The sequence below is a fragment of the Theropithecus gelada genome, chromosome 17, assembly GCF_003255815.1.
Source record: "Theropithecus gelada isolate Dixy chromosome 17, Tgel_1.0, whole genome shotgun sequence".
Taxonomy (NCBI): Eukaryota; Metazoa; Chordata; class Mammalia; order Primates; family Cercopithecidae; genus Theropithecus; species Theropithecus gelada.
The window spans coordinates 61,205,361-61,347,518 of record NC_037685.1 but is presented as its reverse complement, the minus strand read 5'-3'; the positions used below and the strand labels follow the sequence as shown (position 1 = coordinate 61,347,518).

General features: G+C 49.1%; 3 protein-coding genes across 3 annotated transcripts in view; 2 read left to right on the top strand and 1 right to left on the bottom strand.

The window, feature by feature from the left end:
- The first annotated feature begins 43,645 nt into the window (after window positions 1-43,645).
- On the top strand, window positions 43,646-128,549 carry SLC7A1 (solute carrier family 7 member 1). The gene is made up of 13 exons (XM_025364217.1): window positions 43,646-43,963; window positions 83,505-83,604; window positions 101,795-102,178; window positions 105,033-105,191; window positions 107,269-107,443; window positions 113,669-113,790; window positions 114,425-114,647; window positions 115,445-115,584; window positions 118,387-118,489; window positions 120,146-120,363; window positions 120,629-120,795; window positions 121,697-121,805; window positions 123,375-128,549. The coding sequence occupies exons 3-13, from the start codon at window positions 101,809-101,811 to the stop codon at window positions 123,476-123,478; spliced, it is 1,890 nt and encodes a 629-aa protein (XP_025220002.1). The 5' UTR covers window positions 43,646-43,963; window positions 83,505-83,604; window positions 101,795-101,808; the 3' UTR covers window positions 123,479-128,549.
- LOC112610747 lies at window positions 125,498-128,552 on the top strand. The gene has a single exon (XM_025364218.1). The coding sequence runs from the start codon at window positions 126,270-126,272 to the stop codon at window positions 126,948-126,950; it is 681 nt and encodes a 226-aa protein (XP_025220003.1). The 5' UTR covers window positions 125,498-126,269; the 3' UTR covers window positions 126,951-128,552.
- A 5,984-nt stretch (window positions 128,553-134,536) lies between these two features.
- Window positions 134,537-142,158, bottom strand: part of MTUS2 (microtubule associated scaffold protein 2) — a 624,304-nt gene continuing 616,682 nt past the window's right edge. Inside the window, exons 13-16 of the mRNA XM_025364093.1 lie at window positions 140,700-140,798; window positions 139,456-139,575; window positions 136,877-136,974; window positions 134,537-135,087 (exon numbers count right to left, since the gene is read on the bottom strand). Of these exons, the coding sequence (XP_025219878.1) occupies window positions 134,874-135,087; window positions 136,877-136,974; window positions 139,456-139,575; window positions 140,700-140,798 (531 nt within the window). The 3' untranslated portion in view covers window positions 134,537-134,873. The remainder of the gene's footprint in view (window positions 135,088-136,876; window positions 136,975-139,455; window positions 139,576-140,699; window positions 140,799-142,158) is intronic.

Sequence of the window (142,158 nt, the reverse complement as noted above, 5' to 3'; positions counted from 1 at the left end):
ATGTGCAGAACATGCAGGTTTGTATATTTCTTTTTATTGGTTTCAAACAACTTGTCCCCGTCCCCTCTTGCTGCCAGGCAGCTTTGCAGTTTCCAGGCTATGCGGGAGTTGAGGCCGGTGGTCAGTAAGAGACGGAGGGGAGTTGGGTGGTGCAGGTTGACGTGGGGTGGAAGGAGGCGTGGAGAGCCTGGGAAAGGCTGGACAGCAGCTCCGGTACCTGCACACGGGGGCAGGGTGCAGCGGCACGGGACAGTGAGTAGCTCCTGGAAACAGCCCTTGGGGTTTTTATAGACGAGTCTGTCTTCAGCTCTGCACCCCTTTCCTGCTGAGTCCGGGTGGAGGGTGGAGGCGTCGAGCGCTTGTTTCTCCAGGTGAGGGCCCATCGGACACAGCCAGTGTTTCCTGGAGTCCCCTCACCTGGGAACGTGCCCCTGCTCTTTTCAGAACAAAACAAATCTTAAACTTCACACATCACCTTTCCAGAAGGTGTTTAATTCTGTATGCCTGTTATGTCACCTAACTTTAAAGAGTAATGATACAGTATGCTTCTTTTTAGGGGAGAAAACCTAGCTGATTTAAAAGATAAAATCAGAGGTTGGGGTCGCAGCATTTTGGAGGAGACTTGGTTTATGTCCTAGTGGGCAGCAGTGTTTCCTCAACTATTGTGTTTGCGCTATTATTACATTACAGAGGTGACACTTTAAACATAGGGAAATGGAAGGCAAAACAGCCCCCCCATTCAGAGATAAACGTTATCAACATATTCATGCACTGTTTTTGCTCTTCACTTTTGATTTTAAGACCACGTTCGTAGGATGGATATATAATTGTTTATGGTGACTTTAAAAGCACCTTTCTTGCTAAAAAGAGTATTTTTTCAGTCTGGAAAATTTAGACAACATGTTTTGTTTAAAAATTAGTTATAATATCACCGTGAAGTCATCGATGTTTTTATACCTTTTCTTGGTCTCTTTATGGACTTAGTATATACAATTTAACAAACTGGAAATAAAGTAATTTTATACATAAAATGTTTCTTGACATTAGAGATGGAGCAGAGAGGAGGCACAGGGCTTCCCGCTGGCTGAGATCCTCCCAGGGTAGCTGGGACTACAGGTGCCTGCACCACGCCCTGCTAAATTTTTTGTATTTTTAGTAGAGACGGGGTTTCACAGTGTTAACCAGGATGGTCTCGATCTCCTGACATTGTGATCCACCCGCCTTGGCCTCCTGAAGTGCTGGGATTGCAGGCGTGAGCCACCGTGCCTGGCCTGTTTTTGTTTTTTTGAGATGGAGTCTTGCTCTGTCGTCCAGATTGGAGTGCAGTGCCATGATCTTGGCTCACTGCAACCTCCACTCACTGCAACTTCTGCCTTTCAGTTCGAGCAATTCTCTTGCCTCAGCCCCCCTAGTAGCTGGGATTACAGGCATGTGCCACCATGCCTGGCTGATTTTTGTATTTTTAGTAGAGACAGGATTTTACCATGTTGGTCGGCTGGTCTTAAACTGTTGGCCCCATGTGATCCGCCCGCCTTGGCCTCACAAAGTGCTGAGATTACAGGCATGGGCCACTGCACCCGGCCCTGTGTTTGACTCTTAAATCTTCTTTTTCTTTTTAATATTTCTCTTTCTGGACGGCCACTCAGTGGGTATGGAGGAAGAGTTCACAGATGTCCGTATTACATTTCTTTCTTAAATTAGCCTCCCTTGAACACTGCTATAAGGTACAGACGCATGAAGGGCTGAAAGGGTGGTTGCGTCCCAGAAAGTGTGAGCGTGGGGCTGGTCTGTGAGACCCCGGTGCCGGTGAAGGCACCCGTGTGAGATGGCCTGGGATGGGGGTGTGCAGAGCCCTGACCGTGGCACACACCCTTCAGCTTTGATGTTTCAGGCCATTGCTCTGGTCGTCAGTGAGCAGAAGGTCTAACAGCAGTGATATTTATCACTAGCTGTGTTGGCCAATGTGTTAGGAGGGTGAATCTGTTTGACTTAAGCTGTTTGACGGGTTTGCATTTAAATAGACAACTGGTGACCTGGTGCCTGGACGTTTGCTCTGTGACCTGCCCCACGTGGCTTCTCCCTCTGGTATGCGTTACATGAGATGGGCGTGTTTAGGGTGGTGTGGCCCTAGACTGGAATGCATTAGAAGCGCAAACCCTGCCTCACCCCAGATCTGCCCCACCCCAGTGTGACTTTTGGAGGTGGAGGCCCAGCATCCTTCACCTGCCCTCCAGGTGGGACTGAGGATGCTGAGGTTTCAGAGCACTGCTTTGCTGGCACTCCAGCAAGTCCTGCTTAAAGAGGCCAGGATCTGAAATGGCAGGTTACCAAATTGTATAGCAGAAAAATAGAAACGTTTCCTTAGAATGGGTGTAGGAAGAAAAATGATTTCCTTCACCATACCTGGAAAAGATTTCAAATTAGCAGGCACTATTTGGAATTATTAGTGGTCTCCTGTATTTCTTATCTTTTTTTTTTTTTCTTTGATACAAGGTCCCACCCTGATGCCCAGGCTGGAGTGCAGTGGTGCAATCTTGGCTCCCTGCAACCTCCGCCTCCTGGACTCAGGTGATCCTCTCACTTCAGCCCCCTGAGTATCTGGGACTACAGGCACGATACCACACCTGGCTAATTTTTGTATTTTTTTTTTTTTTTTTTTGTAGAGACGGGGTCTTGCTATGTTGCCCAGGCTGGTCTCAAATTCAAGCATTTCTCCTACCTCAGTCTCCCAAAATGCTTCTGTACCCCTGACCCAACAAGGAAGGACAAGAGGTGTGAGCCATACTCCCGGTCTCCTGTCTTTCCTTGTTGGAACAGGGATGTAGAAGCACTTGCCGCAGCTGACTTGAGTATATCTCGTTTTGCTTTGTTTTCCTCACGGGTAACCTGGCAGTGCTGTGCACCAGTTCTGCTGGCCAGCTGTTTTTTCGATGGACTGGTAGAAAATCAAACTGAGACCCGGGTTCCTTTCTCCCCGGGTACTGACCAGGTGGGAGAGGAAGGACGTTATCTGAGTATCATCTTCATGAGGGCTGGTGGGGAAACGTCAACTTTAAGGTGCCTGGGATCTAAGGCATGGAACCCAGAGTGCAGCAGAACATAGGAGATGTAGCCTTGGGAGCAGAGACGTGCGGGCCGGTGCCCTCGTTCCTGGTGGGTTCTGAGTGCAGGAAAAGGTTAGTGAACCAGCCGAGGTCACGGAGCAACCTGCCAAGACCTGCCTGGATGTATGGCTGGCATCTGTGATGGCCCCAAAACTGCCCATTTGGGGATTCCTTGCAGTTTCAGACCCATCTAGGGGTCCGGAGAGGGTCCCAACCATGACCTCAAAGAATGAGGTGTTGCCTTGAGATCCTCCAAGGTGAGGGTAGAATTTTTTTTTTTTTTTTTGCAATTAGCAATAATTTGTTGTGAAAGATCTTAGATCTATTTTCCACTTCTTTGTATACGAAGAGAGACAGAATAAAAAGTCTCAATGTGCCAGATGCCATGTAATGAAGTCATGGGGTTAACATTGTTGATTATTACATAACATCACGTTAATTGGAACATATTCACACGTGTCCACAGCGTGTGCGTGTGCCCAGTCCGATGAGCTCGTTGGGTTGGGGTCGCTGCTGGTTCATGCAGCCCCTCTGGGTGGTGCTTTCTCTGTGACTTGCCCAACACCGTTGCTGCTGCCCCTGTTGGAGTTCAGCCTTGACCGGCCTTGCTGCCACCAGGTTCTCGGGGCCTGTGCACCCTCTTCCCCGCGCGCACCCTCTACCCCGCGTGCACCTTCTTCCCGGGGCACACCCTCGTCTCCGCGAGCACCCTCGTCCTCCGTCCTGTCCACCCACGGTCTGCTGTGTGTTTCTACTCAGCCCATGCCCACCTCTTGCTGTGAGCTCAGTTTATTGAGGTGCGGTGAGAAACCAACAGAGGGGAGCAGTGTCCCAACTTGTCAGGGCGGGAGGGAACCTTGGGCATCTCTTCCCCAGCTCTGGTGACCCACCCTTCGCAATGTAGTGCTGGCGAGAGAGGTGAGTTCTAAAGGTAAGACCGCCGTGATTTCCTGAGTCTTAATTACCTAACACTGGGTCATCTGCCGTGTCGCCTCATCGAAGGGCACCTCTAGAGACAAAGCAAAGCCTCTGGTGGCCATAGGCGGGGTGGCCATGCCTGTCTGTGGGTTCTGTAGAACCTACCCGAAGCCCCTCCAGCCGTGGGGATGTTCAGGCACTTGCCGCCTGTGAGAGGTGTGCGTTAGCCGCGTGGTAGGTGCGGACGCCTGGAGGGACAGGCACAGGCCCACAGGCGTGGTGAGTGTGGGAGATTTAGCCACGTGGGGATGTGTGGAGGGATAGGCACAGGACCACAGGCGTGGCGGGTGTGGGAGAAAGCGCACAGAGTGACCAGCAGATGGCGTGTGGTCAGCGGAAGCCGTGAACACAGGCCGGGCTCGGGAGACACATTTGGAAATACACTTTAAGCAACATCAATGGATAATGCTGCGATTTGGTTTCCTCCCGTGGTCCAAAACACGTTCTAGAGATGCCGCTGCTTTGTGTGTACCTGAGACAAGGGTCTAAATGTATTAGGGCCTTGATGTAATCTGTAAGACAGGCACAAAATGCCTATTTCAAAGAGGCACTGAACAAGAAAGCGTGCTCTATTCAGTGCAATGAGAATGCTTCATTGTCATAAGCAAAGTAAAATGCCTCCAAGGCGAGCTTGCCATGTGTTTAATGACCTTGGACACGAGCCTCCTAAACCTGCCAGAAAGTGCTTCCAGCGTGGCTTCATGCAGTGGTTTCATGCAGTGGCTTCAGTGGAGAATGTACATATGTGGCTGATACTGAGAGCTGCGCAGCACCCTCCTGACCTGACGCATGCCCATGTGTGGACCGTGAGCCGGGCATCCTGACCTGACAGGTCCGCATGTGTAGACCATGAGCCGGGCAGCACCCTCTTGACCTGACGGGTCTCCTTGTGCCCATTGTGGGACCTCCGTCAGTCAAACAAGTGACACACGTCAAACTGAATGCAGGGAGGAGGGTCCAGGATTGCACGCAGGCTCCGTGTCTCATCCTTCTGAGGCCTTCTGGGAAGCCAGGAGGGCAGTGGGGTCTTTTGCGTGTTTCCTCCTGGTGGCAGTGAATTTGTAGCAATGGCTTTTTGCAAAAGGGCCCGGAGGCGGAATCAGACCCTGTCTTAGAAAGGATGACGTCTTCATGGGCACCTCTTTCCGCCACTCCAGTGCTCCTGTGATTTTCAATATGTGCACCCTGCAGACTTCAGCCTGTTGGTGTCTTGGGGGAATAGATACCAGGATTGCTTCAATGTCTGCAAGCCTGAAACAGGAATTTCTCTGCATTAAGTTGGTCACCAAAATGGGAGGTAAGGGGAGAGGGGAAGGAACTTCTTGGCCTCATCAGCCCTTTTCTTGAAACTCACAGTCAAACTTTTTCAAATTCTAGATGATGGTGCTTTAGGCGATGCATTTATGTATGTTATGTCTTGTTTTCTGAGTATGGTGCTTCGAGAATTTAAATATTAAGGTGAAATTGCCATGCACAGTTGAATTGGCACCATAATTTGACTCTCTGTAAAGCCTTTTGGTTTTCTGTTAGAGTGACTTACCATTTTTTGAGTTAACTGAAACAAACCCTGCTGTCAGAATGAAGGAACCACTGTATAGTTAGGACATTCAATTAAATAGAATTCTCCTAAATAGAGCATGCTCTTTTCATAAATTTTAAAAATTCATTTATTCATCAAACACATATTGAGTACTTATCACCCTGGTTGCTAGTCACTGTTCATATATATTTTTAAGGAATTACTTCCACCTAGCTCTGAAATAACATTGCATTTAGAATTTAGCCCAGAGGTGATTAAGCATGAACTTTTCTCAGCAGTCTTGTTTTCATTTTTACTTGAGAACATGTTCTCAGACTCGGTGCCCAGCTGTCATTACCGTGCGTTGCCCCAGGCACACACCTGGCCGGCGCTGTGTCTCTGGGGCTTTAGAGCAGGAAGGAAGGGCTGCCAGGTGTCTGGCCCTTCCATGTTTCCCTGGGGGAAGGATTAGGCCTTGGGCAGGAGTCTTGGCTTGTCTTACTGGATTAGCTGGTGTCATTTAGTCAGCTCTGCCTTGGTGTTAAGCTCTGGACTGACTCTGACCTCTGAGTGGCAGAGGAGAGGATGGCGATTTAGAATCAGTCATGCAGACCGGGACACCCAGCGGGTCTAGGATAAAAAGTGGTGGCAATTGATCACTTCCCTTTTTGGGAGAACTGTGTGGATTGACTCAGACCTCTTTCTTTTGATTTTATCTTGAGACTTTGCAGAAGCAAAAATGCCTTTAAAAAAAAATTAAATGATGGGCTTTTGTAATGTTTGTGTCTCCCCAAGATTCACAAGTTGGAATCCTCACCTGCGAGGAGATAGTGCTAGGAGGGGGAGCTTTGGGTGGTGAGGAGGTCGTGAGGGTCTCATAAATGGGATTCGTGCCCTCAAAAAAGGGACTACAGAGAGCTCCCTCGCTCCTTCCACGGTGTGCGGACCCAGTGAGAAGGCGCCGTCTATGAACCAGGAAGCCCTCACCAGGCAAACCTGTCAGGCCTTGACTATGGACTTCCCAGCCTGAGACTGAGACTGAGAGCTGTGAGAAATGAACTTGTGTCGTTCGCCAGCCCCTGCTCAGCCTGTGGTGTGTTGTTAGAGCAGCCTGGGTGAACGAAGGCAGGTCATGAATTTTCTGTCGTACTTTCTGGCTTCAGATACTTGCTAGGGAGATGTCACCATCTTACCCAGGTGGGAGTGTCTGGAATCAGACATTCCGTTATGATTTGACCTTGTTCTTGCCCCACGCCTGTGCCGTTCACACCTCCAGGTGTCTCGGCTGCCCGCGGCCCCTCCAGACGTTTCTGATTCGGGGTGTGGTGCTGGTCGCGGCCGCACCGTCAGTGACCAGGAGTAGGAGCTCGCGCCCCTCGTGAACCAGCAGCCTCACCCAGAAGCTGCCGAGAAGCGTTTGACAGAAGGTGATCACGCCTTGAGACTGAAACTTCCTGTTTACAGGGAATGGAGGTGCATAGTAGGGAATTTAATGATGGCCCTAGAAACAGATGCCTCTGGGGTAGGGGATATTCTGCAGGACAATGGCCCCGGACTCTCGTAAAGTGAAGATCACAGATAAAAGGGGTGCGAGGCTGTCCCTGACGAAGACGAGGAAGAAGAGTCACTCGGCGCAGTGTGTGGCCCGGATAGAAAAGACGTTTTCGGGACGATTGTGCTACCTGAACATAACCTGGACAGCGATGCTCTGAAATCGTTCTTGTCTGCCGATGATGGTACTGCGGCTGCAGAGGGGCCCTTATTCCTAGGGAATGTGTGCCTGAGGACTCGGTGAGGCAGCAGGAGCCTCTCACCTTCAAGTGGCTCCAGAGGAGAAACAAATCTGTCTCTCTGTCTGATCTACAGAGAGAGTGAGAAAGAAAATCTAACGAAATGTTAGCAGTTATTGGAGCTCCGCGTGGAGAAAACTTGACCACTCGTTGTACTGTTCTTCCACTTTTTAAATATGTTAGAACATTTTCATAATGAAATTGTGGGAAAGTAAAAATAAATCTGGAAATTAGAACGGAAGTGAGCCCAGCCAAGCGCTCTTGGGTTCAGCCAGGAAGAGCCAACGGTCCGTTGGTGTTCTCTCGACTCGTCGTGGGGATTTCCCCCTCCTGGGTTCACCACCTAGTTTTCCTTGTGATAGTTATTTTATACATAGCTATGAGCATAGGTGATACTGAAAACACACGTTTAGTGTGGTTTGTCATTAAGAATTTGGAGAACTGGCTAAAGAAACCACTTGCACAGAGTTGAGATGAGCACTGCCTGCCTCAGTGTCTGTGGTAACAGCTTCATTTGGGTGCAGAGCTTGGCAGAGGTTTGAGTGACCCTGTCTCGATGGTCCTCTGTCAGAGGACAAGGTTAAGAGTCACCACCGAGGGCCCTGTTGAGCCTCTGGGCTGGAAGTAACCTCCCCCGGGCTGGTGAGGCAGCCTCTGGGGGCCTTTCCTGACAAAGCCCTTCACTGAGCTGCAGTCTGGCCACCTCTGCCCTCGCCTCCCCGACTGCAGGGCCTCGAGGTCTCACCACCTCCAGCCTGAGCGCCCAGTGCCCAGGGGCAATTTCCCGCCTTCCCTGGGGGCTCAGGATGCCGGCTCCCGGGGCAGTGCCCGCAGCTGGGCCCCTCCTCCCGGGCTGGGGGTAAGGCTGGCCACGGCCTCGTGCTATGTCCCACTGGCCACTTCACCGCAGCTGCAGCCCACACTGCGTGGCCGCTCCTGCTTCTGTTGGATGAGGAGATGCAGGCCTTCACCGAGGCTTTCTGGCCTCGCCCCTGCTGGCCCCAAGGCTGTGCCGCTTCCCCCTGCCCAGCCCCTGGTCTCTGTACAGTGTCTGTCCAGGATGTCTGTCCATCCGTCCTTGACATTCTGTCCAGAAGCAGCCACTGTCATCCTAGTTTGTGAGGGACGAGCAGAGCCCAGGTGCGGTCGATGTGGAGATGCTGATGCACTTCAGTGTGCAGGGAAGTGAGTTCCTTCATATCTACAGCCTCTGCGCAGACAGCTGGGAGCTCACCCCATTCACAGGTGGATGTGCCTTGTTTTTTGGCCCAATCACCTGCATTAACTCAGAAGAATCACAGTTCCCTGCTTTTCTGTCTTTCGTGACCGTCCGCCTCCCTCCTCTGCCTGGGGCTGAATGGTGGGGTCTGTCGTGGGTTCGTGGGACCCTCTGTTCTTGTGCGGCCACCAGGAACTGTTATCCGGGCTGATTCCACAGGAGGAGTTTGGGGTGAGCTCCTGAGCGAGAGTTGGGAAGACTGACGTCTGTGTAAATCTTGTTTGTTCATGGTTATTCCTCTCAGTCTTCTTAAATTGTGAAAAATTGGGGGCCAGTTTGAAATAAGGATTTAGGTATGGATTGGTGAGGAGAGAACGTTGATCTAATTGGGTTTCCGTTGTGTGTGATAATTTTACACTATCCTTGGGAAGAACTGAAGATGTTGGCAGTGTCGTGAGAATCCTTTCTTTCTTTCTTTCTTTCTTTCTTTTCTTTCTTTCTTTCTTCCTTTCTTCCTTTCTTCCTTTCTTTCCTTTCTTTCCTTTCTTTCCTTTCTTTCCTTTCTTTCCTTTCTTTTCTTTCTTTTCTTTCTTTTCTCACTCTTGTTGCCCAGGCTGGAGTGCAATGGTGCAATCTCGGCTCACTGCAAACTCTGCCTCCTGGGTTCAAACAATTCTCCTGCCTCAGTCCCCCAGTAGCTGAGATTATAGGCGCTCACCACCATGTCCAGCTAATTTTTTGTATTTTTGGTAGAGATGGGGTTTTGCTCTTAAGGGCATTGTTCATTAAGTATTAATTGGTGGCCTGCCGTTGAACTAATGTTAGTGTAGTGCTGACATCATCAGCCATGGCAGAAACTTACTTGGCATCCCTGGAAAAGAGGGCAGGGAAGCATAGTGCCCTGAAACCACCTCATTCTCCAGTGCTACTTCCAACTCTGAGCTGATGGTCATTATGAGTGGATCTGCCCCGGACAATTAGTTTAGTGCAGTTGCCTTGGACAGGCAGGTTAAAAGTAACAAACCACCACAAAACTCAGCTAATAAAATGTGAGGAGAGACATGGGGCACCAGGAAGGGGTGAGGCCTGTCTCCCTGTGTGCCATCTGTGTGGAGCCTCAGTACCTAGGGGACAGCGTTTACACAGAGCCCCAGGTTTTTATTAGCATTTCCCTGAATAAAATGTCACTTGTGAGCTGCGGACTGGGAGGCTTTTTCTGATGATTAGGTTTCGTAATGTGGGATCATCAGTAGGCAAGGTGGACCTGAGGGCCGTGGGATCTGGAGACTGTCCAGGGCTGCTTTCTGGGGATGACAGGCTTGTCCCTTCAGCAGTCAAGACACCAAAGAGAGTCTTTCTGAGAATAAAAGAGAGAAGCTTTTAAGGAAAAAAGCAGTTTCTCTCTCTGTTTGGGAGTTGAGTGCATTTTCCTACATTTACTCGGAGATGTTCCTTGGTTCCCACCATGTGCTATCGCCCCGCTATGGGGTAGGGTCACCCCACCCCATACCTAACCCAGGAAAACTCCTCTGCGGTTATTTCAGAGGCTGTGTGCATTTCTCTTGCCTCAATGGGTAGAGTGAGTTTTTCTTCCTACTGTTTTTAGTCAGTTTTCTTCATCTAGCCTGTTACTGGGATAAGTTCCAGAGACGAGCAGTTTTAAAAACAATCTTTGTACCTTGCGTAGAGAGCAGTCCACCTGTAACCAGTTTGTTCCTGGAGGTACCGCAGTGGCCTTGGTTACGCGAGGGCCCCGTGGCTCAGGATGGGCCGAGGAAGGAGTGCGTGAGCAGTGGGCACTGACCGGAGGCAGGGGAGGCGCTGCCACATGTGGCTCGAACTCCCCCCATCCACTCTACCGCACCGCTGGGACGTGAACACTCTCGCCCTGGACGTTTTGTCTGAATGTTCAGTGCCCAGGCTCTTGGGTACACAGGCGGCCCCGGGTTTTATTTGAAAAGGGTGTTGCGAACAGTGAAGTAACCCACGTGCCTAAGCTTTGATTGACATGAAGGTATGTAGCGGCTGCTGAAATCCTGGTCATTTTAGAACAAAGTATTTTATTAACAGTTTTCTAAAAGAAAGAAATCATTAAAAAATTGATCCCTGTTGAGGTAGAAGGATCTCGTCCTCATGCTCCTCAGTTCCTTCTAGAATCAGCTTCCAGTTCAGCTGCAGAACAGGTTCTGGTGGTGGCTGGAGCAGCCCAGGCAGGTGCCGTCGGGTCCGAGTTCACACTGGTGCCCGTGTGGTCTCCAGTTACGGTGTGGGCCGTGGGGTCTGAGTTCACACCATTGCCCATGTGGTCTCCAGTTACGGTGCTGGCCATGGAGTCTGAGTTCACACTGGTGCCTGCATGGTCTTCAGTTACAGTGCTGGCCATTTGTGCCTTTCTGGGAAGTTAGAAGGAGAATCATTTCATCACCTCTCTGTCCTCCCACACCTGATCTATGCTGGGCCACCGTGAATTCTTCCTTTTAACTGTTTCTCTCATCACGGGCAACGCTGGTGTTCTGTGGTCAATGTTTGCCATTTCTGAAAACGGATTCTGTGTTTCTTTATATAATCACGTGGTCTCTTTTACGAATTTCACTTTTCTTTAAGAAAATAATCGTGCTTTTATCTCTTCAATCTCAACTCTGTTCCCTGACACAGGCTCTTACCAGCTCGAAAATTAAAAGTAATCTTTGATTATACTTAGTACTTTCTAAAGTTTTCAAAAGTTTATCAGCATGTGGGTTACTGAACATTGACTGTTTATTTAATGGAAAATTACATTCTAAGTAGAGTATTAGGGTGAAAATGATCTTTTGATTTTATTAAAATATTCAGGTAAAAATATTAAAATGCCTTCGCCAAACTTCATGCCTGTGTATCGTGAAAACATTAAGCTGCTCTCTGCTCCCGGGAATGCATGAGTAGAGTATGTGTTTGAAAGCGTCATTCCAGTCTTAACTTTTAGGTATTCTTAAAGGGGTTGGCTGGAGAAGTGACATTTAGCATTGAGTGAACGTTTGACAAAGATTTGTCTCGATATAAAAATAGTTAAAAACAATCTTTAGTGTTTCCTGTCAGGGTTCACCCATTAAAGAATGGTCTTGTAAAAAACTCATCGAGAGTGTCGGCGCCCAGAGGTGCTACCTTGCCCACAGTTGTGTCATCTGCTGTCACCAGGCGACACGCCCAGCGTTTAGCTGCACGTCAGATGTGGCCACGGGGCCACAGGACATCTCTGCGGATGGATGTTTTTATGCAGATTAATGAGGATGGAGACCGCTGCAGAACTGTAAGCCCCCCAGGGGCTGACGGAAGCCTGGGAATACCCGAGACACCAGAGTCGCTGCTGCCCTGGGTGGAAGGAAACCTGCCCTGGAAGATGGGAAATGCAATAAGGAGAAAGTACCAAGGTACATGATGCTGTGAAAACGGAGATGTTTTAATTAAATTAACAATTAAAATCATTTTAATTATGTGAATTATTTGAATTCATGTTAGTTCTTTTTAGGAAATTAATACTTAAAGCAAGTTTGTTTTCTGAATTGTTTGAATTAATTGAGTCAGCACAAGAGTTAGCATTGATATCTGACCCTCTTCCAGGGTTGGGGCAGAGGAGATGGGGGCAGAGGAGACGGGCCTCCCACCCGCTTTCCCCTGGAGCTCAGCCAGAATTACCCATTGAGGAGCCCTCAGCTCCCTGAGAGCCAGGAGCTCTTGCGGAGAAGCCGCTGTCGGCATGCCACCCGCTTTGATGGCCCTGCTCTGCCATCCCTGCGCTCCAAGGGCCGGACCCTGCCGCTGCCTGTGCCAGACGGGTCTCAGGGAGGTGCCAGCCAGGGGATATGCATGGCGAGGCCTGGGCATCGCTGTCCGGATTCCGTGGCTGCCAGTTTCATTCTCTCGCTGTTTGTCCCCCTAGCAAGACTCATGAGGTTCCTTGAGGACAAGACCCCCTCCTGCCACCTGGTCTGTTTCCTGAACGTTCTCTGCACCAGTACAGCCCCAGGATGCAGCCCTCGGGAATCAGGGTGTTGGCCATAGTAGGGCGGGTCGCTCTGCTGGGCACCATGATGGATGTTAGCCTCTGTGCTTCACTTTGGGGACATGTTTAAGTACAAAAGTAATTTTAAAATTTCACCATTATTTCAAGACAGCTGAGAGCCTATTAGCACAGAATCCCTGGTCTGAATGAAATCAAACGGTTCTTATTAATTATTCATGGTGCCATGAATATGTAGCCTTATTTTTTATAATTGCCAGTCTGTATAATTAACCTTTCATTTGGTTAAAGTACTTAACAGTAAGTAGAGCTGTAATTTCAACTGTTTATAAAGCATATGGAAGAATGTTTAAATGTTTAATTAGAACCACTTTTTTTAGTTTCATAGAGAATTTTTTTCCTTGTCAATGAGGGTCTTTAATTATTTAAACCAAAAGAGAAAAACAGACCAGAAAAGAAAAACAACTAGTAAAGCTCGGAACCGCGAAGGTGGTATCATTCCGTTAGTCTCGGGTTTTGCTTCCTGGGTTTGTGACGTGGTCAGAGTCCTTGTCTTTGATTTCCTAACACAAGTTGTTAAAGTTGGAAGTGAGTGTGAAATTGAGTTAGTCTAGCTTTATTCTTTCACGGATGAGAAGTGAATTATCTTCAGCAAGGTGGGTGTAGGCGTGGTCCCCGGGGGTCACTGTGGTGAACAGGCCGCCCTTGTGGGGAGCCAAGTTCGTCATCACTGGGACAGAGCCCAGGACACTTCCCCGGCTGGCCAGCCTCTTCCTAGAACCCCACACATTGCAAAGGATGGAGTCCAGATCTATAGCATAAAGAAACGAGGGTGGTTACAGAAAGCACCACGATCTCAGCTGAGTGGCTCTGAGCACCCCAACGTTGGGGCACCTCAGCATCCTGTGTGGCTCAGGCTGTGCCCAGCAGGGAGGCTGGCCCGATCAAGCTGCGGTCTCCACCCTGAGAGTGAGGGCTCCTTCCCCCAGCGCGGGTTAAAGCACCGTGTGTCCACCTGTGCAGTGGCTGGTCCCAGTGGCCCTGGAGGGCTGAAACCCTGGGTCCCGCCACTGGTCCGGGGCATCCGTTTCCCCTTCCTGCAGTTCCTGTGTCTGTGTGTCCAGGGGGCTCCGATCCCTGTCTTAGGACCACGGCTGAGGGGTCAAGTTCACCCGCTTTGGAGCTGGCCCGGATCTTGGTTCTGTGGATTCTCGCTGTGTGGCTCTGGAGCAGTTCTGTCCTCAGGAGATGGATCCTCACAGCCGCCTCTTGGGGCCATGAGGAGAATTAATAGGATGACCCCCGGGTAGCTGCTCAAAGCCCTGTGCGGGGCCAGCCCTGTGTCTCCACCAGTTCCTTCACTCTGTGCTCCCCCCCACTGTCACATCGCCAGCCTTTATTTCCTTTTCCTTGGACCCAGGCAGCGAATGCTCCGCTGGTCTTGGCAGCCCCTTCTCTAGTCTGTCCTCAAATCACTTCGTGACGGACAGCCGTGACTAGCCATCGGCGTGACCAAAACCCCACAAAATAGAACCCAACTTTCCTATTAAGCTGTACAGAGCTGTCCCAGCCCCACTTCCCACAGGCTGGCCTCATTCACCATGGGATCCGTGGTTCTCACCTGGGGCTGGGGGTGCCCCTGGCATCTGGTGGGGAGTGTCAGGGATGTCCCTCCAGGCCCAGTACAGTCCCCCAGCCGGTGGCCGGCAGACAGCAGCACCCAACCTGATGTCCCTGTGGCTTCTGGTTTCCCGAGGCTGGCTGTGCTTTGCTGCCTCTACATGCTCTCAGACGGGTGCCCTCTCTCCACCTTCACTGGTTAGCAGTGTTCCATCCATTAGAGCTCAAAGCACTGCCTCCTGGCAATGCAGCCCCTTCTCCTGGCCTGCCGTCTGCCTGTGCCCCGCGGTCTGTATCGTGTCATCACGGACCCATCAGGGCGAGGCTCCCAGGGATCGAGAGGTTCCTGCTTGTGTCTCTGTCCCACCTTCTCTGGACCTGGCACCGTGCCCTTTGCCGACAGAGGTCTTGGGTTGATTGTCAGCGAAGCAGACAATCTCTATGGCTCTAAATGGCTGTGAACATGCTTGATTGGGTTATTTTAAAAATAATTGTATATGTAAACATTTGAGTGTGACACAGGTGGATTTTTTGCTAATGGTCTTGTTCTTCAGGGAGTAACCACAGGCCCATCCACAAGGACCATTTCCAGCTGATTTATGGAACGCTGTTCTACCTGGCTAATTTTCAACGTTATCTCAGCCTGAGAGGTAGGTCAGCATGTGACGAAGATCATTGGTTTGAATCCTAATCTGCTCCTTAGGAGCTGCACCTTCCGTGCCTTCGTTTCTTCCTTGGTTAGGTAGGGAAGGTATGAGCTACCTCAGAGTTGTGAGTGAGGCCTGCATCGAGTGACCGCATTAAAGTGACAAGGACTGCACCCGGAGTGTTGATATTTAAAGACCTTTAAACATCGCGATGCTGCATTTTGGTACCCAGGTAAAACAGCAAAGTTATTTCAGATGCAGACACAGACCCTCGGTGAGGTGGGGGGCTGATGGCAGGAGGTGGACCACCGACCCTGTAACGAGGGCGTGGTCTGTTCGAGGCTGAACGAAGTGCACATCATTGCATGTACCACGGAGGTCCCTCTCGTGAAGTCCTGGAAGGGTCCATGTGGCTGAGCCGTGTGGTCTGTCCATGACGTCTGGCAGGAGCAGAGCTTTCAGGTGCAGCCTTGCTCTTGTGCGCACAGCCCTCAACGGTCTCAAAAGTCTGAGGCTTAAAGCAGGCTTGGGGTTTCCTTACACCTCCTGGACATCTAATTTGCCTGGCAAACGTGTTTTTCTTGGGTGTAAAGGTGAAGGAGTGGGTGATTCTGGTGAAAGTGTACTAATTACTGCACTTCTGGGTCAGTGGCGCTTGGTTGAAGACACTATCTGCCCTGGATGGACATCTCTGGGGTGGTGAGAACCGGTGGCTGGATGTCGCGGGGTTGCCAAGAAGATGCCAATTTTTTCCTTTTTCCTGAGTAACAACACCCTACTTTGTTTAGGGAAGCAGCACACCCAGCTGAAAATCCAATTTTCTTGTACGGCGGAGCGGCTGGTGACACAGGTCCAGATGCTGGGATGCTGATGGGGGGTCCTGGAGTGGGAGGTGTCAGGAGGCTTTCCCGACCCACAGCAGCCCTGGGCCCTTGTCCGGCCTTCTTGCCCGGGGCATGACACCTGGAGGGAAAGCAGCTTCGGGGGCCCGAGGGCCAGAAGGCAGAGTCCTGGCGTGTGAGGCAGACCTGGGCCAGGCTCCTCGGAGGATGTCACAGACCTGCTGCCCATGCAGGGACCACCCACCTCTGAGCCCCACGCAGATTTTCCTCCGTAGCCGAGTGAAATCCTGGTACGGTGAGTGAGGCAGTCAGAGGCACCTTTTGTGGAAGGAGGACAAAGCTGGAGAGAAAGAGGTTTTCCTAAAGGCACAAGGCGCTGATTCTGCGTTAGGGATAATTCCTAGGAGTGTGGTTGCTGGTGGGTGGAAAACTGTAGCCAGAGAATAAGTGGGAGTGGCACTTGCTGGTATTTAACTGATTCGTTCACGAATGGTCCGAACAGTTCCAGTGAAAAGAACATTTCGGACACAGAAGTTTTCATCCTGCCTGACAATCAGCGTGACCGTGGGCTGTTCCATCCTTCCTGGGCGACAGTGAGAGGGTCTCAGGCCCTTCCGGCCCTGTGCTGGCATTTCCCCAGGGTGTGTGCCCCATCCCGAATAGGCTGGAATGCCTCTGGGTGCAGCTGAGCCTCTTGAAAAGGGAAGAGACATGTGATGTGCTCTGGCTGAACAGGAAAATGAGGGAGGACAGGGAGAGGGGCCTGGAGGTGAGGAGGATGGTGAGCAACACTGGGGACAGAGGACGTAGGGTAACACCAGGGACAGGGGGACGGAGGGTAAGGCCGGGGACAGGGGCATGGAGGGTAACGCCGGGGACAGGGGATGGAGGGTAACACCACTTCTCCAGGTGCCTTTGGGGGATGCTGCCGCCTCTCGCACCCCAGAGTGAAGTCAACAGGATTCTGTCCCGAGGAGCCCCAGAGCCTGGCAGCTGGGATTGTCGCAGCATGAACCACTGTTCACTAGCTCTGCACCCTGGGACAGGCTCCCTGGTGTTTCCACCCTGGTTTCCCATCTGGACAGTGGGACCCTGAGTGTCCCCGTCCCAGCTGCGCCCAGAGCCCTGGACTCCAGCGTGTCGTCGGTACTCATTAGCGTTTCTTTTGTTGTGGTCCGTGAACGAAGTGGCTCTCTCTCTGTGTGTTCACAGCCCTCCTGCTCACTTTACCTTCTGGGAACACTTTTTACATAGCTTCGTATGTGGGGAGGACTCGAGTGATTAATCGAATGTTTCATCAGGTGAAGTTCTTCTGTTTCCCAGTTTTGACACAACATTTGGTGAAATTTCCAGGGACTCCTGTGGTCAGCCTCACGGTTTCACTCTGTCACTTTCTAATGCAGTATTCTTTGGGAGTCTTTCAAATTAAGCGCCATCATTTAAAAATAAGTTTTATAATGTGCAGTTTCAGGTTAATTCTTTACCTTTGTGTCTCAGGCAGTAGCTATCTACCTGTGAGTAGTCACAAAGGTTCACGCAGTTTTCCAGGGCGGCCTTTGCATTTAATGGAACTATTAAGAGCTCGTTCCTGCTTCGGCGGCAATTGACACGCAGTACACGTGAGGCCGTGCGTGGCTTAGCATCTTCTGCGGGCTTAGAGGTCACTTTCTGTTCTTCCCCAAGCCTGCTGCGCTGTGCCGAGTGTTCACTGCGGGCAACTGTCACGCTGTCTGGCACAGGCCACCGAGGCCACAGGGCAGGCTCCACGTAGGGGAGCCTGCAGAATGGCAGAGCCTGGCCTCCTCGCCGCCCTTTACTGGGAGCAGAAAGCGCAAGCCTGTGATCAGAGCTGTGCTAGCCCAGAAAGCCTCCGAACAGGCTGAATTTAGGAATCGGCTCCTACCAACTGCCCATGTTTAAGATGTGTTTGAGTTTTTGTGATTTTTTCTGCACTGAAGCTACTGGGCTGGCTCTGAGTCACTGTCATGGGACTTCATGTTGCCCCGACGGGAAACGGCGTGGGTGGGGGGCTGCACAGAGGCTTGCTGCCGTGATAATGAAGGGCTTCTTGCCTCTTGGGACAGCGAGTTCAAGCTCTTTGTGATTGTCAGCATAAAGAGTGACCCGCTGAGGACATGGCTGTAATTCAGGGTGGCATGGTTGATCGTCATCATTGATATCAGGTACCTGCCTCTAAAATGACGGTACCCATAGTGTGGCTCCAGGAGGGCAGCTCCTGCCAAACACACGTGCTCCTGGGCCCCTGCAGACAAGGTCGTGTTGCCAGCCAGGCCTGCAGCTGTGGGTGCAGAGGGGTCTACAGGGCACCGAGTGCCTCCCTCGATTGCTTGTGGGGCCCAGCCCTCCGTCCCTCCTGGTCCCCAGTGCGGCTCCTCCCAGGATTCTCCCAGCCCCGTGCACACCTCCGTCTTCACAGCTTCCGTAGTTTTCTCGTGGGCGCCCCAGGTGGGCACCTGGGCAGGGTTCGTGTGTTAGTCGAGTTCTCTCTAGCCGTCCCTGGCTCGTAGCTCAGCAGGTCCCTTCAGATGAGTCAGCCAGCTGTGTACCTACATGTTCAGGATACTTGTCAGGGGCCTTCCTCAGAGCAAGACCGACACTCACCTCATCCTTGGGACTTTGGAGCCTGCCCTGGAGAGACTCCAGCCACGTCCAAAGGGGCCGTCCGGGTCCCGCAGCCTGGTGGGAGTGACTTCTGAGCCACTCCAGACCACACTTTGTGTTCCTACACCCCACAAAGCCACTTAAAGTGCCATGTTCTGGTGCCGTGTGCCTCACCAGTGTGCCACACAAGCCTGCACGGGGATCTGAGCGGGCGCTGCCTTCCTCAGGCTATGCTTGAGTTTTGGGGCAACTGGAGCACTCGTGGCTGTGATTCTCGCCACTGTCTGGGCTTCCCTAGAGGGTCTCACCCGCAGCCTGAGGACCACATCCGCAGCCACTGAGGAGCCGCCAGGTGCGGCGTTGGTCTCACTCAGTCCTTCTCGACTTTGGTGAGAGAGGAGACAGCAAAACTTCAGCTGGGAGCCCCAGGCCTTCCTGCTTGGGGCCCTGGGACTGACATAGCACAGATCCTGCCATCCACGTGCTGGGGGCCCCGCCGTGCGGCTCCCTCCTTTGGTCAGGGACTGCACCCTTGGGCTGTGCAGCTCCTGGTTCTCACACTCAGGGGCCCAGGGAGGGTGGTGGATGAAGAGAGAAGGAGAAGGGTGGCAGTTTGAGCCCAGTTGTGTTGGCTTCGTCTTCTGCCTCTTGTCCCTAAGTACATTGGCAAAGTTTTCCAGATGAAAACGCAGAAGGGATTTTTAATGACTGGAATCTGTGAATTCCATGGAAGCCAAGTCTGTCCACCTCTTTCACCCACCTCATTTCTCCCCGTTGGGGCTGATTTTGGCAGCGTTCTTAGGGGCAGGGACGGAAGGGGTGGGGGCCAGCCGTCGGCCCTGTGTCCCTCCCCTCCTCCCCTCAGCGCCACAGCATTTCGGTGTCATCCCCTTCCGTGCACGCGTCCTCATGAAAACCAAGTGCGGCTGGAGGGAGATGCCTGCGCCCACTCCCGTGACCTTCCCGGCCAGCCTGGCTGCAGCGGCCCCTCGCAGGCATCTTTCTGGTGTTGCCTCCGTGCCCCTCCCATCACCTGATGCTCATGTTCCTGAATCTTCACACGTGCTCTGTGCAGCCACCTCACGGGCTCCCTGGGAATGGAGACAGTGTCTCACGCCGGTCAGAATGCTCTTCTCTGTCCACTGAATAGTCCAACACAGAATCATTCCTCTGTGATTATTTATGCTTTGTTATGTAGAACTGGAATAAAGAAAAAGTGAATTTAGACATTACAGCCATCAGGTTGAAGCTTAGTAATTGCATTAGGGAATTAAATGGAAGCATTTGAGCTTCTCGAGTTCTAATTCCACATCTTCGTATCCCCATCACCCCATACCCAGTGTCTAACAGAGCTCTTGGTCTAGGAGTTTCTTGATAAATGCTTACTGAATTGAACCGGACTGAGCTTAACATTCCCACCCAGAGCTAGAAGCCAGTCCCTGAACAAATTGCATTTAGAACATGAGTTTGACGTTACTGTGGTAAGGGGTATCCTACACGTCATAATTCCTAGTCAATATCGGGTATTTAGTCAAATAGACTCAAGTATAGAGAAGCATAGGCCCATCTGGCAAAAGGGCAAGGCACGGTGCTTTAGGTCCAGGTCCCCAATATCAACTATGAAAATAAAACGTCAACTCCAATTACAGCCCTGTCCTTAGCTGGTCACTGTTTACGCTAACAATTATAAACAGCTTGAACTTGCTGTCCTGAGAGGCAACACACCCTCCATTCTCTCTGCAGTGTAGCTGCCTTGGTGGATGGAACATGCCCCTCCTCCCTCCCTATCCCTATCGCTCCCTCCCCCCCTCCTCTCTCCCTCCCTCTCTCCTCCTCTCTCCCTCCTTCCCCTCTCCTTCTTCCTATCTTCTCTCACCTTTCTCCCCCCACCTTCTCTCCTGGACAAGGGGCAGAAGAGAGAAGACCTCCGGAATCTTCTGCTTCATCCAAGCAGCTTGGGGGCAGCATCAACAGCTGCAATTTGGCTGCCCCAGCAGGTGCCTCAGGGCAGCCTTTCTAATGGGAATCCTGGAATCATGTCTTTCCTTAATGTGTCCTAAAGGCTGGAGGACATGAAGTGAAACAATGCTCCATGCTCAGTCCTGTGATTTTGTGTAATTATTGGACTTACTTTGAAATTAAACTAAATGATACCCAAGGTAGAGCATGAAAAAAAAGAAAAAACAGGCTATGGTGTTTGAAAAACAAACAAAACCGTTTGGTTTGTTGGTTTGTTCTTAGACCTTCACAGGCTCCTAGGTCACACGTTTCAGTTTCTCAGCAAGTGACATTCTCTGCAGAAGCTGTGTCAGTCTCTTGTTTGATGATGTCAGCCACAGCAGAAAGAAGCACTCCGTAGGCCCCGTGCTCAGCACCTTGGCGTGAGCTCCTGCCATCTTCTGTTCATGCTCATCACAGGTCTGTGCAGTGGGCATCCTCCTGATCCCTGTGGGAGGATGGAGGATGGAGGCGGAAGGGTGAGTGATGGCAGGATCACATGAGGGGTCTCTCCCGAGGTAGGGAGGGGAACCGGCCCAGGACCTCAGTGTCCATCGCATCCTTCTTCCTCCTCCTCTGCCTCTCTGTGACTGTTTGACTCAGGCTGCAGGGACAGACATGAGTATGTGCAGAGCCTGTGTGCACCCCTGGGAATGTGTGCTCATATTGGCAGGGAGGGATGTGAGTGTGTACAGAGCGTGTGTGCACACCTTGGGGATATGTGCTGGCATTGGCAGGGACAGATATGAGTGCGTATAGAATGTGTGCTGGCACTGGCAGGGACAGATGTGTACAGAGCGTGTGTGCACACCTCGGGGTTGTGGGTTGGTGTTGGCACGGACAGACGTGAGCGTGTACAGAGTGTGTGTGCACACCTGGGGGTGTGTGCTTTTGTTGTTTTGTAACTGGCAAATACCCGGCCCGTTGCGTCGGACGGCCCTGCGCCCATGCTGAGTCCGTCAGTGGCCCTCGGGTTGGGGTCTCCATCTGCCCAGACAGCACTCGAGTGGCTTGAGGTTTCAGATTCTACCTCTATGGATACTCGGGCCTCCTCAGGACCAAACATCAGAACCAGCCAACTGCAAACTACAAGAACGTTCAGATGCATCTTCAGTAGGAAAAACAAAAGCAATTGGAAAAATTTTCCAACGTGACCCCATGGTTAAGCCGTTAGATACTCCAGCCAACAGATTGAGTCACTTTAAAATTACACCAATTAAAATGGTTGTGAGAGTTGCAGAGCTTTACCGCTAAACCTTGAAATAATTGAAGCATTCTGCTCCACTTGCTTACAAACTAGGGTTGGGGATACCTTTCAGTCCAAAGTAGCAACCTTCTAAATCCAGCTTAGATGCGAGGCTCCCACTGGCACAGGAAGAGACAGTGGCCCTTGATTATTCTCCTGTGTTCAGATACTGTGTCTTTTTTTTTTTTTTTTTTCCTGATCATCACTTCTGCTTTTCCAATTCAAACTAAAGGGAGTTTAGTTCTGTTTTGGAGAAGCTGTGGTTAGTGGTTTCTTTTCATGGTTTGCTTAATCTCTTAAGTCTGGTGCTTACATTACCCAAATAGACTTTTCTTTAGTACGACAGTGCCATAACCCAGGGCTTCTCCCTCCATATCTGCTCCCCAGGAGGCTCCCTAGGAATGGGCGCTGGAGATCCAGCCCCTCTCCATGTGCCGTTTTCTTTGAGTCCATGGTAGGTTTGGCTCAGAGAAGAAAAGAGGCCTCCGGGTTAGGTGCCTCTGACTGCTTGCTTGTGAAATGTTTAATGATAAGGCGACTTCCAAACTAATTTTACACATTGATAGTTGTAGCTTGAAGTATCACCGCAGTCATAAGAACAAGAAACACTCCCATAAAGTAGATAAGCAGAAAAAAGCCATAGAAGTTTAATAAAGCGCAAATAAAATGGTGTTGTAAGAATGTACAGTGGGAAATGCTCTCAGTCCAGCCAGATCCAGCTGTGGCGTCCTCCTGTAAAAACATTCAGCCACGTGTGGTCCTGATCGCAATCACTACTCTGAATTGTGATCCAGAATGTTCTTGGGGGCCGATGCCGGGACTGCTCCAGCACTTGGGTCTGATTGGGCGTCACGGTGGTGATGTGCTTAGCGCGGCCAGCTGGGCTGAGTGGTGGCCACCCGTGCACTCGCCACGTGTAGCCGTTATTCTGGTGATGGGGTTGCATGCGCCGCGGCTTGTCCACCTGGGCTATTAAAGTACTGGGAACCCAACCGCGGGCGGGTGCCTCCCGACATGGGAGCTGTCTTTTTTATCCAGGGCCCTCTGGCGCTGCAGACCCCTGCCGCCAGTCTGAGCTCACAAGGAGGTACCGGAGGGCTCTACTGGGGCGTGGAGGTCCCTGAGCAGGTGGTCACTTATTGCTTGTGGAGTGGTCCATGGTCTGTGAGTTTATTCTCGGGGTTTGTGTGGGCGAGGTTAAGCAGTTCACAGCTGGGCACTTACCCCTTACACAGGTGACACTAGTTAAAGTGGAATCTATATTAGCTCACACGGGAGTGTGTGAGGAGCTGGGAGGCTGTGGAGGCTTGGCCCTAGCACTAGATTCCCGGGTTGCTGACATTTCTGCGTCTTCCAGTTGAGGGGTTGTCAGAGCCGCTGTGGGTCCTGAAGACAGTGGGTGCCATATGGACCAGGGGATGCGGAAGCCTCTAGAGGCTGCGGGAGGCAAGGAGACGGTCACTTCCCCAGAGCCAGCCCTGCCGACATTTCGACGTTAGATGGTGGGACCTGTTTTGGACTCCAGCTTCCAGAAATGTGAGAAAATAAGTCAGTGTTTAGGGCGCTAAATTTAGGGTGATTTAGTGGAGAAATAGAAAACTAGCCCACAAAGGTGCACGCATTGAAATGTGCTCTGTCCAGGTGTTCACAGTGGTGTGAGGGAGATAGCATCAGGGTTCTGGGAACTGTGCAGTTTTACTGAAGGAAGGGGGCTCGCCACTCCTTTCCTCATATAACTGAAGGTATGTATGCCTGCCACACTGCCCAGGAGACAGGGACTAGAATTCTGACTTCATTTCTTATGGGAACCAAGCCACAGTCAGAACACGGTGAGGGCCGAGACGAGCTTCCTACAGCCTGCACTGGGAAGAGGAATCGCAAGTAGTTTGTGTTTTTCTACACAGACCTGTCCTTTTCAGGTTTTGTCAAGTTTTGGAAAAAGGGAGAAGCCAGGCACACCTCGGAGAGGGACAGTGTTTCTGGAGGTGGTGCGGCTTCAGCCTGAACGTGGCCGTGTAGTTGGGAGGCTCAGAGACTGCCCTCCAAGGGCACTCATCTATTCCTTATTGCAGTAATACCTCGTTTACAGAAATCCACAGAAATGACAGTGCGGGAGGCTTCTGGTCTGGATGGGTTTGTGTGGACCGAGGTCACGGGGTGTTGTCCCAAGTGCTAATCCTGATCTGGCAGAGGCTCTGTTCCCAAATAATTATTCCACAGTTTCAGAGCCTATATCTGAGTGATAGTCTTTTAACTTTGTTGCATAAAAGTAAACAAAGTATGTCCTGAGGGTCTAAAAATCCATGTGGTAATCATGGCTGTAAACTCATATATGGGACTTTGGGATGGAGTGAAAACCACCATCACCTGGCGTGGACGCTGCGTGGTATTTTTAGCGTGGTGGCCTGCTCGTGCCTTGAACTCTATCTGCAGTGTGAGCAACAGCTGTGCATTTGAGAAATGTGGACAGGTCAGCTTGCTCCTCCAGGGGCCTGCAGGCATCCGGGTGAGGGGCCTGGGATGAGGCCACGTCAGTGGGAAGGAGCTTGGTTGTGTCAGCAGATATGTCTGCCTCTACAGGCCCGCAAGCCAGCCAGAACCCACTTTTCCTTTGGTCATCTAATGCCAGAAGAAACCTGTTTCTTAGAGATTCTCATAATTTATATTAATGAACCATTTGACCGTACATAAAATGTTATAAATGCATGAGGCTTTACAACTTGGCAGATGTGTCATTGTATCAAACTGTTGAAGATATTTGTTTCACTTGAAGGTTTTTAGCATTTTATGTGCAAAGCAAATGCCAGTAGCATTTTGAAGGAGTATTTTGGAATTTTAAACACAGTGGGATAGTGCTGGGTCTCTGGGATACTGGTGAGGTGGACGTGACCTCAAGCTCTTGTAGCTTGCAAGCAGGATTGCTAAATTGTCACAACTGCAGTGCTGGAAAGTCAAAGTGGATTTCTGTAAATGAGGTATTAGTGCAATAAGGAACAGATGAGTGCCCTTGGAGGGCAGTTTCTGAGCCTCCCAGACACCCCAGGAGGAAGCGGGGGACGGGGACAGTTACCCACCAGAACCTGGACGGTGGACCTGGGTTTGCTGGTGGCCCTGCTTGGCAGGTCATTACGTGCAATAAGAAACAGGTGAGTGCCCTTGAGAGCGGTTTCTCGGCCCCCTTCAGAACCGCAGGTGGAAGACGCTCCAAGGTGGGGGGTGGGGGTTCGGTTATCCACAGGAGCCTGGATGGTGGAGCTGGGTTTGCTGGTGGTCCTGCGTGGCAGGTCATTACATGCAATAAGGAACAGGTGACTGCCCTTGAGGGCGGTTTCTCGGCCTGCTTCGGAACTGCAAGTGGAAGACGCCCCAAAGTGACGGGGCGCTGGTGGTCCGATATCCAGTGGGGCCGGATTTGCTGGTGGCCGCTGCATGGCAGGTCACTGCGTGGAGCGATGGGAGGTGGAGTGGGAATAGAGGATGCACCCTCCACAGCTACTGCTGGGAGTTGGCTCTGGTAGCAGAAGGGGCATAGATAGAGGGATTCCCATCAGGGGCAACACGACTGGGGTCCCACGTGTGGTGGATGCTGAGGTGTGGCTATATGTAATCTCAGTCTGCACAGCCGTCCTGGTGAGTGGGTTCAGTTACCTTCCCATCTCACATTTGAGAAATCTCGGGGGCTCACATCACAGCTAGGTGGGTTGGAACTTATGTCTCAGGCAGGACGTTGGCCCCAGAGCCCAGATCTTACCCGCCCCCGCTCTTTTCAGTCCACCAAGCTTGTAGAGAGGGTTGTGTGGTGGTGGGTGGTGGCTGAGAAACCAACACAGTAGAAGGGGGGAGGAAATAAACCAGACAGGAGACACAGGCAGTGCTTGGGAGGTCTGCACGGGGTCTGGGTGTGGGAGACACCTCTGGGCCTGTGAACCCCGTTCTGTGCTCCTGGCTTGCCCAACCCTTGGCCCTCAGCCACATGCTGCGTGCTTTAGGTGATATCTCAGTCCCTCGTGTGGTGCGGGCATCTTTTCTCCCTGGCTTTGCCTCTCTTTAAATCACGGAGTCTCAGTGGGGATGGCGGGGTGGTTGGTGGTCCATGGAATTTGCCCTCCACCTCCCCATCCTTGTCCTGTCCTGTCTGGCCTGTTACCTGAATCTGTGTCTCTTCAGAGCCTGCAAATGAGTGGAGGCCACGGCAGCCTCTCGCTGACCGACCTCTCAAACTCTCTTGTTCATCAGAATAGTGTTAAATGCTGATTCCTAGGCACCCCCATTAGACTCTACGCCTGCCTGGGATGGGTACTTTGGGGAAGGTACAGAGGGTTGCTGGGCTGTTCCAGGGGGGAATTTGCATTGTTGAATGTCTATTGTGTTCCTTCCAGCACTCTACTTTCCACGCACACGTGGCATTAAACCTGGAAGACCTCTGGGTGCTGTGCTGGTGAGGAAGCCCCGTCTGGACGAGGGGCTGCTGGGACTCGGCCTTGATTCCTGGGCTGGGGGCTGCGGGCTTATTCTCTTCAGTGGGCCTGCTGATGGGATGCCCTGAGAAGTCCTGCTGTGCACTCAGGGGAAGGTGCAGAGACAGGCTCAGAAAAGACAGACCATGGATTTAAAAATTCCTGCTGGAAAATCTTTTATGAGCAAAGTAATTTGCATCTAACTGAAGACAATCATTGCTTGAATAATTGGTTTGTTGACAAAGTTGGTCTTATGAACAGATTAAAGTTTTCTTTCATGCCTTATCTATTATGTAAATAGGAGCTATTACCTACCGCAACTTAAATTAGCTTTAAATTTCGTATCAGATTGCAGTCCAGATTACAAAGGGCTGCTTGATAATCTAATTGATAAAATGGAGGAATTTAGTGCTTGGAACCCAGAGTGAAGGGAACAGAATTGCTTTGATTTCTCAAAAGTGTGTTGACTGAGTGGTGACCTGGGGTGAAGAGAAGTGGCTAGAGTCATGACACTCGAGGAGATGATCTGCCCCCGTCTTTCTCAGCTGTCTTCTGGACAAAACAAAAGGGTGATAAATGGAAAAAATTCAGCGCTGAGTTCGTCTATGCCCTGAGCTTCTCATACGGTCATTAATGGGCTGTATCTGTGAAGCCTCCATACAGGCACAAAGGAATTAGGCTAGAGTAAGGCGGCCGGCGACCTCTGGCATCTGGACCGTGTGTCATTTCCTAAAGCCCTTTTGGGTGAAATGACAGTCGCAATGTCGTTGTTTGGAGGAGTGTAATCTCACGTATGAGATGCAGATTTTAAATGATGCAGATTTTAAACACCAAAGTCAGGAAGCTTGGTGGGAGTGGCTGTCTTCCAAGTGGTTTTCTGTGCTGCCATGGATGAGGCGTGGATGTGTCATCTGTTGGTGAGATCCACTGGTGAAGGGGCTAAGCAAACCATGGAGGTGGGGGGGATGTGAAGCTGCATCTCTTCTGGCATCCCAAGTAAATACATTTTGTAAAACTTGTGAATTTGACCCTGACCCTAACCCTGAGTGTTGAAGTCTGGTGCAGTGTCTTGAGCCCTCTTCTGCATTGAGAGTGAGTGACTGTAAATGACTGATTCCTCAGTGGTGAAAGTTCAAATTTAGCTTCCCTGAGGAAGCCAGACCTCAGTCACCCGTATCTCCATTGTAAACACTGCGGCCCCTACGCGGGTGGCTGCAAGTATCCAGGCCTTCCTTGGAGAAGCAGCCGTGAGGTGCCTGATGATTTGATAACATCAGCCACATTCTGTCTTCTGTCTAATCACGGTACAAATGATTCTCCTACAAGGAAATGGATCTGGTTTCTTCCCGATCGTTGGAAGAAGCAGCCCGCCTAGGGACTCCACCGTCCTCTGCACTTTCACAGCGAAGCCTGTGTCTGTCTCCAAGGAGTGTCACGTGTGTCATGGGAATCGCCTCCTTAATTCTCCCTGCTTTTGAGGGCTGGGGTAGCTCTGCCTGTTTCACCCGGGACGAGCAGCGGGTGGTCTCTGGCTGCTGTGGGACTAGGGCTTGGGGGTGCATCATCACATCCGGTGGCCTGTCCAGGTGGGCATCATTGTCTTTTGCCTGTTGCCTGAGGCAGCTGTGATGCCATGGGGGTCATGCTTGTCAGGGCCAACCCAGTTCTTCCCGTGTACACCTCTCCTGCTGGAGTGCCTTTCCTTATGATGACTTGTTGAATTAGCGTGGAGAATGCAGAGAGGCTCTGGGCCTCTCTCTCTCCCATTCTTACTCCCTGGAGCTGTGATGCCCGACAAGGGAGCCCATAGCCACAGGCTCCTTTAAGTTTAATTAGAATAAAGATTTGATTACATAGCTAAACACATTTGAAAAGAACTTCACAGATTAAATTCCAGATTCAGCCCTTCAGGCCCAGTGGCAACGTTTCGGGGCTGAGCAGCTGTAGGTGGCTGTTGTCTTTCTGTGTTGGCTGAGCAGATTGGGGCGTTTCCAGTTCAGCAGGCAACTCCCTTGCATGGCTCTGCCTGTGGTGAGGGCACCTAGGCTGGAGAGCCTCATGGGGATCCCTTAGGCCTCTGGCTGCAGCCAGGCTGCACGGTTCCTGTGCCCCGGGTCCTCTGCAGGCCCAGATGGATCCCACCAGAGCCAGCACTGCTAGACTTGGGTACTGTGTGCAGACAGCAGAGGGTCACATCCGGGCCTTGCAGGGGATGGGGTGACTGGCCTCCTTGGCCAGGCTCCTGTTTCCGAGTCTTCAGGGGAAATGCATCCACCATCCACCATCCACACCGTGCACCAGAGGAAAACTGCAGGCTTCTCTGTGGATGGTGAATTGAGATCATGCAGAGTGACTAGGTTTGGGCTCCTGACCAGCGTGGAACCTGATACCTTTAGGTGGAACCTGACATGCCTCCATGTGTACATGGCAAAGAATGCAGCGTTGTCAGCTTGAATCCAGATGTGCTCCCGTTTTGAGGTGGAAGGTTCTGGGAGTATTGGCCATTGGTGATTGTGCTGCCGTGGAGGACTTTGAATGCAGGCACTGGTTTGGGATAACCCTGGTTTCCTGGTCCTGTATGTGGGCATCCCTGAATATCCCGGACTGGAGGAAGGCAGGGCAGATGGGAGGGTGACAAGAGGTGTCAGGTGTTTCCAGCTTTGGGGACTGATGCCATCAGATGGCCGAGATCACGATGGTGGTGGCCAGGGACCAAAGCAGGGGTGCGTGGAAATGCCATGTTCCTCGGAGCATGGGGAGGACCTCTTGAACTCTATTCCTGGGCAACAGTTCTTCCATTCTCAGGAATCTGTGCCATTGTAATTGAGTAGCAAATTCTGTAATTGCTCTAATTACTTACTGTTAAGTCCCCATCCCAATTACCATAAATTAGCAACAGTGATAACAGTTTGCCTGGTCAAACCTTACCAAGAAAAACCAGTGGACCTAGTTTTAGTTGCCTCCAGTTCCCTCCAAATCAGATTCCTTAGCGGCTTGTGTCCCCACACTTCCTGCAGTTCCTCCTGGGCCTGGCAGGCACATTTCAGACATTCATAGCTCAGCTCAGATGCAGGCGTGCACATTATTTATAGAAAATCGCACTGCGCTGTGATCGGCTTGAGCTGACATTCTCTAGGTGGGAGGTGGAGGTTCAAAAGTTCTAATGGGATGAAATTAGAAATATGAATTTTAAAAATTCACGTGTTATGAACTCTGTTCAGTGATTTTCTCTGAAATGAGAGACTATTTGCAGATGAGGCAGTCAGCCTGCAGCTCTCCTTAGATCTGTCCTAGACCTCGATGCCATCCTTCGGCCTCTTCCTGGGTGTGGGGTGCTCTGCTTGAAGCAAAACCAAAGGAAAGAACGTGGTCTGCATCACTACTGCAGTCAGCTCAACGCGCACACCCACTAGGAGGGGCGTTTGATCACTTAACATTTTAAATGCATTTAACATTAAACCAGCAAGTCAGCCAGTGCTTTCTGTAAGCAAGCTGCCTGGCTCATGGGAACCTGACACTTGACTTTTTGGAAGAGAGTACTTGCTTCTGTGGAGTCTCAATATTTGTCTCATTTCTTGAGACTCTGCTCAAAGTGATGAACGTGAGTAAATTAGGACCTTTTTTTTTTTTTTTGTAAATTGGGCCACAGAGCTCTCTAGGCACAGTCAGGGGAGTAAACGGCTGTGAAAGATGCCGCCTGATGTGAGCCATGGCCAGGCACTTTGGAACCTGGGATCCCATCTCCAGCCTTTCAAAGGACACAGACGAATATAAAATGCAGATGGGAGAGTTCATAATTTGGGCATCTCTGTTCTTTTGAAATCAAAGTGCAAAGAAAAAGTTTTGCCTTGAGGTCTTAACCCATACTTGTTTTTCTCCTGAGGTTTTAAGATTTTCTTAACTGCTTTTTTCTCCCCCAATTCTTGAGGAAGTTCTATCTTCATATCTTCTTAAAAGATATGGTTAAATTCAACACTGAAATATAAAAACATGCTTTCATATTTTTCTTTAAACTGATGTATCTGACATTGGTGAACTAACTGGGAGTATTGGTTTATTTTTATTTTTTTGAGACAGTCTTGCTGTGTTGCCCAGGCTGGAATGCAGTGGCACGATCTTGGCTCACTGCAGCCTCACCTCTTGGTTCACGCCGTTCTCCTGCCTCAGCCTCCTGAGTAGCTGGGATTATAAGTGCCTGCCACCATGGCAGGTTCATTTTTGTATTAGTAGAGACGCGGTTTCAACATGTTGGCCAGGCTGGTCTTGAACTCCTGACCTCAGGTGATTCACTCACCTTGGCCTCCCAAAGTGTTGGGATTACAGGCACGAGCCACCACACTCGGCCTGGGATATTCTTGATTATAACTGTAACATATCCCTTTAATAAAAACAAAACAGAACAACAACAACAACAAAACAGCTGTCTGAAAAGTCTCGAAATTAAAGAGCTCACTTGGACAGGGATTTGGACACCAGTTGAATGGCCCAGCACACCATAGTTACATGGGCCACTCGGCCTGTTAGGTCCTTAGGGTATTTGAAGTCATATGGATATTTGCATTTCTGCCTCTGGATATCGTGTTAGTATTCGGCTAGTGTTTGAGGGCCAGGCTCAGATCCGGGAAAACAAGAGCCCCTGCCCTCACGGCACTTCTCTTCCATGTGTGTGTGTTAGGAAAATAGAAAGCATAAGATATTTTTTTCAATGAGCTGGGAACATGGAAAGACAAGCTTAAGATGTTTACTTGTTCAGAAGAAGGGAAGTGCAAGGAACACTCAGCTTTGCTGCTGCTGAAGGAGGCCCCTGGTGGAGGCTGTTTCAGAGGTGGGGTTTCTCTGAGAAAGGTGGTAAGAGGCAAATAGGATGCCCCATCTGGTTTGCCAGAGATGGGGAAAGTTAGTATCCCCAAAACAGCCTCAGCGTTCTGGCAAAGCTTTGGAAAACCAGCTACGGTGTAGGACCTTGTTGGCCGCTGGGTAGAAGGAAAACATTGCTGGTCCTGAGGACTGTACTGTTGTTCCACTGCTATAAAGAACTATCTGAGGCTGGGTCATAAGGGAAAAAATATTTAATCGGCATACAGTTCTGTGGGCTGTACAGGCTTCTACATCTGGGGAAACTTACAGAGTGGAAGGTGAAGGGGAGGCCGGCATGTCTTCACATGGCTGGAAGGGGAGAGAGAGTGAAGGGGAAGGTGCCATGCACCTCCAAACAACCAGATCTCAGGAGAACTATCATGAGGACAGCACTTGGGGGATTGTGCGAAACCATTAGAAACCACTCCCATGAGTCAATCACCTCCCACCAGGGCTCACCTCCAACATAGGGTTAGAGTTCAGCATGAGATTTGGGTGGGGACACACAGCCACACCATGTCAGGCTTCCCATTCTTCTCCTGCACGTGCTTCGCAAATGGTTCTGTCATTGGTTTTTGTTTCTGTTGATACATAATATATGTACATATTTTCAGAGTGCATGTGATACCTTGATTCACCCCTATATTGATGAAATCTGTGTACTTGGGATGTCTTTCACTTTAAATAGTTTCTTTTCCTTGTGCTGGTTATGTTAAGTTATTCTCTCCTAGCTGTTTTGAAATACATGGTAGATGCCATCCCCCTGCTGATTTATCAATAGTAGGTCTTGTGTTCCCATTAGGCTGTGTGTTTGTGCACATTACCAGCCTCTGCCCATCCTGCTTATGAGTGGGCTCTGCTGGGCCCTGTTGACCACCTACTTTTGGCCTCCACGAGATCTGCTCTCAGCTCCTGCTTATGAGTGAGAACATGCGCCGTTACTCGTTTGCTTAACGTAATGTCCTCCAATTCCATCCATGCTGCCGCGGATGACAGGGCTCTCCGCTGTGTGGTGGAGTATTGTTCCTGTGTGTGTTCGGGCCACGTTCCCTTCATCCCCTGTTGATGGGCACTCAGGTGACTACAGACCTTGGCTACTGTGGATGGAAGCTGAGAGCAGTCACTGGCTTTATACTCGGGGGACGTGAGCCACTTTGATGTTCTCAAGCAGCCTATCCCCAAAGCCCTCCGTAGAATGCCGCATTCGTTTATACTCATGGCTTCTTCCACTAGGATGAACAGCTGGGAAGGGGCTTTGAGTGAATGCTTGGGTTTCTGTCTTTAATTGGTACCCAGCTACACTGGCCAAGCAGGGGTCCCAGTGACCCTGGACACTACCTCACATAAGGTCCAAAGATGCAGTTAGGTTCTTTTTTTAACTTAAAAAAAAATGCTTTTGACCTGGGTAAGCTATGGCATTATCAGTTAGAGTTTTTCTTATTGGAAAGGTGTATATTTTATTTTCTAAGAAGGAAAGAAATCCTGTTAAATACTCTAACCACAGATTAAATCATGTCAAGGAAAGAGGTACTATTTTGGGGGAAAATTACCCCTTCATGTCAAAGATCAAGGAGATGACTTACATTGTTTAATTGAGTTAATTATGAAATCTTAAGTGGTTTTAAGAAGATGAGCTGTGGATCCTGCAAGACATGAGACTGATACTGATTTAATGTTAGTCAGCCCTGACAGAATGTGGCTAATATTTAAAGCTTGCTCCAGTATTGCTTGATAGATTGTAAGTTAATGTAAAGATCTGTTTGACGCTTTTATTTTACAAAATATTATTGAGAAAAAGTTTGACAGCCAAGGAACAGCCTTCAACCAATTTCTTCCTAATTTCTATCACCAGAAAATTTTGTCCTGTTAATTCCAGAATTTACTTTTGGAAAGTTCCCGTAAGTAGAGCAGAGGTATTGGTGGTTGAATGGTGACTTGAATTTAGGTGAAGATCGTTAAATATTTCATAGTCATGTTTGTCTTGGTGGTTTTAGCAATTTTATATTAAACTTAGAACTGTGAGTCAAACCAAATGTGTTCTTTTGCTTTTGTGATACTCCTTTGTATGACTATACTGGTAAAGAATAATAAAATGTGTATTGGGTATTTTTTCTGTGTAGATATTAGGATTTTTAGGGGAACAAATTAATCATTCTTCTAATATACACTGTGCTGTGTGTTGGGTCCTTTGTATATTAGTTGAATCACTGTAATGAGGACCACTTGAAAGTCTGTTTCTATAGCAGATCTTTTATGTGTTGACTTGTGTTATGCAAAATCCTTCATCCTCTAAGAAGACTAAGCAATGGGTTGGAGGAGAGATTTAATCACCCATTAGGTCTATTCCGAATTCCCAGAATTGAATGCAAGTACTAATTATGTTTTTGAAGTGGTGTGGGTGTGTGTGGTGGACTCCTTTTTAGGTCATGGGAGGGAGGTAAAGCAAAGATGAGATTTGCTGATGAACATTTGTGCATATGCTAGTGGAGAAGTCATATGACTTGACTGCACCTGCGTACTCTGATTTTGGTTTCGTTAGTGTCCGTAGCCACAAGCCTCAGTCGCCTCTGGGACCCACCCTGAGGGGCTGTGGTGAGGGTTATTACAGAGTCGTGTGTCTTAGTGAATGGCACAAACGGCCTTGTGGGGCCTACTTTGGCTTTGTTTGAACCTCTAGATTGTTAAACTAAGTTTAACATTTTGAGGATTATAAATTGTGATTCTTGTCTAAGAAGAGGTTTCTGTTGTCTCTGAAGACAGGAGCCGCAATACAGATGGTCCCTGGCTCCCAATGGTTACATTTGTGATTTTTTTTTCAGCCTTGTGATGGTGTGAACTAGTCACACTCAGTGCATTGTTTGGCCCAAGATGCGCTGCCTCTGGATGAACCCGTTGTAAGTTGAAACTATGATGTCAAATGCACTTTCTATTTAGGATATTTTCAGCTTACGCTGGGTTTATTGGAACAGTTTCATCCCGTGGTAAGTCAGGGAGCATATGTGCTCATAAAAGTAGAGACGATCTCATAGATACCGTGAGATATAATGTCTCTGATGTTATAGAGATACGATGAAAAAATCAAGTGGGACTTGGAAGCCTTGGAGGGACTCACATGGGCGGCTCCTGGAATGCAATCCTGAGCTCCACTGGCTTCTGGATGTGACATCTGTGCCTTCTGCTTAGCCCAGTCTGTTATCGGCTGCTCTCGAGGGCAGAGAGGTTCAGCGTTCCTGTGTTTAGGTGTTTGAGCTGCCTTAAGAGGCTAGGTCAATACTCACTGGTGTCTTCAGGGCTTTAGGCCTTCTGAACAAGCAGGAAGGGCGAGTTTGTAGAGCTTTGGAAATCTCAACAGACTTCAGGGCCATCCCCCTTGGCAGGAGAGAGCCCCACTGGAGGCGAGCAGGGTGCCTTGCGGGCCTGTGCTGGGCCCAGGCATGTACGGACGTTGTGAGGGCCACAGGACACAGATCGGTCTTGGTTCACAACTGGTGTCGATGGCCACGCAGCATTTCTGCCAGGTACATGAGTGCGGGGACTTGGATTTTGGGGTGTGCGTCCTGGTTGCCTAGTTGCTTGGAAGACCCCTATTCAGACCCCAGCCTGAGTCACCGTGACAGGCCTCCTGCTTCACACGCCACATGGAAGCCGTGTCGTCGGTCACTGGCGTCCACCAGGTGTCAGATGTGCGTGTGTATCTTCCTTGGTCTCGGGATGGGTCTTGTTTTGAGGTTATAGTAAACGTTCTTTACGAGGGGTTTGGATTTTTTATGTTGTTTGCAAGGAGGCAGCAGGGAGTGCTTGAGCAGTGAGATCCCCTTTCCAACCAATGCAATTTCAGATCCCAGAAGGTAATTAAGGCAGCGAAGCTGTGGGATCACCTTTCCAACCAATGAGAATTCAGATCCCAGCAGGTAATTACGGCAGAGGGGCGGGTGGCAGAACCCTGAACTGTGGCTGTTTCTGGTGTCTTGCCCCGCGGACAGAGCGTGCTGGGGCCTCCGTGGTCCTCTGTGGGGTGAGTGGAGCGCATGAGCTGGGTGCTGCTGGGCCCTGGCTGGCTCCACAGCCCGGGGTTTATGCAGGACTCGTTAGACAACTTGGAACCCAGAAAGCAGCACGAGGAGAATGGGATTGTGCCTTCTGGATCGTTGGTGCTTCCCAGTCTCAGACACTGAGCAGGCTCTGAGGGGTCTCGCCGGGAAGACTTGTACAGTCGGCCCCCAGGATGGAGTGGGGCTGCAGCGGGTCTTGCAGGAGCTGGAAGTGGGGGTGAATGTCTCACAAGTGGGACCTTTCAAATGGGCCCAGCAGGATGCATCCGTGGAAATGGTGCCACCTAATGCAGGGCTGTGGCTAGCAGGACCTGAAAGGCTACAGTGGGCTCTGTTTCTGCTCTCTCTGGAGAGTCTCTGCATGGTTTTCCTTGGTTTTTGTCTGTTTGGAGGACGCTTCCCCCTTTCTTGCGCTTACCTAGCCTTCTGAGCTGCCTTGTTGAGTATGACAAAGCCCTGAGAACCATTTTTATCGCATAATTGTGTTATCCTGGTGGCTGGATAAATGACCTGCAAATGTGGGTGACTCAGTAGCTCTGAGGGTGTTCAATATGCAAGACAGAGGTGGGAAGGAAATGTTCAGGCAGGCATCAGAGGATCTGTTCTCTGCTTCACACTGGGGCCCTGGTTTGCTGACAGTCTTCACACTCAATCCAAAATGGGGATAATGAAGTCTCACGGATTCGGCTTCAGCTGAGAGCTGCCTCCAGCACAGTCTTGTGTGAGTAACAGTTTCTATGTTTGGTGCGAAGGGCGGGCGTCAGTTGATCTTATTTGTGGTGGTGCTTATGGTGGGTTTTCCATAAGGAATGTAGACTTTATTAGCTTTGGCAAGGGAATCCTGAGTGATAAATTGGAAGAATGTTTCAGGAAATTCTGGAAGCTGCAGTGAATCTGGAATCTGTATGAAATTGAGATTTGGATTCTCACGATTTCCTAATGCTACCCCGAAACCCAGTAGTTGAGACGGTCGTAGAGCTTCAGTTGTGCTGCTCCGGTTCCACATTTTAAAAGGAACACGTTGCTTTCATCTGGAATGTTCTGAGCTCTGAGTGCTGCCGGCAGAGTGACCAGCTCTCTGCATCAGAGGGGAAGCCAGGGCTGCACTCACGGTGTCGCGGCAGCTGGGAGCTGACCCTGGACCTCAGGCACGTGTGGTGCTGACCATTTTCTGTAAACTCCAAGGGTGTAGTGGTCTCCTTGGCCCTTTACAGTCTTCTGAAGCTTTTGATGTGTCTGCACTTTATAGATTTTTCAGAAGTAGACAGCATTTTCCCACACCCTTGGGCTGAGTTTCATCGAGGCTGGTGTGTGGGAAGCACCACACCCACATTCTGACAGGGAAGACTCTGGTGCCCAACTGAGGTAAGAGTGGAAATTTGTTCTTCCTTCCCTCCAGTCTGGTCCAGCTGCTCCCTGCTTGGCCAGAAGAAAATCATGCTTATCCAAGTCGTAGGCAAACCCCCGAAGTCAAACATTTGTCTTTTTTCTTTAATATGCCCATTTAGTTTATATGGAATGATAGCTAGAGAAATGCCTTTTAGGGGAAAATTAATTTCCTTAATTACAGAGAACTTTTTGGATAAAAATCAGGAGGCTATTTTGTAATAAGATCTAGTTAAATACTACAGTGGAAAGCTCCTTATATTTGATCTTAAACTTGGGCCCTGTGTGCGTGTCCGCATGCTCGTGCTCATGACGCCAGGCGCAGATGTGAACTACAGGCACAGTACATACTTTCTGGTTGCTTTTTTGAACGTCTTATTGCTTGACCTCTCCGACTCAAATGTTGAGTTATGTTGATTCTGTTCAGAATGTTTATCCCTCCGTCTAGGGTCCAGTCGTCTTTCAGGGAGGAACAGTCTTCCTCGTCTCTGTCTCCTACAGTATTGTATATCTAATAGTCAAATATTTATAGGTTACATGGGTGACTGATCTGTTCATTAGGAGGAAAACAATGCCAATTTTCACATCATTATAATGGACTTGTTAAATGATTGTTAGTATAATGAAGTTTCCATGGCAAAAGAGGCTTTGCAGATGTGAGTGTAACGGACAGTGAGATCGGGGAGGACCCTGGGTTGTCCAGGTGGGTCCAGTGTCTTCACATGTGCCTTTTGAGAAGGCAGTACGAGGGTCTGCCTCAGAGGAGGAGACCTGAGGACGAGATAGAGGCCAGAGGGCTGTGGGGTTGAGGGAGAGTGTGGGGCAGGGGCAGGGGCCGGAGGGGTGCAGGGCTGAGGCCGGGGCAGTGGTAGGAGGGGTGTGGGGCTGTGAGTCAAGCTGCATGGTGGCTTCTATGAATTGGGAGACTCCAGGCAGGAATACAAGCTACTGACCCCTTGACTTCAGCCCTGGGACTCCTGACTTCCAGGGCTGAGAGGAGGTTTGCATTTGTGGTAATTTGTTGCAGCAGCAATAGGAAGCTAATGCATTGTATCTGTTCTTCACCTCCAAACCTTTGAAAAGTAACCCTGTTGTATTGGCCTTTTGTGTGCCCTAAATTCTAATGAGATGGTTTGTAGGAAATAATGGACACAAACGATGGCAGAACAAAAAGTTGGACAGAAGCAGTGTCTTCCGTGGTTCTGTAGTTTGGGTCTGTGAAGTTAGATTTCGGTCAGGGAGTGTGTGGTCTTGTTCAGTGTCTACCTGGAGTACTTGTTCAGAGCTCCTGGGGGAGTGGTCTTTAACACCGTTAGGATTAAAACTCCAAGCACATCAGGGCCAGAGTTCCTGAGTCAGTGTTAGGCGACCTTTGAATAAGAGTTGGCATGTAGAGTCTGCCCACTTTACTAGTATGAAGCAGCAAAATCTTTTTTTTTTTATTTTTTGAGATGGAGTCTCGTTCTGTCACCCAGACTGGAGTACAGTGGCGAGGCCTCGGCTCACTGCAACCTCCGCCGCCTGTGCTCAAGTGATTCTCCTGCTTCAGCCTCCAAATTGCATGATTTATTTTCCTGTTTTATATACTTAGTATGTGAAAACTCTGCAAACTTTATTAATACAAATGACATGCCAGAACTTAGGAGAATCTGGTATTTTCCCATGCAAATTAGTAGTGATGTGGAATTCCTGGGCTGGTTTGGTTTTATAAGACATGGGGCGGATTCTTTGCCTAACTTCTGTGGAGCTAACAATTGTTAATCACCCAGCACTCTTACCTCCCCCAACAGCTCAGGTGAGGGGGGTGTTACCCCCACTGTTGTGATGAGAGGCAGGAGACTGAGGCTTAGATGAGCAGGTGACACATTACTGTCCAGCCCCACCCACCCTGTAGTTTCCTGCCATGGCTCAGCTATCTTCCTGCAAGAAAGGACAGACACCCTGGTGCTGGGTAGAATTCCTTGTGAACCCCTTTCCATCCTCCAGGGAGTTCTTGCTTTACAGTGGTGGCTCATGGGGAGTCCTCTGGCCCACTGAGAAAAGTGACTCACGTTGTGACATTACTGCCTCTGTCCGGCTGCTGTCGATTGGGTGATTTGTAAAGAGACATTTATTGCTCACAGCTCTGGAAGCTGGGAAGTCCAAGGTCAAGGCAGTCCAAGGTCAAGGCACCTGCAGATCTGGTGCCCCAGGGCCTGTGGCTCACAGATGGCAGCATCTCGCTGCGTCTTGCGTGGCAGCGGTCGTCTCGTCAGAACTCACGTGCTGGAGGAGCAGGAGGGCTCCTCCAGGCCTCCCAACAAGGACACCAAGCCCAGTCCTGAGAGCAGGACCTCCCAAAGGCCCCACCTCTTAATGTATCCTGTTGGAGATGGTTTCAGCATGAGGTTTTGGGGACATTCAGGCCAGAGCCATTGCTCTGCTGTGGTGTTAGGGCTGCATGGCATCATTACTGCAGCAGAGCCACAGCTTCTTATCTGCATTTGCTGCAGGAGGAAGACGCAGGTGCCTGTGTAAGTTGGGGTTCGGTGCAAGAAGTGGAGACTCTCTGGGAATCTTAGCAGGAGGAACTTAAGGGCTTTGAGAACTGACACCTTAGGACTGTAGTTTTCTTCAGACTGTAAAAACCTTGGTGTGTGACAATACTGAACATTGCCTGAGCCCTGTGATCCTGTAAAACAGTGATGGTTAAGACATTCCCCCTCCCCACAACTGCACCCCCACTTTTACTGCAAGAAGCCCCTTCCCATGTGGCTTAGGCTGACTGGTGGGATGACCATTTACCGAGGACAAGACCAGATACGGGCCTTCAAACCCCCCTTCTCTGCCTTATAAGTGATTAGCTAAACTGCCTGTTCCCACTGATCAATCACTTCCCACCTTGAAATGGTTCTTCGTGGTGCAGTTGCGCCTAGGGGGATGGACTTGTCTTTGACTGTCGCCTTCCACAGAGGACAGTTAGGGTGGGCAGGAAAGAATTCTCTGCTACAGGTCTGCATTCCTGGCTGTTTCCAGAAGTGGGAATTCTGGTGCCCTAGAGTGTGGGAATGGATTTCTAGTGTCCCAGCTTCAGGTGGAGTTGAAATTGAGTGAGGCAACCCACGACACCCATCTGGAGCCAGGAACTAGAGCCATTTTTAAAGTGGCAGTTTCTCCATAAGATTACCCAAAAAATGCGCTCAGCACGTTTTTCTTTCTTTCTCATATGCATTTGGCCATCTAAAATGGGAATGGTGGTTTTTTGAAGCATGGATGTAGTTTTAAATTTTGAGTATTGTAAACCTTAATGTAGCTTCTTAAAATGTTTGCCTGATTATCTGGAGATTTACTAACCCTTTGGAGTGGTAATAATGAGTTGATCTATATGACTTTGCTTTCTAGGATGCAATGAAAGTACTCTAATGAAAACCTCTGCAGTTGGGTCAGCAGGCGATTGGCCAAAACACATTCTGCTTTTTGGGTTTCTTTAACCAAACAAGGGAGTAGAGTGTAGGCTGAAGTGGCAAATTCATTTCAGAGCATGCCAGAGCCCTCAATGATTCAGCAGCCTTCTCAGGTGAACGTGTAACGTGCCGTGAGTCTTGGCAAGCCTGGCTACTGATGTGTGCACGTGACACCACACCTAGGAAGATGTGGTTTCTGTAACAAGCTTTGGAAAACCAAAGTTCAACTAAATTATCCAACTTTGTTACAGAAAAAGCTTAGACCAGATGGCCAAAGACCTGATTGTTTCATGGTTGAGACATGGTTATAAAATTGCCCTTACTTAGTGCCAATCAGTGTTGGTCCACAGTGATACTCCTCCAACCTCACTGAATAGTTTGGAGACTGATATGAGACTGTGAAAATCTCCTTAAGGTGAAAAGGGTTCTGGGGCACCCGGAAATATCCGCACACCCGTGGCCATTCCCCTATAAGGTGGAAATGACGGCTGGGTCACGCGGGAGCATCAGCACACCTGTGGCCATCCTCTTTAAGATGGAAAGGGCTGCTGGGGTGCCCCGCAATATCTGCACACGCGCGGCCATTGTAGCTGTCCCCCTTTCTGCTCAGTCACCTCTGTGTTCCCGCATTCAGGCTTTGGGACACTCATGAACAGCTCGTCCCCTGGGCTGGTGAGGAAGGAGTGGGAGGTTGTTCTGAGGCTCTGTCACTGTCTGCCCTGTCATGAGCTGGGCAAGGCAGTGGCAGTGACCCTGGAGGAGTCTGGTCAGTGAGGGCTCCGGCAGGAAGTGCTGAGGCTTGAGGTGGCTCTGCCAGTCGTAACCCAATGTCTTCCCTCTTATTTCCATGATTCCTTCTAGTTCTGCACCTTGCACTGCAGAGTCTCTGTGTATCTATAAATATACATGAGTTACGATACAGGTGTCTCTTTCCCCTCTGTCTGGGGCTGGGCCCAGGGAGTGAAGTGCCAGACCCCCTTACTGCTGGATGCCCACCAGCACGAGGCACTGCCTGCCCTGCTGACGAATGCCTACAGCGAGTCCTGGAAGCCTCCTTCTGAGCACCTGGCCTGTTGACGGTGTATACGGGAGACAATGGAGCTCCCCTTGCCCCACCCTGAGCAGAGACTGGGGAGGCGGCGGCAGCACTGCCCCCATGGTGCATCCTTGGTGCATGGAGGAAAGTCTGTTCATGCTTAAAACACAGCCCATCCTCTCAAAAGCAGGGTGACAACCACATTTACTTCTGGAATTTTAAAAAAGAGCCCGTCTCTTTGAGAGAAGAACATGGCACGTATGTGTGTACCTCCTTTGTTTTTTTTTTTTTTTTTTTTTGAGACAGTTTCCCTCTGTCACCCAGGCTGGAGTGCGGTGGTGCGATCTCAGGTCACTGCAAGCTCTGCCTCCCGGGTTCATGCAATTCTCCAGCCTCAGCCTCCCAAGTAGCTGGGACTACAGGCACCCACCACCATGCCTGGCTAATTGTTTGTATTTTTAGTAGAGACGGGGTTTCACCGTGTTAGCCAGGATGGTCTCGGTTTCCTGACCTCGTGATCTGCCCACCTCGGCCTCCCATAGTGCTGGGATTATAGGTGTGAGCCACCGTGCCAGGCCGTATGTGTGTACCTCTTTACAAGTCTTGCCCGACCTTTGCATTTAAAAATTATTGAAAAACTTAAGGATGTAACTGACAAGAACTTTATAGGTTTCTTCAAGTAAAAATTTGGAAAAGTTAAGTGAACCCATAATGTGTTTCATTTCTATGAGTCCCACACTTGGATTTTTAAATGTGGGCAAAACCTCAGCAGGCAGAGCAGGCTGCGTGGGATCTGGGAGATCTTCTGTGAGTGGAGGGCATCATTTCACCACTGTGCAATTGAACGAAGATACGTTGTTTATTTATTTTTGAGCCGGAGTCTCGGTCTGTCACCAGGCTGGGGTGCAGTGGTGCAATCTTGGCTAACTGCAACCTCCGCCTCCTGGGTTCAAGCAATTCTCCTGCCTCAGCCTCCCAAGTAGTTGGGACTACAGGCGTGCACCACCACATCCAGATCATTTTTGTATCTTTAGTAGAGATGGGGTTTCACTATGTTGGCCAGGATGGTGTCAATCTGTTGACCTCATGATCTGTCCGCCTTGCCCTCCCAAAGTCCTGGGATTACAGGTGTGAGCCACCGTGACCAGCCAGATTTGCTGTTTTAAAACAAAGCGTATATGGCGGCTTACTATGTCAAGCACGGTTCAAAGCACATTACAAAGCTGGGCAGGATGGTGCTCGCCTATATTTCCAGCTACTGGGGAGGCTAAAGTGGGGGGATTGTTTGAGCCTAGGAGTTCAAGGCTGCAGTGAGCTATGTTGTTGCCACTGCACTCCAACTTGGTGACAGAGTGAGACCCAGTCTCTAAAACAAAAACAAAAACGCATTTTACAACTGCTAAGCCATCTGCATGTGTTCATTACAGTTTTTTCTGGGAACGGGCATGGTGGCTCATCCCTGTAGTCCTAGATGCTAGTGGAGGTTGAGGCAAAATGATCGCAAGACAGCTGGTATTTGAGGCCAGCCTATGCAACATATCAAAAACTCTTGTCTATATATAAAAAAAATATTAACTAGGTGTGATGACACAAGCCTGTAGTTCTATCTACTTGGGAGGCTGAGGCAGGAGGATCACCTGAGCCTGGGAATTTGAAGTTACAGTGAGCTATGATTGTACCACTGCATTCCGGCCTGGGTGACAGAGTGAGACCCCTGTCTCTAAAAAACAAACAAATGACGACAGCAACAACAACAAAACACTTTTTCTGAAGCTAGCACCATGCAATTATGTACTTTATAAATTGCTAGTCTAATTCCAAGGGAATAGTTCAGCAGCTGACATTTGAGAAGCACCTGTAGAAAGGATTCAAAGGCCACGGACACCGTCCACTGTTTTTGTTTTCCTACAAGAAGGATGGCAGTATTAATTTATGCCCTGCTTACCTATCCCAAGTCGTAGATCACTGAATCTTTAAAGATTATGATTCTTGCTTGGTTTTTGGTACCAAAGGAGACAAGGAAGGAGCTTAAGAGGTGAGCACGGTGTGATTCAGGACTGAAGTTTCTGCCACTTCCTGGGAGGTAACTGCAAAAGCGAGCCGTTCTGACTTAGCTGTTTGTGCATTTGCCACCGCCAAGGGGGCACTGGTAGATTCAAGCTTTGGGGCTCTTCTGACAACTGGCAAGGATAAAGTATTAGCAAGGGCAAGGGAATAGCAATAAAATAATCCAATAACAAAGATATGAAGATTTATAGTAATTTTTAGGCCGGTGCAGTGTTTCAGGCCTGTAATCCTAGGGCGCTTTGGGAGGCCCAGGGGGGAGGATCACTTGACCAGGATTTCGAGGTTAAGGTGAACTGCGCTCCAGCCTGGGCAACAGGGCAACACTCTGTCTCTAAAAAGAAAAGACAATTTAAACCCTTTACGTGCATACCAAATCTTATACCAGAAGGAAAACTGGTCTCGAGCTCCGCGTGAGCTCCCTGGGGCCCGCCGGGACGGGGTTGGCACAGCCGGACCTGCGGCACTAGTTCTGGCCGGGCGCTGTGGGATCTGCAGGGGACCATAGGATGCTGTGGCGCGGCGGGCTGAGATTGGCGGAGAAGCGGCCACACGCCTGCCGAGCTACTGAGAAGGCGAGCGGAGGTGCACCGCGCTCGCCCGCCCGAACCGCAGGTTGAGGCGCCAGGCGCGCGAAGACTCAGCTGCCCCGCCCACCAAGGGCGCGTCGGTACTCGGCCGCCGCCTCTGGGCTGGCAGCCGCCACCGCGCCGCGCTCCCATTGGTGCCCGGCGGTGACGCGGCCGAGCGGGCCGGGGCTGCCTGGTCCGTAGGCGGGCGCGAGGGGCCGGGGCCGGGCGCGCGGCTGATGAAACCTGGCGCCGGATTCCGCCAGTCCTCCGCGCCCATTCAGTCAGCGCGGGCAGGTGTGAGCCCCGGGTCAACCGCGAGCAGCGGGTCAACCGCCTGGCAGGCGCGCACGCGGCCACCGGCTCCCGCTAACCGCAGCCTCCACTCCTCTCCCCGCGCGCCGCGCCCCCGCCCCGCCCAGTCTCCCCGGCCGAGCGTCCGTTGGTCCTTGAGCGCGTCCGCCTGTCTGTCCGTCCACTGTCCTGTCGGAGCCCCGCCGCCACCGCCGCCAGCTCGGTGAGTGCCCGGCCCTCGCCAACGCAGGGGGCAGCTCCTTGGGCCCGGGTTATCACGAAGGCGGCCCTGGCTCCGCGTGGGGCCGCGGGAGGGCGGCGCGGGAGTGGCGAGGGCCCCCGCGCCGGGAGCGCTGCCATCCTCCGGGAAGGGCCAGGACCTGGACCGGGCGGGCCCTGGAGTGGGCGCGCGGGGCCGGTGCCCATGCGGCTGTCGCCTCCACGGAGTCCATTTTGGCTCCTTGAAGCCGCGGCGTGGTGTATGATGCAACACCGAGTGAGTAAGCGTGGGCGACCTGGCGATGCCCGCCCCGCGCGCCTGTCAGGGGACCCGCGCGCCGCTACGCACCGGGTGGTCGGGGTGGGTAGGCGGGCGGCGGGCGCGCTGGCCAGCCCGGGAGGCATCCGGAGCCCGCTGGCAGCGAGGAGACCTTCCCTTACATGGCGCGGTGCAGAGCACCCCGCCCCGCCACGAGGTCCGGGGATGTGTCATCAGCCTTGGGTGGGGACCCTGCCCGGCCGCCCGGAGGGTGGTCCTGCGGCAGGTGGCCCGCCCGGGGACTCTGCCGCCATCCCTGCCTGGTGGTCGCCCTGACCTAGAGCACCTAGCCCTCCGCTGGTCCCTAGAACCCGGGACGCGCCACCTGCACCTCTCGTCTGGGTCCCCAAGATTGCTTCGAGGAAGTCTCCCCTAGGTGGGCTTCTTTGTGACCCAGTGTGGCCTGAAAAGGCCGGGTTCCTCAGGCCCTCCACATGGTTTGGAGTGAGAGGAAGTTCTTCCGCCTTTGGAGAGACACCGTATTCTCAGGGTGTTCCCTTCTGCGTAGTAGAAAACTTCCCGGGCATGGGCAGGTCACAGTCATTCTAAAACCTGCGTGTACACAGAGCGGCAGCTGCGCGGTAGTACTACAACGGCCTGTTGGTTCAGCTCCTGACCCTTTCCAGGGGATGGGGGACCCAGATAGCAGTTGTGTTTGACTTGTGTGACTGGAAGAGTCAGACATGTGCCTTCAGGAAAAAAAATAAATAACCTGCATTTCCCAATACTCACGTCATCACCGCCATGCCCTCATGTGTTGGGTTTTAGTCCAGACATAGTTACCAGATGGTTGGGATTTCAATCCCAGGTGTATCTCCCTAAAAAATGTGCCTTTTATTTTCCATTCGACTAGTAGAATTGTGTATGTCGGCCTCTGGCTGAATGCCCTAATTGTATTTAATTCGAATTATAATTTATTTGGGATTTTTAAAAATATTTCTTGCCCTTTATGTTTGTTTCAGATAATAGGAAACCATGAAACATTTATTCCTCTGGTATTTTTAGTTGGTGTCAGTGGAAATTATCATGATTTTTATATGAACACACCTTCCTGTTATTAAAACAAAAAGTCTTATTTAAGTCACACGAACAGAATAGAAACTTAGGGGAAAAGTCAACAATAGGTTAAAATGGTTTTAAAAATAGGTTTAGCATATTACGATCACGTTTAATTATTATAAAGGTAAAATTCAAAGGATGTCAAAGGAGTTTTGAGTACAGAGGATAGGGCTTAATAAGTGGATCAGAAATGTACTCCCTTGTCTGGGTCTGGATCCTAGAGCCACGTGCTTCTGTGCATATGATTACTTGCTTTAGGTGGAAAAAAAAAAAGGCTTGAAAGACAAGGTTGTTGACTTCAGGGAGTTTCAATTTTCTACTTGGTAGAAAAACTCATTCTTTGATGGAATTAAATACATGTTGATTGATTACGCTGGTCTGTAGTTTATTTTAACCCAAGTCCATACAAATAGGTAATTATGTTGGAGGGCTCAGAATTATGTCCAATTAAATTAATCCTTTCTCATTATCAACCATGTATTTGGAGAGATTGCTGTTATTCCGAGGGACAAATTTGAAATGTGAGTAAGTGCATTCTTGTTATGGAGAAAAATATTTTTTTTCCCTCTAAACCTTGGAGATACTTGGGTCTCGGAGTTATCTCTTCCAGAGGCATCTTCAGAGATGCCTGTCACTCCACCTGCCTCTTGGTCCTCACTCCAAGCAAGACCTTCCAATGGGATGTGGTGTTTTTCTGTATAGTTGGGCCCTGCAGACCTGGACAGATTTTAAAGCAGATCCAATAGGATTGGCCGGTGGATTCATGGGAGGGTGAGAAAGGTCAAATATGACTCCAAGCACATCAGAGTTGCTGTATTAATGAGATGGGAAGGCTGAGCAAAGAACCTGTTGGATGGAAGAGGGACTTTTTGAAAGTCACAACTGCCCTTTTTAGAACTCTCATCCCCAGGGTCAGGGCTAGAAGACGTATCTTCTTGGAGCCCCTCTCAGGTGCCTGCCTGTGTGTTGCAGCCAGCCGTCCAGGGTGCTGGCGTCCTTCCCCTTCACCTAGCCTTACTGGCTCCTCTCGCCAAATCTGGGGGGTCTCTTCAACCTCTGGCTCCTTGCTGCCCATGGCCTCCCTTTGCTCCTCTGCCACCTTCTAGTGGGCCGCCTGGCGGTGGGCTTGTCCTGTGGAATGGGGACCCTCAAAACATGGGGTTCAAAGGTCCTGGGATATTCCTGGATCATCAGGACATCTGCCTCCTCTCGGGTTTCCCAGGCCTTGGGTGGGGAGGCATCAGATCCCTGGCCAACCTGCTGTCCAGCCCAGGGTTTGGACCTCTCTTCCAGTGAGGGAACAGAGTAGTAGCTTCATTTGCGGCAGATTACCTGCCTTGTGATAAACTTTAGTGGCCTCCCTTTCTGTTTTGTCATAATCTGCCTCCTCCCCCACCCCCATACCCAACTGCAAAGCAGCCTGGAAAATAACCACCCCTGTGGTTCAGTGTGGGTCATGATGTGTCAAGCTAGGTTTAGTGCATTTGCCAAATGGAATTACCAGAAGGATGGGCATAAAACTGGGAAAGTGATTTGGTGGCTTGCTAGCCGTGTTCATTTCTCTCCCAAGGCATTCGTTCAGATGTGCAGCATTGGCAGACCCGGGGGATGCCGTTTACCTGGCCCGTTGGTCCGGATTTGGTCATCCCAGGAACATGGACCAGATTCTGGCTGGTCTGCGGTTTGCCCCTCCTGCCACACCCAGTGGTTTTCATTGAGCTTTTTTCATCTAATTATTGTCAGAAACAGTGGGGAATGGCAGGTATTGCATTTGGTGAACACACTGGATAATGGAGCCAGAGCCGTGTGACTGAGGGAAGAGGCCTTCACAGCTTCAATGCAGAATGGGATGATTATCTGCCTTGAAACGAAGGATGCTGCTTTGAGGAACTGAGGGGAGTCAGGACCAATACTGGGAACAGCACTGCTCCTGGCTTCTGGAATCCTGGCTTTGCTTCTCTCTGAGGTAATTTAGACTTCCTGAACCTTCTACACTGGCTCCGTCTGTGTATTGGGAGAGCCTGTCCCTCTCAGCCTCACAGTGGTGAAGTTAGGAAGCATGGAGTCCATAGTGTTCTTTGAAAGAATAAAGGCACCAAGTCCATGCATTTAAATTTCTCTCTTGAGATCAGTCCTTTTGTTAGCAGCCTGCAGTTCTGACTGTGGCAACCGAAAGTCAAGAGCAAGGAAACCTGGGGGTTTATTTGGAGGTGGGAGAGGAGGCCCCTTCTTCTAGTAGGACTGTGTGTGGCTACATTGTCTTTCCAGTTTTTTTCTGATTGTCCCCTTGCCCCTCCCTTTCCTGGGGGCACAGAGGGCATGGCAGTTTTGTTTCCTAGCTTTCCATATTCCTACTGCAGTGCTTTCTTCAGAATATTTGTTCAGATCGGGTTCTTGGCTGTGAGGACAACCAGCTGCTTTCCTGTTTCTTTAGAAGTGGATCCCCGTGTCCTGCACAGTGAGTTCTGTGTTGTAGAGACCACCTAGCAGTGGTGACTCCGGGAGTGGCCTCAGCTCGATGTGGGGCCTCTGCAACGTGAGGTTATGGGGCCTCTACGCTGTGGGGTTGAATGAGACGTCATGACCGCTGCTGGCGGAAAGAGCAGAGCCCCAGAGTGGGTTCCACTTCTGCGATAAGTGCTTTTTCTGATAGTCCTTGGAACCACATTTAAATTCTTTTTCATATTGTTTGCATAATAATTGACTTCTAGTGCCTACCTTATAGGACTGAGAGGATTTAAACGAGATAATCCATGCTATGGATTTAACACAGCCTCTGGCACAAGTCTAAATGTTGCATATAAGGGTTAACTATTATACTGGAAAGAAGGCTCAGTTCCTTGATTTTAGGCGTGGGAGAAATATATATATCTATGTGTATATGGATATATATATATTTTTTTGAGAGAGGGTCACGCTCTGTCACTCAGGCTGGAGTGCAGTGGTGCAGTCACAGCTTGTGTAGCCTTTACCTCCTGGGATCAAGTGATCCTCCACCTCAGCCTCTCCGGTACCTGGAACCACAGGTATGTACCACCACACCCGGCTAATTTTTATTTTTTGGTAGAGGAGGGATCTCATTATGTTGCCCAGGCTGGTCTCAAACTCCTGGCCTCAAGTGATCCGCCTGCCTTGCCTCCCTAAAGTGCTAGGTTTACAGTCGTGAGCCACTTAGCCTGGCCCTGAGAAAAATAATTTTTATAACAACTTCATTTCGCTCTCTCATTTTACCAAGGCATTAAAATGTTGTGCTCTTTCCTTGGGTTTGTGTTTGAATTAGAAGGGGCACACATAGTCCCAGGGTGCTGAAGGAGGGATGTGGGCCTCTGAGGCATCTGCTGACAGGTTCACCATCTCATCTGGTCCTAGGTCTGAGGGAAGGAACAATAGTCTCTGGGCTGTTTTGACTCTGACTGCCTGGATGGACTTGAAGCCATCTCTCTTTGGGATCCTGGTGTCCCCCTGGCCATGGGGTGCAGGTTTGCTTAGGTCTCAGACCCACACAGCTTGGGCTTGGTGACTCCTAGGACTCCTGGGAAACAGAGCTCACAGCCCCTTTCTTAGTGTTTGCTGTATGTGTATGTGTATGTGTATGTGTGTGTGTTTGGTGGGAGGCAGGACGGGAGTGACTGCCCTAGCTATAGTCATCCTAAACATTTTGTTCAAATTACTCTGAAGACCTTGGGTTTTAGAAAAAGCAAAGCTGAGAAGCTGAAACTCTGGGCCGTGCGTTTCCCACCTCACTCATCCCGTGCTTGTGTCAGTAGGATAGGATGCCTCCACACAGGGCGGGGTGGTGGGGGACACCCACCGGGGGGCAGCAGTGAGAAGGCAGGGGCTCACCTCCCCACAAAGTGGCTGGAGTTGATCTGTTACGGATGTCTTCAGAGTGTCCTTCTCTGCATCTTGTCTGCCTACCAAGTGCCATTAGCTAAAGTCTCTTAGGCTAAGTAGGAAGGAAGGGAGGGGCCCCGGGGCTAGGTAAGATCAATCCTTGCAAGCACTTATTTCATGCTCAGCATGTACTCTACGCTTTAACTATGTTTCATTTGAGTCCTCCCAGCCACCCAGTGAGGTCGGCCCTTCTGCTTTGACTGATGGGGGGAGGGAGGCAGGTGGCCCATGGACACACAGGTAGGCAGTCAGCGGCCGAGTGAAGATTGGAACCTAGATATCTGCCTTTACCTGGACTCCAGCCTGTCTCGGTATAGGCCTGGTCTGGCCTGCCCTGTGTGAGTAGGAGGCAGACAGATCTGAAGCCCATCTGCCTGTGTCCCTCTGTTTCTGGCTGAGTCCAAGTGGTGCTGGCACTGGTCATGCGCCCCAACGCTGGATGGCACCCTGCCTCCCCTCTCTTTGCCCTGATTTCCCTCTGCTGTCTCTGAACGCAGGTCTTCCTCCTCCCAAGTCCAGGCGTCTGGCACAGCTGGAGCCCTGGGGTCCCTGGGGCAGCTGCGCTGGGATGTGGCCAGTGTCAGGAGCCAGTGTGTATGACAGAGGCTGGGCTGCATTCTTTTTGGGTCAGTAGTTTGGCATTTACATCACCAGCCTTTGACTGGATGCAGTGCCTCCTGCCCAGACCACAAGGTTGCTTTGTCTGATTTATCACCATCCAGCCATGCCCACACTCCACCTCCATCTCCACCTGGGGAGACCCCGTTGCAGGGGGTCTTGTGGGAACCAGAGACTGTTCGTAGGGGAAAGTCAGCTTCCTTTTGTGTATTCCATCCTTCTTAAGGCCAGTGGCCTCTGTCGTCCTGCCCTTGGCTTGGCTTTGATGATTTCTACAATATCTTGCAGAGGTGCCGCCTTTCCATAGAGGATGCTTCTTTAACACTCTCAGAGAGCCTGGAGCAGGAGCTGTCCACACCAGGGCCTGCAGCGAGGGCCCGTCTTCCCTAAAGTGACTTGGGAGTGTCTTCCTGGCCCACAGCTTTTCCACAGTGTCAGGGACACCTCCTGCCCTCCCTTGGGACGAGGCCTGGTCCAGGAGCTGGGGCATTAGGGTGCAGTTTCTGGGACCCCATGGAGGCCCCCTGGGAAAGACTGGCAATTAGAGTTAGGAAAACTCTTCCCTAACCCTTTTTGCCCTTCTCCTTTTCCCCTTTTCTTTTTCAGCAGTTTTTGGATAACATTTCAAAGTTAAAAGTTACAAAGGCCAGGCATGGTGGCTCACACCTGTAATCCCAGCATTTTGGGAGGCTGAGGCAAACAGATCACTTGAGGCCAGGAGTTTGAGACCAGCCCTGGCCAACATGGTGAAACTCATGTCTACTAAAAATACAAGAGTTAGCCAGGTGTTGGTGGCACATGCCTGCAGTCACAGCTACTCGGGAGGCTGAGACACAGGAGTCACTTGAACCTGGGAGGCGGAGGTTTCAGTGAGCTGAGATCACACCACTGCACTCCAGCCTGGGTGACAGAGGAAGATGCTATCTCAAAAAAAAAAAAAAAAAAAAAAGAAAAGAAAAGTTGCAGGAGTGCAAGGAACTCCTGAGTACCCTCTTCTCAGATGTGCAAGTGGTTTATGTTTTACCTCCTTCTATTCTCTCTCCACCCACACACAAACTCACATGCACACAGACATATACATTTTTTTCTGAACCATTTGAGAGTAAGCTGAAGATATCATGCCTTTTTATTTGCTCTCTGTACTTCGGTGTATATTTCCTAAGAACAAGGACCTTCTCTCATATAACCATGGTACGATAGCAAAGTCAGATTGCTAGACAGTCCATATTCGACTTGCAGTCATCCACATAATGTCCTTTATAGCTAGGTATTTTTGGGGAAGGAGTTGTGCAGTGTAGGGGTTCTTTCAAAAAAGCTGTAGTCTAATTTTCTACCTCATGAGCCTTTTTAAGAAAAAAATGTTTCTAAAAGTTAGAATGCTTTGTTGTGGAAATTTTGGAAACTGCAGAAAATTAAAAGAAGGAGAAAATAAAAACCATTCATAATTCCAGTTCAGAGGCTGAGTAATCAACCAGAAAGGTGGTGGGAAGACTTTCTCAGCTCCTTCAGCTCTGGTGACCTGGCCACGCAGTCCCGTGGTCCCTCTACCACCCACACACCAGGCAGGAGCCCCGCAGCGGAGTCCTGGGGCTGTGGGAGGAGCCGGCCCTGTCTGGAGCTGACGGTCTTTCATGCTCCTGCCCACCCCTTGGGCAGATGCCCACCGAGCAGGCGGACTTAACCAGCCTTGGTGGTGCCTTTGTGGTGCATATCCTCCGGGTGGGGAAGGGTGGAGATTGTTAATAAATATCCAGAACTTGTTTGAGACTTGAAAAGAAATGTTGCAGGCCCACTCTTGTCTGGTCTATACCCCTTGCTTCCTGGACTTGGCAGAGGTTAAGGATGGGGCTTGGAGCCCGATTGACGGAAACAGCACTGGCCCCGTGTCAGTGACCTCTTGGGTGCTTCATGCGGTTGCTAGACTTGCCTTTTAATAAGCCTCTTGGCCCCTACCAGTGGGCTACAGAAGAAATAAAATGTGAAATTTTACCATGTGAAGTTTGCTGTTTGCTGATGACTGTGCGTCTCATAAGTTCCTAGGGAAAGGTTTTAAAACTGGTGCAGATAGTGAAGTTTGGATCTCACGTCTCTGCTTTGTCTGCTTAGGCGGTCCCTTCGTCATAACAGCTGTAAGAGTGGCTCTCCCATTTCCTCACCCAGGAGGGGTCTTTGCTAAGCAAGTCTGGTGTCTGGAAGGATTTTGTTCTTAGAAGCTACTACGTCATTGTCCTCAGCTCCCCATCATTTGTACCTCAGTTTCCCTGAGCTGTAGGTCTACATTATGTGTGAAAATGGGCCTCTGAAGGTCATGATCAAAAGCCTTGAGTATTTTTCCATGTGTTTGTTTTTTCTGCTCCGGCCCCAGACCCTCTCCTTGAAGGAGCTGGCCTTGAGAGTGACTTCGGTGGGCAGCCGCCCAGACTCCACACACCCCGCTGAGTCCACGTAACGCCCAACCTGGACAGGCCAGAGCTGAAGGGCTACTCTTCAAAGAAACCCTTTGAAGTGCAAACATTTCCTTTCCTGAAAAGAAGGGAAATTGAAATGAAAACGTATTGTTCTGTGCGGACAATGTTCTCTTCGATCAAAGAGGGAGTGGGGCTTATAAAGGGAGATGCACAAATTAGAGCTTGATGTGGCCAGTGGTGTGGACGTGAATATTCATCCCTGTGGAGGAAAATAGTGGGGTCTCTGACATTCGTAAGACTGTATTTTCCTTTTTTTTCTTCTTTTTCCTTAAGGCTCTGAATCTAGGTCTAACGTTCTATTTCATGATGTCTCTCCTTTGTGTTTTTATCTTGTGGTAAGCATTTGGGAGTGTCTTTCAGTCAATCATGATACCATTTCCATGTTAGAGTATTATGTAGCCAGTAAGAATGGTGTTTTCAAAGAACATTTGATTTTATGGGAGAAACTTTAATGTTAAAAGTGAAACCATCTGGGTGCAATGTTCCATATTCGGTGTTATCTTAATGAGATATTTGTATTTGCACAGAAAGGAAAAATTGGTAAAATTGGACTTTGTTTTTCTCACTCAGTGTTTGTGGCACCTAAAATAGTGCTCAACAAATATTTATTGAATGATTATTTTTATAATTAGTAAAACTGTATTTAAAGGAGGAATGTCTTTGAGCTAATGTTTTGGCAGGTGGGTGGGACAATATATTATTTTAAGTTTCTGTTGTAATTTTGCCCTGGCAGCTCAGTTCCGGTTGATTTTGTTCTTTGGTACACATATGTACCCCATTTTGCACTTTGGTGCAAATTATACTGTGAATGGGTGACTTTGACATTTATATTTTTGGAAGAATCCGGTTCTACTGAAGTCAGAGTATCAGAAAGTTGCCTTTTTCCTAATGTTCCCAGATGGGGTAAAATTACAGCTTCTTCTTACCTACTCTGTAGTTAAGGAACCTTTGGGCTAGTTTGTCCTGTCCTGTGGTTGAGAATTTTTGTCTGATTTGCCCAAGGTTTCTCATCCTTGAGCATCCAAGGCTACCAACATGCACTGTTCATATGTTGATATGGTTTCTAATGGATAGTTGTCTAAAAATGCAGCTTCCCATTCTTACCTGTACTGTAGGTTAGCTCGGAAGATGTCCATCCATGGTCTCAGTGATCTTATTCAGGGAGGGTGACTGTCACAGCTGTCCTTTCCTCTCTGGTGAGATTGTTTCATTCCTCCTTCAGGCACTTGGGATTCAGAGCCCTGTTGCTGCCTCTTCTGTACTGTCAGCTTAGCACAGGATTCTGGAAGCCCGGTGCTGGGAAAGCCTTTCTCTGGGCTGTTTGGGATGGGGCTACTGGTTACACGCACACACTGGTACTCACTGGGTGTTCCTGAGGATGGCAGCTTTTAAACTTCTTTGACTGCAGTCTACAATAAGACCTAAATTTACATTGTGATGAAGTACACACACAGAGGCACACATATTGATACACAGATTAAAATGACAATTTTTATGAAACAGTACTCAGTTTTACTATCTGTGATACACTGAGATAATTTTTATTCTTTTCTATTTCATTACAAGAAAAATTCCTGGTGGCAATTTGGAGTTTGCGAAACACACTACGTTTAGACATGTGAGCCACACCTCACCTGCAACTTCACCGCACTGTCCTGAATTTCATGTTCACTGCTAGCACCAGGGAATGGGAGTCAATTCTCCATCCAGACCAGTTAGGGCAAAGAAAGTTGAGGACTCGAGGTTTCTTTCTGTGGTGATTTGAGAGTTTCTGACTGAAGGAGACATTATTCTCTGTGGTGATGCCCAAGAAGGTGAGTAGGTTTTCAGGGCAGATCTGTGTGAATTCCCCAGTGTGGTTTGCTTATGGAAACTGGGGTATCTGTCCTTAGTTAACCTGACACACTGGTGTCCCAAAGGTGGCCTGGTCAGGCTGTATGTGAGTCTTTAGAAATGGGCCATACGTTTGTTAATTTCGGTGGTCTGATTTTCTTTGAGTTTATTTTATTCGGCGTGATGTGACGAAGAACCTATCTGAAAGAGTTAAGGATTTTTGGGAAGAAGAGTGAGAAAACATACTTGTAGAAATGTTATTTTTTGACTAAATCTGGTGGGTTAAAATCGAATGATGTTGAAACTATATTAACAGTAGCAGCCGTACCACTAAATAGTTCTTCTTGAAAAGGTTGGATGGATTTTTGCTTAAGAAATGCTTGAATGTTTTTTCTGTTTTTTCTTAGAAAATAGATGTCTTTTAGTCTGTGTGTATAATTCACAAAACAATTGTAAATCAAGGGAATTGACTCTGCCTAACAAGGGTATAGTGACATAACAGAACTAGAACAAGATAAATGACCTCATTTATTGAAACAATGTGCAAAAGTCTGTCCTTGTTCTTTGGAAGTTTCTTTTATTTACTATGCTTCTCAATAAAAATAAATTTGTTGTGAGAATTCAGAGTACTTACTTTACAGTATTCTTAAAAGTTCATATAGAAATTACAAATATTGGCTGGGTGCGGTGGCTCACGCCTGTAATCCCAGCACTTTGGGAGACTAAGGCAGGCAGATCACCTGAGGTCAGGAGTTAGAGACCAGCCTGGCCAACATGGTGAAACCCCATCTCTACTAAAAATACAAAAAATTAGCTGGGTGTGGTGGTGCAGTACAGCTCCCGAGTAGCTGTAGTCCCAGCTACTCAGGAGGCTGAGGCAGGAGAATCGCTTGAGCCCAGGAGGTGGAGGTTGCAGTGAGACGAGATTGTGCCATTGCACTCCAGCCTGGGCAACAGAGTGAGACTCTGTCTCAAAAAGAAAAAAAAACCGTTACAAATATTACCACCACCATTGTTGGTATTTGAGAAGAAACCTCGTGAACTTGATCTTATGCTCTTAGATATGTTAATGTTTGAAATAAGTGATGACTCTGTTATTGCAAGTGTACCGCACTTCCCCTGCAAATCTATAACCTCACAGCTTCAGCCCCTGGGTTGGTTGGTTGGTTTGTTTGTTTTAGGCATTTCTTTTTCAGATTGCTTTCTTTCCAGAGGGCAATCTTGGGAGAAATTAAGCAAGAGCATTCATTAGTTCTTTGAGTAATTTTATTGAACTAGGAACAATGTCTGTCTTGCTGGTCTCAGAGTTGGATACAATTAGAGTTTTAGAAAATTATCAGATCTAATTTGTGCTGGGATTCAGGCCTAATTACCGAAAGACTCTGTGGTCTGGTGAGTCAAGGTGAGGGCTTTGCTGTCTCATGTTTCTTGGGTGATTTGGTGTAGGGCAGTGCCCAGGGGAGGAGAAAGCTCTCTGCACAAATCCAAATCACTTTCCTGTGGCTCCTGGTTGCCCATGAGCGGTCCGGTGTGGAGCATCTGCAAGGGAGGTCTTGCTGAGTCACCTTGCGCAGCGTTTGAGTTTCTGGAAGAGTTGCAGTCGACTAAGAGCTGCTGGCCTTGACCCACAGAGGTCCCAGCAAGAGTCTCTCCAGCAAAGGGTCCTGCTGTGTGAAGGAAGAAAGCACCATTCCGCCCTGGGGAGGCACTTGGGAGCAGGGACAGAGGGAAAGCATGGGCTTCTCTACACGGATGCTTTGTGGGAGCAAGCAATACTCCCCATATCCAAATGAGCAGCGACTCAGACATTTGAATTCTCTTACCTTTTCCTGGAATTGCCCTTGTCGCTAGACTTCCTTGAAGGAACGGAACCGTAGGGCACACTTTACTGTGCATGCGGGCACGGGTATGGGCTCCTTACAGTTCTGGGGTGGGGCCTGAAGGCCACATCGCTGCCAGGTCTAGACCTAACGAAGGGCCTGCACCTGAAGATGTAAGCTGTGTAAAATAAAAAGTCAAATCTGGGGACAAGACTAACTGGAGCGTATTGTTTCTGGAAATGCAGCACACACAGCAGGACACGTTTCCATTGTACTTGTGTACGTTGGGTGCATTTTGTAACGTGCCTGTTCATTATGACTGTTACTCCTTCGTTGCTCTCTAAAGAGCATGTGGGTGGATAAGATCATATGGGTTGGGCAGAGGTGGCAGTAGGGGCAGGCAGTAAGGATGGGGAAAAGGAACGCATCTCAGCAAGTGTGCAAGTTAAGTACTTGGCATGATGTAATGGTGCCTTTCATATCCTAAGATCATACTGTGGGTATCTTTGAACTGTCTAGACCGATACATGCATATAGATTCTCCCCTGGGGATCTCCTGAAATGCAAGTTCTGATTTGGTAGCTTAGGGAGTGGGTCTGAGAGATTGCATTTCTAACCAGCTCTCAGGGTCACTTGGAGTAGCAAGCACCTCCAAAGCTGCTGGAACCTGGGACAACTGCAGGGAGACCTGAGCTGCCCATTAGACCACATCTCCCTGAGGGTCTGGGATGCATGTGTCTTTGTGCCTCCTGTACCAAGGGCAGTGCCAGGTATGAAGTAGATGCTCAAACTGATCTCTTCAACTGAACTGAAGAGGCTGCTGTCCCAGAGCCCATTTGCTTTAGTGGCCTTGGGACGGCAGGGGTGTGGTGATCCAGTGACAGCCTGTGCACTCATTTCAGCCCAGCTTGGTTATTGCTTTACAGCCATCTGCAGATAGGTTGTGCGGATTTGGCAGCAGAAGTGGGGCTCCTGGCACCGGCAAGGAGTGATAGCCGAGGGCTTGGCAGTGAGGACAAGGACAGAACACCCACGGAAGAGAGGCAAGAACTCAGTAACCACCACCGTCTGGGATAATTAGCCGAGTGGCAAGCAGCCCTCCTCATTTCAGGAGGTCTGTGTTGTACACCCACATGCAACTCTGTGCCTCAGTTTCCTCATTTGAAAAATGGAGAAACTTACAGTCCCCCTGTTGTAGGTTATATTAAGGATTAAAGCTTTTAGCGCCTTGCCAGGCTTAGCATGAGAGTGCAATAAATGTGAGTTGTAATGAGGACTGATGTGTAAAGGGTTACGCCCCAGCCTTCAGGGAGGTATCTCCCAGAAGAAAAATCCCATTCCTGAGGCTGCACATAAATGTGTTGGTATTTTGCTGCTAAAAGAGTAGGTGTAAATTAACATGCAAAGTGATTCCTCCAGAAGGCTGGGGGTGGCGAAATGGGCGAAGGGGAGGTTGCTACTTGTTCCTCAACCTCAGGAAATTCTTAACAGAAGAGGCGGATGTCAGGAGCTTTCTAATTAACAGGCGGGTGAGAGGGGAGATGAACCTGTCTCTGGGGTGCGCCTCAGGGGCAGGCATGCGCTGCCAGCGCTGGCGCTGGGGCGAAGTTCCAGGGACCCTTGCCCGTAAGACCTTAAACCAGAGTGCCACTTAGAGGGGACAGCGCACGCTTGGATGCGTGCTCTGGTGTTTAACCCTCTTTGCAACTTACTTATGTTTGGTTCTTCAAAAGTCTTAGAAGTGGCTGGCTAAAGGTAACGGGGTGCTGAGGCATGGCTCCCACACATGTCTGTCACCCCAAAGGTGCTGGGCACGAGTACTGAGGGAAACCTTGGCTGTGTCTGACTTGTGTTTACTTCAGAGCTTTACGCCTAGCACATGGGTTTGCACAGGGACATTTAAAGTAAGAAAGAAGAGAGTAGAGTAGATCGGTCTCTCGGGAGGCTTTGAAGGGGGCCCAAGCTTCTGTGTTTTACCGCAAATGCCTGTGAAAACTCCCAGAACATTCCTTGATCGAAATGGTTTTCTTGTACCTTCTCACAGGGGGAGAAGCAGGGGTGGGGGCGGGGGCGGGATGTCATGGGAATGGAGCGTTCTTAAGCTCAGTTGTATGTGATTTTTATTTCTCTCTGTTGCCTGGTTCATGAATTCATAAACTCCTTTAGAAGGCTGAAGAGTTCATTAGAAATATCCTATTTCTGTTAAATAGCAAGTAGAAACATGGCATTTACATTTTTCTTTAAAACTCAGAACTTGAGATCACTTATGTAAAATGTGAGGCAAGGCTGTCCCTTCTCCGGGAGGCTCTGGTGTTGGTGGGAATGGGGGGTTCAGGGGATCGAGGTTTAACCTGTGACCTTTGGTAGCTTTTGAATTTTTGAGCCATGTGTGTGTTGGCCTTTTGAAAATCCCATCATGGCATGCTTCTTTGGGGAAATCTGATTTTGTTTGTATGGTACGTCTTGCAGGAATGTAGAGGGTAGCTTTTAATCACCTTCTTAACGCTGTTCAGTCTCTAGAAACTGGCATATTATTCATTTGCCTCAGCAGGCGTTAAGATTAACAACATATTCCATGGGTGAAACTTTGCAGTTGGGCCCGGGAATGGTCTCTCTGCTTTATAGCACTCATCGCCTTGCTGGAGAGAGAAAATCAATCAGGTAAGAGGACATGTCTTGATTGTTCAGCGCAGCAGCCGTGTGAGGAAATGAAGGCTTGTTTCCAGGTGGGAAAAAGGCCTGTGAAGGAGGAGGCTCTGCCAGCCATTGAAAGTGTGTTCTCCACATGTGTTTATGTATTGTCTGGGCATGAAGAGGGGTAACATGGAACAGATCTCAAAAAGGGGGAGGCAGTTATGAAGGCACTGAGAAATAAATGTAGAAAAGCAGAGAGGAAACACGGTGTAGGAGTCCTGGACTCTTAACAGAGCTTGAAGTACCTAGGAGCCTGAGAACTCAGACATGTCCCCTCTGCTGTCTCCTCCTGCCTGGCCTCGGAAGTCCTCCTGGGGACTTACCACACTCGCTGCATGGCAGTTCCCAGATGCCCTGGCCCCTCCGCAGTCACGGCCTGGAGGTAGAGAGACCTCCACCCCACTGGCTCAGCCATGGACTCATGTGATTCTGGGCCAGAGGCAGGCACTCCAGGCCGCACTTTTTGCCTTGGGGGTCTGAAGAGCTTGCACTAAGATGCTGCCCTCTGTGAGGTTTCCAGCCCTAAACGGGAAGTGAGGGACATTCCATGATTATGGATCCGCCAAAGAGCTCTGAGCGGTTCGGTGGCCGTGCTGTGAAAGTGAACGTTGAGTGGGAACCACGCCATCAGATCTAGTAGGAACAAAGGGTCTGGTAGGAGGATGACGACAGAGACCTCTACTGAGAAGTGTCACTTTGCCTGTGTTAGCCCAGAAACATTGAGCAGGGCACCGGTTCGACCAGAAGGAACAGAATGGCTCTTGTAAAAATAAAAAGCACTTGGTACCAGCATCCATGTGGTCCACCAGGCTTGTGCCCCGTCAGAGGAATACTCTGGAGGAAATGGGCCATTCAGAATAGTGTGTTTCCAGTGCAGCTCTGGAAAGAGTGAGCAGTCGTGGACCAAACATTTCATGGTCTAATGAAAAGCTGGTGGATACTGGCCAGGTGCGATGGCACTTTGGAAGGCCAAGGCAGGTGGATCACCTGAGGTCAGGAGTTTGAGACCAGCCTAGCCAACTTGGTGAAACCCTGTCTCTAATAAAAATGTAAAAAAATTAGCCGGGCATGGTGGTATGTGCCTGCAGTTCCAGCTGCTCGGGAGGCTGAGGCAAGAGAATTGCTTGAACCCAGGAGGCGGAGGTTGCAGTGAACCGAGATTGCGCCACTGTGTTCCAGTCTGGGCAACAGAGCGAGACTCCATCTCAAAAAAAAAAAAAAATGCTAGTGAATGCTTATCCATTCATGACAGGGGCAGCCGTTTCCTGGTGTCAGATCCCTAGCCGCGGTGTCCTGTTGTGCGGGGCGCCTCAGGTGGAGTTTGGAATGTCGGGATAGGCCATGAGAAGTTTTAGTTCCATACTATCTCACCAGGGAGGAAGCCTGAGAGAAGTTATTTTTCAAAAGGATTAGTGAGCCATACACATCAAAATATATACAGGTTTCATCAAAGGAAAGAGACCCAGCTTGAATTGAGGATGAAGCATTTCCACAGCAGAGTCAGGCCGAAGCTCTGCGTCGAGATATCTAGAGAGAGCTGGCTGCTGCCTGAAAGGTTTCTTTCAGAAAACCCTTCACGGTGGTACCACGTGTACTTGTTTCTCTTCTGCCCTCCTGAGAAACATACTTGTTCCCAGCGGAATGAAGAAAAGGCAAATTAAAAGATGTGTGAGAGAGAGAGTTCTTGCCTGCCGCCAGATCCCGCCTGCGGAGAGACGGGCAGGGCTGTGGAAAGAGGCCTCGGGTCTGAGAACAAGAGGACTCATTCAAGTCTGTGGCTTTTGACAGGCTGTGACAGGGAGCCGGCGTATTGAGGGATCGCTTTTCCAGCATTGGTGGATCCTTAGTGGACTTGGAGCTCTCAGGGTACCCAGTGAAGAGGCACCAGGCCAGAGCTCCCCGGGGTGTCTGGTTGACCCAGTAGCTTGCCGTGTCCTCTCCAGGAAGAAATAGTTGAGTGGATTGTGCCAGATTCGCATTCCTCTCCGCAGCCCCTCCAAGGCTTCTCAGCCACGGCTGGACTCTGGGTAGACTCAGCTGGGGACAGACGGTGGACACCTGGCACCTCTCCTGGGCCTCACAACGTTTGTCCAAGGTCCTTTAGGTTTGTCTTAGCAGATGTGATCCTGCCGATGACAGGGTATTCTTATTTACACTTGCAGATGTGTGTGTATTAAAATAACATGCCCTTGGATTGAATAGAGCACATTCAGCTGTGCCACTGAGTTCACGTAAGGTTTGCAGTAGGACAAAGGATGGCAAAGAGTTCGATCTGCAAAAAAAAAAAACAAAAAAAAAAACTTCAGTTGTGCAGCCCAAGTTCAGATGTCTTAAATATCTGCTGTCCGGATAGAAATCTGAGAAGGATTGTGCTATAGGAGAGGGGAAATCTCATTTGCCAGCCCCCAAGAAGCCTTGGCTTTTGTTTGGGGACAGCAAGGACTTCCTAAGAGGGTTGACTGAAAGATCCCGAAGATGAGCGTAAGAGATGCCCTCAGCGTCTCCAATGCCACAGGCCACAGCGAGGAGAACCACAGACTTAGTGACCAGCTCTAGAAGTCAGCATGTGTTCCTTGTCAGAACTGGCAAATGTTTTAGAATAAATGAAAAGCAAATAGGGCTTTCCACAGCTGGTGACAAACTGACCCAAGCAGAGGAGTGGAGGAGGAGAGGGTCTTGGGGTCCAGAAGAACGTGGTTCTCCGTGGTTGCCCAGCACGCCAGGGCTAGCAGTGCTTGGGGTGATCACAAATCTTTTGCAAATGCTATCATGGGACGTGCCGGCCCACAAAGCCTGCTTTGTGAGCTCCTCCAAAGACAGGACACTCGGCCAGTGGCGACTAAGGTTGACCAAGATGTTATTTCTTGTGATCTTGGCTCTCCAAATACAGGCTCTGTGGCATTTCAGCGAGGAGCAGGACAACTTGGTGGCCAAGAGGTCCATCAGAGATGCCTGGCATGCATTCTGCACGTCACTGTAAAGCAAGTTGCAGCCCCAGCACGGACACAAACCTCTTGGAGCCAAAGTTCAGATTTCCCTGTTCTCTCCAGTGTGTGTTTTCCACCTGTCCCCCTTTACTTGGGACTTCCCAGAGCCACACGCCCAGGAGACACTGCTACCCTTCAGTTAGTGTCACTTCTCCTGCACTGGGCACCCAGCTTCCTCCACAGCCTCACCAACCCCCGCACCAACGAGGTACTTGGAGCTGACTTGTGCATTTGGCTCCAACTGTGGGAGCCTGCTGAATCTGGCGCCTGGCTCTGGCTCACCCTGACCCAGTTAGGTGGGAGTTCAGAGTCAATGCTGGATGCCAGCCCGGCCACCAGCATGAGGTGTGGAGAAAAGCCCCAGACACATTCAGCAACAAAGTGGCTGGGAGAGAAGGTGGCTGTCGAGGTGCAGGGAGAGGAAGCCCCTGCCCCATCCAACCATTGAGTTCACTGTACCTTTGCTCATTCAAGCTACAGTGAAAGACCTTATGCCAAATTTCATTTGAATTTTAGAACCGACCTTGTGTTTCACTGCAGATAAAGCAATTTGTAAACTTCTGTATTGGCATTTAAATTGAGGTGATTAAAAAAAGACAACCAGCGAATGGAGGTGACAGGCTCGGGCCAGGGCCCTTCTGACCCAGGGCTACCTGAATGGGAAGTGAGAGGAGCAGAGGTGTTGGCACCAGACACACTTGGGTTCTAGCCTGGTCTCTGGTGCTGACCGGCTGTAGGAACCTGCTCCAGGCCTTCCTCTGCCCACTCGCCAGGTGCCGTGTTCCAGGGTATCTGAGAACTGAGGCAGTGGCTGGCCAGTTCTCAGTACAGAGCTGCACATTTATCAGTTGGGCAGCAGTTACCAGTTTCCTTTTTTTTCCTCCTCATTCTTTCATTTAGTTTTAAATGGCACTAGAGATGGTGCATCTGTTGTCCTGGAAGCCCACAGGGCACTAGGAACAAGGCTCCTCAGCAAATGAACAGACCAAGTGGACCATTGGGATGGCCCAGACATCCTGTCCTGTCCCCCCTCCTTCTCTCACTTTCTGCAGCTCCACCAAGTATAGGTTTGATTTGAACTTGGTACTGTTGGTGTCAGCCTTTGGAACGTAGGGAGGGTGTATGATGCTGAGAAACGGTGATATAATGCAAGTAACAGATTCCCAATTTCAACAGCATGTCAGTCGCATTACCTAGTTCTCTGCTGTTAGAAAACTGTTCAGTCTTATCTGAATATAGTTTGTGTGGTTCTTCCTACCTGCGGGAAGCTTTAAATTTCTTTTGTTTTCTTTCCTTTTTTTTTTTTTTTTTTTTTTAGAGACAGGACCTCATACTGTTTTTTAATGATTAAGTGAATGACAGAGAACATCACACTTTTACCATCTATCTTCATCCCTTTGTAAACTAAGCTCCTACTCTTCTAAAACCGCTCGCAATTTCAATTTCCTGTCTCTTGAATTAGACAATCTCCTGATCTCTTCTCGGTCCTCCTAGAGGTCTCTCACATGCTGTACGTGAAGAAAGCCTCCTTCAACAGACCCAAAAAATGAGAGGATCTGTAGAAAGGAATGGCCAACAGTATTAAATGTTTCACAGACACCGCAGGGGGTGATCGCAGCTCACTGCAGCCTTGACCTCCTGGGCTGAAGCAATCCTCCTGCCTCAGTCTCCTGAATAACTGGGACTACAGGTGCACACCACCACACCTGCTTAATATTTTAGAATAGTTTTTGTAGACACAGAGCCTTGCTATGTTCTCCAAGCTATTCTCAAACTCCTGGCCTCAAGGGATCCTCCCATTTCAGCCTCCTGGAGTGCTGGGATTATAGGCATGAGCTACCACACCTGGCCTAAATTTCTTGATAACTCCACCAGTGCCGTGAGTTCATGTTCTTGTTCATGTGAGCACTAGGCAACATTAAGCATTGATATTTGGTGAAAATTAATAAAAAATGTACTTTCAGCTCTGAATGGGGAGCTCTGTAGGCCTTTCTGGAAGTCGCAGGGCAGGGGCAGATGACCACAGTGGGCACTCATGTACCTCAAGCAGGGACAGAAATCTTTCTGTGGGCCAACTTTGAAAACATTTGTACTGTATTGAAAACATAGACTACATTTGGAATCTAAACTTTTTAGACATTGGTATGAAAAACCTTTGGTTTAGTTTGTGCATAAACTTACTTTTAGGCTCACTCTTAACTGCGTCATAAACTACCTAAAAGTAGATATTTTAGGGGATTCAGGGGCACATTTGTTTTATTACAAGTGGTATTTAATAGCATATCCAAGAGCTAAATACACCTTTAGTTTAGACTCTTATTTAAGTTTGTAAATTCTAAAGTTGGGTCCTTTAGCACAATGGAAAGTTTGCAGAAACAAAACAAGTAAAGGTTTCTTTTTAAAAATTCATTGTGTACTGGGGATTTATCATACGTTGGAAGCAGTATACAGTACTTGGCTTTTAAAACTATATGTCTTCTTCTTTTTTTGTTGTTTGTGTTTACTGTTTTAAGAAGATCTCCCTGGGCATTCTTCCAGCACAGATCGAGAGAAATTGGCACTGGGTAGAATCATACTTTTATGTATAAGTAAGAAAATCATGGTGTTCTTAGATATTTGTTTACTTAAACGCTCCTGTAACTAAAGAACAGTTGCAGTGGTTACACAAAGGGCATAGAAAAAGTGCCTTCTGAACAAGATTAGCTTGAGCTTAGGAGGTGGCAGCTTTTCCTCTCTGCTTGATTTGTGTGAATCTTAGCATGTGCCTCATTAGGTGTTTTTGTTCATTTGTTTGACTTGGGCCCAGGACGGATACTTGTGATTTGTGCTGCAAATAATCCTCCACTGACAGACTGGTTAAAAAGTAAAGAATATTAGCTGCTCCAGTGAGTGCTACGAAATGTTAAGGTTTATCCTAGACCTTGGCTTTCCATTTTTGGATAAGATTTCAAATTTCAAAACAGGCTCTTTGAGAAGACAGTCCCCATCCATGTATTCATTTGTTCCACAGGTATCGGGTGAGCTCCTACAGGTGCTGGCACTGACCTTCCCAGGTTGTTGCCCTTGTGGGCCATAACTCCCTGGCATCATACAGGTAGAGTGATAGCACAGGCAGTTGGCCAAGAACCCTGTTTTTTAATGATTAAGTGAATGACAGAGAACGTCACACTTTTACCATCTGTCTTCATCCCTTTGTAAACTAAGCTCCTACTCTTCTAAAACCGCTCGCAATTTCAATTTCCTGTCTCTTGAATTAGACGATCTCCTGATCTCTTCTCGGTCCTCACCCCCTGCGGTGTCTGTGAAACATTTAATACTGTTGGCCATTCCTTTCTACAGATCCTCTCATTTTTTGGGTCTGTTGAACGAGGCTTTCTTCATGTACAGCATGTGAGAGAGCTTGTCAAAGAACGGAGTCATTGCTTCTTAGCAGCTGGGTATGCAGAAATGCCTGTGGAAGTCAGAGCTCATGGTCTGCAGTTAGAAAGGTGCTGGGCAAAGGCGAGGTGTTCAGGCCTGAGGCCTGAACTGTCAGTACCCAACTAGGGTTACCAGGTTTAGCAATAAAAATACTGGACACCCAGTTAAATTTGAATTATAGATAAACAGTGGATCCCTTTTTTAGTATAACCTTTTTATACTAAAAAATTATTTGTTGGCAATATTTGGGACATCATTGTGATATATTTGGGGCATACTTACATTAACCAATTATTGGTCATTCACATGAAATTTAGATTTAACTGGGAAGTCCTGTATTTGATCTGACAGCTCTTTGCTGAGCTACCATTGAGTCACATCGTCTTTTGTGGCTCCTGGTGCACTTTGAAAGGGGAGGATGTGGGCCTTAAGGCAGACACTCGGAGTCAGACACTCTGGTTTTAGAGAAGTCTGTCTGCCTTTGGACTCTAGAATTGCACCTCCCTGTCATTTGTGTGCTACTTCCTCCTTCGGCTCCCAGAGTGTGGTGGTCCCCGCGATTCTGCTAACAGCTGCCTTCTTTTCTCCCAGGGATTTCACTCCCAGCAACATGTGCCTCTGGGTGTGCTCCGCATCCAAGTTCCTCGTTTCAGATTCTCACATCCCCGACTGCTTGCCAGATAGTCCTCTCTGTTCTGCTGGACACAGGACATGTGGCAAGACTGCTTCTTGATCCGAGGATATTTTGACTGTCATTTACGAGTAAAAATATTTTATCAGATACATGTCATCACCGAAGAATTTTTTGATGACAAGATTGTCCTGATTGAACTTCAGTTTAAATCATTGTGTTTTTAGAGCGCAGATAAACCATTTAAATTTTTCATGTTTCATGACATTATTCTCTCTAGGATAGATTATTCGCTATCTACATTTTCAAGAAAGGTTTCTTGTATGTACCAGCCACTTGTCTGTGGCAGATCTGATGGCTTTGGCTTCTGTCTCTGTTTCTCCTGGACCACTTATCCCTTCCAAGTTGAGTTTTCCTCCCTCGAATTGTACAGCTTTAGATGTTGGTTACCATGCTGAGTTGACCTTTGCGGTTGTGTGTGTTGGCTGCTTTTGCTTGGTGTGCTGAGAGCAGTCCCATGCAGGTTTCCCAGGGTCACCTTCCCTGCCCAGCGCTGGTCAACTATAGTGCTCGTGCCCGTATTTTATGAGCTTCTGATCACTTTGTAGATTCCAAACTGGGGCAGAGAGCGACTGGGGGAGCCAGAGGGGTAGGGCTACAGTGTCTTAGTGAGGGCCACCCTTAGCTCACATTCAGTGCTTCCAAGTTTAGGATTTCAGAGTTACCTTGGGCTCATTCCCTTCATATTGATAACTGATGGCATCCGGCCAGTCCTTCCTTCCCTACCCCTCACACGGTCTTCTTCCTTTTCATTCTAGTCCCATGCCCTCGTGCCGTGAGTCCTGAGTGTTTCTTCCCACCTCCTCACCCTCTGTCTTTCCAGCATCCTCCTGCGTGGCCTCTGTACTTTTTCTCCCCTGTTAGATTACACTGGCACCTACCCCTTTACACGGTGCCTGCCATTCTTGACAGCGTGTGCGTGGAGTAGAAAACCCAATGAGTGACTCTTGCGTGAAGCATCCTGGCTCTGCCCTGAGGGCTGGGGGAGCCCACACTGGTCCACTGGGCTTCTCTGGTGACAAGTGTGACTTGGTGTGGGACCAGGTGGCCCAGACAGCGTGTCTCACTTGGAGGTGTGCTTGGGAACCACAGGCGGCCTCTGCACCCTCATCAGCTGCATTTTGGGGCAGTGTTATGCATGCCACAGGCAGCCTCAGACCTGGGCATTGGTGCCTCCTTGGCCACTGGCCATGAGGCCTGCTTCCCTTGTGACATTTCACTTTGACCTTTCCTTTGAAGGTTTTTAAAGCAACACTGTACACGCAAAGGTCAACAAAGAAGAGTGGATGATAGGTGGACAGAAATGTAAGTTAAAAGGCAGGAAATGAGGCTGCTTAATACAAGCAGGTTGGAGGGGATGAGCAAAACAAAAAATGCCCTTGAAATGATGCTTTAATCATTTGTCTTTAGAGACGTAAAGCGGGACATGGAAAACAAACATTTCCATTCAATGTATACACAGTTTGCAAAACAAATAACTGGGCTTTGTGAGTGTCCAGACCTCCTGGAAGGAGGAAAGTGGCTCTGGACTGGGCAATCCTTTTCCGCCTGAGTTCAGAGTGGAAGACATTGGGAAAACTGCCCCTCTGGTGGAATAAGTAAAGCAAAAGCCTTTCATTTCCTTAATGAAATGTAATGCTTCCAAATTTGGCCCAAAAGCCAAACTGAGATGAAAAGGCCTCTGGGTGGAACGGGACCATCCATGAGTGAGGACCCCCCAGCGGATGTCTGGTGGTCACTTCATTGCGATCTAGAAAGGCCACAGCCGTGGCCAACCCTCCACCACCCCGCATTCAGGCACCGCCAAGCGCTTTGGTGGTTGGTGCTATAGAGAACGGGACCTTTACATATGTAAATGTTCTAAAATTAAAATCGACCATAAAGTGTCGTTATGTTATGCTTTTACAATTTCCCCATTTTGTTTCTGTTTTAAACAGTTTTAAGTCAATTTTAATATTTCTGGGCAGCAGCCCTCAAGTCTTCCCTCCATCTGAATCAGGGCAGATGAAAATAAGTCAAACGATAACCTTATTTTATTTTTTAAACTGTATATTTGTATAGTACGTTTTTGATTACAAAATACATTTTTTGCTATTTTAAGGGCAAAAGCTGCAATTATTTTTGCATCAAGCTAATACCTTCATATGGTATGGCAAAAACAGGTGTCATTTTGGGTACTTAATGTTCACAGCACTTTATAAGTTGGTTACTAATGAGATGTCTTATACATTAAGAAACTAATAATAGTAATATAGTTGACATATAGCACATACTATGCACCAGGTGCTCTGCAGTGCTTTACATACATAAATTCATTGAAACCTCATCTTGCAAAGGAGAAAAGGGAAACTCATGAAATTAAATAACTTGCCCTTTTTTTTTTTTTGAGACAAAGTCTCTCTTTGTTGCTGAGACCCAAGTACAGTGGCATGACCATGGCTCACTGCTGCCTCTACCTCCCTAGGCTCAAGTGATCCTGCCATGTCAGCCTCCTTGGTTGCTGGGACTATAAGCACAAGCCACCATGCCTGGCTAATTTTTTTTTCCTGTATTTTGTAAAGACATGGTTTTGCTATGTTGCCCAGGCTGGTCCCCAACTCTGAGGCTCAAGCCATCTATCCGCCTGCCTTGGCCTCCCAAAGTGCTGAGATTATAGATGTGAGTCACTATGCCCAGTCCCATCATTTTTTGAATCCAGTTTGGCCTGAGAGTTTAGCTTCTATCTTGTTTCACTGTCTCTTGAGCCTCACAGGAGGAACAAGGTGGAGGTAGGGGGGCGGGTGTGGGTGACACTGTCATTATTCCAGTTTCAGATGGTAGAACTGAAACAGCAGCATGGAGTAGCTTGCTCTAGATCACACGGCGAGGGCAGGCCTTCTGATTCCTCATCAGATCAGTGAGCAAATATAAAATGGGACGTGGAAAGAATTTTTCTATTCAATGGCAAGTCAATGACAGTGCTTGATGCAAACCGCTAGGCCTTTGTACCCAGGCACGTGGCAGGCCCTGGCCGCCTCCTCCATGCTGAGCTCGGGGCAGAGGAGGTTCAGCAGAGGGACCACTGCACATAGCATAGCAGCCATTCATTTAACGCCAGAGGAACATGTGAACGAGCTTCCCCAGGATTCCCAGGCGGGTGGGGAGCTGCTAGGTAATTTCACCTGGTGGCCCACCCAGGCAATGTGATTATGTGATTGTGGCATTCAGGGAGCTTCCGCATTATGTTAGAAAACTTTTGTTTCTGGTTCTGTTTTTCTTTTAATTTGTGTAATGTGACCAGGACGTCTGTGGCCCGGCTAGCCGGCAGCCGTGTGCTTTGTTCCCTAGTTGGAGCCTGGCCAGCCGCGGAGGTGGATCCGAGGGGCCTTTGGGGCGACTCCTGCCTCAGCCTCTTCGGGCTCTGATAAGCACCACTGAAACTCTTTGAGGTTCAGTGTTCTCATTTATGAAATGAGGATTGATGGTTGCTTTTCTAGGTGTGTGAAAGACCTAGCACAGTGTCTGCTGCATACCAGCTGCTCAGATGTCATTGCATTACGTTGAAGAATTTTTTAAAAATCTGTCTTGATAGTGCAATGTGTTGTTGTAAGTGATCACTGGACTCACTGTGGGTACTCTTGAGAATGGGGTGGTGGTGATTAGTCTGGTGTCCTTAGGAGCTTGATTTAGAAGGAGGAGGGCTATCATGTGATTATTGCAGCCCCCGCCTCGTGGGGTCAAGCCTTCACACTTGCAGTGGACCTGGTGGCTGCAGACATCCAGAGGTCACTGCCCCTAAGGCTGCTGCCATCAGGGGCCCTGCAGGGAACAGAGTGCTTTCTCAGGTTGGGCAGTTTGAGGTGAGTTTAAATAAAGTGACTTTTTACAAAGGCAGGGCAGGGGGTTCACAGCCTGGAGTAGTGAGGGGGCCCTGACCACTTCTAACACCCTCAACCTGAGGGGAAGGGACGGTTTTGAGGCTGCAGCTGGCTTTGTGAAGGGCCGATCTCCCATGAGACAGCCCGCAGAGAGGGTCCTCCCTCGCCTCACTCCTCCCTGCCAGTGTCCAGAGAGCTCGGGTTGCACAGGTGGGCCTTGTAGTGGGGAAGGCAGGGAGTGGCTCTGAGGGCAAACAGGATGCAATTTCAGGCATGGGGCACAGAGCCAGGTGCCCTTGGCTGAGCTGAGGACAAAAACAAGTCAGATGAGTTGTGCAGCCCACATTTTTGTTTGCTTTAGATAGGAGTCAGTTCCTAAAATGGAATCAAAGTGACTGGACAGAGACCCGTTTTGATGAATTTAAGCTGGTGGCTTCTTGGGTAATCTTCCTTTACTTGCTTAGAAGCCTGGAGACCTGTCAGGTGCGTCTGAGTCATTCGGTGTATTAGGACTTGAGTTGCCCTGTGGCAAAATAAAGGGATGGACTTGATCAGGGCTTATCAAGCGGGTGGCCTACAGGGCCAGGTAGTACATATTTTAGGCTTTGCGGCCACACAAGGTCTCAATTGCATGATCATCATCTCCTTTTTCTTCTTTCTCTTTTTTCTCCCTCCAAAATCATTCATAATTCATGGTCAATACAAAAATGGGTGAAGCGCCATTGTGTGTCAGCTCCTGGACTAGATCGTCAGTCCCCTGTGTGCTTTGTGCACTTCTGTGTGCAAGGTGATTTTAGGGAATGCACGCGCATTTTTATTTTAATGGCATGTGAGTTCTAATGTGTATTAGGAAAAATAGATGACTAGCACCTTAAGAGTTCACTACCCATAGATGTAGCTACGCGGGGCCCTCCAGGAAACAGTTGGCTCTCGCAGGCTGGGTGGTGGATGTGAGTTTTAAGACCTGATTCCAGGTAATTTTGGTGGTGCTCCATTTATGAGAGTAGTACATGGTGGTTTTTAAAAAAATTGCCTACATTATTAAAAGATGGATTCCTTTAAGGAGAAATGATATAAAGGCCAGTGTCCATACCACACAGAGCAGAACCTCACAGAAGAGGTACAGTGTAGACTGTGGGCTGGAGTGGATTAGATCAGCTCACTCCTCCCCAACACCACACTCCTTGATTATCCCATGTTTTAGATGTAGCCTGTTGGACCATTTCACATTGATGAAAATGCTCTCCGCACTTTGAGAAGTTTCGTGTAAGTTTAGAGGAGAAAACAAGAGGGCAGAGCCGTTTTTTCGATGGAGGTGGGCAGCCCGCCCACCCTGCCCCTCTGTGAAGAGCTGTCCCCTGGCTGGGAGCTCTTTAGAGTCAACCCCTCCTCGAAGTTAGAGCCACTTCACCCTCCAGGGCATGCACATTCCAGCAACACAGCTAGTGATTAAGGCCCAGGAGAACAAATTAAGTCCATAAAAAAAGTACAGAAATTCAGAGGCCAAGACTTGCGAGTGCTTGCTTAATTCCCTTTGGTAATTACCGGCTGTCAGTCTCCCTGTCCCTGAGCCTGTGCTCCTCTCACGAGCTCCTGGCCACACCCGAGACTTATTTGTCTCTGTGGGCTTCTTTAGAACTACTGCACTGTCTGGGTTGCATCTGTGGGAGGGATGCCCGCCTGCAGGGAGTTGTACCCAGCAGCTTGTAAACGCCCAGGAGTGTGGCACGAGCTTACCTGTCAGGTGTGCCTTGGCAGAGAAGAAGCTGCGGCCAAGCCCTGTGAGCATTCCGAACATTCAGTGCTGGAAGCATCCCAAAATCTGTGTCCCACTCACTGAGTTGGGCATGTCTTTTCCTATCCTCCCGGATGACTTCTTTGCCCTGGTAGTGAGCCCTGACGGCCTTAGGACATACTGGCCTGGGCTAAGAGACTGTTGCATTTTGACTGCCTGATGAACTTTTACTCTTCTGATTACCTCTTTAAGCCACCCTTTCTTTTTGAGATCCTGGACCATAGGCACCCACAGTGAGAGAGGTTCCCTCCCCCCACACCCTATTTTGACCTAAAAGCTTAAAAACCATGTGTATGGCACTATGTAAACCAAAAAATACTGCAACCTTTCCCGTTTTCATTATTCTGCGTCCTGTCAATGTGAAGTATTTAAGCTGTGTATTAAAACAGGAGCTTGTATTTGCAATGTAACAGAACACCAGAAGATGAGGCGGCAGTTGTAGGGAGAGTTTATCAGATAGGAGCTAATTTCACCCTCATGAAACTCTCAAAGCAGAATGACGGTTGCATGTAATAAATAGCTTGTGCAAGTAGAGTGGAGAGCCTCTTACCGACGGCAACTGGAGCCATGATGATTGATTTCTGGGGGAGTGGGGTGGTAGAGTTTTGACTTGAAGGAGAATCGAAGTATGTGGGAGGAAGTGCTGCCTTAGCAACTGAACTCGAATAGAAGTTCAAGTTCAAATCTGCCTGTTATGGTTAGTGGGAAAACTATACTGGGGTCCCTTTGGATTGGGCTCCTCTCGGCCTTTTTTTTTTTTTTTTTTTTACAAAAAATAGTTTTATAAATCTAATTTACATAGTATAACGCTCACCCATTGAAAGTATAAATTCAGTGGTTTTTAGCAAATTCACAGGGTTATGCAGTCATCGCCCTAATTTTGGAATATTTTTGTCACCCCTAAAAGGAAACTCGTACCCATTAACAGTCATTCCGCACCTGTAGCCAAACCCTGCACAACCACCGAACTCCTTTTTATCTCCATCCTGGACATTTCGTATAAACGGAATGACATGGAATGTGACCCTTTGTGCCTGGCTTCTTTCACTCAGCATCGTGTTTTCAAGGTTCATCCGTGTTGCAGCGTGCGTCAGAATGTCATTGCTTTTTATGGCTGAATAATATTCCTTTGTCTGGATGTGCCACATTTTGTGTATCCATTCAGCAGTCGATGGGCGTTTGGGTTGTGTCTGCTTTTTGGCTATTATGAATAATGCTACTGTGAACATTGGTGTACATTTTCGTGTAGGCACTTGCTTTCCTTTATCTTGAGCATTGACCTTAATGGGATTGCTGTATTGTACCTCCGTGCACTTTCTGAGGAATCTTCCTAGTTGTTTTGTTTTTCCATTTTGAATTGTAAGTATTTTTTAATTGTGGGAGAATACACATAACCAAACTTACCATCTTAGCTGTGTTTAAGTGTGTAGTTCAACCACATTAACTACATTTACGTTGTTACACAACCAGCACTGCTGTCCTCCTTTACTTGGGTTTTGGTGAAACAGTCCACACCATCTCTTAGGCCCCAAAAAGGATAAATAACTTTGGCTTTGACTCAGCAAAGAGGTGGGTTAACAATGATCGAACGCACCGCCTTTTGAGAGGTGTGAGAGTCTAGACAGGGTGATGGTTCCTTGGCCCAGAACCTCAGGATCCCTTCTCTGTACAGATGCTGCTGTGTTAGGAAGCTTTGGATAAGAGGAGCAGGGTGGGGATAACTTGAAGAGGCTGCCCAAGAACTGGGAGCGGGAAAATGGTAAGGTGGGCTACTGTCTGCATCCTAGAGGAGCCCACCAGGCGTGTTTGAGGGACACTGTCTTTCCCAGGCCTTTCTCCGGGCCATAAGTAGGTGCACAGGGGCTTTTTTTTTTGTAGTGGTCTGAGATCCACCTGTGCCCTGGCAGATGGCAGAAAGGGGTCCTGAGTATAAAGGACTGTGGATTGGATTTACTGAGTCATGGGAGAGTGTACAAGTGTGGGCCAAAGTGTGTAAGCGTGTTTAGGGAAGACCTTCATAGACCTAGAAGAGATCCTGGAGAAGGTGGGCCTAGATCATCGACAGCAGGCCCCCTCTGCCCCGCCTCTTGGGAGGCCAATGCCCTGGCGCTCCCTGAACCCTTTGTACTCCTCCAGGCCCTGTTCTGGGAATGCCTGCTGGGTCTGTTGGCTCTGCCCTGAAGTCTCCCCAGGCCTCCTTTCTCTCTCTGCTGGCCACCTTGAGATTACCACGCTGCGTTTGTACTGTACTCATGCATCTCCATGAGCCGCTGTCTTCCCTTCTCAGTAACATAGTCACCTCCTCACTGGCAAGGTCTGTATTTTGTACTCTTTCGGGTTAAGTCACTGGCAGACAGAAACATCAAATATCCTAATTCAGGATGGATGCCACAGTCTACCCAGCAGCTCATTAATGAGATAATTCTTTAAAAATATTGACAAACCATTAATTAAGAGCTGATTATTCACACATCAAACAATTCTTCACTTAAACTAGAGGATTTCTTTAAATAGCAGCTCCCCCTGGCTGCGTTTTTCTCTTTGTGTAGTTTATTAGCTATTTGGCAGAGAAATTTCAGAATGCCAGCTACAAGCCAGTGCAGTTGAAGAACAGAATGTAATGAAGCGAAAGTATTTCTGGAAGCATGTCATTTATTCAAAGAAATTATCTAAGAATGTATTTATTTTGAAAAGCGCTTAATGTATTTATATACATAATCTCTTTATTTTCTTAAATAATTCTTTGAGCTTAGCAGTCATTTCTGCATTGGAGAAGGCAGGATATTGAGATTCAGAATAATTTGTCCAGGCTTATTCAGCTAGTCCGTGGTTGAGCAGGGATTGATATCAATGCCTTACTCAAGACTTGGGCCTCCTCATCCCATTGCCTCTGACTGCATTTGCTAAGTGGGAGGATCGTCCGTGCTTCTAATTAAACTTGTACTGTAATTTCATTATGGCTGTTGCCCTAGGGGAGCTATTGTAAGTCTGGCATAGAGTTTCAGTAGTATTGAAAATAATGGAGCATCGTGGATTTAGTTAGATGCACACCCTGAGGTTTGAGCTGAGATTCCGCTTCACAGAACCTACTTTATGCAGCTGGTTTTTTCACATGTGAAGCAAGTGTAACAGCTGTATCACCTTCAAAGGCTTGGCTTGAGTATTAAATGAGATGACATACTCATTTAAGAAGACGTGCCTGAGGAGAGAGGGCACTGGTGCATCGCAGGCACTTAGCAGCAGTGTTAGCCTTTGTTGTTATTCTTGTCGGTGGGCCTGTAACTGACTTCACAAGTGCATTTATTGTTGACTGAGCCAGAGGTGAGCTGTTGCAGGATAGTTGGTGAGAGCATGTCAAATGGAAGGCGGGAAATGACCGAGTGGAAAATCAGTGTATTCTTCCAGACCACCCCTTCCTCCAGCCCTTGTCCTCCCTTCCTCTTTCTCCCCACTATTTTCCTGTGTTAGTCATGGTTTTCCTTTTACTGTCTTGAGAGGACTCGTGCATTTGGTGACTGTGTGGTCCTTCCAGCTCTTCCAGCTTAGGACCTGGTGTTTTTAAATTCTCATTGGCCAGCAGAGCATCACTTGTAGAGAAGCTGCCCTCCCCATGGTGAAAACTGCCTCTCACCAGCTAAAGATTGCCTTCCCCCAGGAGCACCAAAACCCTGTCTTTTTCGGGACAGGAGGACTTGTTAATAAATTGGCAGTGGTGCCTTAGTTTCAGAGTTGAGCTGCCTTTCCTGAGCATCAGCATCTCATCCATAAAGCGGGGATGGGTATCCCTGCCCGTGCTGGGAGACCCATGACAGCACAGAGTAGTGCTGGCAGTCCCGTCTCTTCAAGCTGCCTATCTTCTCCATGCTGCCTGCAGGGCGAAGGCATCCCCAGCCATTGTACCAGCTGTCAGATTCACTCTTAGAAACCAGAGCCTGGGCCGGGCGCGGTGGCTCAAGCCTGTAATCCCAGCACTTTGGGAGGCCGAGACGGGCGGATCACGAGGTCGAGAGATCGAGACCATCCTGGCTAACACGGTGAAACCCCGTCTCTACTAAAAAAATACAAAAAACTAGCCGGGCGAGGTGGCGGGCGCCTGTAGTCCCAGCTACTCGGGAGGCTGAGGCAGGAGAATGGCGTGAACCCGGGAGGCGGAGCTTGCAGTGAGCCGAGATCCGGCCACTGCACTCCAGCCTGGGCGACAGAGCGAGACTCCGTCTCAAAAAAAAAAAAAAAAAAAAAAAAAAAAAGAAACCAGAGCCTGGATTCATTCCAGTGGGAAACTTGTCTTGGTCTCCTGCATCTTCTCATCCTTTACTGCTGTTCTTCCCCTACTGCTTCTTAGCTATTCACTACCTGGTTCAGGGACATCAAGGGTTCTCCCGGGGTGTGATGACAAAGTTTTGCTTTCCTGTGAATATGTTTGTGCCTATTTTGCAAACAATATTTGTAATTTTTAATATTATAATTTGAATAGTGAAACATTAAAAAACCCACTCAAGTAACTTTGTAGAACACTTTGCCGTCCACCATTGCACACGGTAAGGCGGGCTTTCTCTGCCTTGGCACATTATGGATCATTCTTTGTTGAGGGAATGCCCTGTGCATGGTAGGATTTAGCTGTATCCTTAGCCTCTGCCTGCTAGTCGACCACCATCCTTCCATTGTGACAACGTAAAATGTCTCCAGACATTGTCAGATGTCCTCCAGGGGACAGAGTCACCCCCGGTTGAGAGCCACTGCACTGCAGCCCCCAAATCTGTCTTCCTGGTCTCTCTCATTGCCCCTTTTGGAGCCATCATTAGATTTACACCAGTAGGTTAGAATGGCTTTCTCTAGCCTTTTGCAGTGCACAGCACAGAAGTCGTGTGTAGCCTTTTCTCAAAGTATTTTGCATTTCAAAGGAAGGATGAATCATGCAATTTTGAGCCAAACGATCTTTTCCTGGGTGCAAAATGAGCTGGAGTAGTTTTAATTATTGAAGGGCTGGAGGTAGGATAAATATCTTGCTGTTTCTTCCTTGACCACATTTCCTTTAGAGTTTGTCATCTCCCATCCCCTAGTAAGTATTGTAGAACCACAAATACTATATAGATTGTGTGGTCTTTCCAACAGCTTTTGCATTTAAATTTTGTTGCTTCCTCAGGGAGTGGACAGGAACTGGTATAGGTTCCAAATAAGAGTGGAACCAGGGCAGACATTAGAAATTAGGAGAATGCTACAACAATGATAACTGTGTGAGGTAATGCATATGTTAGTTAGTGAGATTCAGTCGTTTCACAGTGTAAAGGTTGAGGATGCCTTATCGAAAATGCTTGGAACCAGAAGCGTTTCGGATTCGGGATTTTTTTCAGATTGAACTATTTGCATTATACTTACCAGCTGGGTGTTCCTAATCAAAAAAAAAAAAAAAAAAAAATCTGAAACTAGAAATGCTCCAGTGAGCATTTCCTTTGACAATCATGTTGGTGCTCAAAGTTTCAGATTTTGGAGCATTTCAGATTTTGGATTTTTGGATTAGAGACACCCAACCTGTGTATACACTTTAAAATATCATGTTGTACATAGTAAATATATACTATTTTGTCTGTCAGTGTGAAATATAAAATGAAATAATCTTAAAGTAGGGGAAGAACTATTGACATTCTCATGTGGAGACGAATCTATTCTATGAGTTAGCCTGGGGACTGTTGAGTAACAGCTGGAACATTCACTGTCATCAGGTAAAGGACAGGGCGTGATCATGGGGAAACTGGCAGGCTGAGACTATGCTATGCTGGGATGGAACTACGGAAGTCAGGAATGCAGGGGAACGTGATACTTGACAGGTTTGGTTGTAGTACCATTCATTTGTGCCCCTTGCCATTACTCTATTGCTGCAGTTAACAAGAGTCTGGATAAATATAAGATTTGGACTTTCAGGACTGGAAGGCTCAAGGACAGAGGGGATGCCCCCGTTTCTGTGTTTCAGAAAACCCTTTGGGAATTGCAGCTCTCAGTGTGTCTGCAGAACAGCTGCTGGGATGGTCACCTGTTGACGCAGTCCAGTGGTGCCATGTGTGGGGCCCATCACAGAAGGGGTGGAAGGGCCTCAGACCACGAGAGCCTCAGAGGGCAGTTCTGGATTCTTCGGTGATGCCTGTGGCCTGCCCTTGTGGTTCCAGGGATGCTGAAGTCTTCACTGTGCACATTAGGTTTTGATTTCTGTCCTCCATCGCTCTCTTTGATCAGTAAAGTTATTTCAGTCTCAGCGCAATGCTTTTAACAGAAAACTCATGGAAATTTCAAGACAATATTTATGTCAAAGGAAAAATTGAACTAATTGTAGTTTGCCTTTTCAAACTAGAAACCCCCTCTTTTTCCAAGACTCTGACACCCCCGACCTATCCCCTCGGCAGCTGCCTGGGCTGTTCCACAGGAATCTGGCCATCCAAAGGGCTCGGCTCTCACCAGAGTTATTGGTTGACTTCACAGAGGTCTCCCCACTGCCTTGAACTGTGGTCCCTTGTAGCTTCATTCTTGACACCCCCTCAGTGCGTCACCGATAATGGTGACATCGACCTCCTGCTGGGAATGAGCACCTGCACATATGGTTGGCGCGCATTCTGTTTCTCCTTGTTTCATGCAGTTACTTCAGGAGATGGGAAGTGTGCTGCCTTCATTAGGGTTTGCTCCGTTCTTATTTTTTGAAGAGGCATTCCCATTAATAGAACATTAAGTCCACAAATATGGGGATTTTGGTCTAGTTAGTTCACTGCTGCATCCCCAGTTTCTGGAACTGTACCTGGCACTCAGTACATAACTGTTGAGTGAAGAATAGAATAAGAACAGGCGAAGCTGCTATGTAAGTTGCCAAAAAGTTGGGCATTATGTTTAATAAATTTAAAGGTTTTTTTAGTGGTTCTTATCAGTGTACTTAGTGGAAAGACCTGACTCCTTTTGATTTATGAATCGTTCAGTGGGATATGTTTTCTGATATTTTGGGGTTATTTTATGCACAGATTTTCTCTTGGCCTGCCGGGTGTCCACTATAAATATACAGCCATGGGCCCTGTAATGATGTTTTGGTTTATTATAGACCTCATCTATGAGAGTAGTTCCATAAGATTATAATAGATCGGAGAAATTCCTGCTGCTTATTGATGTCTTATCCTTTGTGACATTGTCCTGCTACGCGTTACTCACGTGTTTTGGGTGGTGCTGGGGTTAACAGACGTACTGCATTGCCAGCCATCTAAAAGTATAGCACATGCAATTAGGTACAGTAGATAATACTTGATAATAAATGACTGTGTTACCGGGTTATGTATTTACTATATTATAATCTTTATCATTATTTTAGAGTGTAGTCCTATTTACAAGAAAAGTTAACTGTAAAGTCGCCTCAGGCAGTTATTTCAGGAAGTATTTCAGAAGAAGGCATTGTTATCACAGGAGATCACGGCTCCCTGTGTGTTCCTGCCCCTGAAGACCTTCCAGTGGGACAAGACGCAGAGGTGGAAGACGGTGACATTGATCATCCTGGCTCTGTGTAGGCCCAGGCTAATGTGTATGTCTGCATCTTGGTTTTTAACAAGACAGTTGAAAAAGTAAAAAAAAAAAATTCAAAATAGAAAAAGCTTGTAGAATAAGGACATAAAAATATTTTTGTACTTTTGTGTAATGTTTGTATTTTAAGCTGTGTTATTATGAAAAAGTAAGAGTTACAAAAAAGTTCGTGAAGTAAAAATGTTGCAGTAAGCTAAGCTTAATTTATGACTGAAGGAAAAATATTTTTTACACATTTAGTGTAGCTTCATTGTACAGTGTTCCTGAAGTCTCCAGCAGTGTGCAGTCGTGTCCCAGGCCTTCACATTCACTCCCCTGTCACTCACATTCACTCCCCACTCATTCACGTTCACTCCCCCCACTCGCGTTCACTCCCCTCCACTCGCGTTCACTCCTACTTGCGTTTCACTCCCCCTCACTCACATTCTCGCCCCCCTCACTCACGTTCACTCCGCCCACTCGCGTTCACTCCCCCGCACTCGCATTCACTCACATTCACTCACATTCACTCCCCTCTCATTCACGTTCACTCCCCCTCTCTCACGTTCTCGCCCCCCTCCCTCACGTCCCCCCCCCCCCCCCCCGTTCCCCCCCCCCACTCACGTTCACCCCCCTCACTCGCGTTCACTCCCCCCCACTCATTGACACTCAGGACAACCTCCAGTCCTGCAGCCTTTGTTCGTGGTAAGTGCCCTATAAGGAGGTACCAATTTTTATCTTTTGTATCTTATTCTCGCTGTACCTTTTCTATGTTTCCATTCACAGATACTTACCATTGTGTGACTGTTGCCTACAGTATTCAGTACAGAAACATGCTGTACAGGTTTGTAGCCTAGGAGCCAAGGCTATCCCATGCAGCCTAGGTGTGCAGTAGGCTATCTCACCTAGGTTTCTGTCAGTACACTCTAAGTACACTGCAGGATGTTCACACGAGGATGAAATCACCTAAAGACGCATTTCTCAGAACACATCCCTGTCATTAAGTCATGACACATGACTGTATTACAATATAGCCACATGGTGTCACAATCCCACTTTTACAGTCCGCATGTACTCCTGGAAGCCCATCAAGGGTAATGTTGGAATGCTGCTTGCTATATTTTTGAAACAAATGGAACTGAACTCTTTACGTCTGAGGCGTAGCATTGCATTACTCTGCTTTTAACAAAGGAATTTTCAAATCTCAAAAATTACAATAAATTGGTTGGAACATTTTTGGATTAAAGGGAAGTGATGCTAATGAATTTATTTGCTATGCATTCCAGTCCCATTAATCCTGATGAGTTCATCCTGGCTTAACATATGGCATGCCTTTCTTTAGACTTTTAAGTTTAGCATTAACTGCTTTTATACCACTACAGGAGACTGCGACTGGAGCAAGCGTCACTGCGGCAGGCTGCTGAATTCATGCCTAAGGAGCAGGACAGCAGCATTCCTCCTGTTGAGTGTATATTAAGCTTGGCTGTGTTCATTTCACTGGGCAACCTTTTAAGCACTGGTTCTCAAACTGTAGGGTCTGGAACCCTTCTGACACCCTTAAAGAGTATTGAGGACTCCCAGAAGCTTCGCTTATGTGGGTTGTGTCTATCAACACTTATGAATTGGAAATAAAATGTAGTCTGGGTGCAATGGCGTACCCCTATAATCCCAGCACTTTGGGAGGCTGAGGCAGGTGGATTGCTTGAGCTGAGGAATTTTGAGACCAACCTGGGCAATGTGGCGAAACCCTGTTTCTACGAAAAATACAAAAAATTAGCCAGGCATGGTGGTGCGCACCTGTAGTCCCAGCTACTTGGGAGGCTGACGTGGGAGAATCACTTGAGTCTAGGGAGGTCGAGGCAGCAGTGGGCCAAGATTGTGCCGCTGCATTCTGTCGCCTGGGTGACAGTGAGACCCTGTCTTAAAAACAAAAAACAAACAAAAAAAAAGAAATTAAAATTTAGAACGACTTGAAATAAATGTCTTAATCTACCTAAAATAACAAGGATTAACCCATTTTGTGTTACTATAAGTAACATTTTTATGAAAAGTAACTATTTGCCAGAACAAAAATAATTCAGTGAGAAGAGTGGCATTGTTTTACATGTTTATAAGCCTCTTTAATGTTTAGCTTATGGCAGCTGGATTCATGTATGTGCTTCTGCATTCAGTCAGTTTGGACGTGTTGTTTTAGTTGAAGTATGTAAGGAAAATATGGCTTCACAGGGATGTACCTAGAAAAGGAGGAACACTTTAGTGGCCTTTTCAGGTAATTGTAGATATTCTTTCTTGATACTACATTAAAACTCCACAGGCAATAGTGGGTTCCACTGTGGAATCTGAAGCCATCTCAGTAAGCTCTTTGTTCTAAAATGATGGGTCTATCTTGCACTTCGAATCAGTCTACACATTTATGATTCTGTTTTACTGAATTAATGTTTTACTGAATCATGTAGATCTTCCAAATGCTGGCACATTTCATCATATATTTTTAAAATATCACATTTGTTAACATTACCCCCAGTGTCATGGAAAAATTCAACTTTTAGGGAGCTGTCCACATCTTGATGACGAATACAAGTTTTCTGAAATTCCCATTTTTTTCTTGAAAGCTCTCAAATTTTATCACTCGAAGCAAATGTTGTCAGTTGTTTCCCTTCTACATTCTGCCCCTTTTCTTCTAGAGTTAACTTTTTAAACTACGAATCCCAATCATGGCCCCTTGGCACCCACCCTGCAGTGGGGCACCAGTATGCTGTGTCCCTGGTGGGCTGTGAGCCTGACTTTATCAACCTTCATTGTTCTCGGTGCTCTCATGGTACATGATAGAGCATCAAGAAAGAGCAGTAATTGACAATTAGGGACACTTGATTATGGACTGTGTCTTTTTTCTTTTTTTTTTTTTTTAATTATACTTTAAGTTCTAGGCTACACGTGCACAATGTGCAGGTTTGTTACATATGTATACATGAGCCATGTTGGTGTGCTGCACCCGTTAACTCATCATTTACATTAGGTATATCTCCTAATGCTATCCCTCCCCTCTCCCCCAACCCCACGACAGGCCCCCGTGTGTGATGTTCCCCACCCTGTGTCCAAGTGTTCTCATTGTTCAATTCCCACCTGTGAGACCATACGGTGTTTGATTTTCTGTCCTTGTGATAGTTTGCTCAAAATGATGGTTTCCAGCTTCATCCATGTCCCTACAAAGGACATGAACTCATCCTTTTTTATGGCTGCATAGTATTCCATGGTGTATATGTACCACATTTTCTTAATCCTGTGGACTGTGTTTTAAATACTATTGAATTAATGTTCAGTTCCACTGGTGTGATCATGGCATTACAGTTTGGTAACACAATGTAATTCTTAGCAATTACTTATTGACATATTTAGAGGTAGTTGTCATGATAGATATAGCTTGCTTATCATAATGGTCATAAGGAAAGCATATATTTGTCTAAAGAGGGATAAAGCAAATATGGCAAAATGTTAAATATTGGGAAGTGTAGATAAAGAGTAAGCATTCAACTTCTGTAGGTTTGACATTTTCAACATAGAAAGTGAAAAGGAATGAAATATCAATGTAGGATGAAATATCAATGTATGAAAGATGACGCAGGTGGGAATGGAATAAGATTCCAATTGTGGGCAGTCTGGTTTGCTGCTAAGTTATACAACTCTAGCTGTTGATGAGCATGTTTATGTGCATTTTTTGTGTAATGATAATCTTATCTGGGTTCACATTAGGTGCAAATCATATTTCAGACAGCTTAATTAAACCTCTTCAGCTCCCGGGCGAGTGCAAGATTCTGTGCAGAGTGTAAATGGTAAGCTTTAGAAAACAAAGGACTTTATATGCCATGCATCTACGAGGTTCTTCCTAGCGCGTCCTCAGGCTGCGTTCATACCAGGTACTCCCAGTCACTGGCCAGCACGATTCCATTCCAAGGCAACAAGGTCCTGCTTCCCAGATTTAGGATAACCTTCTGCCCATGCTGAGACTCTTGGTGTTATGGGCAGACGTGTGCTCCGTGCTGCCATGGCAGCTGTTAATAGTACCCATAGAACTCCATCACTAAATGCTCGATTGTACGAATTGGAGTCCAAGTGTTTTCAGAAGACACCAGCTAATGTTTTCTGCCCCTGCTGACCTTGCTGGTCAATACCAGTGTCAGGAGCGGACTCGCTCCCCTTCTTGGCCCCTAACCGGGGCCTCAGAGCTTTTGCATGCTTACGACTGTGCCCTAGATTTGTGGAAATTGCCAGTGTGACGCTTTTATATCTTCCTCTTTGAAATATATGAGAGTCGATTTCAGAGGTAAAGCAGTGGAATCTCTGGTGTGGAGGGCATCTAGTCTGGCTTCCCATCTTCTCCCTGAATTCTCCTGATGACGCCCCCATGGTGGTCCCCTTTGCCGTCAACCCTGTCTTCAGTTGCTGTTAAGGTGGCACGTGTTTCCCACTGCAGGGCTGAGCTGAATCCGTTTTCACTGTACCAGCCACAGACTTGGAGATTCTGGGGTCGAAACTGAACATATCTGATGGCTCTTCCTTGCCTTTCAGGATTCTGAAACCTTCCTTGTATCCGTCCTGACACTTCTTTGCTGCAAGATCGAGGCTGTCCTCTGGTGAGAAGGTGTTGAGGCTTCACGTCGTATTCCAGGTACAGTCTACCTGTCAGCATGACAGCAGCATGCTAGAATATGTTATTCTGTCTTGTGCTAGAATATGTTATTCATTTAGACTGCTGGTTGTCTGTTGACTTTTTAAGTTAACTGTCAACTAAAACCCCCAGTTGTCTTCTTTTTTAGATTCCCAACTGCTGTAATTTTTCAGACTCATGTGGCTAACTGTCCAGACCCATTAACCCAGCAGAAAACAAGCTTGTCTTTTCACTTGAGTGTGTTCCTTAAATTCCTGCATTTCCTTCCAACAGAACTCTTGATATCCTGTGGCTGGCCAGGCCTTCCATCCCTGAGGCCTGGTCACCAGGGCAGGCTCTGGGGAAGGATCAGCCTGGAGCTGTCCCACGTCATTCCTGGTGCGGACATTGGGCACTGTGTCTTGTGCTCTGTGTGCCACCCAGCTCCTGGGCACTGGCGTGCAGCACAGCGGCTGTGTTTCTCTGTGTGACTCCTGGAGCCTTTGCAATTCTCAAGGTCAAGGGCTGCTTCCAGTTCTCTTCCTACCCCAGAACTTTTCATCTTGCTCCCATTCTTCTGACTCTTCTCCTTACTTCTCTCCCTTTTACTTAGGAATTCTGCTGTAACTCGTTCCTGGTTCAGGGGCTGTAGCCGTCTGCTCTAGGGCAGTGGTGTTTCAGGCTGTTCCTTGCAGCTTGAGAGTTAATTCCAAGTGGGCATAAGAGCCAAGTGGGGCAGGGGGGCAGTCAAGGCTGGCCACTGAGGCTCTGTGTCCCCTATCTTTCTTTAAATACAAGTAGCTTCATTTTTGTCTGATTTTTCTATTTGGGTTTGGCGTAGGATGTAGTTTGGGTGCCGAGACCAGCTCGGTCGGAGACCCTAACCCAGCAGCGCTAGAGGAATTAAAGAAACACACACGGAAATATAGAGTGTGGAGTGGGAAATCGGGGCTGACAGCCTTCAGAGCTGAGAGCCCCAAACAGAGATTTATCCACATATTTATTGACAGCAAGCCAGTGATAAGCATTATTTCTATAGATTATAGATTAACTAAAAGCATTCCTTACGGGAAATACAGGGATGGGTCTGGCTAGTTATCTGCAGCAGGAGCGTGTCCTTAAGGCACAGATCACACATGATAATGTTTGTGGTTTAGGAACACCTTCAAGGGGTTTTCCGTCCTCAGTGGGCCAGGTGTTCCTTGCCGTCATTCCAGTAAACCAACGACCTTCAACGTGGGCATCATGGCCATCACGAACATAACACAGTGCTGCAGAGATTTGGTTTATGGCCAGATTTGGGGGCCTATTGCCAACATTTGGGAAAAAAAGTTCCGCTATAAAATACTTTAAACTAATTGCTCTGGCCATTTCTCCATTAAACTAAAAATGTTTACTGAGTATGGAGGCTTCATCATTATCATTGCTATTTTATTACAAAAAATAGAGCTAAAACTCTTCAGTTGAGGGAAAGAGTGTGTGTGTGTGTGTGTGTGTGTGTGTGTGTGTAATGACCCTCACCTGACTTGTCTCCCACTCTCTCTCATTCTTACAGTCATTTGAGGCCATTCATATAGTTAATTCTGAGACTGTGGCTATATTAGGAATGCAGACATACCCAGGCTCAGCAGCCCACACTGAGATCTTAATCAGAAGGACTTCTGGGGGATATAGCCAGTGACCTTTGCCACATGTAAGCAACTTTGAGCAGGCTGCCTTGAAATAAGGAGGAAGGAGGGGCTGCCCACAAGCTTCAAGCTCTGGGGGAGGATTAGGCTATAAGTAAGCACCTTGTTTATGAGGCTGCTACAGCCCTGTCAATGTCAGAAACAAAGGTGCAGAATTACCAGGTACACCTTCCCAAAGACAGTGGGTAAAATTAGCTGCCGGCCAGCAGGGAAGTGGGAGGACATTCTGCCCAGGCCAGAAGCCACTGTGTGTTGGGGTGTGTGAGCCTTGAGCACCCTTTTCTTTCCTTCCCTGTTTAGTTGCATAATTAGTAGAATGACTTGAATTAGAGTGAGTTCATTCTGCATTCTTCCCCCCTCCACCGCCCCAGTCAGATGTGTTTCTGCTGTCTTGACAGACTATTTTAGAACACCTTCCGGTGTTACCTGACACTGGGGCTGGGCGTTGACATCTGAGTGAATAGCCTAAGTCAGAGTCTTCCGCTTCTAGGGCTGGGCAGTGCATTATCAAGGTGTGAGGGGAAGCCCTTGGGTGGTGTTGGGGCACAAGTCCTGAACCCTGTCTGAATCGGGGGAATTTATGGCTTACTGGACACCGCCATGATGTCACCTTTTCCTGTTGAAGAGAATCAGGCCAGGTGGTAACATAGGTGCCACATCTCCTGGAGGCCTTTCAGTCTTGGCCACACTTGTTGTTTGGTTTATCACATTCTGTCTTCTCTCTTCTGTTCTGTTCCCTGCGCTTCCTCAGCCTCTGCAAGGAGAGAGGGCACATAGTAGGGGAATAATAGGTAGTTGTTGCATGGGTGGATCATTGTGAACAGTTGCTTGCTTCTTTCTTTCCATAGTGTGCACTCTGAGGGCAGGGACGATGTATGGTCTCATCTTTATAGCTCCCATAACTCCCTACAACCATGGCCCAAGGAAGATCACCCAATTTTTAAAAAACGAAGTAACAGCTATTTAATATATGGCATTTTTCCAGGAGGAGGAAATTACTTTCAAATCATTCAGCCTCCGTTAAATGAAATAGTTTCAGGCAAAGTCGTGGTTATCCCCACCACTGAAGCAATGTATTAAAGAAAGTTGCTGCTCTTGTTCTTAGACCCACAAGGATTCAGTGAGCAAATGAACGCCAGTTCACTCATTATCACACGAGAGTGTTGGGACCATGGTTAGTCATCTATTTCTCTGGCTTAAAACAACACACATCTTATTTTCTCAATGTTTCTGTGGGCCAGGAATCAGAGCAGGAGTCAGGGCTTAGCTGGGGCCTGTGCTTGGGGTCTCACCGGGCTACAGTCTGGATGCTGGCCTGGGCTTGGTGTTCATCTGGAGGCTTGACTAGGGAGGTGTCCTCTTCCACGTTCCCTCAGGTTGTTGGCTGAATTCATGTTCTCTAGTTGTAGGATGGAGTCGTGGCCTCTTTTTGGCTGACGTGGAGGCTGCTGTCAGCTCTGAGAGGCCACTCGCGGTTCCTAGCAGCTGCCTGCATCTCCCAGAAGCCACCTGCAGTTGATTGTCATGTGAGCTTCCCCAGCATGGCTGCTTGCCTCATCAAGCCAGCCCAGCACAGGTCAGCTTTCCTTACTCCTTGGAAGGGGGAGCTGAAAAGTGGTTGTCATCTGCTGTCTATTTTTATAAGAAATTATTTTCTTCCTTGCTTTTTTTCTACATTTGTCCCTGATTTTAAACCTTCTACAGGGTCCCAGCCCAACAGGACCCGTTTACCCTTGCAGCCAGCACGGATGCCCTGAGCCATCACTGGCCCGGCTGGCTGGTGGGTGGCTCCGGAGTGCCCAGTCCTACTTTAGGAGCGAGGTGGGTTAAAGGGCTTTTTGTGAGCTGCCTTGGAACTTAACTGCAGCTTTGTCATGTTGTTTGTATAGGAAAATGTGGTCCTGGGTCTCAGATGACTGGCATGTCAGTGAACTTTTAGCAGGCAAGAGGTCCTTATACAGTAGGTTTTTCTGTGGCCATGGGGACTGTAGAGAATATTATTTGGGGCATATGTTAAAATGTCTCTTTTCAGCCTTTAAGAACTCTTTAAGAAACAATAGAAGTGGCTGGGCATGGTCGCTCACACCTGTAATCCCAGGACTTTGAGAGGCTGAGGTGGGTGGATCACTTGGGGTCATTCAAGACCAGCTTGACCAACATGGTGAAACCCCATCTCTACTAAAAATACAAAAATTAACTGGATGTGGTGATGCACACCTGTAGTCCCAGCTACTCAGAAGGCTGAGGTGGGAGGATTGCTTGAACCCAGGAGGCGGAGGCTTCAGTGAGCTGAGATGGTGCCCCTGCACACCAGCCTGGGCGACACAGTGAGACTCTGTCTCAAAAAACAAACAATAGATGTAAGCTGTGCTCTCTTTTTCTCCTGATTCTGTGAAATGTAGAGTCTGACTGTCACAAAGCCATAACCAAAAAAGGAAGAATTTTGATTATGCATGGTCTGGAACATTTGAGTTGAATGTTGGCATATTGAGGGGCTGGCTCCAGGGTCAAGTTGGGGTGGCACTCCAGAGTGACAGTGTGTGGTCATGGGGTTGGTCTGGCGCCTTTGATGAAAGCAATGCAGGTGGCACTGCCAGTGACGGATGATAAAATACGGACCACGTGGTGTGCTGAAAGGGCCGCTCCACCCTTCACTCCCTCTGGCACTCTCATGCGGTGGGAAGGAATGGAGCTGGCTTCTTCCTGGTCCGTGGGCACTGTTTTCTCCTGGTCTTTGATCGTTCAGGCGAGCATGCGGACAATTGGCCATTTGTTTCCAGATACCTGAAAGGAATTGCAGGTAGATTGAATCACATTCTCCTCTCTGCTAGAGGCTATTCTCTCAGTGCCCACTAGCACGTCCGCTCCACATAAAGAGAAGGCCTCGTCATTAGAAAAGTACGACCAGTACTTGTTGAAGACTGAAGACAGGCAAGGTGGTCAGCCAGGCCAATAGGCTGTGACATTCTTTTGAGATTAGAAGTCAGATTAAAAGTGTGTTCCTTCTGGAGTGAGTGTCTGAAAATCTGGTCACCAGTGAAAAAGTGTGGTTGTGAATGCGGCAGGAAGACCTGCCATAAATGTGGCATTTCCTGGTAGGAATTACTGGTGCATGACATGAACTGCATAGATAATCCCCATGGTAACTACGGGCGTGTGTTTTATGTGTGTGTCAGGGCTCTTTGAGAAAAAACAGGGACCGGGGAACAAAGAGATCAATAGGAAAGGTCACAGCATGTGCTTACGCAAAGGTGTTATATGAGATGGATTAAAATATTGGGCTGTAAGGCGAGCATATTGATTTGCTACCGAAAAGGAGAAGGCTGGACCTCGAGAAGTTGGAAGTCCTCGTGCTCTGTTTTCCCCCCTCAATGTTTCTTACACAGACCAGATTAGTCTGCCCAAGATCATGTTTTGTGGATGCTCTTCCTTTGCTTTAAAACTCTGCGTCTAAATAAAGGTGTAAATCCCTTAGCTGACCACTGAAGACCCCTAAAAGGGCCACCCTGCCCTGCCCCAAGTCACAGATCACAGACCAGCGTGCCAGCCTCGCCCAGTGACTGACATGCCACCTGTTGTCCGGCGGGCATGGGTTCCATCTCCCCAGTGAGGTTGTTACCTGTCGAAACGTAAGAAGGAGTGAACCGCAGAATTCACTTGTGGTCCTTCCAGTGTATAGCTTCTAAACGCGTGCGCCTCACGTTTTAGACAGCCACCAGCTTTTGCATAACCTGTGAACCATGCCTAAGTCTGTTCCTTGGTGCTCACATCAGCTTTTCTGGTAGAGGCTATAGTATGAGAGAGGGTTGCTTTTCAGTCTGACTTTCTATTGATTCAGACTTAGGCCCAGAGAAGTGTCTCAGGACACCGCCAGGAGAGTTAAGGACAGGTCTGCCTGTTACACATCTTTGACTCTTGGCTGTTTTTCTAGGTCATAATGGTTGAATATTGACAGTTTCATAGGGCTCAACCTAATCCCATATAAAAGACCCTTTAACTAGTTAACATGTGGCTGTCACTTACAGCATTTTGGGGCTGTCCTGGCGCTGGGGTTGGGGAGTGTGGGGTACTTGGTGCAGGTAGTGGAGTTTCCTCAGTGTTTTTTGGGTCAGCCCCAGACGAAGTCCTTTGTTTTTACATTTAATTTTGGAAATTTCCAAACATGCACAAATATAAAGGGAAAAGCATAATGAAGCCCCGTGTACCCGCTTATCAGCGTCTCCTAGACAGACTCGAGGTGGGCTTGGCTTGTCCTGAGACCCTCATGCCTTCCTTTGTTCTCCCTCTTTGTTGATTTCATTAAAAGAGATTTTCTTTCCCTTAATTCAGAAGCAGTGCATACTCATTATTTAAAAATCGTCGAAATATGGAAGGAACCATTCATAATCTTCTGTCTAGAGACAAATGCCTCACTTCCTCCTGCACTACCATTCTTTGTATACACTTATTTTTATGTTTTTGTTTTAAGGACTGCTATATGTTATTTTGACACTTTTTCCCTACTTTTATCACGGACATCATATCTCCAGCGTAATATGTAATCCATCTGCTTTATCTGCCACTTCCTTCCACATACCCCTTCCAGGCCTCTGCTATCTGTATCCTTTCTACAACTTTCCACCGAAGCCCCGGTTGGGTCCTGCAGCCAAAATTACCCACTTTTCCTCAGTCCCAGATAAAGTTCCTGTTACCTCATAGCCAGCAGGTCTTGGCTAGCAGCTGGCTGGATGGGAAGTGGATGGATTACATTGATTCACTCCACTGCATGAATAATAATGGGCTTCATTTTTACAGGGGTGTCACATTCAAGAAGAGGTTGTCACTTAACTCATGACTCTTTTATGTTTGTAGGATTTCAGACAGGGTAACAAATAAAGTAAGAATTGTCAGGCAGCAGGGAGAATGAGCTTGGTCAAAGTTGAGTCAATTTGGCACCTGGCAGGCCATAGGGTTTCAGGAATTAGGTGACCTGGGTTCAAATCCTGGCTTCACTATTACGAGTTACGTGACGGCAGGCAATATAATCCGCCAGCTACCTAGCAATTGTGACTTGATTGCTTCCTTGTGAGGATTTAATGCAGCAGTACATCTATGCATGTGTGTGACGTGGAGCTGGTGTTGTGTGATGTTGGCTGTTTCTAGCCGGCCCCGCTCACTCTGAGGCTGTTCCTGGGCTGTGCCCCATTGTTCATAGCTTTTCTTTGTCTCCTCTTGAACCAGTGAATTTTCTAGGAGTTCCAAGTTTTTTCACAAAAAAAGTTGCTTGTGATGGTGGGGAGACTGGGAGAGAAGTGAACATTTCCGGGAGTTTATGGATTAAGGTGTTCCCAGGCCTGTGTGTGAATTGGTGGACTGCCTGGGTTTATTAAAGGTTTGTTGAGTGAATCAGTGAGTGAGTAGGAAAATACCAGTCTGTGAATGTCCAGTGAAAATTCAGTTAAGTTGGCATGGAATCCTCTGCTTTGCTCTCGTTTGCAATGCTGATTCTCCTTGTGCTTTTTGAAACAGGAAATATTTAGAAGGAGGAAAAGAAAACTAATTTAACTCCCAGGATACCTTAGAGGCTCAGAAAATTGAAGTGCCAGTGTTCTAATCTTGGGGGAGCTTTGTTTAAAACATTTCTTTTTAAATAAATGAACAAATTTGTTTAAAGAACAGATTTCTTCTTGAGATGTGAGAGCCGGTTCCATAGCCATTTCCAAGGCCCAAATGCAGTGCACGCAGACGTAAAGCCTGTTGCATGGGAGCTCCTGCTGTGTCGGGCCAGCTCCCTGGTTGGTTCTGGCTCACTGATGCTGCACTTGGGAGGCAGCAGAGAGTCTCCCCGAGGACCTGCCCACAGGATGTGCAGACTGATGTTCTCTTTCCATGCTGCCCAAGTGTGATGAAAAGGCACGTGTCAGAGGAGCCCTGGCTCCAGTAGGATAGGCTAGGATACCTGTTTTTGTTGTAACGCACTTCTGCATGCAGGGTGTGGGCGTCTCTCCCGATGAAGCACTGCCCTCCTGAGTGATGATGAAAACACGTCGAGAGACACCAACTCTCCACTCATCCTGCTGGCTTCAGGAGGAAACGCTTTTCGGGTGTTCTCTGGATTTTGTGAAGATGTCGTTGATAGCTTTTCCACTGGCTTCTCGTTTTTTTAAGTCAGTCTTTGATTTGGGTAAACAGAATTGGGAGACGTGAGCTGAGTGGAGTGGGTGGTACTCACAGTGCCTGTGGCAAAGATTCCATGAAAGGAAACCCTGGTGACGGGAACCTTGAGCTGATGGGGATTGTCTGCCCTCTGCTTCTGTGAGGCAGAGACAGTGACCAACAGATTGTAATTGGGATTTAAAAGAAAATATTATTATGAGGCAGTAATAGCTACTAATGGGGTGATGCTGATGGTTCTTTGCATTTGAAGAGCAGCGAGCTCTATTTTCTGGGTGTTTCCTAGCACGTTGCCTCATGTGAGCCTCACAGCACCTTGCAGTGGCAGGACCATCCCATCCCCATTTTACACAAGTAGAAACAGAGACCCTGACACTGTGCCTTGTTGAACACAATGCATTTGGGCCTATGGAAACCTGGACAGGAAGCGTGGTGGGGACCTGAGCTGGTCCCCACAGTGGCATGGGGGCGATGTCTGATGGGGGTGAAGGGCGTGGGGAGAGGGCACAGACAGAGGTTACCTGTCAGGAGACGGGCTTAGAGAGGGCTTCCTAGACAAGATTGTTGCTTTAGATTTTAATCTGTAACTAGCATGTTTTTACATTTATATTCATTTAGAGAAACACATGTATTCCTTGGTGAATGAAACCATTCAGTATTCAGCTAATAAGATCTCCTTTGATAGAAAGACCCTCACAAGTTGTTGATGGTCATAGTGATGATTACCTGAGACAAAAGTGAGTGTCCCGTTAGCTTCCTGAATTTCAGGTCATTGGTAATTACTGAGTGCTGCGGTCCTGTTAATCCTATTTGGTGCCTGCTAGGTGCCAGGGGCATGGAGGGATGATCGGGATGCAGCCCTTGGCCTGGGGGAGCATCATGAGGGGGCCGAGTTGAGTCAGTGGGAAGAGCTTGCCCCCCCTCCGATGAGGCATGTGTGGTGTCGCCTGTGCCCCCTCCGCCAGGCCACGGTGCCATCTGTGCCCTCTTCTGTATTTTATACCCTCTCCCCACGGCCCTCGCCGCCATGCCATTTCCCAGAATTTGTTGATCCAATTCAGAGGGCAGTCCAAGGCTTTGGAGGCAGTGAGGCTTGAGCCCCAGCTGCACCTTTCATTAGTCAAATGCCCTTGGGGACGTCCCTTGGGAGAATGCTATAGAAGTTGTTTTATTTGTGGTGGGGCCGGACATCATTACTTAAAAAAAATCTCGCCAGATGATTGCAATGTGCAACCAGCGTTGAGAATTACTGAGTTGTAATCAAGCCTGCAACTTCTTGTCTCTAGAATGCAAGGTATTGCCTACCTGATAAGGGGCGAAAAGATGAAGTAAACTATGTAAAGGACTTTCATTTGGCCAGTGCCCCAGGATGTTAGGTGTTTTTAGTCATTACGGTTGTTTTCTCATTGAAAACGTGACATGTCATTCTAGACTACACAGCAAATGATGGAAAAGAAGAAAATAACAACAAAAACATACCTATAATCTGAGTTAATATTTTAGGATTTTACAGCCACATATGTACTCATTGGGATTATATTATGTTCTTTTGGACTTGATGTTTTCTCATGACATTAAAAGTTGAAAACGGTTTACTGACTGCAAACCATTTCAGCAACAGACTCACGCTGTAAAGATCTCACTGGGCTCCTTCCTGGGACAGCATTGTCCACTTTCGGCCTGTGGGCTGTTAGTTTATTTGTTTGGGCCTCTTCACGGTGTGAGTGGTAGGACCCGGCGCTCCTTAGTTGCTTTTACCTGGCTGAACCTCGATGCTGTGCGTGTGGTCTCTGCCATGCCTGCTTTGGGGCCTCTCTTGGCAGTTGTTCCTTGGCTGGGCAACTTCCCCACTGTGCTTGGAAGCTGTTCTGCAGTTGGTGGCTGCTCAGCCCAGGGAATGGCACCTGCGGTAGATCCTCGTGTCGTCTCCTCCCCGCATGACCCTCACTCACCCACTCCATCCTCCTGTGGAACCTCTGATCCCTCCCTCCTCCCCACCCCTCTCCCTCCTCCCGCGGAACCTCTGATCCCTCCCTCCTCCCCACCCCTCTCCCTCCTCCTGCGGAACCTCTGATTCCTGCCTCCTCCCCACCCCTCTCCCTCCTCCTGCGGAACCTCTGATCCCTCCCTCCTCCCCACCCCTCTCCCTCCTCCTGCGGAACCTCTGATGCCTGCCTCCTCCCCACCCCGTCCCTCCTCCTGCGGAACCTCTGATTCCTGCCTCCTCCCCACCCCTCTCCCTCCTCCTGCGGAACCTCTGATTCCTGCCTCCTCCCCACCCCGTCCCTCCTCCTGCGGAACCTCTGATTCCTGCCTCCTCCCCACCCCTCTCCCTCCTCCTGTGGAACCTCTGATCCCTGCCTCCTCCCACCCCTCTCCCTCCTCCTACCCCTCTCCCTCCTCCTGCGGAACCTCTGATCCCTGCCTCCTCCCACACTCCTCTCCGTGTAATGTTGCCTTTGCTGTAAGACTTAGAGTGGTGGGCTGTAAACCTTGTCTATGGGACCTCAGAGGTCCCTGGGAACTTCTGCCACCAGCCCTGTTGAGTCAGTAGGGAGAAGCTGTGGCGGGGAGGCGGGGCTCTCAGGCTTTCTGATGGTGAAGTCACCAAGGCCTGAAGGACTGAAACCCCCGGTTCAGCCATCACGCTGGCCCTTGGCCCGCCTTGTGCCAGACTCGAGCAGTCACATTGCCTGCAGCTTGTGGATTTTAGAAGAGTGTAAAGTGTCTACAACCAAGGCCTCCAGCTCGATATACAGAAGTGCCCAAATGGCTCTGTGCCTCTGTACTTCTTGAGGGAAGGCCACCTTTTTTTTCCCCCATGAAAGTAGTGGCTTTTTGAGACAGACCTTTTCCTTGTCCCACACTCCCCTTCGGGACCCTAGTGCTCCAGGAGTCGCCGTGTATGTTCACGGCCTCCCTCCCCAACCCACCACTCTGTGCTTTCCAAGAATAAGGATGGGGTTTGCCCATTTCTCTTAAACCCCAGCTGTCACAGTGCTTTGCACATAACAGGCACGGGATCCGTCACTTTGGGTGGAATTTAGTTATATCCTCAGCATGTCACTAGCTGCCTGGGGTCAGCCAGATGTAGACCCTGGGGCCTTTAAAAGAGTCTCCAAGCTCAGAAGTCATGTTTCATTCTAGGCAGAGCCTCTTCCCAGTGAGACTGGGGCCTTGCACTGTGCCATTTCCTTCTCTGCCGCTCACTGCACAAGTGGACTATTGTTTTTTTTTTTCTTTTAAGCTGCATAATTTTGAACCACCCCTCCCATCCTCATACTTTTGATTCTTTGATTTACTTTCTTCAATTCAGTTTTCTTATGGTCGTGGAGCTCATTTAGTCTTTTTTTTTTTTTTTCTGAAACAGGGCCTCCCTCTGTCACCGAGGCTGGAGTGCAGTGTGTGATCACAGTTCACTGCAGTCTTGATTTCCTGGGCTCAAGCCATCCTCCTGGCTCAGCCTCCTAAGTAGCTGGGACCACAGATGCATACTACAGTGCCCGGCTAATTTTAAATGTTTTGTAGAGATGATGTCTTGCCACGTGGCCCAGGCTGGTTTCGAATGAGCCCATGTGGTCTTTTTATTGAGACAGATTTCGCTCTTGTCACCCAGGCTGGAGTGCAATGGCGTGATCTCGGCTCCCTGTAACCTCCGCCTTCCAGGTTCAAGCAATTCTCCTGCCTCTGCCTCCTGGGTAGCTGGGATTATAGGCGCCTGCCCCCAGGCCCAGCTAATTTTTGTATTTTTAGTAGAGATGGTGTTTCACAATGTTGACCAGGCTGGTCTCCAACTCCTGACCTCAACTGATCCACCCGCCTCGGCCTCCCGAAGTGCTGGGATTACAGGCATGAGCTACTGCGCTTGGCCGAGCTCATGTAGTCTTTAGTGACACTTTGCACAGTGAACGGTTTTCTCTGCCTGTACTCCCTGTAGGTGAACATGCCTTCTGCAATGCAGAATGACTTTGGAAAGATTGTATGTATTTTTTAATGACAAAAATAAAATAGAATTTTTAAAGAGAATTTTGAAAAGTATTACGATAGTGAATAATAAAATTACTGCTATTAATATTTTCATATACTTTTTATCTGGCATTTAAAGGATACATATGTATTTTGCTTATCCAAAAATACATACTTTTGTAGTATTTTTCTGTGAACCTGTCGTGAACGTTTCTTCATTGTCCATACATAATCTAGAAAGACATTCTTAATGGCTGCATTATTTTGTCATATGTTATTACAAGTTATTCATAATTTTTCCTACTCTTGGACAGGAAGAGTTTTTCTCATTTTTCCCACTTCTCTTAGTGACATCATGTTAACATCCAGAATGATCTTAAACTATATTCAACATTTGTGAGCATGTCACTCATGATTTTCCCAATTATGCTAGTCTGTATTTGTCAGTCTTCTATACATTGTATGTGAACTGAATTTTTGTGAATAAGGATTTTCCCTTTGATATGTACTAAACTTGTTAAGATCAGTCCTCCTCTCTGCTCCCTGCCCCTCATGCCCAAACTGGCAGTGGCTTCTGATGACAGGAGAAAGACCGTGATATCTACCATTGTAGCAGGCTCAGTTCACCCGGGATTAATGAGTCCATGTTAGGTCAGTTATGACCTGTCCTCTGATGGTCTCAGGCACTGACCACCGTTACTTTCCTTTTCTGTTGTGAGTCTCTTTCTGCCTGTTAAGGGACCTCCATTGCTACTTCTCAAGACTGTGTTTAGTTCTATCACTTTCATACCTCTTTTTTTTATAACACCATGCCTACCTCCTTCCGTCTCCATCCTTAGTGTCTGCCAGTCCCATCTGATCTGACTTGTTTTTTAAAATTTGAGTTCTTGCACCTGGGCCTCCTACCATCTGTGGGGAAGTGGATCCTGGTTTGAGATCACTTCCTTCAACACAGGTTTTGCCCTTGTCATTGAGACTCCACATCCTCTCCCACCATGGCCAGTGTCCCCTTCTCCCACCTGTGGCTGCAGCCCACTCAGCTGTGCGAGCCCTGCCCCTCTGTGCACACTCAGTCTAGAGCACTCTGGGACTGCTGGGCAGCTGCCCACATGCCAGCCATGAGGCTGGCCAGCCACTCTTGTTGAGGAAAGCTGAAAAGACGCCATTGACTATGCCCACCCATTCATGGTATCCTATAATAGTGCTACCACCCTAGCAAAGACAGAGATTCCTTAGCCTGGTACAAACGTGGACCACAGTCTTTCTCCTGCAAGGGTGAAAGATTTTCCTCTGGCTGGCTCCCGCCAGGTGCCTGGAGAAAGGGGTCTCCCGGGACCCGGCCATTCTGAAGGCCACTGAAAGGGCAAACTAAAAGTGTTGGCTTCTTAAAGCTCCCAAGATGAAGATTTTCTTGAAAGAAGGGCATTTCCAAGTATAGTATAACAGCTTGCTTTTGACTCCTCCCGTCCCCCAAGGAGGCCATTAAGCTGGAATGTATCTGTGGTGGAAAGATCCGTTGAAGTCAAGGCTGGAAACATCACACCATCCACCCCTGCTCACTTGTATCAGAAATCTTTAAAATAGAGCGGAAAAGAGTCTTTACCTCAAATTCTGACCCATTGGGCCAGTAAAACTCCTGGTGTTATGTAGTGGTTACCAGAATAGAATGCAGAGTTAGAATTCCTGTTGTGGGAAACTTGCTTTTCTGAGGATACCCCGCAGGTAAATGTTCTTTGATAATAAATGACAGGGAGCAAGATGGATCCGAGACACTTGGGGTTGCAAGATTTCCATCAAACCCTCAAATAAAAGGAGGCGTCGACTGTTGTATAAATTCCTCCTCACCTAATTTCCACGTAATGCTCTCAAAGTATTCTGGCAACTTTCTGTGTAAACCCCAACAGCAGGCAGTCTCTACCAACCTGACTTTGCTTGCTGGGGTTGGAATAGACCAATTCTGTGCAGAGTAGCTTTGTGCAGCCTCACTGTTGGTTGAACCACCCAGCTTTGGAGTCCTGGCATGAATGTAAGAACCGGTATAATGTGTACAAAATGCTGACAGATAAAACCACTTGGAGAACAGGTTTTTGCATTACTTCCAAGGAGACAGGATATTTCCTAAAATAAACCCAAGACAGAGTAAGTGTCTCATTTTCTCCTACCCTGGGAAGTAGGAGTGAACACCTAGCCTGAGACATTTATGTTCTCCAGATTATCAGCTCTGGGCTTCTCAGCAGCAGTTGGCAGCATCTTTGTTCCAGTGTCTTCCAAAGGAATTGAGTTTGCGCTCTCCCTAGATAGCAAGCAATACTTCAGAAGTAACCAAGGTAAAAGTAATCTCCTGTAGGGGTCCCAGCTGTCCCCACCCCACCCCGCTGAGACCCAAACACTTCCCTCCAGCACTTCCCTGGGCTTGGTGAGGGGGAAACAGGCCAAGAACTATACCGAAAGCAAACGGGCCACTGCGTACCTATTCAGGGAAAATGAGCTGCATCTGCGCACAGATAGCTCACCAGAAAGGCCCTTTTCACATGATGTTAGAAAACTGTTATCTGTATCTAAGCTTACAGTGATGTAATCACCTGCCCCTTCATTTTGAAGGGTGTACAGAGGTCCCCCCAGCATAAGTTGCTTGGTTCTTTAAGTGGGTTTTCAACTGGTAGCAGTGATCTGTGCTGGTGGTGACACAGGTGCATGTGTGAGGCTTTGCATCTGCGCACCTCCACAGGCGTCATTTGTCCTCTTATGCGAGCAGCTGGCTCACATTAGCCTTCTGTTCTACGGAGGCCCAGAACTATGTAACTGGAGTGTGTCTGGGCTCCGGTGCGCTCCTTGCCAAGAATCCGTTTGGTTACTCTTGTAGCTTTGGTTCTGCCTAGGACAACAGCACATTTTTGAGAAAGGAGTGCAAACAGGGAACAGCCCTCCTGAAAAGCCCAGAACAGAGAAAGGCAGGGCGACCCCTTCTCACCTTCTGGGCATGTAGGTTATGTTATCCTATGAGGCCTAGGAAAGAAAATGCTATTGAGTAGCATTGTCTTTCCCTTGCACTTGGCCTTTAGTGTTTTTTTTTTTTCTTTTTTTTTTTGAGACAGAGTCTCGCTCTGTCACCCAGGCTGGAGTGCAGTGGCCAGATCTCAGCTCACTGCAAGCTCCGCCTCCCGGGTTTACGCCATTCTCCTGCCTCAGCCTCCTGAGTAGCTGGGACCACAGGCGCCCGCCACCTCGCCTGGCTAGTATTTTTTGTATTTTTTAGTAGAGACGGGGTTTCACCGTGTTAGCCAGTATGGTCTCGATCTCCTGACCTTGTGATCCGCCCATCTCAGCCTCCCAAAGTGCTGGGATTACAGGCTTGAGCTACCGCGCCCGGCCGGCCTTTAGTATTTTATGGAGAGAATCTGCTTATTCTTGAGCAGAAATGACATCTGGGAGAGGTTAGGAGCAGACAGGCACTGTCTGTGCATCCCCCAGCCACATTTCCCCACCAGATCCCAAACAGTGCAAGTCATAAGGAGTTTTCACACCCTGTTTCTCTTCAAGGCTCATCTACTTAAATTACTCCCCTCCCTGCCAAAAAGGATATTGAGAAGTGACTGCAGTAATGTTTGCACATCTCCCAGCACAGGCTTTTCAGCTGAGGGCTATGTTGCATTTTCCCTTTCAATTTACTATGCAAGCAATTGTTTTGCTTTGTTGTGATTTACAATTTGACTTGAATAAATCTGGCTAATTCCCCAAAAGGAAGAAAAGAAAAAGGCATTTCCAGGAGAAATCACCCCCTGAGCCTTCAGATCCTGGGGTCCCAGCACCACTAGGTCCTTGGTTCCTGCTCCTCCTCCTCGCTGGTGCCACTCAGAGGCTCTCACTTAACTGCCTAGGAAGCCGCAGGCATCCCTGCCTTGCTGAGACAGCTCAGAACTGCTCTGGCTCGAGAGCTTGCAGAAGCAGTCCCGTGTGTTGCTGAAAACAACCTGGGAAGCCATCCGTCTCTTTCGGCTTGCTCTTCTCTTGGCCTCAGGCGCCCTTTCCTGCTCTTCTCAAACTCTGAGGTCTGATTTTCCCCGCTCCATCGCTGTTCCACAAGCAGCGCTCCCTCCTCATTTCCTCCCCACTTTGCCCCACCTGCTACACCATGATATCATTTCCTTCCTACCTGTGATGCCGCCGGAACCCCAGAGGACGGCGCCTGCAGAGCCCGTGACCCTGTTTGACACTTGGCTCTCAGCTGTTTTCCCCATCTATGCAACAAAGGCATAGGATCAAGATGATTTTTATTCCCTATTCTAGCTCACATTTTTGAGTCTTGGGATTATTCTCTTCCCTCGGCCTGTCAGATAAAACAGAGCAGGCACCGCTCCCAGTTGCTGCCAGACCTGGAGCTGATCAGTGATGTGACCATTGCCGAGGGGCCCTGAGCTGCAACCTGGGGAGGCCCTGCTGCGCTGTACCTGCCCGGCAGCTGCGGGTGCAAAGGTGTGGGCAGGCAGGGAAGTGTTCAGGTGCTTAGGCACGGACTTTTCTAGACTTACCATCTCAAGTGACTTAATTGCAGCTAAGTTAGGTCAATAAATACCAAGTGATGATCAACATGAATAATTGATGGTTTTTTGTGTGTACCTCAGTAGCCAAAAGTCATGATGATAGCTTCTCTGTGCACATGCTGTTGTTTTGTCTTTGATTTTTTTTTTTTTTTTTTTTTTTTTTTTTTGAGACGGAGTCTCGCTCTGTCGCCCGGGCTGGAGTGCAGTGGCCGGATCTCAGCTCACTGCAAGCTCCGCCTCCCGGGTTCACGCCATTCTCCGGCCTCAGCCTCCCGAGTAGCTGGGACTACAGACGCCCGCCACCTCGCCCGGCTAGTTTTTTGTATTTCTTAATAGAGACGGGGTTTCACCATTTGATTTTTAAAATAAACTCTGTTTTAGGATAGTGTTAGATTTACAGAAGAATCGTGAAGCGTACAGAGCTTGCATGTGCCCCTCACCGTTTCATATTAGGAATGTGTATCTTATTTTGGTGGGTACACTGGTTACAATCAATATTGATGTGCTGTCACTAACTGACATCCATATTTGAGTCAGGTTTCCCTCGTTTTTCCCAGGTGTCCTTTTTCTGTCCCAGGATCCCATACAGGATCCCACATTGCATTTAGTCCTCACGTCTCTTTAGCTCCTCTAGGCTCTGCCATTTCTCAGACTTCCTAGTTTTTGATGACCTTGACACACTCAGTCCGGTATTTTGTAGAATGGAATGTGTCTGGTGGTTTTCCCATGGTTAGCCTGGGGCTGTGGGTTTTGGGGGAAAGACCAGGGAGATGAAGTGCCCCTCTCATCACATCACTCTGCCAACGTGACTGTCACTGTCGTTGGCCTCGGTCACCTGCTGCAGGCAGTGGTCCTCGGGTTTCTCCACTGAAGAGTTTATCTGTCTTCCCACCCCCACCCTTCCATCCTGGACTCTGTGGAAGGAAGTCTCTTCCCTTCAGATGTGGGGGGCAAAGCTCCGCCTTTTTGAGGGTGGCTGCTGGCCTGTCCTTGCCAAGGGCTCACCTGTTGCGTCTGGCCAGGCAAGGTGGGCCCGTAGGTTGGAGGAAAGCAATCTCGGAGCCATCCCACAAGGCACAGGGTGTCCTGGGCCCTAATGGGGTATGTCCCATGTGAGGGTGGGATGGATGGATACATGTCCTCTCGTGATAAGTGCCCAAGAGCATATCAGATATGCATATATATCATGTACCACAGAGCACATTGGGCTGACATTTCAGCCCAGAAGAAAAGTGCTTCCTGGAGTAGTAAGTGATGAAAAGCCCTCACTGGTAATAACTCAACATTTTTCTGCTTCCACTTACCTCTGTGTTACCTTAAAAGTGAAAACAACTGGCTCCTTACCCTCAGGGGATCCTAGAAAGATCTAAAAAAAACCATTGTTATTGCTATTCAGGGCTTCTGAGTTTTAATAATTTAATAATGTAATTTAATCATGAAATTACGATATGGTTTGGTTTGCCTTCTATTACAGCATACTTAAACTAACACCTTGTTTTTCCTGGTATATTATCTGATGACTGAGTGTAGGAACAATGTCATTAATGTGTGTTTCCTCTACTACATAATTTCCACCCATGGAAGAGTCTCCATTAAGAGGACCTGATACCAATGTGGAAGCTCAGAGACCTCGAAATGAAGTCAGCTGTATCTGTTGGCCTGCTGGGATAATTCTGTATGTGCTGGTGAAACTGGAGAAGGCTGTGTGCTTCTGACAATCAATGGAATTCTACAAATTAAAGCATTTTAGCAGGAAATGATTATGAAGGACCTGATCACTGTTTGTTTCAATAATGTGATAAGATGAGAGTGATGGAATGAAATGAGGAGCAATCAGGAAACATCTTTGTTCTTTTTCAACAGCTCTGAACAGCAACATGGGGTGCAAAGTCCTGCTCAACATTGGCCAGCAGATGCTGCGGCGGAAGGTGGTGGACTGTAGCCGGGAGGAGACGCGGCTGTCTCGCTGCTTGAACACTTTTGACCTGGTGGCCCTCGGGGTGGGCAGCACACTGGGTGCTGGCGTCTATGTCCTGGCTGGAGCTGTGGCCCGTGAGAATGCAGGCCCTGCCATTGTCATCTCCTTCCTGATTGCTGCGCTGGCCTCGGTGCTGGCTGGCCTGTGCTACGGCGAGTTTGGTGCTCGGGTCCCCAAGACGGGCTCAGCTTACCTCTACAGCTATGTCACCGTTGGAGAACTCTGGGCCTTCATCACCGGCTGGAACTTAATCCTCTCCTACATCATCGGTAGGTACCGGGGGTCCGGAGCTTGTGCCCTCTACCACTTTTCTGTTTGTTCCCACCTCCAAAGTGTGGGCGGGTGCCCCATGGGGAGGTCATTCTTGTTAACACGAGAGGCACAGAATTAATAGGATGTTTCTGATTCATTTAAAAGTATTTAGTTTCTTTTAGTATGTTTTTTAGTTACTAGAGTAAATGCATCACTGATAGAGAAAAACTGGGAAAATAAAGAAAAGCACAAAGAAGAAAGTAGAAATGTCCTGCCTATGTGGAGAAACTAATTCTCTTATTCATTCATTCATTCATTCATTCATTCATTCTTTTAATAAATGTTTATTGAGTACCTGCTCTGTGCTGGGCATTGTGCTAGATACTAGGGATCCCACGAAGGCATAAGACACTCTCTGTTCAGCAGTTTACTGTCTACAGAGAGAACTATTGTTTTAACATTTTTGTGAATTTAAATGTATATTTTTGTACAGTATACCTCTTTATAAAACAACATAGAGTAAACACTTCTCATATCATTAGCTATTTTTCCATGGTAACGTTTCTAATGCTTGCCTACCCTTGTATAGATTTCTATACACAGCGTGTAACGTATTGGATGTCTTTATGGGTTGTTCAGATTGTTTCCATTATGTTGTTGCTGTTGTTATAAACAGTTACTTACTTTATGTTTTTGTGCTTAGCCATGATTCTTTTCCTTAAAACTGTCTAAGGAGCAGAATGGCTCTTGGTGGGTCTGCATGTTTTTAAGGCCTTTGTTGACTGTGATCCTCCACGTAGCCAGGGCCCCTTTCCCTGCAGTGTGGACACTGGACATCGGCCTGTAACACAACCACCCAGCAAATAAAGAAGCAAATGTAGAAAATCTTTCCAGTTTGCCAGGTAAACACGCTTTGCTTCCCTTTATGCTTTTTTGTATTTTGATTACAACTGAAGTTGAACACGTCAACTTAAAAGAAACAAAAACCTAAGTCTCAGAAGAAGCAAAGGGTGCACACGGCCACTCAACGTGCCATTTATTTTTTTTCTCAAATTTTTTGGTAATAGCGAGAAAACAGTAAGACCTGGTCAGCCGAGCCATGTGGGTCCCGCCTTGCTTCTGTGCCATCTCCCACTGGACCCTACCACACCCGCCCTGCCACGCATGCTGCCTGCTGGGACCGTCCCAGCCCTGGGCTCCCCGCAGCCCTATCTCTGCATGGGGGGCACCACTCCCCCTTCACCAGGACAGCTGGCAGAGGGCACATACTCACGCTCCCTGAACAGCACCTTCGCTTTCTTTCCAGCAGCTGCAGTATCTGCTGAGAGCCAACCTAGCTTAGTCTTCTGGGCTCTAAAATAAAATTCATAATGTTTTCTTTCAATGCCACATCAAAACTTTACAGCCACACATGGTTCTCACAAGCTGAGGTCTCTCACTGGGAATGTAGCTATTGTTAAATGGACCGTTATGTTTCCAGAGGATTTACCCGAGCATAAAATATACATTGAGCATGAACTGCTTGCAGCTTCTAGACCAGCAAATGAAAGGCTCTGCCAGAGTGCCATTTGCTTGTGGGAGAACATTTGCATGCATTATGAAAATATATTTGCAGCCTTAGCTGCTGGGAAGGGCAGTTTTTCCAGCAAACATTTTTTTTTTTAAAAGGCATGATTCAGAAATTGGGAGAGGGTAGGCTGGGAAGAAAGGCTGGGGTAGCCCCTCTCATCGAGCAGGACAGGGTTTGGGAGCCACATTTGCCAAGAGCCAGCCGCTTTGGGGGTGACAGGGAGATGGTGAGACCATGTTTACAGAATTCATAACAGATTGGCTGCTCAGGAGGAAGAAATGTGGTTAAACTTCTGAGTTGTTGGAAAGATACTTACTTATCATAAGACCAAATAGTGAAATTGAATCTCTGCAGATGACTCTGGCAGTATGCGGTGAATAATTGGGACCATGGTCACCAACAAGGCCCCCTTTGAAAACAAAGGAAAATGCTCTATGGAAATACTGGAATTTTAGTGACATTTCCTGAGAAACACCAATGGAAACGCATTCTGACTCTCTCCAGAATTATATGAGAGGAGAGAACGAGAGTGAAAGACAGCAGCCAACTATTGTTGGCATTTTGGGTGCTGCCCTGTTGGTGTTCTTCAGCGCTGGAGGGTGCAGGCTGAGGGGGGAATGAGGAGAGCTGGGGTCTGTCTGCGGTCCTGCACTCTGGGGATACCATGGCCTCCACGTCACGTTCAGGCACAAAATGGCAGAGGTGGCTGATGCCTACTCTGAGGTGAGCAAGTGGCTTTGTCCCTGAGCTGGGGTTCAGCCCCTTCAAGGACCTCCTAGGACGCCTCTTCTTGCTGGGAGAAGAATTATGGTGTAGGCGCCATCATCTCTGCTGCCAAGAGTTTCCTAGAAAAGGGCTTCCTGACCGGGGTTCCTGCAGACTGCCAGCTGCACCCCAGGAGTGCTTTATGAAATCAGTTTTTCATGAGTTGTCATCAATGTTTACTTTTTCAATGCAACAAAATAGGTAGCATTGCATACTATCAGAGTGCCTCTCAGGTGGTAAGGGTAACACTTGTTTTGCAAACTTTTTATTCGGATATGTATATTTGATAGAATACACCTGTGCATATTGGGTGGGATGTGAAATGCATTCCTCTGTGGGCCCTAGAAGCCTTCTCGCACTTAGCACTAGTTGACCGTCACTTCTGGCTCAGCATACGCTGTGATCTGGCTGCTGCCGCCAGATTCCAGTGCACCGTCAGTGACTCCTGCAATGATGTTATGAACATGGAGCTCCACTACAAGTACCTGGCTAACCGTTGTCCTCACATCCCCTCTGTTGTGTGTGCTTTGGGGCAGGTACTTCAAGCGTAGCGAGGGCCTGGAGCGCCACCTTCGACGAGCTGATAGGCAGACCCATCGGGGAGTTCTCACGGACACACATGGCTCTGAACGCCCCCGGCGTGCTGGCCGAAAACCCTGACATATTCGCGGTGATCATAATTCTCATCTTGACAGGTAAAGAAAGCCCACACTGAAAAAGAGATCAGGTCAGAGTGATGGTCAAAGGTTCTGTGAGAGGCTCCTGTTAAGTTCTTTTCTTTACTTATCTCTTAAACCACAACCCCATTTCTTTTTGTTTTGTTTTTGTACTTCATGCAGGCATCTTTATTTGTCCCTGTCTTCATGGCTGCTTGTAGATTCAGATAGGGCTGGCTTGCTTCATAGCTGCTGAGTTGTGTGCCATTTCATTAAAAGAGAATCTTAGGTGTTTAGCCTAGCTGTTTGTGGAATAAGATTTTGTCAGCACTGCAGGCTTTTTGTATGAGTGTCCTGGGAATAAGAATTCTTTTGACTCAGAGGATGACCATTTGGAAAGCAAAGCTGTCATTCATCAGCCAGGAAAATGTGGAGGAATGAGCTCCGTCTGGAACACTAATGTGTGCCTGGGGCGTCTGAAGACGACTTGGATGGTTTTACACCTAACAACCATCAAAACACCCTTTCAATAAATAAGTTTCATGACAGGGTTGTGGTTACAGAATTTGAAAAATCCCAAAGACTGCCTGAACACAGCTGATGGCAACTTCTTGCTAGTGACATTTGTGCGTGTCTTGGCCAGTGCAATGCGAGTTTTGCTCTGTGGGGCTGTATAAACGTGAAGCTGAAATGCAGATAAATTCTCATTTGGGGTTAGAAAATCTTGGATGAGTTTTAAAAATGACATGCCTTATTTTACACACCACATAATTGAAATAACTTCACTCAGGCTGGTCTCAGCAGTATTTCTGGTCCAGCTGGCAGAAACATGCGTCAGAAAGTAAGTCTGCACTAGTGAGATTAGGAGGAAGAGTAAAGAAGAAATATATTGTTGTGTTGAGGTGTTCTCCCTGTGATTAATCACACAATTCTCTTCTAACATCTGTACTTTATAATTCCATCTCAAAAGTACAGCAGATTTTATTTTATTTTATTTTATTTTTGAGACAGTCTTGTTCTGTCGCCCAGGCTGGAGTGCAGTTGCGTGATCTTGGCTCACTGCAACCTCCGCCTCCTGGGTTCAAGTGATTCTCATACCTCAGCCTCCCAAGTAGCTGGGATTACAGACACGCACCACCACACCCAGATAATCTTTTTATTTTTAGTAGAGATAAGGTTTTGCCATATTGGCCAGGCTGGTCTGGAATGCCTGACGTCAAATTATCTGCCCACCTCCCAGAGTATTGGGATTACAGGTGTGAGCCACCGCACCCAACCAGTTTTTATTTTAAAACTATGAGGAGCGTCCATGGTAGAGCAGTGGTCTCAAATCCTGGCTGTGTTTGAGTGGTACCAGCCCCTTCTGTGCCACTTTTCCTGCGCAGCAAAGATTTCAGCTACGGAAGTACCTGAATGACCTCTTCACCCTAAGGTGGTGCTGGGGCATACGCCTCAAAGGCAGCGCTATCAAAGGTTCCTGGGCATCTTTATTACTTAGTTTTCTTAAAAAAAAAAAAAAAAAATGTGAGTTTGCAAGCTAGAGCTAGCCTAGCTCAGATGTTATTTTATATGCACTGAGTCCGATGAGGAACCATGTATGTTAGTGGTTCCAGAACCATAGTTAGTTGTTACTGTTAGTATCACTAACATCCCAAAGTCAACCAGAATAATTTCCTCTTCTGAAAAATGCCCGTTCTCCCAGGAAACTGAGCAAAGTGTTTCTTCCTGGAATCGTTCCTGGAGGCTGTTTCCCAGCAATGCATTCTTTTAGTGAGCGGGAGCGGCTTGGTGTGCGGGTCCAGGCTTTCCCCCCCTGTGAGAGGGGCGCATGCTCCCGATCTCTGCAGTCCTCGGGTGCCTCTGCATGGGCTTCTTAGGGGATCTGGAGGTCACCTAGGAGGGCCTGGGAAGCACCCACAACCTTGGTGATTTAGACCCCAATCCCTGCCCCCAGAAAGATCGTTAATCCACCCCAATCCCAGAGGCTCACAGAGGTCTGCAGAAGCTCAATGCACTTGGATTCTTTTTCAGTCGCCTTCTTATCCCCATCCAGGAAGGACCTTCCCAGTTGGTGGTTAACACTCAGACAAGGTTTTGTGTCTGTGCACTTTTTCAGGACTTTTAACTCTTGGTGTGAAAGAGTCAGCCATGGTCAACAAAATATTCACTTGTGTCAACGTCCTGGTCCTGGGCTTCATTATGGTGTCAGGATTTGTGAAAGGGTCGGTTAAAAACTGGCAGCTCACGGAGGAAGATTTTGGGAACACGTCAGGCCGTCTCTGTTTGAACAAGTGAGTTGCTGCTTCTGACCATTCTTCTTATTTGGTATTTAATGACATAGACTTGTATGGGGGATATAACTGGCTCGGATGGCTTGTGCTTTTAAAAAAACATTATTGGAGTATATGTTGTTAATTGTTTTGTTTTTTTGCAGTGAAGTAGCTGAGGGCATTTTGTGTGTATCAAGTTTGTGTGAAGGTTTATTCCCCTGAAATGGAAAGACTATTGTATGACAAGAAAGACTGAAGGAAAGAAAATCATCACCCTAATTCCAAATTGTGTATCATTCAAGATTCTTGTCAGACTCATTAAATGATCCCTCTTTCCCCAGATTCTGTTTGATGGCCAACTTTCGAATTTTGTGTTCAGAAAAGATTTTTCTCTGCAGTGCCATGGTGACCTCACTTTACCTTTGAATACCTACCTTCCTGTTACATTAATAATGTAGAGGGAAGATAAATAGATGAAACTGCTTTTGAAGGTTTGTAGAATGACTGAAGTGTCAGAATGTGAGCACAACAGTCTCTTTCGCCGACATTTGACTTGTGCTGCTCCAGCCCTGGTGACAGTGGCCCCATCACCCTCATGTCTCTGATGCAGACACCCGGAACTGGAGGTGACACCTCCACCCTGTGCCATCTCAGGTCTTTAACCAGCCCTCACCGACAAGCTCAGATAACCTAGGAAAAAAAGCTCAACAGTGACAGCATATCTTTTTTATCTTTTCTGTCAGATCTCCACATAATTCTTTAGGTCCCTGGATAGAGAATGGGGGCTTGGATTTTGTGTGTGATTCTTCATTAAGACTAAAGGTTGAAACTGCCTTGATAAAGAGACCGCCCCAGGTGCCACAATGGAGTGCCTTTAAAGAGATGTTTTCAGTCCTGAAATGAGCGTCCAACTTGGCTGGCCAGCTTTACCACAGGCCTCTGTGGACCCAGACATCTTCCGTCTTTCTCCGTCTTGCCCTGGGACATTGTCCTCATCTGCCCGGTCAGAGCTGGCTATAGGTACAAGCGTGACCCAGCTCTTCCAGAAGGGAGAAGAGAGGGTAGAGGAGAGTGCTCAGGGCTATTCAGGACAGACCAGAAGACACACAGAAATTCCACGGGCAAGAGTCCACTGGGGGCCACATCGAACTGCAAGGGAGGCTGAGAAGCACTATCCCACGTTGGGAATCTTAGCAGTCACGTATGCCCAGTTGGTCACTAGTTCAGGGCCAGGTGCCCAGCCATGTTGTCCAGTGTTGTCACCAGTGGGCAGGCATTGACGTGTGACTACTTGAATGGAAACAGGAAACTATGGCGCTCGGTGCACGAAACTTCACTAACACAAATATTTTGTGGTTAGCCGTTCTAGTAGGAATACCCTTGCTTCCTAAACTCCGTGACAGAGAAGTGAAGACTTTGAATGTGTCATCCCAAGCATTTCAGAGTGATGTTTATGCCAAATTTATGGATACCCATTAGTTTACGGTGGCGTAAAGCCAGTTCCAAATATGCCTTGAAGGAACATAGTAGCCTTTGAAAACTCTGAGAGCGTATTTGAGCGGTTGCTATTTACAGGTCAGGAATGAAATATAAAGGGCACCTCTTGTTAACTGGTTGCCAATCGAGATTTAATTTTATTATTTTTTTGAAGAGATTGGTTGTGCCAGCCGATGGTATTTACTTTCACTGGTCAGCCTCACGCTGATGCCCTGGTAATGATGAGCTAGCTGTACCGGCCCCCAGACAAAGCAGCGTTTGTTGCCCCAACCCCCGATCACAGGTGGGGCCCCCTTAGCTACGTCTGACTGCCTCACTGCCAGGGCCCAGCGCCCTGACCATGGGGCCAGCAGGGGATCGGCCGTGTGAGGAGGTGGAGTTCTGCAGGACTGGAGTCTCCTTGGCATGCTCTGGCATGTTGTTAAAATCTCTAAGCATCTTTCTGTCTTTTGTTTTTCCAGCCATAGCTTTGTGTTTCTGACAACAGCCATGTAGTCTTGCATGAAATTGCTTGTTCCTCTGAAATAGTAGGGCACGGCCCAACCAATCCATGTAACGTACGGGGGCTTCATCTTGCATGGGAGGCCGTGTGACCGCGTGGGTTTGTGATTTCAGGATGCTGTCTTCTAGCTGTCCGGGAAGGCCCTGGGAACTAGGTTGGTCTGTCTGTTGGTCTGTGAAGAGGAGTGTTACCCTGCAGTCTGGTTGGCTCCTCATGCCTTTGACTCAGGCTGCCGCTGGCATTCCCACCCAGTGTTCTGTGGACACAGCAATAGTGAGGCATCAACCCCGCGTGGAAGCCTGTTGAGAAAGTTTTGTTGGATGGTGTCTGCCAGTTAGGATGGAAGCCCCAAAATAACACTGGCTTCAACAAGATAAGGGTTTGGTTCTCTTTGGTCAACCTCTGGGGGTGGTAAGTCCAGCATGTCGCTTCACCCGGCCAGAAATCCAGGCCAGGCGCCCCAGGGCCCAAGGCAGCTCTTCCCGCTCCGGCCAGCAGGATGGAGAAGGGAACAGCAGAGGGCCCCCTGCCTCCCCACTTCATCCCCTGGGGTTTCTCAGCAGACGCAGACACCATGTCTGCTCAAACCTCCTCCATCAGAACTTAGCCAGATGGCTACCCCTTGTAGCTAGCGACTCTGGGAAACATGCAGTCCTGGTTCTTAAGGCTTATATGTCCAGCTGAAACAAGGGTTCTATTACCACGTAGAAGAACAGGGGAGTGTGGCTTTTGAGCACAGCTAACAGTTGATGTCAGGGTGGCTGGTGTAAGTGAGCGGGGCGGAGCCCTGCTGCAGGATGTTCGCTGCTGATGCGGTGGGAGACCTTTGGGCCTGACCCCTTTCTATGCCAGGCCTTGTCTTTGCTGCTTCTGAGCGGCCAGCTGAGTGGAACGCAGAAGGGCTGGTCAAAGGCTGCAGGGCAGGCAGCGCCGAGCTGAGACCAGGACTCAAGCTCACTTTGTCTTGGGGCAACATTTGCTGGGTGAGGGCTCTTGGCAGCCCTTCTCCTTCACGTGTGAGTTGCTAGATGATGAGTGAACACAATTGCCACACGCATGTAAAAGGTTAGTTATTGATTATATAAAAAGAGACCGTTGAGAAAGACCTCTACATGTTTTGGTTTGCGCCTCTAGAATGGATTCTGTGGTTATTTTGTGTTAATACTCTGCCACTGGCATCAGTAACACCCGATCTTAAAGGTTGAATTTAACTTTTTGAGTAGGTGAAATACTACGTGGTTCATAATGCTTTAAAAAAAAGATTTACAATGCGTTCCTTTCTTCATCTACCTCATCTCCCACCCCCACAGGTAAACTTTCTAATTGTGTGTGTGTGTGTGTGTGTAAGCTTCCAGTTTCTCTCTGTGTAAGCACAAGCAAATGCAGATATGTATATTTTATTCCTTTTTTCTTGAACAAAACGCGGCATTCCGTATATATTGTTCTGCACCTTGCGTTCTTGCTTACTAGCATACCCTGCAAAATTTTTTTTTTTTAAATCAGGCCCTTGTTCGTTGTTATGGTTGCCCAGGGTCCCGGCACCTGGGTCCTCCTGAGGTCGGGGGTAGGTCCTCCTGAGGTGAGGTGCAGTACGAGGAGCAGGTGTGGCAGGGTCACAGTCAGCGGGGCCGGTTTTCGGATGCTCACGCATGCCTTCACCCACGTTCTGTCACCTGGAGGGTTATCCAGTGTCTCCTGCAACTGTCCTGAGGAGCCGGGAAGGATGCCTTTTGTTTTGCCTCCTTCCTTTGCACTCACCCATCCCCCTTGCTTCCTTCTCTCCGCGCTTTTATTGTTGTGCGTGCTTTACCTGTCTGCGTGAGGAAGACACATTCCAGCCCTTCTTAGTCCTCTTCTGTGAGTTCACCTGTTTCTGGGATTTAATCCTGTATGCAGTTCCCTACACTTTCCACTTGCCCTGAAATGGGAATTTCAGGACCTTTCTAGGTGCCTCTGCCTCGTGGTGGCCTAAAGCTCATCTATCCATGATAGCATTCATTTATATATATTTTTTAATTTTTAAAATTTATTTTAGAGACAGGATTTTGCTGTGTTGTGCAGGCTGGGGTGCAGTGGCACAATCATGGATCAAGGCAGCCTCAAACTCCTGGGCTCAAGCAATCCTCCTGCCTCAGTTTCCCAAGTAGCTGGGACTCTAGTCACATGCCACCACACCCAGCTAATTAGAAAAAAAAAATTTGCACTAACCCAGTCTCACTATGTTGCCCAGGCTGGTCCCTAACTTATGGCCTCAGGTGGTTCTCCCGCCTCGGCCTCCCAAAGTGGGCATGCATTTATTTTAATGCAAGGCCATGTTGCTAGCTCTTGATGTCATAGGAGCTGAGTGGGGATCTGGAGGCTTTTCACTGCCTGTCTGTCACCCTGGCCGCCACAGGGGACCGAAGTGGGGCCCACAGAAGCCATTTTGACTTTTGAGTCCCCTCCTCTTTTGGCCTCCTCCTCCCCCTCTTGAGCCATTTGGTTGTCACCCGTTTTGTCTTCAGCATAGGCCACTGTATAACAGAAGCCGTTAGCCAGGGTGGGAGTGGGCAGCTGGCAGGGCCTGTGGCCTGAGAGGCAAGGGGGTTTGGATGAGGTGGGCACAGCTCCAGCCCTTTGCTGTCCTGTGGCCCTGCTGACTTGTCTGTCCTGGGCTGCTTGGGTTGCTAATTTTAGTCATACTCTAACACAACAAACTAAAATTTTGTTTGGCCACAGTTTTTCCTACATCCATCACTTGTACATTTCTGGGGGTTTCCTCTTGTTACTGTTTATGGAACCACAGTAAACCCCACATGTACATGAGCTTTCTCATGCATGTACTTGCAGTGTCTTCATGGCAGTTTCTGTAACTGAGAGATGTGAATATCCTCTAGGAATCAGTAAGGCTTAATCCCTATTAGAAAGTTGGGTCCATCCTATCTGTCTGTCTGTTTTATCAGCCAGTCAGTAAATCCCTCTGAAAGCAAAGTTCACCAAATGGGCTGCCCAGCCAACCTGAGGAACATCAGTGTTTATAGGATTGGGGGCATTCTATAGGGTTCCTCTCTTCATGCTGATGAGGTTTAGGGCAAGTTGTCCTGTGCCGCTGGGCGGCTGTCAGTATGGTTGAGTGGGGGTGACAGGTGGGTGGTGAGCATCCTCTAGGGCTCCAGGCCAGCCAGTGGGACCCTGGCACAGGACAGAAAGCCTGCGGCCCTGCGACTGGCAAAGATGTGGGAGTAGGGGGTGCCCTTCTTGAACCACAAGGAGTGCAGTTGCTTTTTGGGTGGCAGCAGAGGGCCGGATGCAGAAAGCTTAGGGTTACTTGGTGACCAGCAGGGGCTATGTGCCTTCTGACCAGGCGATGGTGGCCAGGGAAGCCACCTGCACTGACGGCGTGGTACACCCCCAGAACGTGGCATGTGGGGGACTCAGACAGGCCAGGGCTTTGTACATCGCAGAACAGGGGCTTGAAGGACCCCCGACGGGGCCCGGGGAGGGGCCATAGCGCCACACTGAACCTGGGCACCATGTCTCAGAACGGGTGTCAGATTTATGGGACTGTTTTCTGAATGTTTAAGCAGCCTGCTTCTTCTGGACTCCTGGGTTTGTAAACTGTGCTGATTTTGCCTTTGCATTCATCAGTGTAGCAAAGATATGCTGAGATCCTCCCGTGGGCCAGAGCCCAGCTGTGCCTGGGACCCACACACCCGGCAAAAGCTGCGCCATCCTGGACTCCACCTTGTGCATACAGGCACTTAAAGAATGCCTTTGCTGACAGAGGCTTTTAGTGTAGCCTTAGCTTCTCTGGAATTATTTGTTTGGAGATTGAGTTCCTGGTAAATATGGGACCCGGGTATTTATTCCTGGTAAATATAGGACTGGCTGGCGGCTCTGCATCCTTCCTCCGAGGGTCCTGGGGAGAAGGGTGTGGGGCTGGCCGCGTGGCTGGTTTCTCCCCCATTTCCTGTTGAACTCCTGCCTCATAGTCCCCACGTCTCCCTTCCCTAGTCATTGTTTAGAAGGTGCTTCTGGAAAGGGCGATACTCTGCAGCCTTGTGAGCCTGGGCCACGAACATCAGGGAGGCCTGTGCCCACGGAGTCAGCATGCTGTGGCTGGATTCGGTGTCTGAAGCCCAGGGCCTGGCAGCGGTAACAGGGAGGGCTGACTGCCAGGTGCCGCTCGTATCCGGAGATGAGCACAGCTGCTTACACCAGACTGTGCAGCGAATGACGTGACATTTGTTTGTGGCTCTTTTTTCTAGTGACACAAAAGAAGGGAAGCCCGGTGTTGGTGGATTCATGCCCTTCGGGTTCTCTGGTGTCCTGTCGGGGGCAGCGACTTGCTTCTATGCCTTCGTGGGCTTTGACTGCATCGCCACCACAGGTATGCCCGCCAGCCCACTGCGGTCCCGGGTCCTCCTGCATCCCGGGCAGACAAGCCAATGCTGCCCACGGCTTGTCATTTCCCTCCTTGCTGGCACGGTCCGGTCGCCACTCTTTCACACGAGTGACGTGTAGATTTGTACTTTCCTGCCAACCCCTCCCACCCTCAAACCATCATCACATCCCCAAGTGTCAATGCCTGATGGAAGCTGCATCCTGAATGAGGCTGAGGTTCCGCTGTTAGAATGGGATCATAGCTGCGTGGCTGTGGCCTGACTCCTTATCTGAGCATCTTCCGGGAGGAGTGAGGCCATTCACAACATTGTCATCCTGGTGGACTGAATAGGCCAGATTTCCTCTGCCAAAGGAAGCAAGTCTCTTCCTTTGGCCGCACCGCCACATTCAGGCCGAGAGCGCTGCTGCAGGGCCGCGGGCTGTCGGCTGTGTCTTCCTGAGCACCACCCCTCCGCTCCCGGAAGCACAGGAGGCCCCAGTGCCACAGGGCCAAGCGCTGGGGGGAGGTTTCCCGTAGTGTTGCGTGGGTTCCCTGGCACTGAGAGGCCTTGGGTGTCACGTGGGCAGATGCGCTGCCTCTTGCTCTGTGCCCTCCTCTGCTAACCCCTTGGTGCTTCTAGGTGAAGAGGTGAAGAACCCGCAGAAGGCCATTCCTGTGGGGATCGTGGCGTCCCTCCTGATCTGCTTCATCGCCTACTTCGGGGTGTCGGCCGCCCTCACGCTCATGATGCCCTACTTCTGCCTGGACAATAACAGCCCCCTGCCCGATGCCTTTAAGCACGTGGGCTGGGAAGGCGCCAAGTACGCAGTGGCCGTGGGCTCCCTCTGCGCTCTTTCTGCCAGGTGAGAGGCCTTTCTGTGCTGGCTGCTCCTAGGGGTGGAACCACCGCAGGGCTTAGGCTGTAGCAGACCAGGTACAGCCGTGCGAGACACACGTCGGCTGCCAGCATTCTTTACCCTTGAAATAGACCGAGCACCCAACCTAGCCTTGATCATGTGGCTTTCAAACCCTTGTCAATATTCATCATCCCAAGAGTTGTGTTATTGAGATTTTCATCCTGAAGAACCTGAGGCTGGCTTTTCAGCATCATCTGCTTAGCAAGGAACTGGCTCTGTCCCTAAATCTGGTCCCTGGAACAGGCTCCCTGTTTGAACACCATAGTTTGGCCCTCAGTTTGGCTGTCATGCAGAAGCTACTTTGAAGAAGGGAATAAATGCCTTTTAATGAGAAACATTTTCACCAATGTATTTCCTCTTAGCCTGTATAAACAGAGCTATTTGGTAAATATTGATTTACCATGGGGAAATCTTCATGAATGCAGTGATGCTTGTATTTTCTGTTTGATTCAGCTAGAAATAATTGCAGGAATAAATACAGTTTTCCATCTGTAAAGACGGTGCTGGGTCTCATGCTAGTGTACGTTAGATAGATGTTCCCTACTCTTTACCTTAACCCTTACTCACAGTGTGTGCTCTTTCTGGGGTTGATTTATTAAATGCCAAGTCTTTTAGCCACAGGCCTCACCCAGCGTGGAGGGATGGCAGCTCTTGATGAGCTCAGACTCCCTTTCCTCTGTGGTAAACTGAGCATGGATGGATGTGGTGCCTTTCACTCACGTGGTTTGCCTCTCCCCATCTAGCCTTCTAGGTTCCATGTTTCCCATGCCTCGGGTTATCTATGCCATGGCTGAGGATGGACTGCTATTTAAATTCTTGGCTAAGGTCAATGATAGGACCAAAACACCAATAATCGCCACACTAGCCTCGGGTGCCATTGCTGGTGAGTACTAGAACTCATTTCACATGTCAATATTTTACCAGTGGAGTCATGACTCCCTAGGGAGGCATCTTGCCTCGTTCTGGTCTGTGAGTAATCTCACCTGGTCTTTTTAACTCCTGGTTTTTATACTTGGAGCCTGGTTCATTGCAAGTTGACTGACCTTTTGACAAAAGGCAGAGGCCAGTTGGACAGAGGATGGGAGAGAATTTTCAAACAGCTTGCACTCTGGTTTTCATCTCATTGGGCAGAGCTTAGAACACACAGTATTCCCCCAAAACCCTTTCCCCCCATTTCTGGACATTTCCCTGAGTAGTCAAGGGCAGGCTGACACCTTCCTGCATGACACAGGCCAAGGGAGACCTCGCCAGCACCTGGAGATTCGGCATCCGTTTCTGAATTCTCTGGAACATAAGTGTCCCTTCTGATCAGTGTTTTATGAAATGTGCTGCCTCTTCCCCAGAGAGTATCAAGGGGGCTGCTGATGAAGCCGCTTGCCGCTCAGTTTATACGTAACAGCAGACCCAGTAGAGCTTCATCTTGTCAGATGAGCATCATTGCTGAGAGGATCATTTTGATGGATGACTAATCTGAGCCATGTGGGTGTTCCAGGGCCGTAGATGATGGAAAGGAGAACCCAAAAGGAAGCTCACGTGCACACCGTACCTGTGGCTTTATGTCTCCTCCTTTCGCGGTTGCATTTCATAGCCCCGAAAGGCAGACGCCAGCCCACCGTACAGATGTAGAAGTGGAGGCCCAGGGAGGTGAAGTGAGGATGTGCACCCAGGACGGTGGAGCGGCCTTGTGATTCCAGGATTGTTTTCATGCCAAAGTAGCCAAGCTCCTTCCAGGGTCTGAGCAGAGCAGTGGGTCTTTTTGGCAAATTGGGGCATGTGATATCAGTCATAGTTTCTAACACAGCAACTTGTCAAGTAGCCATTGGTAAGGCCCTTGACCTTCTTAAATGAATGAATTATTCACTAAGTTTTATTAGCATTCATGCCTTTAGCAAACTGTGCTTAGTTTTGTGGATTAATATTATGTAATAAAACAAACCTATTCTTAAATTATGAAACTTTTTTTTACATGATTCTATGTTCTTGAGAGTGACCACAGTGGTCACATTGAGAGGCACTATACATCAGAATGTGACCAGTATATTTACAGGATTAAGGATTTGGAAATAGTCATTGTTTTCTCAGGCTTTACCCGGAATTTGATCATGTTCAAGACTGGCCTTAATTTCCTTCCCCTGCTGATAGAGGGAGATCAAATCATGCTCTTTGAAGGGACTGTGAAGTACGTGCCATTCACAAAATCCAGGATTTACCCTTTTCATTTGGTGGGAGTGGTAAATAAGTATTTGATTTTCTAAAATCACCTCACATGGAAGAAATTAGTCTCAAGTTTCCCATGAGTAGGAACATCGGCATCTGTGGCATGCACAGTTGGGTGCTGTTCTGATTATCCAAAAGGCCCTCCCTCATTGCTCTTTAATTTTATGTTTTATTCTCCATTTAAAGTTGTTTTAGTTGCAGTGATCTAGAGGGGCTTGAGAGATATTTGTGGAAAAATAATGGTTTTGTGTTTATATTTTAGCTTGTGTTGATTGCATGTGTTTTGAAAATATCCCAAAGCAGATCTAGCCAAGTTGTTTTTTAATGAGTACTTGACATACACACCCACATGCATAGACATGCATACTCTCCCAAAACTCACAAAAGATGTTCAAATAAGGGTGCAGGTTTTCATTCATTTTAAAGGCCAGGGACACGGTGAAGGGGCTGATACGATATTGTTTGAGAACAGCTCTTCAGATTTCTTCCATGTGAGTGACTTCACATGTGAAGAACTCTGCTCTCCTGGTCACCTGCCTGGGTTAGGACCCCCTGTGGGTCCCCCCAGAGCACCAGACCTGCCCTTCTTTATCACCCAGCACTGTTGCCCACTGATGCCTGTGTCTTGGTGGGGTACACTCAGAAGGCTGGGGACTGTGGTCTGCCCTGTTCAGTAGTGAGTACCTAAAACCCAGTGATGGGCACATTCTCACCAGAGCTAGATGGCTGGAAGATGGGTAGATGGATAGATGCTGAATGGATGGATGGGTGGATGGGATGGATGGATGAATGGATGGATGGATAGATAGATGGATGAGATGGATGGAAGATGGGTAGATGGATAGATGCTGAATGGATGGATGGGTGGATGGGATGGATGAATGGATGGATGGATAGATAGATGGATGAGATGGATGGAAGATGGGCAGATGGATGAGATGGATTGATGGATGGTGAGTGGATGAATGAAAGATGGGTGGATAGATGGATTGATGGAGAATGGATGGATCGATGGGATGGATGATGGATGGATGCACGTGAGTCTGTGAATCAGCATGGTCTAGAGGAAGACACACAGGGCTCAGAGTCATAAGAACCTAGTTCACATCCTTATACCTATGCTTAAGAGCTGTGTGATCTTAGATAAGTCTCCTAACCTGTGTGAATGTTAACATCTGTAATGTAAGGATGGCTTACAAAGTTGCCATTAAAATCACAAGAGCAAAGGTATTCTCTATACAAATGTTAATGATTATTACTGTCTATTGAGGACTGTGTCTGTGATTTAATCACAAGCTTAAAGGCAAGCTTGACTTCCCTTTAAGCTGTGTCTTTCTGTGGGAAGGCCAGGAAGAGGGTGGGAGAAAAAGCAGCCCCCTTTGCTGCCCTGGATGGTAGGTGGTGGTGGTCCTGGTTGTCCGTGCATGCAGACGGCCATCCACAGATCCTGGTGTCTGTCTCTTCCCAGCTGTGATGGCCTTCCTCTTTGATCTGAAGGACTTGGTGGACCTCATGTCCATTGGCACTCTCCTGGCTTACTCGTTGGTGGCTGCCTGTGTGTTGGTCTTACGGTATGTATGGCTTTTTGGGGTTTCATGACAGAAATGCAGATGCACCTGGTAGCCTTTTCACAGTTCCGCTATGGTTTATGTGATGAATGAAACTTTTAGGTTGGTGATGGCTCCAATGGGAGCTGCCAAGGAGAGGGGAGGACCTGGGTTGAGAGCCCAGTTAGGAGGACGTCCTTGGCAAGAGTTGGGTGGCCCCTCACCCCCCTCTATCGTGTGCCCTCATTTTTATGGCTAGATGTTGGGTGGATAGAAATAGATTCTCGGCCCAACTATTAGGCCAGGATCCTGGGATCAGAATTTTTGAAGACTGATTGCAACTTGGTTCAGATTCTTGGGACAGAGAGGATTGAGGGCTGCCCTGGTAGGAGTTAGGGAAACCCAAGGCCTGTGAAACCCAGGTCAGCGTAATGCTTCTGCAGCTTCGTTGCACTGTGGCTGGAGGAATGAATCCCATTACGTGGCATGGGGTGCCCTAGGTTGATGTTCAGGGACACTGTGGAGTCGGCTTGTTGTGGCCTGGTTGGGGCCAGGCAAGCCTCTCGCAGTCACAGTAAAGCTGCTCTGGGCCTGGGTTTGGTGCCTCGGTGTTCTCACCTGCCCCAGCGCCCACTCCCAAAGCGCATCCCTGGGCAGCTGGCATCCTGAGAACCGGAGCTCATGGAGACACTCAGCACTGGTCTGCCCTCAAGAGCCTGCTCCTTTCTTTTCAGGGATTCCCACCTGCCAGGCCATTGATTGCATCTCCAAGGTGCTCAGCAGCCGATGCACATAAAGCCCAGGCTGAGCCTCAGCAGAAGCTCTGTAGAATCAGCTAAGACTATTGGGGACCCCTTATTCTTCCCAACAGGCCCAACGCTAGAAGATTCTCTGAGGTCCCCCACTTTCTTAATTGACCGAGTGGTGCTGCACAAGCGAATCCGTACAAAAATGGTTAATATCTTTATACTCCCTCTTAGAATTGATCATATGCAAAATAATTCATACAGCACTCTGCTTTTCAAAGCTGGTGGAAAAGATGTGCACTCTGTTCACTTTGGGTGGGAAGATAAGGCACCTCATTCAGAACGGATGCTCCACTGGCAGGTAACTCATGTCTTGGAAATCATGCTGCAGGCTCGGCCCTCCGACCAGCCGCACAGAATTATTTACTCTGAGGTACTTGGAGTTTTAAAATAAATTGATCCAATTAAGGCACGCAAACAGAATTTCTCAAATCCATCAGCCTGCAGCCGCATTTCTCTGGCTCTCTGTGCCAAATAGGATCCTGGCGTTACTGCTTTCTATTTCTCTCCTTCCTTTTTGCTCCCTACAGCAGTAATTTTGTGGGAAGTGGCCTAATATCTTTAGCATCTGAGGGCCCGTGCCACTTCTCAGAGCAAGAGAGATCCTCTCAGCATATTCCTCTGGGCTGCTCATGGTGGAGGTCATGTCACCCCGAAGCAGAGACTGTGGGGGATGTTCCCCAGAAGCAACAGTGGGAGGTGGTGTTCCCGGTCTCTCCTCGTCTGTCTACAACGCAGCATCTGACTATATCCTTCCCATTTTATACCTTGTGTCCCGGGCAGCTAACTTTGGAGGCTTATTGAGAACTTGAGTTGGTGCATGTCCTTTTGCTTGAAGTGGATGATGGTGGTCACACAATACCTTTCTTTCCAGGTATCAGCCAGAGCAACCTAACCTGGTATACCAGATGGCCAGTACTTCTGACGAGTTAGATCAAGCAGACCAAAATGAGCTGGCCAGCAGCAATGATTCCCAGCTGGGCTTTTTACCAGAGGCAGAGATTTTCTCTCTGAAAACCATACTCTCGCCCAAAAACATGGAGCCTTCCAAAATCTCCGGGCTCATTGTGAACATTTCAACCAGCCTCATAGGTGAGAGCTAGCCCTTCCCTGGGGCCTTGCTTGTTGGCATTGCATGGTGTCTAGGCAGTGGAGCTGGAGTTGGGGGAAGGTGCCAGAGAAGATGAGCATCTGTCTCGCTCCTGGACTGGGACATAGTTGCTCTGTGCTAACTGAAGTTGATGCCTTCGGAAATGGAGCCTCTCTCGCCACAAGTTGAGGGGAGAGCAGCGGATGCCAGTGGGAAATTGAGAAATGGTTGAGTTGCAGCTCGCTCTGTCTTTTCCTTCGCCCTTAGCTGTTCTCATCATCACCTTCTGCATTGTGACGGTGCTTGGAAGGGAGGCTCTCACCAAAGGGGCGCTGTGGGCAGTCTTTATGCTCGCAGGATCTGCCCTCCTCTGTGCCGTGGTCACGGGTGTCATCTGGAGGCAGCCCGAGAGCAAGACCAAGCTCTCATTTAAGGTGAGCAGCTCGGCCTGGGGAAGGAACCCTGGCACACAGACCCTGGCCCTCCTGCTGCCGGGCCAGCCTTGTGTGGGCTCAGCCGGGTCTGGGTGCTCCTGAGGAAGGTTTTTGTCAGCCAGCTTCAGGTCACATGTGGGGCAGGGGCACTGAAGGCACACAGAGGACCAGACCCTGGAAGGAGGCAGCAGCCCTCCTCCCCTGGACGTTTCCCTGAGTAGTCAAGGGCAGGCTGACACCTTCCTGCATGACACAGGCCAAGGGAGACCTCGCCAGTACCTGGAGATTCGGCATCCATTTCTGAATTGTCTGGAAAACAAGCGTTCCAGATGATCAGTGTTTTATGAAATGTGCCGCCTCTTCCCCAGAGAGTATCAAGGTGCTGCTGATGAAGCCGCTTGCCGCTCAGTGTATATATGATAGCAGACCCCGTGGAGCAGTCCCTCCGGGGTGGTGCGGCACTTCTCGTAAATGTCTGCTCAGGTTGATCGCATGAGTTTTCCAAGCCTGAGAGATGGGCAAGGCCTCTGCATTTTCAGATTACAGAAATAATAAAAAAGGTTGTTGACCTGAGAGGTAAAGTGGAGGTCTGTCTTCTAGTCCTTTCTTTAGCAGGAGAATCGCAACAGAGGAAAATTAGAATGGAGCTCACTTGGCCATTCAGAGCTTAGAACCAAATCCCCACCTACTAAGATTTACCCTTGGGTGTGTTTGTGTGTGTGTTTGGGTACGGGGTGTGTGTTGGGGTGTGGGGGTGGGGGTGGGCACTCCCTCTCTCTTCCCCACGCTTGCCCGACAGTCCCCGTCACTCTCAGGTGTGCTGCCTTTTGCTAGACAGTTTTACTTAACTGTTGGAACCGGTGCCACTGCCGTGGACTGACACCGCCTCCTGTCTCTGCAGGTTCCCTTCCTGCCAGTGCTCCCCGTCCTGAGCATCTTTGTGAACGTCTATCTCATGATGCAGCTGGACCAGGGCACCTGGGTCCGGTTTGCCGTGTGGATGCTGATAGGTATGTGATGCTGCCGCCAGCATCTCTCGGGAGCCTCCCTTGTTTCAGATTTCATAACAGAATGACACACATGCAGTCAGCAGCTTTCTCGAAGATGATGCTGAATCTCTGGGAGGCTGTGAGTCCTCTCCTCCCTGTTACATACTTTTTGTTTTCATTGCCTCTTGCCCAAACTATTTATTCCATTGGGCAAGACCTTGGTATTCACAGGAACAAAGTGATGAGTCTGCTGCAGATAAGGTACCAGTTATTTTCACCCCAGACAGGAAAGTCTGGCTTGTGCCTCCCGGCCCCCCGCCTGCCCAGCACCAGATTGGCATGGGCACTAGGCCCAGGCAGGGGTGGGTGTCATGGGCTCTCTGTGATGGCATCGTCTCTGTGGAAGGAGAGTGCTTTGGAGCCTATGGGAGATGCCACTGGGCTAAGGGGCTCCCACATGAGATAGATCACCAGGGGTGGGTGCAGCCTGTAGGGCCAGCCGAGTCCCACCCCTCTGGATGTCTCACCCCAGGGGCTGGAGGGGAGGGACCCATTTCCTTCCCCTTCAGCATCCGAGTCGTAGTGCTGATAGCCAGGAGAGTGGCCCTGGCCGTTGCCCTTCAGGACCATGTCCCTACAGCCTCGCGGCCCCAAGTTTGCATGCTGCGGGCAGATGGCTGCTGCCTCATCTCCCAGGACCCTCGAGGGGTGCTTTTCCTCCAGGAAGTACTTGGCAGCCTCTTGTCTGCTGGCACCAGGGCGGGTCCTCATTCTCTGCAAATCCAGCCCATATCTAGTTAGACAGACGTCTCCTAGAGCCTTTCTGAGAAAAAACTGCTCACAGCCCACTGGCCAGTTCCTCAAGGCCTGGTGAAGGCAGAGGCTGCCTCTTCCCAGCATCCCTGTCAAAGCCCCTGTGTTTGGGAGCCTGAGCTCCTTTCCTGGGCGCTGGGTGGCTGAGTCCTTGCTTTCAGGCGTCTTTACTGTGTCAGCCACACAAGGTGGCCCCAATTACCTGGGGCCATCTGGCCACGTTCCCTGGGCAGGTGGTTAGAAGCGTAGGTCCTGGACCCATCCCGGAGTCCTGGGCACAGGAACAGACTGTGGACTCCTGTGTGAAGTCTGTTCCCGGGGCTCGGTGGCTCCTGCAGTCTGATGGTCAGTTACGTGGAGGAAATGGGCAGTGGGACCATCCAGGCTGAGAGCCTGGAGACCTCCAGCGCCTGCGGGAAACCCCATCTCCATAGTGCACATTCGCAAAACTCTCGTGGCCTCAGGGGGCATCAGGGGGTTAAGCTGAAGGCTGGACGGCTTCGGGTGGCCCTGGCCCAGCTGCTCTGTCTGCTCAGGAAATGCTGCAGCATGAGGCCGTCCAGAGGAATGTGGGGCTTTGCCAGATGTCACAGTGGCCTTCGTGTGGCAGCTGTTCCAGATGTGGAAAGGTCACAAGGGCTGCTGGCTGCGGGCTCATGCCAGGCAGGGGCAGGCTGCCTGAGCGGGTTTGCTGCGGGGCTGCCCTGGGCTCCCAGCCCTGCCTGCGGTGGTGCAACCAGCGCTCTGTTCACGCCCGTCTCTGCTGTCGGCCCACAGGCTTCATCATCTACTTCGGCTACGGCCTGTGGCACAGCGAGGAGGCGTCCCTGGATGCTGACCAAGCAAGGACTCCTGATGGCAACTTGGACCAGTGCAAGTGACGCACAGCCCCGCCCCTCGGAAGTGGCAGCAGCTCCGAGGGACGCCCCCAGAGGACCGGGAGGCACCCCCCGCTCCCCACCAGTGCAACAGAAACCACCTGCATCCACACCCTCACTGCAGCTGAAGGTGCAATTACTTGAACTGCAGCCCCAGCCCACCCTCGGCTCTGCAGCCGGCTCTCCAGGTCCTGGTCACCTCCAGACAGCTGCTTGGCTGGGGCCACTAGGCTGCAGCCGGCCACTGTGTCTCCTCACTTCTCTGAACAAACAGTTCCTCCCCTATCAGCTCAGCCCGGATCTGCCACAGCCTCAGGCAGAACGGAGGTCACCTTCTCTCCTTATCTTGGGAACCAGGCCTTCCTCCCCGGGGACTGTTCTGGGATTGAAATTGTGCATACTCCAAACTTTCGCAGCCATCTTCCCGCTCAGCCCCAGACACCCAGCTATCAAGCCAGATGAGTACCACAAAACAGTGTGTCGCCAGCAGCTCCCCACCCTTAGAGCCAAACGACAGTAGTGCGCTTAAAAAGGAAAATCAGGCTTGTTGTTCTTCTCCCGTTGCGTTCAGATGGGTCATTAGGGCTGGACCTCACCTGCCCCTCAGCTTCTCAGGGCTTTGCCCTGACACCATGACTGGCTGGTCAGCGGGGCTGGGGGCAGCTGGTTCCTCTCAAATGAGGAAGAAGGGATCGCTCCCATTAGGGCCTGCTCTGCTTATGCATGTGTGTGCACACGTGTGTAAACCAGGGACCTTCCTCAGCTCATGGCCTCCAGGCCTGGGCCAGTTCTTGCTGCTCCTGCCGTCTTCTCTGACTGGCTGTGTCCTGAGTAACTGGAACATGAGACTGTATCTGCAGGACTGGCCTCACGGCGGCCGAGTTAGAAGCGTGTTTCCTGTGCATCGCCGCCGTTCGCTCAGTCTTGCTCTCCCATGCTTTGGAGCCAGTCTGGTGGCTCTTGGAAAGTTCTCAAGGCTGGTGGCAGCTCAGTGCGGGTTTAGGACATGTCGGGGGCATGCGTTTCTGGCCCTGACATGAGCTGTCTGGCCTCTCTGTGACGTGATGAAATTGAAATCAATCCGCAGTCCATGAAATTGTGACTCACTCCCCCAGATTAAGTTAGGGCATAACATGAACGTGGAAATGACCACGTCATCACCCCTGTGGCTGGCGTATTGCTGAGATGTGTGGTTCGTAGGGGAGATGATCTCCAGGCATATTGCTGTCCCTTTTGTGTATCTGTCATCCGGATGCTTCGTACCCCACGCCTCCACAAGTGGGACAGACCCGAGCATCCTCCCCGCCCCCATAGCTACAATGCACTCCACCCCGGCCTGTCTTACCCAGGTCGGGGCCTGCAGCCAACACCATTTCACGCACACTCCTTGTAGATGGAAGCCAGAGGAAACCTGAACGTGGGTGGAGCATTCCATTGAGAGTCGACTTCAGGAGACAGAAGGCCCATGCTGATGGGGCAGGGAAAGGGAGGTAGGCATTTTGGACGCCAGGGGAAATGGAAATGTTGCTTTCAAAACTTAGTTTCCTTTCCATTTCTTCCTAGTCTGGCCTTTGACACAAATCTGGTAGAAGCCTGATAAATTGAGGGCACTTGTGTCCTCCCTGTGCCCCCAGAAGATTCTCGGAGAGAAGTGCAAGAATTTGTGAACACGCCAGTGGAGGGCAGGTGGGCAGCCATGGGCTGGGCCTCCGTATCAGGCCTGCTCACCTTGCTGGGAGCTTTATTCTGATGTCATTTTGAATGGTCCAGAGGGAGCATCAAAAAAGCCCAAAGCTCCGATTTCCAAAGAGAGGTATTGACATTTATATAGATTGGTGCTGTAACATATTTTGATAAATACTAACTTATTTTGTTGGGGTTTTGGTTGTCTCTTGTCTTAGGACCTGGTAGTTATTTGCTTGATTTTTTTTTTTTTCCGTTATTTTCTACATAAGCAAAGAGAACTCGAGGGATAGACAGTCTCCAAGAAAAGTGAAGTGGTAGGAGAGAATTGCCTTTTTTTGTTTTTTCTTTTTCTCTAGTTTTTCTTTCTGGCTGAAATTTCTGTGAAGACAGCACCCAATAGACTATGTAGAGTTGACATTTGACGTTTCAGTGGGCGCCGTGAATCATTCTGTAGATTGAGAAGGTGTCTCTCCCCTGCTCCGAGTGTCATCATGAGGGCTCACTGACAGCTGGGAGTCTGTGGCCTTCCTCACGCAGAGGCCTTAAAGCTCGATGCGGAAGCACGCCTAGGCTCGGCAGGGATGGGACCCCCCCGCGCCCCCTCCTTAGAGGACGGGCTTCCTGGTTAGGCAAGGACACGTGGAGGTGCCGCGCATAATAGTTCACTGGTCACTGTGCTTTTATGAGTAGTTTTTTGTGCAGTTGCCAGGGGGTTTCTCTGCTGTGTGCGAGGGGAGTAATTTAAGCAATGGTGTCTGGAGTAAGCCTCACAATTTTAATAGACTTTTTTCTTATCACATCCCTCAGTTCTTTCCCCGAAATAAAAATACAAGCAAACACATTGATAGTTTCACATCTCTTAGTTCCCTTGCCCAAACAAGAATATTCTTAGTTCTGCTGGCCAGGATTTTCCTACATAGTCAGAACTTACACATTACTAGAGGCACACCCGCCAAGGGAGTATTGCGTCTACTTTTATCTGTGCACCAGCCACAAATAAATACCCTCATTGGAAAGACCCATTTGTGATGGGTAAACATCCCTTCCTGTCTGCCACAACCCCTGTGACTGCCCTGCATGTGTTCATGACCTCTGAAGGCCCAAATTCATGAAGCAGCAAACCCAGCAGATCCCCAGCCCGCCTGCCTCAGGACCTCTGCTGAAGACAGGGATGAAGAGGGTCTCCAGGGAGGCAGCGGGGGCCTTGCTGGCGGCTGGCTCAGGAGCCGGCTTACAGGAGGGCAGTTCTGCAGTGGGGAGGAGCGCCGTCCGGAGGAGACCAGGCCTCTGCCTGCCCCCCACTCTGCTTACCATCCCTGCTCACACCCCCTTGGCCAAGGCTTTGTGCAGCAGATTTAATTTTCCAAATGAAGAGGACAGAGTGATAGATGCATTTTCCCCAGGCTGTCTCGGAAAGGTCGCTAAATGTATACTGTTAGAATTGCTGAGGTCTCCCCCCACTTTTGGTTTTTGCAGCAGCAAAAACTCTCCCTCCACTGCAACTTCTTTTGTCTCTCTCGGGCAGCCAGCTCCCTGGTCCCTTGTGCTGACTGTAGTACAGTGGCCAAGAGCTGATACGAAGCCAGGGGTGACCGCAGGACGGTGGGCTCAGTGGGCTTCTCCACCTACCCCAGTCGCCAAGGCCCTGATGCACTCCCTCCTGCACCGTCAGCACATCCATGTGCACAGCTGGAAGGGTGCATGGCCCGCCTACCTTTGTCCAGACGGGTGGAAATCTGATGATGCCAGCTCCTCCCTGCCGTGCCCCTGCCGCGAGCAGGCATTGTGAACTGGCTGGTGTTCGCAGTCCCACGTGGTGTGGTCTCCAGCCCAACCCATGGTGGAGACTGGAGACAGAGCAATGAGTCCTGGTGGGGGGCACGTGGACATGCCCCACAGGGGCCTCACCCAGGCTTACAGGCAAGGTCCTGGGCACTGCGTGACGCAGCACTCACTGCTAAAGCAAGCCCGCCTGGCTCTGTGCCAGGGCCCCTCTTCTGATTCACACGTCGCATTTTTACGCAGACCCTTCCTTAATAAAAGCTGACAGTTCTGTTGGCACCCAAGAACCCAAACCGTGAAGACAGGGAGTGAGGGGCCTTTGTGCCCAAGCCCAGCATAGCTGTGTTCTGGGGTGCGTGAGAGGCATGTTCGTGTCCGTGCGCTGGTGGTCTCCTGACACAGTTCCGAGGACGGGGAAATGGCTGGGTGGCGGAGCTGTGAGGCTTGTATGTGGAACTGCTGCAGAGTTCGCCGGCAGACGGATCTGGATATATGTTATGTATAATTGTTATGTGTAATTTAAGATATATCTGTTTGCCATCGTCATAAGATTATATGTAAGACTCTTAAGGGAGAGGGAGATGTACATTCTGCCAGGCTCCTGTGGACTTTGTTTGAGTCATGAAATTGATTACTGTTGATCCAGTGGTGCGAGAAGCTACACTCCATGTGTCATCACGCTTATGACTCCTAATGGATTTTTAAGGCAAAAAATGCCAGCCGACTCCATCTTCACCCCTCGATTCCTCGAGTCCAGCTTTTCTGTGCCAGTGCATCCCTGAGCCACAATGCTCTCGCCATCGGGACCCAGCTGGGCCTGGAGTCTCGGGGCACAGTTACCATGGAGCCCTCCTGGGTCATTCTACAAATGTGCTGAGTGCCAGCTGAAAGCCCCACAGGAGATGGAGTGCCTTGGCCAAGCTTAAAGAGAAGATTTTCTCAGGGTATTTATTAGTGTGTCCAGCAGGGTCAGGAAGCAGGGATGGAAAGGTGCATTCAGACTGTTAATTTATTAACAAGGCAAATGGTTTTGTGTTTCTTGATGACAAGCTATTAAGTTTGGGACTTATTTTCCCATTTGAGAAGTTATAATATATATTTAAGATAAGTTTCCTGCCTAAGTTGTGCCTTTCAGCTTCAACGAGTATAAGGAGCACTAAGGGTAATGATACCAGTGAGGGTTGGTTTATTATCAAACCTGAATAGCTGTGGTTTCTCCGGTAAATGTTTTCTTCTACTGAACATGGAGCCATTATTCAGAGTTGTATGTTTTTTATTATGTACATTTGTATATTTTTTTGCTTGTTTGATGTTCTATTTTTCTAATAGTTTTCTTAGAGTTTCTTAAAGTTGTGATACTAGATTTAGATTCCGATGCTAACTGCAAATCAGGTTGGTCTCTGCTGGGTCTCTCCTGCTTTTATTTTCCTTTAAGGACAAGTGTAGTTGTCGTCCACCACCTTTCAAAACGTGAAACTGCCCTGCCTCCCCTTTTTGCTAACAACCCTGTGTACATTGACAACTTCTTTTATGTTGTAAAATCAAACTATTTTGTGGTACATTATCTCGCGCTTCCGCAAATTCTAATAAATTCTGTGGCTTCCATGTGCACGGCGTGATCTCAAGAATCCTGGCGGGTCTCTGCTGGGACCTAGGCGTGGGTCCAGATCCCGCTCTGCTTCCCCACAGCCCATGACTTTAGTCCCATCTTCTCTTTCCTGTAGCCATTTGGGGGAAATCCTTATTCCAACAATTTGAGCCTCAACCAGAGAATCCCTTGAGCCCCCATTTTGGATGCTCTGATACTGTCTGCAGATTTATTTGGCTTTGGGGCCACAGATGTCTTCTTTCCAACCAAGCTGTTGGGGTAAAGCAGCTCAGAGGCTGTCAGTTGTCAGGCATTTGCTGAAAGACTTGGTCTCCGGCAACAAACCGCCCTCGCCCATTGCCACCGCAGCCTGTGCTGGCCTGCACACACACACCATCCTGACACACACCCCATCCTGACACACACCATCCTGACACACACCCCATCCTGACACACACCATCCTGACACCCCATCCTGACACACACCATCCTGACACACCCCATCCTGTTAGAGGGAGCAGAGTGTATGCAGGGCAGAGGGGCTGTGGGGAGTGTAGCTGTCCTGGTAATTGTTACTCTCTCACTCCCTCAACTCCCTTGAGAAAGGATTCATTTTTTTGCATTGGAGGCAAATGTAGTCAAGTGGGCCTTAATTCCCAGACAGTAAAAGGCAGGGATTCACAGCGGCTCTACCAGAAGATCTGCTGCCCGGAAGATAAGGTTTGACCTTTGAGTTTTGTCAGCTGATGGATGGTGCTGAAAGCAGATACCCAGGGAGCTGTGCGGAGGGGAGGGCAGGCGAGCTGCTCTCCCGGCCCCAGAGTGCCTGTGATCTGGAATGTGTGACGAGCATCTGCACCTGAGAGCATCATGCACATTTCGTGTTCCTTGGCCACACAGAAAGCCAGACCACAGAGCTTGCGCGGTGGGGAAGCAAGACTGCGCAGCGTGCCCCTGGGACACAGGGTGGGCGTGGTCTCTGGCCCAGTGTAATTACTGCGGGAGGTTCTGCTGATGCAGAAGCTGATTCACAAAAGGGGCCAGCTTCGCAAAGCGGCCCAGAGAGCCTGATAGATTCCAGAATTGGGAAATAAGCACGGGACATACCTTGTTCCTGGATTTTTGTATGTGTCCTGTAGGAAGGCAACCTCTGGTCCCTAAGGATGACTTTGAGCCAAGTGCAAGGTGGACCCCAGTTCCTGCAGCGCCACACTGCCACCTAGTGGCTACTGCTTGGTGCCGCACAGGCAGCTTGAAAAGGCCATGCCAAGTCTTTCAGCAGTTTCTTCGAAAACCCTGACCGGTGGCTCCTCAAGGCGCCGTGGGGCGATGCCAGGCTGGAGGCTTGAGGGGCACCACCTGGAGAAAGTTTTTCCTTGCACAGTTTGGTTATGAAGCACCTCTGGTCATTCAAAAGCTGCTCCCAAACAGCATTCGCAGCAACATGGAAGCCTGTGGAGCCATGGCCTGGGGTGCTAGCCTGGCTTCCAACCCAGCTTTCAGCCCAGCCCTTACACCACACAGACCTGGGCAGGGTCTGAGGCTGCAGCGGGGAGGGCTGAAACCAACTACAGGTAATCAATCCCATCAAGCCCTGTTCAAAGGGAACACCAATGTTACCAAATGAAGCCTGTCCACTCAGCCATAAATACAGCCATTTAGAAAACACAATGCGAGGAGAAGTCTTCAGGAATGAAACAGGCAATATGTTTGCAGATGAGAGAACAGCTTTTTGGCTCTTGGTGTGGCCAAGCACTTAATCCCAGTGGATTTGGGACAGTGGGGAAGAAAAAGCTGTGCTGTGTGGGACTTTGCCATGGATGCTTTTAAATTCTACTCCTTAAAACAATGCACCTGAGTGCCAACCGATTCAGAACCGCTGTTCCCACAGTGCAGGAGGAGGGACGAAGCCCAGTGCCTGCTGTGTGAATTTGGTGGTGCAGTCATGTGAGAAGCCGCTATGCAGAGCCAGCAGCTGCGTGGCAGGGACTCTCTTCGTGTCTGTGGTGTGAGTGCCTTAGAGGGAGAAGGCATGGGCACCCAGGAGGTCTGTACACACTCAAGGGGCAGGGCCACCTGAGCTCAGAGCTGCAGGGCATCCCGACCCTGCCTTGCTCTGGCCCTGGAAAAAACTTCCCGACGTAGTGAGCGACGAAGATGGGCCTGCATCACGCTGCAGTGAGTGACCCACGCCTGGCCGTCAGAAACACCAGACGTCTGTCTTGGTTTTATTTTATGAGGTTTGGGGCAAGAAGTTTGAGAGATGCAGACTGGCTCACAAAAACGTATTTAGCAAATTTAATTTAAGTGAATTAACATGCTCTGTCTTAACCACCAGAATGACTTACCAGCCTTCGGGATTTTGGGGGGGGGGGTGTGTATGTATTTAAGCATTTGACAGACTCACATGGGCAGGATCCTCACTGCTTGGTGGTCATGGATGAGGTGACGGTGAAATCCCGGTCATTGCCCGAAGCGTACACACTGGTGCAGCAATGGCTTTGAGACCATCCTTCAACTCCAGTCACAGGTGGAAAGCTGTCCAACCATTTGGTTTCCACCTGTGCTTAACTCCATAACTCTTTTCTTGCTAGGGGGATACAAGTCTCCCACGCAGGGAGAGCCAAGCTCTCAAGGCTCCTTGGCACAGAGGAGGTCAGTGAGTGAGTTGACTTCCAGAGTCTCCTCTGCCTACTGCAAATTGGCCATGGAAGGGGCCACCATTCTCCACGGACAGTGGAAAGCTGGCTCGCATCTCACCTCCTGCTCATGTGGGTGGCTGGCACCCATTTGCTCCTTTGCTATGTGGAGGTACTGCCACCTGCCTTGTTTACCGCATAAGGTGGGTAAAGACAAGGGGAGGGGGTCATTAGGAAAGTGAAGGGTGCTCAAGACGCCCCAGAAGAAACAAACGGGTTAGGACACGTGGCCGGGTAGATTATTAATAACTAGATTGCCATCGATACCCTGGGAGGCCTGGATGACCCAGAGGTGGCCCTGGGATGTTCCCTGTGAGGTCCCGAAGTGAATTGTGTGTCCTCTACAAAGGGTCTGTCATTCAGTACTTGTTCAGGAGGGACTCGCTGATCTCCCTAAAATAGCTGCCACTCCCACACACCCTGCAAAACCACCACAGGGAACCTGCGAGCCCAGCTCTCTCCCTTGTGACCAGTGCCAGGCACCGGTGGGACACTCTGAGGTCCAGCTGGCTAAACCGGCTCCAGCCCAAACTGAAGGCCATCGGGATGGGGGGAGCAAGCACTTTCAGGTCTAAATGAATGAATGACCTTTTGTGTTCTCTTTCCAGCCAACTCCAGCGCACCCCATCCTTGCAGAGCAGAGGCACTGCGCTCCCACGTCCAGGGGAGGGGCTGCTCAAGCCCCCAGGCTGGAAGGGTGGGCGCAGGGACCTGGGACCTGCTGAGTCAGGGGAGAGGGGGTCTCTAGACTTCTCGCATGGACGATCGCCCAATCCCGGTACACACAGAAAAGGGGTCCAGCCTGCAAATGCCACCCCCCACCTTGCCTCCCTGCCTGGAATCCCCAGCCTGAGAGGGACAGGACTCCAGTTAAATCAAGTAGGTATCGCAGAAAGTCCCTCAAGTTTATTTTAATAGGCTTTAGAGTTAAACACAAATATGCAACACAAACTGTAGGGGCAGGAAAAGGGATGTTGTGACCCCATTCATTCAACCAATCACTGCCAGGGCTGTCCCCACCCCCATCCGTTCTAACATCCAGCTATGAACCTTGTCCCAGCATGTGACGGGCGGGGGTGGGGGGCAGGCCGCCCATGCATCCCCCAAATGCCACAAAAAGACAGGTGGTATCTGGTGGGTCGGTCTGAGGCAGCTGCAGAGGCTGCAGCATCTGAACATGGAAATGTCGCTCCAGCCTGGAAGGGGACAGAGGCAGACACCACGTGGAGAGAAATCTGAATTCTGATGGTGTGGGGGGTGGAAGAATCGAGGAGGCGGCACAGCAGCTGCTGCCCCATGTGTTTCTGGAGCAGTGATGGCTCAGATGAGGAGCCATACACGATGGGTGTCTGTAACAAAAGAAAAAGCAAAAAAAAAAAAAAAAAAAACAAACACGAAGCCAGGGCCATGTGGAAATTAGCTCAAGTACCCAAGGTCAGGGTGGGTTAGGGTAAAGCTCTCACCAGAGTCCACCTAATGAGGAATTACTTAGTGCTAACAATGCTACAACTCTGACCACAGCAGCCTAACACACTGTACCACGTTCTAGCATCACACGGAAGTCGGTATTGCTGTGTAACTGCGTTTAGCAGGTGCGGCTATGTAAGCGGTTCCTAATTCGGGCAGCTAAGCTGAACCGAATGTGTGTTTGCAGGTTGTGCCTGCTACAAGAATAAATGATTGTGTACTTAGTCAATGTGGCATGATCTACTCTAATGGAATGCCCAACTCGGTATCACAGTATCATGCAGAGCCACTAAAGCAAAGAGAAATGGTGGCACTTCCATGTGGATTTACTGTGTATGTCCCCAGAAGGAGCAAGACCCTTGGAGGTTTGCTGGAGATGTACCCGAGGCCCGGAAGCCCAGCTTGGACTCATGCTAGGGCCAGGGACCATGTCTGCCTTCATGTTAGCCACACGTGTGCCGTGTAGGCGCGCCCTGGGCAAGCTGACTCCGTACGCTGGCTGTTTCTTCCCCGCTCCATGGCTCCGGCCCCTGCAGGATCCCCTCATGGTTCTTCTCGCCTTGGGCACACTCAAAGACAGGCCTGTGCTCAGGACAATTTTGGGGGGCCTCAGGGAGAAAGTGCAGGGTCTTTGTCGCATACAGGAAACAAGTGCATCATCATCGCCATATATGTTAAAACTACTTCTTCCTTTTGTGTATCATGCTCCTAATCTTCCACACCGCTACATGAGTACTGTTCATATCCTAATTCTACCATTTTAGAGACAGATGCCAGTCCAGGAGCTGGTGGCCCCTGGCTGGCTGTTTCACTGGGCTCCTCTGTTCGGGAGAACCTTCTGGGTCTAAGATGGGCGCACGGTCAGCAGCAGCGTTGCCTGATCATCCAGCAGGAGGTGGAAGTGGGTTTCTGGGTGGTCGTGTGAGGATCTAGCACAGCTCAGAACTGGTCCCCCGGGGACAGAAACGGTGTGTTTTTTCTGGAAGCCCCTGCCAGAACCCCTGAGCCATCTCAGTGTGCAGTGAAGGGGCTGAGTTGTAGAACCAAACTGAAGTGGGGGCTGCTATGAAATGGGGGCCTGAGGGTCCTATTTCAACGAGTTGATCATTTACGGCATCGCGTCAGAGTGAACCACATGGAAAGCTGGAGTGCCGTCCCCCTCTGTGCCTGGTCAAAATACAGACCCTAGCAGCAAGTTCCTTCGTGAGGATGGAGCGCGAACGGGCGCGGTCATCTCCAGGGTCATCCTCACTCTCACTCAAAGGTTTTCCGGAGGGTGCAACCTGTTTTCCGGAGGGTGCAACAATAGCTTAATGACCGAGTCTGAGATGCCATTTAGGAAAAAAGCAAAACTGTGTTTACAAGACTGTTAGAGATGAGTCACTGTCATGAGAAACATCTGCAGAACTATTAAACCCCCTTCGGGTTTCCCACTGCTCTCCCTCAGCCGCTCATGACAGGAGTCTCAATAATGAAAACTTGCGAATGGAATAATAGTGATCTCACATCATGTTGACTAAGAAGCTGATTGTTCCAAAGGCAGTTACCGTTCACAAATAGCTGGTGTTCGTGTTAAAGAGAGTACCACTTGGTGGTGAGTTGAAAGGCGCTTCTTCTCTGTATCTTTTTTATTTTTTTTTCCTTTTTCTATTTTGGGTAGAAATATTCCTGGGAAGCTAGATAGAAATGCATTTTCATTTCCCAATAATTCTTAGGCACAAGTTAGAAAACTGCTGACCTTCACTAAAATATGTCAGCACTTCATATTATAAAAAATGAAATTGAGAACCGCAGCATGTGTATATACGTATATCTAAATATACACACATATCGGTGCAGTACACAATGATTATTCAATGTATATTGAAAACTGAGCTTTTTGTAACTAACCTGAAATTCTGCAGTGAAAGTTCATTGCTCAAGAACAATTGCAAGTGTCTTTCTTTTGGCTCTAACTATGGTAAAACGTTTGCACATCAGACTTTACCATTTACACGTTCCTAAGTGCCGACACCAGGGCAGTCTTACACGGGGATCAGAGGAGGACGCGCCTAGGATGCATTCGCAGCTACTGAGCATGCGCACAGGGCCAGCTCCGGCGGCACCGGCTCGGTGCTCCCTCGGGGTGGAGACTGGAGGACGAGAAGCCGGAGCTCCCGCAGGCCGCGCAGTGGCGTCATCTGGGTGTCGTGCTGACTCTGGCCGGAGAGGATGGCCCCGAGGAGGAGCCGCGGTAAACGGGAGATGTGGGCGAGAGTTTAATCGGGCTGGTTGGGTCCCCAGTTTGGAGCTTCCAAAGCAGCTCTTCGTTGGTTCGGCTCAATCTCTTCTTCTCCTGGGTTTCCTTCTCAACATACTCCTGGAGGTTAGCGTTTTCCTCCGACAGTTGTCTGCACGGGCACAATGACAAAACAAGTAGCAATCATGCTAGTGGACACCGAACCTGAGGTCACGACAATGGGTGCAGGACAAAGGGAGGAGGCCATGATGCCCTCAGGGAGAACAGGGACCAGGGCGACCCAGTGACCAAGAACTTTGGTGGAGTCATGATTTCCATTTAGCCCAATGACACACCTGTTCCCAGAGCCTCTCTGGCCAACAGCCATCATCTCACAGGCCCTCTGCCTGGTCAGCAGGGGCACTGGCTGTCCACTGGACAGAGCAAAGGCCAGCGATTGAAAGGAGGGAAGTGGAGAGCTGGAGTGGGTGTGCTGCCAGGAGGCTCCGAAAGGAGAGACAGCCGCGGAGCTGGCAATTGACAATGACAACAGCACAAGAGCAGCGACGAGCCGCAGGCCTTCCTGAGCCTGCCGGGAAGCTGGGGGTGCCTTCTCCTGGCCTCCCTGCCCTAGGCTTGTGCCTGCACGACAGCAGCTGTCCTCCCCTGATGGACATGCTGCGCTAGGGGTCTGTGTCCGCCTGCTAGACTGGGAGCTCCGGAGGACAGAGGCCAAGGCTCCGTCTGCATGCTGAACCCCCAGCGTCCAGCTGGTGCCAGGCACATAACAGATGCTCAGTTAATATTTGCTGATAAAGACTAGTGGGTGAAAAAATGAATCTAAGTTGCTTGCTTTGTTGCATTTTTGAAGAATGACAGCACCTTTGAGGAACTGACAGGAACAAGTACATATGCATTTTAAAGCTGGACAGACCGAGGTCCAGAAAAATCAGCTCTGTTGGATAAAGTCTGCACTTGCTCTGCTGACAGGGCACCTTTGCAGCTTCGGGAGCAAAGGGAGACTGCTGCCCCCAGCACAGCCTTTCCTATGTGCCTCTGAGCTGAGAACAAAATGCCCGCACTAGGGGCGTAGTTATGGGGGCAATGGCTGTGTGTCCATTCGTGCATGTGTGTAAGAGCATATGTATGTGTGAGAATGTACATGTGAATAAGCATGTACATGTGAGGATATGCGTGCACAAGTGTGCAAATAGGGTATATGAATAGGTGTGAGGATTGTATGAGTGTGTGTGCATAAGTGTATGAGAGTGAGTGTGCATGAGTGGGAGTACGCAAGTGTGTGAGCGAGCATGCAGTGCCTGTGTGAGTGCATGTGAGTGTGTGCATATGCACGAGTTATGTGTGCAACGGTAACACACCACAGGTGAATGCTGAGGAGCCTAGTTGAGTGGGCAAGGGTTCGGGCCTGGGTCTTACTGATATGGCTCAGCCCACACCGAAGAGCAGCTGAGGAAGCCAAAACCCTGCTCTATCCACACACTGCGTTGTGTGAGGGAGGAGCCTGAACACCCTTTCTTGAAAGCTGGGGCACCTCAGAGCGGGGCCCCACAGGGACAGGCAAGACCTGGATGGAAATTGTGAATTTCTGAAAGTTGCGGTATCAACCAATGGTGACTCTCTTTTTGGCCTGGGAACACCCAGCTGGCCCTCCTCTCCTAATCTCTTCCAATAATAAACCCCTTCCCCTCCCAGTGCTGCAGGAGGACCCTGCCGCACACTTTTGCTGATTCACTCATGTCTCCCAAGGTGGGGCCCATTGATATGTGGCCAGGAATAGGCAAGATGGCCACAGGGGCACGCTCTTGTTCTTCAGGTCTTGGGGGAAAACAGCAAGAAACTGCGGGGAAAGACTCACAGCCCAGAGTGAGGGAAACTGGGTGCTGCAACAAAAAGAAGCTCAAGAGGAAAGCCACTTTATAGGTGACACCCAGCCCACCTACCTGGTGACAACTGTGTTTTGGTCAATCCTTGCTCTGAGGTCTTCGTTCTGCTGTTGGAGAACCTGGATCTTTTCTTCTAGGATAATGTTCTTTTCTGCCTATAAAGGAAACAGTGTTTAAGAGGTTCTAGCAAGGCCATCAAATGGGAAGTAAACCGGTGCCCTCAGCTCTGGGCATTGGAGGATTATCAAGAACAGCATTTTGCAAATACCAGTTTGCAATGTATTAGTGGGTTGTAAAATCAGGTCAGAGGAATGTGACTAGCATTTCTTCTTTAAACGAAACAGTATAGAAAACGCCCATGTGCACCGTATGTAGCAAATTTCAGGTATTTTTATTTTATATATATTATGTGTGAGTGTGTGTGTGTGTTTCTGATGTAAAATGTATTTCTTATAGTGAGTGTCCCCAGGCCCTTGCCATTGTCAGGGAGAAACCATGAATACCACTAGGACCTCGTTTGACTATTGGGTCTCATGGTTCTTCCCGAAGTGTCAACCACACCGTAGCAGCATCCCTGGCCAGCCGTCCGTGCACGACACGACATCCTGAATCAACGGAGGCAGGAAATCTAAATAACGTAAGCACGCTTTTTCCTTTAGAGGCTACGGGCAGCCAGGAATGCAAAGCCGGAGAGCAGCTGGGTACATTCCCCAAATCCCATCATGCCATGGCTGTTACTCCCCAGTAATTGATGCTTTTCCTCTGTTAGCATGTCCTCGAGGGCCTGAGACCTGGCTGAAGTACAGTTCGATTCTAAGACCACTTTAGAAATAAATTCTTTTCCGAAAAGAATGTGACACGTTCACTGTTAATGTAGTTAATCTGTAAAGAAAACGGTCCCTAGTCCATGAACAGGACTTCGGAATCCTGGCCCCACGACTGGCCTCTGGCCCCCTCTTTAGCAAGGCCCCTCACCCAGCCCTCACTTTTGCTCCCAGGAGATGGAAGTGATCAAGTAGGTTCCTTTTTGCCTGGAAACGTTTCTGGGATGAGAAGCCATACGGGCAGGCAGAAAGCCTGAAGCAGGGCTAAAATCAGCCAAGTAAACCCAGAGGTTTGCTGGTGACCCAATGCAAGTGGCCAAGCCAGGAGCGGGAGGAAGGGTGGCTGCTCTCAGAGCAGCTGGTCCCCACACTGGCAAGGCTGCAAGGCAGGGTTCGGCTGAGGCAGGCGCTGCCCTGTAGCTCCCTGCCAGCCCTAGGCCTGGCCTGAGCTGGGAAGTCCTGAGCTGCTGGAGGGTGCAGAGTGGTCAGCATCGCCCAGAATCTTGGTGACAGTCCAGCATCACCTGGTCTGCCCCCATTAACTGAGAAGCACCCGTGCAGCAAGAGATGTTTGCAAAAAGGGATGCTTCCAGAGAGAGAGGCAACATGGCCACCAAATGTAATGGGTGGCCCTAGATCAGCCCCTGGTTTGGTTGTACAGATGCAAGGGACATTTCACAAATGGGGAGCTTTAAAAATTCGATGTTATGATCAGTTTCTGCCTGACATGGCAAGCTGAGGATATAAAACACATGGTACAGTACGTGTGTGTGTGCAGACACTGCCTTACAGAGAAAAAGTTCTGGAAAGTATAAGCATTGGTAGGAATATGATGCTATAATCTGCTTATTTTCTGTTTATCTTATTTCATAATTTTCCACAGTACACATATTTCCTTTTGATAGTATCAGAAGTTTATATTTAAAGTAACAATAATAAAGGGAAAAAATAAGAATCTGAGATCCTGGGGCCAACTTCCAGATCAAGATGGGCTGCCCTTGGAAGGAGGCTTCTCCTCCACTCCCTTTGCACACCTTTCTGGGACTCTAGCCCTGGCCGGGGGCTTGTGTGAAATCCTGGGTGTTCTGTGCTCCCCTTTACTAGCTCTGCAGGAGCCAGGCTGGTGGGCTGAGGTGGACGAGTGTGGGTGAGAGCAAGGACTCTGTTCTGGACTGAATGTTTGTGTCCCCGAAAATTCCTATGCTGAAACCTAACCCCAAAGTGATGGTATTAGGAGGCGGAGCTTTGGGGAGGGGATTAGGTCCTGAGGGTGAGCCCCTGTGAATGGGATTAATACCCTTATAAAAAGGGCCCCAGGGAGATCCCTGGCCCCTTCTGCCTTGTGAGGACCCGAAGCACTGGGCCAGGACTCTTAGCTCCATCTCCGCATCTGTAAAGCGGCTGGGGGCGGCAGCTCCTCCACAGGCAGCTGTAGGAGTTAGGAGCAGGCTCGGGGAAAGTGCTCCGTGCAGTGCCTGGGCACTGGGGATGCTGCATTGTGCTGGGTCACCACACATCCCCAAGAGAGGGCAAGGAGACAGCAGGACTGTGGGAAAACCAGCGCAAAGCAGAAAGAGGCCACCCATCAGAAAGGCTCCAGAGTTGGACAAGATAAGGCCACCTCCAAGATTCCTTATGAGAGCTCCTGGCTTCCTGGGAAAGGCCCGTGGTGGGATTTTCTGCATAGGTGTAAGCAATGGGCAGGTAACAGACACACCTGGCTGAACACCTCAGTGTCAACAATGATCTCAGTGATGACAGCAGGAATGTCATGGAGGTTAGTTACTCTCGCGAGCAAACGGACCAACTCACCAGCTTTTCCAGCTCGAGAATCTTCTTTTCCTGCTCATGTATTTGCTGATTCTTCATCTCTAATACCTGCTTCAGACTCTTCATGTCTTCTTCCAAGTGCTGATAAGGAGCCAACGCAATCTACAGGGGCACAGAGCCATGAGCTGTTGACCGGGGCTCCCGACAAAACCCAGTATTCACCAATACCACGAATCCAGCTAAATCCATCCTCCTGGGACAAGTGCCCTGATGGCAACTGCGACACCAAAGAGAGAGGATGCTACAGCCTTCCCTGATAAAGTTTCCCACTGAGAAGCCTCCTAAAATCCAGTTCTGTGGGGGAGCAGGTGAGACACGGCCATCGTCCACTGGAAAGTCTGACTTCAGAACTGCTGGGTGCTGCCAGCCTATGCCCAGCAGGGAGCTCATGGGGTAGAAAGAGTAAACCCAACACTGGCTTTTAACATTCACCTGGAAGACTTGATTCACGAGGTAGCTGGGACTCTTACAGGTCTCACCTATTCCCGTAAAGAGCCCATGCATAGGAAATGAGCCAAGTGGTTTAAGAAGCAGAAAAGCCATTTTAGACAAAAGTCACGTTGGGGTAGTGCTGCTGGATGTAACAAAACACAGTAGGTCCTGTTAAATCCAAATTCAGATAAATGACATTTTAAACAATTCAGTATAAGTATTGCATGGGACAGACTTATACTCAAAAATTTATCTGTAATTCAAATTTAACTGGGTGTCCTGTATTTTATTTGGCAACCCTACATTAGAGGGAAGGAACTTTGCCAGCTTTTCTGGAAAAAATTCCCCTCATCCTGTTAACGCATGCTGCAGCCAAGGCTGCCCCACGTCAGCCTAAAAAGTTGCGGGAGAACGGGCTGGAAGGGGTGGCCGGGCCGGGGGAACGGGCTGGAAGGGGTGGCCGGGCCGGGGGAATGGGCTGGAAGGGGTGGTCGGGCCAGGGTGGGGGTTTCCAGACCATGCTTATCACAGGAGCCCTGGGACTCCAGCTGGGGAATGCTGCGGAATTTGGCAAAAATAACACGTCGCTGGAGAAACCCACAGCTGCTGTCTGTCTCAGGGGAGAGGTGCTGACAGCAATTGTTTAAAAATCCAGGGGAGGCCGTGACCAGCTGTCACTTCAGCAGTGGATTCACAGAGAGGCCTTGTCTTGGGACCGGACTGCTGAGGGAGCCCCGCTGGCCTCGCTGGAGTGGGGTCCCTGTGGGGCTGGAAGCCTGGAATCCAGAAACTACCTCCAGCTGCTCCTCTGTGTTCTTCCTCAAGGCCTCTTCGAAGCGGCGGGCTCTGTCCCGCAGAGACTGGCTCTGGAAGGTCAGCGTGTCCACCTGGTCCTGCAAGTAATGATACAAGGAGTCCAGCTGGGGCCACTACAGACAGCAGCCACCACAGCCTGGGCAGCTGTGATCAGTGGGCCACCACTGTGCCCTGAGCACCCTCAGAGTGTTTCCCTGGGGGCTGGAGAAAGAGGAGCCAAAGGGGAACCCCCACAGCCACACGATGGAGGAGGGTGTCCCCCCGCGTCTGCCCTCGGCTCACTGCTCCTTGGTGCTTTGTCAGGAAGAGACCACAAAAGCACAGTGAGCCGGGGGCGTTTCACAACCTCTGATCCCACAGAGGCAGACAATCATCAGAGAGAATCCTCAGAGGTGCCTCTTGTCCAGGAGGCACCCAGCCCCTGGCTTTGGGAAGGACCACGATTAACCTATTTCAAAGATGTATTCTCATTTAGGAAGCTCAATCCAGACCCCTTCAAGCCCTCCTTGACTTCCTTCTCTCCCTTGGGACCCCTCCCACATCACCAAACCTTCTCATCACCAAGTCCATAATCAAGTCCTGCCATCCTGAATGTCCCTAGAACCCACAGACTCCCCTGAGCTCCGGCCACTCTGCTGGCTACTTTCTGAGACGATTCCTGTCTTTTTCTGAATGATCACTCCTTTGCCCTCACACTGTAGTGAGGCACTCTTTCTAATGTGCAAACCGGAACCTGTCCTTCCCCTCTCTCCTACCCCACTGCCCTCAAGCTGCAGTGCACACTCCCTAACACAGCGTCCTCCCAGCGTTGCTGCCTCCCTTTCCTCTCGTGCCAGCTCTCCTGCTGGCAGTGCCTTCCTCCAGCCAGCTCCCTCTCACTCCCGCTTCACTCTGGCTCCCACACAGCCTTCCCGGCCTCAGGACTGGGTTGCATGTCCTTGATAGGAGCTGCCACGTAAGCCAACTCCACACAGTCTCCTCCTCCCTGCTCAGACCCGCCCCGTGGCCAGACTGGCGCTCCCAGCCCTCAGCCTTCCCATGCCTGCCAGCTAGGCAGGCCGCTGGCCACTCTCCACCTGCAGGTTGAAGGAATATAAGGGTGTCTATGGAGACACTGCACCCCTTCCCCAGCTCCCAGCGCAGATGCACCTGCACTGACCCTGCCCCACTCAGCTCCGGCCATGACTCTCAGGACCACAGGCTGGCAAAGGACCGCTGATGCCCAAGGAGAGCTTCACCCTTCATGTCTCACTCATGCAGACCAGTCCAAAGCTCTTTGCCCAGCACCATTTCTATAATATCAAAACACAGAAACTAGGGTCTCCCATTAACTCTTCTAAAAAAAGTATATAGATACAGATATACAGATACACACACACACACACACACACACACACACACACACACACACACACAAAGAGAGAGGGAGAGAGAAAG

Bases quoted from the DNA above. Each gene is read 5' to 3' on its own strand.
- SLC7A1 (XM_025364217.1), top strand. From the start codon at position 101,809: ATGGGGTGCAAAGTCCTGCTCAACATTGGCCAGCAGATGCTGCGGCGG. The intron at 105,192-107,268 runs GTAAAGAAAGCC...GCACTTTTTCAG, and splicing joins CATAATTCTCATCTTGACAG to GACTTTTAACTCTTGGTGTG. The intron at 120,364-120,628 runs GTGAGAGCTAGC...CTTCGCCCTTAG, and splicing joins CATTTCAACCAGCCTCATAG to CTGTTCTCATCATCACCTTC.
- LOC112610747 (XM_025364218.1), top strand. From the start codon at position 126,270: ATGAAGCAGCAAACCCAGCAGATCCCCAGCCCGCCTGCCTCAGGACCT.